We start from the raw sequence: 111,259 nt of genomic DNA on the forward strand, positions 1-111,259 counted from the left end.
TATACACCGTTCAAGCATGACATTTATGACCACTGACACTGATTATCTCTTCATCGTGGTACCTGTTAGTGGGTGGGATCTATCAGGGAGCAAGTTAACATTTTGTCCTCAAAGTTGATGTGTTAGAAGCAGGAAAAATAAGCAAGCATGAGGAAACATGGAAACAGAATTCCCTGATGGCTGTGGCCTCTTTCAGCAGGATAATGCTCCCTGCCACAAAGCAAAAATTGTTCAGGAATGTTTGAGGAGGACAACAAAGAGTTTTAGGTGTTGACTTGGCCTCCAAATTCCCCAGATCTCAATCCAATCGAGCATCTGTGGGCCGATCCACGGAGATCCCACCTCACAACTTACAGGACTTAAAGGATCTGTTTGCCAACATCTTGGTGCAGATACCACCGCACAGCAGTCTACTTGAGTCCATCCCTCAGGGTCATGATGTTATGCTTGATTGGTATACATTCTCATTTTGTAATTTTTTTTAAAAGGAAAAATATACAGGATCTCTAAAAATAGCTGAAAATATAGAATTTTAAAGAAGATTTTATTCTTTGATTAATCCTCAGCATGGCATGTCTAAATATTCTGACTGGCAGTTGAACAAGAAACCTCTTACTGTACATGACATTGAATAACAGCTAACAACCATGCAAGTTTTTGGATCAGAATGGATGTCAACTACGCATTTGCAATTCATAATTGTCCTTTCTGTAAAAGCAACTATCAACATCAACACTTCACAGCAGCTGGGAAACATTACAGGCATGTCGACGGACTCGTTGGTTTTGTTCGTGGGTGTAAAATAATTTTAAAAATATTCATTTTTCTCAACATGAAAGAAAACACCAACTAGATCTTCTATAAAACATGCTGTGGATATTTGTGGTCCTCAGGCAGTGAATTCTTATGTTGATGATGTTGAGTTATGCCATCACCTCAGAAGTTTATTAGAATGGAACAACCAAGTTCCCCAGATGAGCTCTAAAGTTTGGTCATTAAATGGCTTTTCCTCTCATGCCAAAGGAGGGAGGCACTTAATAGATAATCATAATGTTGTTCTAACTTACTTTACATATTCATAGTCCACATAGGATGAAGTCTAGTTTAAAAAAAAAAAGTGATTTAACTTGTACATGACGCAAAAAACAAGTACATTTAATAAATCTAGTGGACAGTTGGCCATTAAAATGTATCTTCTTACGCCTCCCTTAGCTGTAAGTGCCATCTTCAATGTAACTAATAACAAAATCACTGTGAAACTTCTTGTGATATTCATGGTCCCCAGAGGATAACTAACTTTGATTGCAATGATCACATTGTCCCTTCTTCCAATGCCATCATCAACCCAAAATTTCAATGCTATACAAAATGATCCACTAAAAATAAATTAAATTTTCCCCATTCCTGCTCACCACAGGAGGCATCTTTATATTTTTATTTATGACTTATGCAATTTATCTGTGTGGCAATTGTGGTGAAACTTGCTGTGGATATTCGTGGTCCCCAGAGGATAAACCTCATGTGATTATGGCTCATTCCTAAAGCTGTCATCAGCTTGCCTCCTTGTTTGATGATGGGTTTAATGAGAATATTCCCCAGAAAATTACTTTAGATTTTTTTTGCATTTAATGTACAGTGTGTCCTCTAAGCAACTCAGATTATCCATTTTGAACACGACATGGCTGATGGGCAGACTGATGTGGAATTAGTGGGTTTTCTCTGCATGCATTTTATGACAGTTTTTAGTTAAAGTACACTGTATGGACAAAAGTATGAAGCACACCTCATAATCTTTGAGTTCAGGTGTTTTCAGTCCCATGGCCACAGGTGTATAAAATCAAACACCTAGCCATGCAGTCTGCCTTTACAAACATTTGTGAAAGAACGGGTCGTTCTAAAGAGCTCATTGAATTCTGTGCAACAAGTCCATTTATGGAATTTCTTGCCTCCTTGATATTCCACAGTCAGCTCTAAGTGGTATTATTGGATGCATTTAGGAACTACAGCAGCTCAGCCACAAAGTGTCAGAAACACTGTGGCATGGGTTTCTGTGGCTGAACAGCTCCTGTAGCTGTAATGTGTAGGTGGCCCAGTATCTGGTCCATACAGTGTATTTTTGCTTGTCTTTAATTTTCTGTGTTTCTCTGTCATTAGTTGAGTGGCAGTCACTTTAAACAGAGGCTGTGGACCCTGGACCCCCTGACCTCATGGGCTCCTGGGTCTGTGCCCAATAGAGCTGTTCAGTAATCCATCCACAGTTCTGGTGAGAATTACCAACATATTAACCTCTCAAGACCTGAACTCTTGTTTGGGATGCATTTTTAATTTCTCCTAGCTATTTGGGATTGGTTGGACCTGATAAATATGAAAGCTGAGCATCGTCTTCGAACAGAAATTTCCTTTTTATAAAGTATGTTCTGATATGGAGACACAACAGCTGAGCTGAGACATGTTTTCATGTATCTCTCATACTGTTATTTCCAGTTGCCAAATGTGGAAACATAAATGTCTTAAACAAGGATTTATAGAAATGTCATCTAACAGTGTAAATAACCAGTTTTTAAGTTTTGTTCTTTCACGTGATTAAACTACAAGGCTAAAAGTGGAAATAATGCATGGATATTCTTAAGTAAAGTGAGGTTAATATATTTTATGGTTAAAAAAAAAACCCACAGATTTATGTCCGTTATGCATAATATTATAGTCCAATTCATAAAGTAACAGAAAGCTGCTGTGTCATGATTTGCAAAACATGGATGGATGGATCGATGGATGGATGGATGGATGGATGGATGGATGAAAGCCCAGGAAATGGAGAGACAGAGTGGATGGATGGCTGCAGGAGGAATGAGAGCGAGATGAGATGAATGACAGCAGCTGAAACTAATCGTCCGGCTGCAGAACTAAATCACTGCAGCCCTCAGACCCAAATGTCCACTCAGACCTGACAGTGGAAGTAGTCGAATGCTTTTTCAGTCTGACACTCTCCATTCATTTTCCTTGTGCTCACTCCATATCGATAGTCTGCGCATCATTATATGAACTCCTCAGAGCTACAAAATGAAAGACAGACTTGATCGTGGTGACTCCACCAATGCTAAATTACCAAAAGAACAACCAGAAGCTCTTCAACCCTCTGTGGTCCAACCGCTTATCAAATATGAAAAAGAACCCCTGCCCTATCTGTTCTGAGGAAGAAAAAAAGACAAAATATAAATACTTTATGTGTTTCTGTAAAAATGCTTAATTTTATGTCCCCTGATTGCAGAGTTAAAAAAAAAAAGCAAAAGCAAAAATCACATATTTTGATACCATAGGGTTAGAGGTTAGGGTTACTCCTCATTACTGCTGAGGACGTGTGATGAGGATAGACGATAGTTTAAACCTCATGGGTTTAAACTATCATCTATGATGATAACTATACTAATGCTAACTAATTAATCCTATATTATCTAGAATATTTCATTTTTCCTGCTTTTCTCTTAAACTTTCGCAATCAGGAAACAGAAAAATAATTGTTCTTACAAACACACATCAATATATGTGTGTGTTCTCCAAATAATCCCTTTTTCATACTCAAAACTTTTGCAGCCAGTTCCCTGGACTTGGCTCAAACCTAGACTAAAATAAAAGTTTGAAGACTGCAGCTGAAAAAAGATTTTATGGGTTTGCGGTTCAGATTAAATCTAATGGGTTAGCTCTCAGAGGGCTAACAAGCACAGTTTAAAGGTTTTAGGCTGTAACTCACCCATGTCCTCATATTTCTGTCAAATTCTCCTCAAATCGGACCGGACAAAACCGGACAAAGTAAAGACTCATAAAGCGGCATGTTATAGTGAGGTGAAGAATCCTGGATACTGTGGGTACCAGCATGAATCCAGACTCGGGACTCATTCTGCTAAAATCTGATACTTGTACTCTTGCACTTTCGAGGAGTAATGGATCATTACATGAAGAGCTGCACCTTTTTCCTCACTGATGAATTTCAATAACTGCTCCTTTAGTTCCACAGGGAGCCAAGAATTCTTGTTCTGGATAAACAGGTTTTTCCAACAAGTTAATCATCCCATATTTTCCCATTTGTTTCTCCTGATGTTCCTGTGATCTTTAGTAATGACACATTGTGGTCTTTGGTGAACAAGAGTACAAATTTAAAAGATTTTTAAAGAGGTGTTATTCTTATTAGTAAGACAGCATGTTACAAGTACTTGTAATATGTGCACCAAATAATGTCAATGACTTTAAACATGCCTTTTACGATTGGAAGCTTTGCATAGAGATGACTGCAGGCTGTAGAGTGTGAGTGCAGTTGAGCTGAAACGACAAACATCCATGTGTCAATAGTAAAGCTTCGTTAGGTGCTTTTTATCGACCTCTGCCGCATTTACTCTGTATGGTGAAAAGGTCTAGTTTGTGTCTCTCATGTATCACTTTAAGTTCTTATAACAGAGCAAATATGATTTTAATAAAATAATTACCAGGAAACCTTTTAAAAACCGAAAGGGTTGTTTGAACAAACATCTACATGAATTCTGATCACCTGGGTAAAATAAAACCCCTTTTGGTGCTTCAAAAATGTTTTTAGCACTTTAACAAAGACTTCGGAAAAACTACTCTTGCTTTTTTGGGGGAAACCCACAAATCTGGATGGCGTGAGTGACGCTAATTTGGATTGATAGAAGTGAAAGTGTGTGTGCATTCTTTTGAAGGAATAAAGGGCTGACATGCAAACACTGACTCTTCAGTTAAAGAACAGCTGTAAAAAAAAAAAATACTTAGATGCAAAAAGTGTAATTCAGAGTCCTTCAGTTGTAGCAATATCTTTTTACCCACTCAAAGCCAAACAAGAAAATCTGTATTACTCAGCAACTGGCTAAATAAACAAACCTGATTTTTAGAAGGTGACTCATTATTATTACTTTTTTAATTGATTGCTTAACTTTCAGACTATAATCTGCAAAACATGGATGTAGCTACCAGGTCTGAAAAGTGAAAGTGACACCACTGCTGAACTAAATACGTATTCTCTCTTCTGACCAGCAGGGGGCAACTCCTCTGGTTTAAAAAAGACTGGGTTGTACAGAAGTCTGTGGAACAATGAACCTTCTACTTCCTTGATTTAGGACCTCAGTAAACACTTCTTTCATGAATTTGTTGTCTCAGTCTTTTGTAAGCAGTCTTATGTAAAGCAACATGATACTAATTTTGTAAATTATTGTCAGTATAGAGTCAAAACCAGGATAAATCTGCATATGCTTTAGGACAGGCCTACTGTGTGACTGACATCCAGTTTCCAAACGCCAAGATGGTGACAGATTGAGCGCTCAGCTTGAGGCTTTGCGATCTGGCTTCACTGACCAATGGGTGACCTCAGAGTGGCCACATTCATCTTTTACATATGCTAATATGTGAGGATTCACTTTACTGCTAAGTCTAGATGTAACTGTGAGCCTAAACACTGTATGTGCTCCTTTATCTGGCAGTGATTTCTATTTTTATTAACTCTGAACTGAAACGCATTACAGCTAAAATGCTGCATGTTCTCGTTTTAATTAAATTTTTAAAATTGATTTAGATCTAAAAAAAATATTTTCCTCTATTAAAGAATATCAGAACTCTTGGAACAAGTGTTATTGCTGTGTCCTTCTGGTGCTCTAATACAGAATTTATGGGTTTCTGATATGATTTCTATAGATCACTTATACCTGTTTTCCACCTAACGTTTTTGAGCTCATGCACACACATTTCCACCAAAACAAGCCTGGTGCTTGTGCCCATAAGTGGGCACCAGCTCTACACCGCAAAATTCCTCAGCCCAAAGATGGGCATGCCGGGTTGTAAGCTATAACAAGAAATTCACTTCCCATGGAAATGACCTCGGTTTCTGCTCGGAACTTTATGAATGACTGGTTCTCAAATGTGTCAAAATGTGGGCTGATTTCCAAAAGGCACCGAGGTAGAACTGAGCAGAACCAGCACCATATTGGTGGAAACAAGATATTATTGGTCCTAATATTACTGTAGTATAATGTAGTGCTTTGCTGAGGAAGAGAGTTAGAAGAGGTCAGATTTTTGGTAATATATATTATATATTATATTTTCAGAGCCTCACTTTCTTTTATTGTTGAAAAATCTCTTTACTAGCCAGCATTTTGTCAACCCAGAGGACATTTTCACCTGGATGGTTCTTGTCAAACTGTCCCAGTTTTTAATGGAAAAAAGCATGCCACCGCTTTTTGAAGGACTTTGAATTCACTGGCCTCAGGACTCCACTATCAACACATGGATGTAGAATTTCTTGTGACTTAATGACAAAAACTCTTTCCTTGAAGGGAAGCTGCTCTGTGAATACAGCCCTCAGTGTCCAGACCTCCAGGAGAGAATGATGATGTGTCTGAGCCGTCTGTGTCCTGCTTGGTCCAGTCTGCTTTGGTCCAGTATCAGTCACTGGGGTCCTGGCAGTGGGAGCAGTAGCTCATGTCTTCAGAGTAGAGCTCTACCTGGATGGTGATACTGTAGAAACCAAACTTGGTGTGGAGCAGGTCAGTGGCCTCCTGCAGCACAGACTGGGGGTCGGTGCCCTCCTCTGATGGTGAAATGAGAAAGTAAAAATCAACACAGCGAGTCTGATTTACTTCACTGTTCTCTGAAACCTTTGCCTAAAATATATCAGCCCCCTGACTCCATCCATTTTCTTAACCACTTATCCAATTTTGGTGGTGGTGGCTGGAACCTATTTCTGCTGTCACAGGGCAAGAGGCAGGTACACCTCGGACAGGTTGTCAGTCTTTGACCGGGATAAAAGAGAGACAGACAACCATTCACACCTACAGCCAATTTAGAATTACTAGATTGAACTGTGGGAAGAAGCCAAAGAACCCCCAGAGAACCCACAAAGGCACAGCAAGAACACACAAACTCCACATAGAAAGACCCCAGCTGACTTTTGGATTCGAACCCAGGACCTTCTTCCTGACAGGTGATAGTTTTATTCTTAATTGATTCGTTTACTGAGTTCATTTTTGTGTTCATCCAGTCTGTTTTGTACTGCTGTGTTGTTGCTGTCCACTTTTAAAAACACATTTTTTTAATAGAGATAATACGTTGTATTGGAATTTATGCAAAGGAAGTAAAATTTGCTCCATTCTGTCTTCTTCTCCCCCTTTATCAGCTTTTATTGGATTCTCCTTTAGATCCTTCTGCTCTGTCTGTAAACTTCACTGCACCTTGCTGTTTGTAGATCAGTGTGTTACTTTACCTATGGCCAGGTGTACAGAAACCAGCGCCTGGCCCACAGTCAGAGCCCAGAGGTGCAGGCAGTGCATGGACTTCACGGCTTTCACAGACATCAGTACCTCCTTCACCGAGTTAAACTCGATTCCTTTAGGAGACCCTGAAAAACAACGGGCCATCAATTAATGTACACCAGGTTCACAGTACGTCTGCGAATGAGCAGCTCAGCACAGATGCAGACCTGCTATATAGCGCATTTTTATTCCTTACAAAGTACAAAGTAGTATATTTCATTTTACTGATGTGAAGAAGTGGCCGTATTTGGCTAAGATCATGAGTAGTTCAGGCTGAGGTTATTACACTTAACGAAAACCAAACTAAACACTAAAATTAGACATGCATTGACCCTGAGGAGGCATCCATGAACATCATAAATCTATGTATTATAACTCTGATGTATGCATGAACATTATATTAAACACATGGCTCTCATGCACACTATCATGTTGCTCACTGACACCAAACTGTGGGCCTCGTTTCAAAAATTCCCAGGAGCTGCTCTTGGTATTCATATGAAAGTGCAATGATGTGCAAAGACTCGGATGATCGCAAAATCTTAGGGCATCCCCAGGATGTGACCATCTGTCCTCTCGCTCTTTGTTCTGCATGAACTACACAGTGGCAGCAAAAACACAGATGTGTTACTTCACTCTTTCGCAAAATCCTGGCACTCGTTTCATTTATGTCGCGTATGCGGATGTACTTCTATCTACGTCTCTGAAGCCACGATTACTTTAAATGTGTTGTTTTTGGACTTCCATGTGACTTCATTGCCCTCTGCGACATGTGACTCTGACCTTTTCAGATCAGGTCACAGTTAGACAGCTGGGTCCTGGCTGCAGGCGCGTTGGTCAGAAATATCACAGTAGCTCATTTTAAAGCAATATTTGACCTTCCTCAGAAGTATTTTTCCTAAAGGAAAAAAGTGAGCTGAAGATTGCTGTTTGTATTACTGAACTTTAGAGGTGTTGGCAGGCAGGCAGGCTCTTTCTCCCCTTTCCAGCTTTATAAAAGGGACAATTCAACTGAAAATCAGATTTATGTATTTTTTCCTCTGAGTTGTAGTTGATCCATCTAGTTTTAGAGATAACAGCTGTCTGGTTTCTCTTGAATGTAATAGAGCTAGAGGTGTCCAAGCAACAGTGTCTCTTTCCACAAATCCACCAACTTTGTTCTGAGCAGTTTCTTTGAGGAGTGTTTTTTCTTTCTACCAAACTATATGTGCTAACCAAACAGTACAGCAAGTCGGCTGCTATTAATCATTACATGCTGCTGTTAGCCTGAGCTTCTTGTGGTGGGCAGAGGCACAGTTTTTTCTGCACAGTAAGGCCTTGATTGTACTCTCTTGCAGACACAGACACAAACAGCTGGAGATACCATGGCTGAGTTCCTGTTATACTTCTTTCAAGTCTGCCACCTGGGTTGCACGCTTAGTTGGTGCATCGTAATGTAAAGCCTCTGCAGTCCATACTGTCACAAACAATTAGCAGGCACGAGAACGTCTGCACAGTCCCTCAACCTCACCGTCTGATGATGAAATCTAAGTCACTCTGGGCTAAGCCTACACGATGAGCAAACTATAAGACCCAGAAAATAGTTCCTGCATGAAAGTGCTCACTTTTTTTTTTTGAGTAATTGGGTCATAATTTCTGATGCTGAGTTTTTCAAATACATATTTTTCCACTTTGAGGTCAGTGCCATCTTGCTCCATTAATATCCAAGAGAAGACATGCATTTCTACAGCTCATAATTCCAAAACTCAGAAGCCCACACCAAAACAGCAGATGGAGTAACAGCACCACAGTCAAGAGGAAAAACACATACTTCATTCTGGTGTGAACTATCCCTTTAGCGATATAAAAACCATTTTCATTCAGCTTTGTGATACCTCTATCAGGAATGAATGGTGGATATGAATCCTCTCCTACAAAAAAAAAAAAAAAGTTTCAAGTTTAAGAAGAAGCTGTTGATGGTCCACTACCTTCCATGAGTATCCTAAAGACGTCTCTGAGGATGGTGACAGTGGTGCAGAGGACAAAGACGGAAAAGAGGAATGTACAGATGGGATCTGCGACTTTATACTCGGGCTGAAAGAGAGAAAGGAGGTTATGGACACTATAACGGGCGAGTAAAGAGGCATCAGATGGAGACTTCCACAGTCATGAGGCATTAAAGTGCTCCAGGCACAAAAACAGGAACAGTTTGCATGCTACAGTAAGAGAAACGCTTGACGCTTTCATCCATAATAAACAAGAAGCCATACATGGTTTCTTTGCATAGATTAAAATATAAGTATCTGTTGCTTTAAAAAAATATATATTAATAAAATCCTTGTTTTGGTATTAAGTATATAATTTATAGAGAATATTTAATCAAAATAAAAATATTTGTATGTGTGTACCTGTAAGCAGGTCTTTGTACTTGTAACATAAATTGTTTTATAGCTTATCTAATATCATATGATATATCTTTTTATCTGTTTATTTATTTTAAAGGCCCAGTATCATTAAACTGACACTTCAGTCTCACCCTAACATGAATGTGATCTATATCTGACCCGAAAGTAGATGATGGTCGCTGCCACCATGACGCCGACACTCTGCAGCAGGTCCCCCACCACGTGGATAAAGGCGGCGCGGACGCTCGTGTTACCGTGGCTACCGAGGAGCGTGTGGGCGTGGCCATGAACGACGGGGCTCTGACCATCCTCGTCGATCTGGTGGTAACCGCTGCCGTGAGCGTGGAAGGTGGTCGAGTGGTGGAGGATGTACGCCATGCTGTAGAAAGGGAGAAAGATAAAAGGTAATCAGTTGCTTAGTGGCACGCGGGAACCAGATGAATTCTTCTAACATATTCAAATCTGGAGGAATTTGTTACAGTATGAGCGTGCAGTGTCCCTTGTTTTAAATCATTCAGTTCCACCCCCTCACTTATCACATCTGGTCTCATTAGACCAAGATGGCAGTAGAGATGTTTCGTGCTTCACTAACTAGTGAGTGATGTCACAATGGCTGCAGCCATCTTTTAAATACAGTCTACGTTTTTTTGTGTGTAATTTATTATGTAATAGAATTAATTACAGCAGCATATATTTGGAGCAAAACTTTTACAAGCATTAATGTACTACTTAAAGTGGGAATCGCTCACACAATATTGACGATGACGGCACAGCCAGAGGTGATCAGCATGACGTGTCCATCGATCTCATAGTCGTTCCGTACGATCCTCTCGATGGCCAAATAGACCAGAGCTCCTGTAACGATCCAGATGGACATGACTGAGATGAATGCCCCGAGGATCTCTGTGGGGAGAAGAAAACAATGAATCTTAATTACTTAAATTTAGTCATACAGTTCATCACACACAATAAAGCAGAACAGTCACTGCATGCTGCTGACCTTATACTTCTGGGCTTAAGTTAAGTTGACTTTCCTAATAAGTTCATGGCCTCGATCACTAGTTCCCCGTTTTATTCAATGCAGCATAATGTTCATCTTGTAAATTATGGTCCCATTAGATTCAAAAAGGGCAATAAAGTAGGGTATGCCTACAGTGTGACTGACAAATTGGTACTGTGTGAGCATCCCTCAGTTTCCCAGTCAGAAACACCCTTCGCTCAGCACATTTGGTCTCAAAACAGCAAGATGGTGGTGACATAAATACTCAGATCAAGGCTTCACATAACAGGACTTCTTAACAAATGGGTGACAACACGGTTGATAAGTTCATGTTCATGTGTGTTTTTAAACGTAGTCTCTCATTTTCTATTGGAAAGACCCCAAAGGGTTAAGCCTTGGGACTCTGCTCTCTAAAGGCTGTCTCTGGAATCTGTCTGTATCAGCGGTCTCAAACTCCCGGCCCGCGGGCGGCATCCGGCCCTGCCCCCTACTTCCAGTCTGTGATTTGATGTCAGAAGTATGAGACAATTTGGCCCTTTAAGTTACTTTTTTGACATTTTGCTTTCCCCTCCAATTAAGAGGAGTTAGCGAAATGTCAAAAAAGTAACTTAAAGGGCCAAATTGTCTCATACTTTTGACATCAAATCACGGACTGGAGGTGGAATTACTCATCCTTGGTCCAAGATTTTACCCCAGAACTGTTTTTGCCGCAACTCTTAAAAATGATCACAAACACATTCTATTTACTAAACTGATCTCTTGAATTGAACATCCATTCATCTTGTTTCCATTCATTCATTCATTCATTCATGGAGATAAAAATGAGCTCTTATTCTCACCTGATCTATGCCAGCCAAAGTTCATTGTTTTGGTGGGCGGCCTGGAGGAGATCCACAGGGAGAACAGGCTCACCATCATACTGCCAAAGTCTGTTAGAAGGTGGGCCGCGTCAGTCATGATGGCCAGGCTGTGGGCCAGGTAGCCTCCTGCAAATAAGGAGGAAATGACACTGAGCAAAACACAAATGATTTTATATATGAGCCGTGAGACATAAAAGGTAAATATGATCTCCAAACAGAACAAGGAGTAAACAAAAATTGTGAAGCTGTATTTACTTTTCTTTGCAGTGGGCCTAATAAAAGAACATTTTAAAAGTGAAATGTGTCACAGCTTACCAACTGTGAAAGTAACTACTGAGTAATAACATCCTCAACTTTTAAATACACCTATCTTTGCCATTTAGAGGTGTATTAAACATGTAATTTAAAGCCTCAGTTGCCTCAGGCAAAAGAGTGATTTTTATCTTTTATATCATTTTAAACATCTGTGCAACCAGCCAGTGAATGTCAGCCACCATTTTATTCTCTTAACAGTAAAAGTTAGACTATAAAAAGAGAAATGAAACTTTTAGAGAGAAATAAAGGAGTTCCTCACTGAAACATTTCTTCTTATACTGCTTGTGATGATATTAATGTCTGCATGAACACTTCTGAGACTATATATATATATATATATATATATATATATATATATATATATATATATATATATATATATATATATATATGATGTCCATCTTTGGTGATTATATGAGGGGTTCTTTAATTTAAAAAAATTTAGAAATCAAGCTTGTCATTATCCACCTAAAGTCTTCTGATGACCTTTCACCCTCCTTCTTTCCTCTTTAATTTCTTTTGTTTGTGCTTCTTACCTATGACCTCGCCAATCATGAAGAAGAGGCAGACCACTGAAGCGATGTAGAGTTTCTTCTTAGCCAGCAGCTTGTCCACACTCTCCTCACACGCCAATGTTTTGGGGCCGTGGCAGTGAGCGCCAACAGGTCGTTTCAGCTCGATGGCACCAGACATACCTCCATTCTTAAAAGGGAAGTCTGGATACTGATCTTTGGAGTCCGGAAAGGAGCTGTAAGAAAATAAACAGTAGAATATTTTTGCAGGTTGAATGAACGAACCCACCATGAAGGATCCCACACGGATTTAGCTGCTCCTGACCAAACAACATGACTGGTCCTCCTGAAGAACCTCCCAACAACGCACAATGCTGGCATAATAATTGTGCTTATTCTTACACCTGCAATACTGTATTACTGTTCCATCTTTCACCCATGTTGAACATGCCTGGTTAAATCATCTGGTGAAAGCTGTTATGTCTTGGCCAATCTTACTGTTCAAACCCCGACTGAAGCCGTTCCTTCTGGAGTTTGCGCGGGTTTCCTTCACAGTTCAAAGACATGCTGACGCTAAACTAGTCATAGATGACAGGTCAATCATGTGTATTATAAAGCTATGAATGAATGTATGGGTAAATGTGGCTTGTAGACTAAAGCATTTTGGTCAATAAGACTAGAAAAGCATGACATACAGTATATAAAGTCTTGCTTGGTTGATTTAATAAAAGTCATAGGGGTGCATTCAAAATAAAGTTGTTTTTTTTTTTTAGATAATTTTGTTTATTAAAGTAAGAAAAAGTAAGTAAGTAATGTTTGGGGACTTCTAGCTGATATGTCTGTTAATACAAAGTAATATCAGTCTGAGTAATGGCTCATGTATGATCTTATTGAAGTTGTGGAGGGCTGCATTAGGATTTACTCATCCTTGTAAGAGCAACATGTCTGAGGTGTATTAGGTGTTGAGTGAATTGATTATTTGAGCAAATGTTGCCCATGAGCCCCAATGCTTTACAAACAAACCCAACAAAGTGCTTTGCAGTCAGTGTTCTCTTAAGTAGAAGAGTGGTGCGATGGTTTATACAGTGAAGGACCAATGAAATCGATTCATGCTGACAGTGAGGGAAGGTAAACAGAGTACCCGGCTTTACACTACAGAGCGTCATGTCACGATTGCCTCTGAATTTTAATAACTCATGACCATCCGTCTTAGTTATCATGCAAATTCAGAGTATTGTTTTCTATTCATCAAAGTGCATGTCTTTGGACTTTGAGGAAGGCGTACTCAGAGAAAACCCACCGAGGCTCAGGGAGGCCATAAAACTCCACACAGAAAGACTTACCAGAAGGTTTAAACCCAGGACTGCCTAACCACTGCACTACCATGCCACCCTTACTGGAGTTTATCATTTTCATAACCCTGTAACACTGTTTTCTTGTCTCGGGCTTCCTTTAGAAGAGGCTTTTAATCCCGAGGGACCTCCTGGTTGAATTAAAATCAAGTATATGTACTCAGCAGCTGCTTGATTAGTCACTCCTCACTAGTACTGGGTCGGATGCCTTTTTGCCTTCAGATTCAACAACGTGCTGGTCGCGTCTACGTCCCTGAATGCACTGATGTTCTGCCATGTGATTGGCTGATTAGAAATCTGTTAATGAGCACATGAACAGGTGGGTGTATATATAAAGTGACACTTGTTTATAGTAAAAAACAATTAAAACAGTAGTAGAAGCAGTAAAATAAAGAATGCTGCAGTCTTCTTTTAATTACCATCATTCTGTTACTTTTTAACCTTTTTAGTGGTCGGTCTGGGAATTACACATGTATGTATACTTAAACTCTGACAAGATATAAAGACCAGATTAATCCTGGGAGCAAAAGAAAATGCTGACCTTTCAATTTAATTTTCTATCTTTGTTTCACACACACACGCACACACACACACAGACACACACACACACACCCAGGTTGCTGTTCTTACCATGTGCAGGGGAGGATTTGATGATGTGACTAATGAGGTGGAAAAAAGCTAATTTGGCCTCACTTGAGATAACCAGACACACACTTTAATGACACACTCTTCACACAGGAGATTGGGAGCGCTGCACGATTACCACACACACTCTCGTCTTTGAGGATGTCCAGCCTCAAAAGAACCAGCCAGGCGGAAAACAGATTCTGTTCAATTATACCACCGGGACACGAGAGAAAAACACAAGCACACGCACACACACACACAGTCTGCATACTGAATACAACACGTAAACACTGAGAACACTGAGAAGCCTTGGGATGATGATAAGTCCAGTGTGTGTAGAAAAAAAACACTCTTTTCAAAGGATTTGTGTAAAATATCCTCAGACATTAAGTACACTGCGTGGCCTGGAGTGCAGCAAAAATCTCACTGTTGAGGGAAGCAGTCCGCCTGCTAATCTAAGCAAAACACTGAGCAAACGCTGCGCCCCTAACATCTGTAACTCAGTGATTTTTCACACAGTTTTCTGCCAAATTTAATCATATTTTTCCCACTGGTATTTTGGAGTAAATTTAAATTAAACCATTTCATTTTTAAACAAATATTTAGAAAATGATTGTGTTAACGTTCCTGCCAACATGCCGCTGAAATTTCAGGGCACCTTTACATTGTGTTCAAGAAGTTCTTACTAACAGTTTTCAACCAAACTGGTGATGTCACAGATTTCTGACAGCACCAGCAGAGAGGGTTAGTGTCCCAATTACAGCTAAATATGATCCACGATTGCAACACATTCACTTAAAAGGAGCTTAATTTGTACCTCTTATTTGTATGAGGCACAAATTATTTGTATCCATACACAGAAAGTGAGGATTTTCCACTTTTTAAGGGTGAAAAAGTCCAAAATATTTTCTTTTTTTCTTTTAACAAGATGCTGTGGGTAGTACCATCACCTGGGTGTCAGCCTGGGCCTTTCTTGAGTTTGCATGTTTTCATGTGCCTGCCTGGGTTCTCTCCAACTAAGGTATGCACTTATAGCTTACTTTTCTCTCCTGGTGCAAGTTAATATTGGTTTTATTTCTCTAAATTAGATTTTTCAGCCTGATGATGGCCTCCTTCTCTTGCATCTCTCTCTCTCTGCTCACGCCCACAGCACTTCTGTAGTATGCAGAGGTGTGCAGAGAAAATATGTAAAAAAATGCTGTGTCCAAAAACTTATACACCAAACTGTGTATTTTGTATGATCTAGGCAGTAAATCAGTAAATTCTATTTTAGCAACAATATGGTTGTTGGTCAGCACCAGTTAATCAAGCGGCTCCTTGGCTGTAAACACCAGAAAAACTCCCTGCCAGCAGCAGTGATAAAATCCCCCAGCTGTGCCTTTATTTGGCTAATTAGCATTCAGCACAAATTTGTCATGTCACCTCAAACAGTCCATCTAATCCATTAATTAGGTGGACACAGATAGTGTACAAATGAAGGTTAGAATAAAGGTAAATACAGGCACAGCTGGGGATTTTAATGTTTTTACAGTTATGTGTTTTTGGTGCTTTATTCATTTTAAATGAGAATTAAAGTGGTGAAGATGTGTTGATTCTGACGCTGCTTATTCTTCCATTTGGACTGTTTCATAGGAAATAGAAAAAAAACAAAATTGACTGCATTAACTTCACATTCAGGGTTTTTTCTTTGTTTGTTATGCATATTTACCTGTTCATGCATTTTGTGTGTGATGCTGCAGACTGTAAAAGAAAAACATAAAATGCTCTGGTAGTTTTCTGCCCATGCATTATTCTGTTTTTTAACAGAAGTTTCCATAAACAGTGAATGATAAAATTCAATGCATGGTAAAAAAAAAACAACAAATAAATAAATAAATACTCAAATACATCTGTAAAACCTTAATACAGAAAACTCCATTTTAAAATGTACACTGCACACTGACTTTTTTACAGTGTGGGGTGTTAATATTTGCTTCTTATTTAAGCCTTTTGTTTCATTTAGTTCAGATGAAAACTGTGTCCATGAGTCTTTAAGCAGCTTAAATTACTCTTCATGTCAGGAAAGAAAACAATTACAGTTTTCAAAATGTTCAATTGAATAATCAAACGTCCTCAGTGAGTCGTTCACTGAGCCTGTGATCGTTCACTCAGCAGTCTAAAGTTAAGGGTCTCTACAGGCGTCTGCTGACTCTGCTTCACATTTGGTGCCTGGTTGTTATCTCTTATTTAAATACAACTAACAAAAGCACAAGAATCAGATGGTTAATTCAAACTGCTGAACAAACCTTCTGCAACTGTTAATGCCACACGGCTCATTTTTCTCTGTCAGTCATCCTCTAATATTTTTTTTTTTCACTGCCACGCTTCCAAAGTGACAATATTGCAGACACAGTGAGTCTTCTTAACATTATGAACATTAGATTTGCTTTTTGAAATAGATTTCATGTCTTTGTCAATATCCCACAGGGCAGGTAAACAGCGTTTGTTGTTGCCCAGCATCAGCAGCGCAGACAGACACCTCAGGGAATCGTCAGCGATCTGTGAAATGAAATGAGACCTTGGAGGTCCAGCGGGGGGGAAAAAAAAAAAAAAAAAAAAAAAATCACAAGCATTTAATTACAACTGCAATCTGCTGTATCAGAACATCCTGCAGCACTTTTAACAGCCAGAAGAATGTCTGCAGTGAGAAACTCCTGAACAGTGTTTTAATCTTAGAGGGATGCGTGTTATTGCTTCAGCAGACAAATCTATTCCATTTTTTTATATATATATTGCACCAAATCACAAAAAACAGTCGCCTCGAGGCAACCTCACAAATCAGCAGAGGACGATAGCGAGGATCATCTTGTTACTGTAATTTTATTACTTATAAGTATGTATTATGACTGAAAATAAGCAGTGACTGATATCTGTCTGCTCTAAATTTAGGACTTAAAACTCATTGAAGTCTGATTTTAGTCCCATTTTCATCTACACAGTTTAATATTTTTAGAGAAATTGCTTTCTTGCAAGATTTAGATGGAAAAGATCAGTTCTGCTGTCGTGTCTGTGCAGTAAATGTGAAGCTACAGTCGTAGTTTAGCTCAGTAAAAGGACAAGAAACCAGAAGAAACAGCTTGTCTGGCTCCTGCTGTAACACGTATTTGTTTAGGCACTTTATGATCTTACTGGTATACAGATTACCAGAAGTAATAACTTCCAGGAGGACATAAACCCCATCAAAACTACAACACGTCAATGAATAGAGGATATTAGATTTTTATGTCATTGATTTCCATTTTTGCCGCTTTATTCATCAGGGACACCATCTCACTGGGCCTAATTTTCCTCGCTGTGGCGTCCCAGCTCAGAGTGGCTCTCTTGTTCTTCTAACCACTGAAACCACCTTCACCGAGAACACTTTCTAAAACCGGGATAATCTTTTAGATGTAGATCTAGAAATGATATTTGGGTGGCATTATGTATTGATTGGTATGTCTGCCCATTTAGTCATGGTACCCAGAGGATGGATCCTGTTACCTTTGGTAATTTCCTGACTTTTCTTGTAGTGTAGTACTTTTACTGTATTTTATGTCCACATAAATCTGTACTACTTTTGTATGAAATATTTCAACAACTATTGGATGAAATAGTATGAAATATGGTGGAGACACTCTCAGCCCCTTAGTGATGAACTGCAGTAACTTTAAGTGACTTTCACTCAAAGTAATATAATGGACTTAGATGATGACCATATCACTTGCATTCAGCTATTTGCAGCCTCACAAATCTGCTAGCTTTGGTAAACAAAGTTATTATGTTTCTATGAACATTTTTTTGTTATTAACTTAAAAACTTTTATAACTTATCTAGAAATTATTTTGTTTTTGGATAAGGATCCATAATCCATGTGATTTACTGTAATTGCAAATCAATATTGCACCATTTCAGGCATATTTTGAATGTCAAGTATCAGCGGAGTTTGGGGAAGGTTCAGAGTGACATCAACTAACACTCAATATTATCAAATGACATTCAAAAAGCAAAAAAACTAATGTTGATAACACAAAATGTCTTCAGGAAATTGGTAGAAAAATGACTCCAGGCTGTGTTTACTTCATTTGAATTCATAATAAGATGAATCTTTTCGAATTTGGTTTAAAAAAAAAAAAAAAAACAGGCAGGTGACTAAAGGCCATGAAAAGCTAAACTGACTTAATTGGTTCTTATTACAGGAGCCTTTGGAGGCGGCAGCTGCGATAGACTCAGCATCTTCTGTCTGACTCCCACAGCCAATGATGATGCCTGAAAAAACACAATTACCAGTGAACAAGTGATCCAGTAAATAGGCTTTAGTAAATAGGCAGCATCATAAAATCACTGTAGTTTGAATGGGATTCCATGTATATCATAGCAATGAAGCTGCTTTGGTTGACTTTCTGAGTCTGTCACTGTGTTTAGTCATGTTTTCACGTGCAGACATCCTGCTACATTTGTTTCTAAAACTGTCATCAGAGGGTTAATCTCAGCTTTTATTCCATGTTTTTAAGTGTAATAAAATTCATCCACATGAGCTGCTTTTTATGCACAAACAAAAACATTTAGTTTTAGTGTTTGTGACACGTGAGATTTGACTCTGTGCCTCCCCAGAGAAAGAGAAAAGCCCACCTCAGAGCACCATAAGTCCTGTTTATAGTTAAGGATGATTTCACATTACACAGCAGACTGAAGTCACATTTTCTGTTTCCTGTCCATCACTGGTCCTCAGTCAGCAACATTTGTTTTAATGGATTACACTAAATCCCTGATGATAATGTATATTACAGTGTATATTCAATTATACCAATGTCACTTAAAGATCTCTGTGTGATGTTGGACAAAATAGGTAGTTTGTGAGATGATTACCAATGCATGAATCATCAGTTTTCAGCCATTAATAGCAACATATTTTGAGTTCTTGCTGGTGTTGTTTTTGCTTGTTTTAGTGATGTAAAGGTTAGTCGATTTATTAACTACAGTCACTCACAGCATTTAGCTCCTCAAAAATTAACATCTTCCTGTTTTGTTACTTTTCTTTTGTCATAAACTTTTGGTTTTGGATTGGTTGGTTAAACAAAATACAACATCAGAGACGTCTTATTGGTGTCTGGGAACTTGCAAAAGGAAGGTGTTGGAATTTGGTGACAGTGTCTGGGCCAAGTGCTCAGGAAATTAATCCCTGAAGATCATTAGCTGCACGAAGTCCACAAACTCTTCCTGTAAGGTTTCGTCTGAAGCTCACCTGAGCCAGGTGTGATGAAGACTGGGAACAAATCAGAAGTTTGTGTGTTTGTTTTCAAACTCTCATTAAGATCACGTCAAGTAGGTTGGCACGACCAGCTGAGGTGCATCAGCATTGGGACCTCCCACAATAATACCAGACACACAAATTATTTGCTTAAGGTTCACAAACTGTGAGAGCCACTATCTGCAGTGAAACTAAGTTAAATGGATACAATTTTGCTGATATTACTGAGCTATTATTTCCAGCCAGAAAATGTTTGACAGCCAGTGACTTGCATTAAACACTTTAAGCAAAATGCCCACCTTTTTTATTGCAACTCCCTCTAGTGGTCAGTGTTGCAATTTTTTTGTGCTCCCTCAAAATGGGACCAAGTTTGATTCTGATGAATTGAAAAACAATTGCTGAGATAGGTATGGAAGTTTGTTTCAGTCACTGGAGAAACAAAATGTCCTGACTGGCAAAACTACATCAAAATTTTGGGTTCTTCCAAAATTTCAATGTACTAACTCAAAATTTTGAGTTATTTTCTCTTAAGTTTTAGCTAGTAAGTCTAAATTTTGAGATAGTTCTACAAATTTTTGACCAGTGGATGGTAAATTTTTTTGATTGTTTTGTTTGTTTTTTCCAGTGGCTTCCACAGATACAACTTCAGTTCCTGTTTAATCAGGAATTTTGATCAGCTGTGATACCCAAACACAAAGAAGCAGGGTGTCCTGACTTTGTTTTCATCCAGTGGCACCTCATTTTTAACAACAACACAGGCCTGTTTAAAAGTTTTCAGAATCTGAGGCATAAAAAGTATTTTCATTATCAAATAATTAATGTTTTTTGATTTTTATACCACGTATACTGTAATTAATAATGAAGACTTAAGAAATTCTCACAGTGAAGAAGGTGAAAGTCACGGCACCATCAACCAATCATCAGAGTACTTCCCTGTTTCCTGTCACTACACTGACTAAAAGATTGTGTAACTGATCTACAAAGCAAAGTTTAAACATCATCAACAAACCCATCATTACATCATTAGATGTTACAATTAATTAGGGCAGATTAACCTCATTGTGCATCTTGGTGAGGATCAGTTGTTGGACCCCTTCTTTCCCCCCAAATTACATCAGATGATGAATTCGTTAGTTGACTGAAAGGTAAATGTGATTTTGTTAACTGATGGTTTTAAAATGATTCTCTGCGGCCGCCATCTCAAAAGTAAGTATTTGTTACTTTCCCTGCATATTGTATTAAATGGTTTTAATTATTTTTCCACTGTTTTCTGACATTTCTGATCATCTTTGTTTCAAACCTTTATTAACTCATGTGAAATGTTTTCTATCTTAACCTGAAAAACAGGAAAAAACTGAACTTTCTGCAAATTTCTGGCCAAATAATATGGAGGTGGTCACTTTGATTTTTTCATCATTAATGTTAACGTTTACCTCTGTTCCTGCCTTTTTGATTATGAGTTCAGCAGATTCTGAAATACTTCAGTAATACTGTAGGAAAATTTTTGGTCTAAATGTAAACAATAAGTGTCACGTCGCTGCCAGCTGGCAGGAAAAAAAAATAGGAAAGATGACAGTGTAAACACATGCATGCACTTGCGCATCAGAACTGTGCAAATGGTGCATGAAATCCCAAATGTAGCGCCATATGCACATCTGTCTGTCTCTCAACACCTCTTTGAGCCCCAAATGATCACTGGGCCCATTTAATTAATTTATACAACCTTATTTTGTAGAATTAATTGGACTTTATTTTATTTTTTTATTTTCTTCATTCAAATGTCTGCATGTGTGCGGTAATATTTGTAAGTGACTCTTTAAAACGTGTTTCCAACCCGGTGCAGCTTCCCCTCTTCCTCTCCTCCTTATGAAGCGTAAAATTTTCTGTCACTTCATATTTTTTTAAACATGTTGTATCTGAAAAATGCCTTAAAAAAAATTAAACCAGCCAGTTTTAAAGCGTGAAATCAAAGGCATCAATTCACTTCCAACTACCGGCCCCGTCTGCTTAAAAGCAGTTATTGATTGATCAGAGGGTTTAAAAACAGACGCCTTATGAGGGCCTGAAAAACAACATTAATAGAAAATTCTGCAGAAAATTGCGATTAATGGCTCAGTGAGCGATTGCATTCTATTTTTCTCACGTATTTCATATTAAAGCGAAAGAGAGCCTCCACCTGTTTTTTCCGCAGCGCGTTGAAAACCACCAGGTGTGTTTCTGCAGCAGCCGGTTGGATGTTGAGCAAACAAAGCTGATGCACATGTCTGACTGCGCACGGAAAATCTTATTTTTCTCGCAAATTTGCTTTGTGATATTTTAAACTAAACGTTTCTCTGTTATTCCATTATTAATTCAGATGTGCGGCCCTCGTGCTTTTTTAATTTGAAAACCCTTCCGACAAACTTAATTCTATAATAGGGAAGTTCTTGTGCTAAATAATGCAGAAAAGGGCGCATTTTAAATATGTTTTATTTCATTATCTTATCTTACAATTTAAAATAGCAGCCAGCTTTTTCATTGTGCACCACTTTTAATATTATCTGCTGTAGTTTTGTACATTCATATGTAGGTTTAAGCACCTATACGTATCGCCTGCGTGTACCCTCAGTGATTGCAGACTGGAGCCTCCGCTAATGACAGATGATGAGTTTTTAGCATTGCTCAGTGAACTGGCCCCGGGGCCATTTGTCACAGGCTGTCCAGAAACAAGCGAAGCATGGAAATGAATTTGTTCATTCACATAAAACAGCCCGTGAGAGCCACAGCCTGCTCAACGCGCACTATAACAACCGCTCTCAGCGCGCCTTCATTACGCACATTGATAACATAATGTGCAACTGGATTCTTCCAGCATGCATCATGATAGTCTCATGTTTTAATGTTTTAACTTTTTCACTCAAAAATGCTGACGTCCCTCACAAAATCTGCTTATTTGCAATTTTACTTAAATCAAACGATTGTTTTCATAATTTCCCCCATTTTAGATAGAGTTTATGCCCAAAAATGACACTAAATTTATTCACTTAACTTCATCCTGCATGCGGAATTATTCTCTATGAGGCTACAGTGATATGAAGCAAGACATTTCCCCACCTTTGTAGTTTTAGGGAATACGTCTTGGCATTCTTCTCGTCAATCAGGTGAGATTTTTCCGAATTTCCAGCCGTATTATCCATTTTGCAGCCTGTGGTCAGTTGATGTCCGGTCTGAGGGGGATGAAAGTAAAAAGAATTTTTTTTTAAGGTGAGGTCGCTGCAGGTGAGAATCGACAGGTCCGGTCTCCCTGGTCTGTGCAGTCAGCGCGGCGAAAACTCGGGCCGAGACCTCATTTCTGTGAGCGCAGAGACTTCAGAACAAACGAGTAAATTCCTTCATTGCGGTACCGAGAGGCAGGAGGAGGAAAACACACGCCGCTTTTTCTGAAGGAGGATTTAATTTGGTCCGAGTCGCAGGCTCGAACGTGGAGCTGCAGCAGCAGTAATGAGGTACACGGCGCGCTGATCGCTGCAGCTGCTGAGACTGGACAGCAGACAGACCCACAGCGCACAGCCTGACTGATCACCCGGTGCAGCTCATTGGTGAATCCTAATGGGACCAGCGTGAAAGAAAATCAATTTGCAGGATAACATCAGCTTTTGTGAGCTTTAAAATAGTTTTATTATACACACCACAACCAGAATTTGATATCAGATATGTGGAAAATACTGCGTCCTGCATACTTTAAAGACATGTCAGGCTAAAGAAAATAATTTTAACTCCTTTTATTCATTTATTTTTCAGCTCCAGCCTGACATCTTACATCAATTTATTTACATTAATTGATTTGCGTACATTAGATAAAAGCAAAAGATGTAATCAATGCCAAATAGCAGACATTGTTATAAGTGGATGTAAAATGAAACAGAATAAATTCTCTTCTAAAAAGTAAATAAAAAAACATTTTTTTAGTCCTTTTAGGATGTAACTCTTAACAGATTTACTTATTTACAGACTTAAAATGGCCCTTACACCTAAAAATGTAATCATGTTGCTGTAAAACAAAACAAACAAACAAACAAAAACGTATAAAGCAATATTTAGTCTATCCAAACATTAACATCCTGGTGTCAATCTACTGATAATATCTTCACATTTTCGCAAAAGTATTTGTTTGCTTTTGTAAAAAGCAAAATATATAAAAATATAAAATTATAAACTTACACTTCACTGTACCAGCAGGTTACTATGGCTACAACTAACCCTGTAAACAAGAATTTGAACCAATGATCAAACAAAAGCCGCAGTTTTTCTAATTTATAATTATTATTCATTACCACACAAATTGTTTTTCTCATCGGTCACGCCACCATTCTGAACACGCCAGTGCTGCGTTCAGGTTCTAGTGGGACAAACGTAAATTTGCTTGATCTGCAGAAATCATTCATCCATCCATTCTGTTCCGCCTATCCTATTCTGGAGTGGAGTGGGGGGCTGGAGCCTATCCCAGCTGTCATACTCACATCCACACCTATGGACAACTTAGAATCACCAATTAACCTAACCGGAGTAACTGCATGTCTTTGGACTGTTGGATGAACCTTAAGTACTCGGAGAAAACTCACGCAAACACGAGGAAACAAACAGAGAACACAAACTCCACACAGAAAGGCCCGTGCAACGTGGAACAGAAACTATCACCAGTTTTGTAAATGGGCATTTTTCATCTTTTAATTTTTTAAATAAATATTAAAATATTTATATTTAGCCCTACTCTTGTTTACTCTAGAACATTGGCACTTATCCAGCTGCAACTGAAAATAATATTGCACTCTTGATGGCTGGCCTACTTAACCAAAGGTCACTCTGACTCATAACAACATCTTGTGGTAGAAACTGGTATTGCACTAAAGTACAGCCAAACCCAAGTTTGTAATTTGCTCCTCAATAGCTTAAATGTGGAAGATTTCAAACATTCTTTTAAGCACAGGAATTCACAAAAATTCCAGTTAGTCAGCAGCATGTGTGCATCTATTTTAAGCACAGCACTTTGAGGCACCTGTTGTTGTGATCTGGCACCATATAAATAAAAATGAGTGAGGGGCCAGACAAAGAGCGGTACAGAAGACTCCCATGGAAATGCCAACAAGTTAACTATTTATAGGGTTACTGGGGCCCCATCCTGGAGTCAGGCCTGGGGATGGAGCTCGAGGGAGAGCGTCTGGTGGCCAGCCATTACCCCATGGTGTCCAGCCGAGCGCAGCCCAAAGAGATGACATGGACCCGCCCTCCTGTAGGTCAACCACCTGCAGGAGGCATCGTAGGGGTCGGGTCGGGTGCAGTGTGTGTCGGGCAGTGTGTGTCAAGTGGTGTGTCAGACTGTTCCAGTCTGGAGTTGCCCTCGGTGAGAGGTGGCGAGCTGGGGTGGGTATTCTCATATCCCCCCAGCTTGTTTTCTGTACATTGAAGTTTTCACCGGTGGATGAGGTTTTTTTTTTTTTCCTGAGCCTTCGGGCCTGGGAACAGGTCCTGACTGTTGTTTCCGCTTATGCGCCGAATGACAGTTTGGAGTACCCACCCTTTTTGGAGTCGCTGGGCAGGGTGCTCCATCTGGTGACGCCATCGTCTTGCTGGGAGACTTCAACGCTCACGTGGGCAATGACAATGAGATCTGGAGGGACATGATTGGGAGGAACGGCCTGCCCGATCTGAACCCGGGTGGAGTAATGCTAACTTCAACTGAGGCTATAGTCAGGCGGTGGAAGGAATACTTCGAAGACCTCCTGAATCCCAGTGACACGCCTTCTGTAGTGGAAGCAGAGTCTGGGGACGAGGGAGATGACTCACCCATCACCAGGGGTGAAGTCACTGAGGTGGTTAAACAACTCCTTGGTGGCAGGGCCCCTTGGGTGGACAAGATTTGCCCTGGGTTCCTGAAGGCTCTGGATGTTATAGGGCTGTCTTGGTTGACTCTGCAACATTGTGTGGAGATCTGAGACGTTGCCACTGGTAGACCGGGGTGGTGGTCCCCATCTTTAAGAAGGGAGACCAGAGGGTGTGCTCCAACTTTCGGGGGATCACACTCCTCAGGCCTCCCTGGGAAGGTCTATGCCAGGGTACCGGAAAGGAGGGTCCGTCTGTTAGTCGAACCTCAGATCCAAGAGGAATAATGCAGTTTTTGTCCTGGTCGTGGAATGCTGGACCAGCTGTTTATCCTCTCGAGGATAGTCAAGTGCACGTGGGAGTTTGCCCAACCAGTCTACATGTGCTTTGTGGACTTGGAGAAGGCATTCGACCGAGTCCCTCGGGGTATCCTGTGGGAGGTCCTGTGGGAGTATGGGGTGTCTGGACCGTTGTTGCGGGCCATTCAGTCCCTGTACAACTGCAGTCAGAGCTTGGTCCATATAGCCGTATATAGCCTATTTCCTGTAGGTGCTGGACTTCGCCAGGGCTGCCCTTTGTCACTGATTCTGTTAATAATTTTCATGGACAGAATTTCTAGGCATAGCCAGGTGGCAGAAGACTTCATCCTTGGTGGCCTCAGAATCTCGTCTCTGCTCTTTGCGGATGATGCGGTCCTCTTCATCAAGTGGTGGCCTCCAGCTGGCAGTTGAACAGTGCGCAGCCGAGTGTGAAGTGGCTGGTATGAGAATCAGCACCTCTAAGTCTGAGGCCATGGTCCTCAGCTGGAAAAGGGTGGAGTGCCCTCGCTGGCTCAGGGACGAGTTGCTGCCCCAGGTGGAGGAGTTTAAGTATCTCCAGGTCTTGTTCACAAGTGATGGGAGCTTGACAGATGGATCGGGGCTGCATCTGCAGTGATGCGGACGCTGCACTGGTCTGTCATGGTGAAGAGGGGTGTAAAAACAAAGCTGTGGAGTTACCGGTTGATGTATGTTCCTACCCTCACCTATGGTCACGAGCTTTGGATAGTGACCAAAAAAATAAGATCAGGAATACAAGTGGCAGAAATGAGCTTCCTTTGAAGGGTGACTGGCCTCTCCCTTAGCGATAGGGTGAGGAGTTCAGCCATCAGGGAGGGGTTGCTCCTCCACATCAATAGGCACCAGTTGAGGTGGCTCGGGCATCTGACTAGGATGCTTCCCAGGCACCTCTTGGGTGAAGTGTTCTGGGCATGTCCCAGCAGCCCCCAGGGTAGACCCAGGACACGCTGGAGAGATTATATCTCTTGGCTGGCCTGGAAACACCTTGGGGTCCCTCCAGATGAGCTGGTGGAGGTGGCTGGGAAGAGGGAAGCCTGGGCTTCTGTGCTTAGGCTGCTGCCCCTGTGACCTGACCCCGGATAAGTGGAAGAAAATTAATAGATACAGTAGAAGGATGGATAAATACAAAATGAACTGAACTGAACTGAAATTTGAACATAAACTTGTGACTGCCAGTACACATTGGTAATTCTTGGCAAAACAATGTAAATTTGTATTTGAAATTAACAAATTATTTAAACATTTGAATAAGAAATCTATTTTTAGTTCAATACAGCCTCTATTTTTACTGTATAAAAGATTATGTATATTAGCATTTTTAGTAGAATTTGTTAGATAAACTAAATATATATTATTTAGTTTATCATAAAGAATTGGCACGATTAATTCATTATTTTGTCATAATGGCAAAGTGAAGTAAAACAGTCACAAATGTCATTGTTACAACTAAGAATTTCTTTCATCACACTTCCTGACAAGAGAACAAGGTAGCTACAAAAATGGACTATCTGAAGCTGATTTAAGATAAATTATAAGTGTTATTCATTTATTTATTGTTTAATTTAAACTAACAGGTACTAGTTCTTGAAGCAGTTTTGAATATTCCGATTACCCCGAACACAATCTCAGTTACGCCTCCTGACGTCATGACGGTCGCAGTGTTTGGTTTCCGCGCCGCGCCGCGCCGAGCAGAGCAGTACAGATATGGCAGCACCCACCAGCGACAGTAAGCCGGAGGAGCCGCAGACAGATGGAGGGACGGAGGCGGATAGGTCCATGTCGAGGTCAGACAGGTAAAAAAAAAAGAGGGAGTAAATTATGGCTGTCAGTGGCACTCGGAGTGTTGCGGAGCGTCGCAGTGGAAACGGCTCAGGGCAGTTAGCTAACCCAGCTAGCTGCCATTCAGTGTGACCCACGCATTGTGTTTTAACGTGGGTGTAGAGAACAAAGGCTTTAAAAAAATACATGAGAAAATTAAAAAAAATAAGTATATATATTTCCCAACGAGAACAGGGAGGCCATAAAAGGTTTTATCTGCAGGTCCAATCTTTCTGCCCTCGTCTCTTTCCACAAGCATCTGTAACGGTCCTCTCTGATTCTCTGTGCAAGACTAACGCGAAAAATGACGATTTTACACACATCATAAATTTATAAAGAATTATTCATCACCGAAATTGATCTGGCAGCCTTTCGGTGCGGCCTGGTAAATTCGACACCACCAACCACCACATTGTAAACGATAATTATCTTCAGATTGTGTGTATTAAATTGTTCTTATTAGGAATGGCTTTTGTGTTAACCAGGGGTGATTTTTGTTAACTAACGCCTGTTTCGAGTAGATGTTGTAACGTCATGTTTATCACAACGGAAGCTAGTGCTGCTCTTTGGCTGACGCTGCCATATTCATAACACGTAGCTTTGAGGATGTGCAGGGGATCAGGTGTGTGTCTGGCAGCCATGCTGACCTGGCTGTGTGGTTGTGGTGCAGCTGCGTGTGAAATCTACACGCGCACAAAAATGTATTTGATAAAGCATTACAATGCCAATGCTCAGACCTCAGGTCTTTGTATACTTTGATGCATACCAGCCACTTAAAAATTGCAGGAGACTGTGAAGGTTTTCCTTTAACTTGTCACTTGGCTGCACAGATTGTAATTTGAATGCAAAGCTGCACTTTAGTTTGACAGTAAATTAGGTCAGTGAGTTATCCACATTAAGTGTCTGTGTTTTCACAAGAACTGAGATTTGCCTAAAGTGCTAAAGCAGAAAGAAGATGCAAAATGTACACAAATCAGTTGCAAAAAAGTCTTAATGTTCATGACATTTTGCTTCTGTCAAAATCAGTTTACTGCATGTTTCTGCAAGTTAATCTTTAGTGGCCTACCTGCTCTGCCACAGAGATACAGGCGTAGACTATGACTTAAACATGGATGTAGTCATCATTATGTCACCCACTGCACAATGAAGCCCCATTGTGAAACCGTGTACTGATGTTTTCGTACTCGGTATCTTTGTGTTTTCGAATCTGAAAGTGGTGATTCAATTCAATTTCAGTTTTATTTATGTAGCGCCAAATCACAGCAAACAGTCGCCTCAAAGCACATAATATTGTAAGGTGAAGACCCTACAATAATTACAGAGAAAACCCAACAAAATGACCCTTTATAAGCAATCACTTGGTGACAGTGGGAAGGAAAAATTCCCTTTTTGACAGGAAGAAACCTCCGGCAGAACCTGAGGGGAGGGAGACGGGGCAAAAGAATGGAAACTGTTGAGAAACTGACTGCACGTTCACACTCTAGTGACATACCCTGCTTTAAACTCCTTTTTGACTCTAATGAGGGCAATAATTAACAAAATGAGCATTGTAGCATTAAATAAGACTTGAAGCTATTGATTGAAACCATAAACTCATCAGAAAAGTGTTTACTGAGGTCATAGAGAGAGAGGGAGCTTTTCAGAGTTCTGTACAAACCAGAGGAGTTGTCCCCTGCTGACCAAGAGAAAAAACAATGCAGGTTTAATGTACTTCTTCACTGGCTTCGCTTTTCAAACTGGAAAAGCTGGAAAATGGAAGGGCCTGTCCAGCTTTTATATAAAATCTTTGCTACAGCAAGCCAATTGTATCTGCTTCATTATGCAGCAATTTTAGAATCTGAATTATTTCCCTACACAAGTTTGGATGTATTTCAAACAGTTGGCAGATAAATGGGATACTCTCCTGCTAAAGAGGAGTCAGGGTAAAATAAAAATCCCAGCCAAATGATGACAGCCTTACTCATGTGAATGGTGGCCCCCCCACCCCACCCAGTGTCATGCTGTGTCCAGGGCAGCGGTGTGATTTCCTGGGGAGGACTGGCAAGTCCCCCTTCCTCCCCCTCAACCACACCGACAGCAGATATCTCCCTGTGGAGAGAAGAGTTCACGGAGGGTCTCCAGAGTGAGCAGAGATCCTCGTCTCTCTCTGCAGGACAACAGTGTATCTGCAGGTCCCCAAAAATAAAAAACAAACTTTGAATTATATAGGTCATCTTTTTATGGCCAGTAATAGCTTCGCATCTTTGAGCTGTTTTTGGTTAGAAAAAGGTTGCTTTGATATAATATTGATCATAAACCTGCAGATATGTTGTAAGAACTAAAATGCCTGTATTGGAGCAGCAGCAGGGGGTCCACTATGAGCAAACAAGGCATCTCTGATGGCAAGTAGCAAATGCAAATTTAAAATACTCAAAAAGCATGCAATCATAAAAACGTAGTCCTGAATCCCACCAGCTGTGTCGGAGTTGTAGACCGTGCACTCTAAAGCTGATTGTTGCGCTTCCACTAGATGCACATCACTGTATTTTGGACCCAGTAGTGTCTCCATGCTTGTCTAAAAATACATCCACAGTCAGGGTTTCATGGAAGTCGAGCAGAATGCTGCAAATGTAGAGGAATGGTCAACTTTCAAAATAAAACACTGTGCTGCCCAAACATGTCACTTCTGCTGGTACAGCACAATCAGCAGCTGAGTTACAGTGCAACATTAGATCAGTATATTGTAGGCTGATGATACTCCAGCATCCTCCCACAGTCCAAAGACATACATGGAGTTAGGTTAACAACCAAAGGGCTGGATGTGGCCCATGGGCTGTACAATGCCCAGACGTCTCATAGATGGCTAATTGTCTTTTGATCTGAGGAGGTTGAAGGTCAGTCCTGTACTCTTTTAGTTTGGTGTCCTGTTTCATTGGTGGTGAAACATCCACATGAATGGCATAATCCAAGGTTTTTCTTTCTATGTTGTGGCCAATTGTTGTAGACCAGTGAAACAAACCTGTTGAAAAGGCTGAGTGTTGCTTGCTAACCTTCCTTTCTTTTACCCCAGTGGAAGTGGAGATGATTCCTTGGACAGCCTCTCAAACCATGTCCCTCGCTGTCCTTTGACCCCTTCGCTATCACCACGAAAACGGACCACAAGCCAGTCTAAGACGGAGCCTCCTCTGCTAAGGACCAGTAAAAGGACTATCTACACTGCAGGCAGACCACCTTGGTATAATGTCACCGGGACCACCTTCAAAGAAGCCTTCGTCATAGGTGAGAGAAGATCTGGGCATCTTTAATGTTTTAATTTCAGTCGTTTAAAAAAGGCCAAGCATTCTCCTGGTGCTGCGATTAGGAAGACACAAGTATGAGAGAGATTCAATCCATAATATCACTACCTGAGTTTTTGTATATCCTTCACTAGATTTGAACTGGTACTCCTACTGTTACTGGGTTAAGAAACAAAAAACAAAGCAGGCATTTTCAGCTGCTTCCTATAGCTACAGCTTTGGTGCAAATGTTAACATGCTACATGAAAATTATACCTGGTGACATATTTATATTGTTGTTTTCCACCAGCATGATGCTGATGCCAAATGTAGAACCGGTTCCACATATTTCCAAAATACAAAGACTGGTTTCAGGTGCCGCTGAGGGAAAGTTGGCTCGGCACCAGCACCGTCAGTGGGAAAGAGGCATTTGTGAGCTCCTGTCTGAAGAGTGCTGTGCCAAAATACATACCATGCGAGCTGTTTGCAAGGCTGCTGATTCTTAGTCTTGTTCCTTGATAAACAAATAATTATTTATCACAATTAAGTGAAATTTTGGTACCACGTGCTCTGTTATCTTGGGATTCTCAGACAGGAATCTTATATTTTCATGAGGCTCTGGCTGAAAAGTGGGCACCTTTACAGCCAACTGCCTTCTTGCTGATCAGCTCAGTGAAATATCTGCATCAGGATGAGTCCCAGCAGCAGTAAAATGAACGTGACACTAAACCTGTGTGTGTGTGTGTGTGTGTGTGTGTGTGTGTTTGTGTGTGTGTGTGTGTGTGTGTGTGTGTGTGTTCCACAGCCGCAGAGCCAGTGTACCGTGGTTAAACACATCAGATTGGCATGAGTGATAAAACGTAGAGGGAGAGGTGGACATTATCTTTAGTTGGCAATCTGTTATTGTCAATGGCCCGCAATGACTGGTTACAATTTCACACTCGACTGTATGTGGCCCCCAGTTTAAAGGAGCAGACCGTATAACATAAGGGGAGTGTGCAGAGCATGCCTCGAGAAAGCAGGGAATGTGCAGAAAGGGTCAGTGTGGAAGATGGAGAGAGGAGAGGTTAAACGCGATGCTTGAGGGAGAGTATAAAATGCTGGGAGAGCAGGAACAGATGGATGGAAGGATGTGGGCAAATGTGGTGGCAGAAAACATTGCAAAGCCTCATAGATACCAAAGGTGGCTGCTGTTTCTACAGTGTGGTTTTATTGCTTATTGAAAAAGCAGTTTGATGTATTTTTAACGGGCCGTTTCAGTGGCCAGGCTTTGCTGCTGGGTGACGTGCTCAGAATTTGTGGTCTATGCAGAACCTGCAGGAACTCATTAAAAGGCTTTTGTTTCTTTTTGTTATTTTATATTAACGAGTAGTTCTATAACATCTTCAAAACTGCAGTCATGTACAGAAATAAGCAGCCCCCCCCTCCGTGAACTTCCAGTCAGCAGTTTCGACCTTGATGGGTCTTATCAGAGGAATAAACCTTTTCCAACACTTCACTGAGTTGTTTGTCACTGAAGTAGCTCTGTAGGCTGTTTCTGTGTGTGCACACACGCAAAACACACAGGAGCAAATTCATCCTGCTTTTCGCTCCATCCTGCCAGCCAGCAGGGAGCTCTGGCCCAGTTCCCAGGATTGTTTTCCTGAAGGATTGTTCTTGTGGTCTTTAACCCAAGAGGTCAAGGGAGGTGAGGCAGGGATTTACTTTTATTTTATACACACGTCCCATTGGTGCAACTGTTTTTTTTTTTTTGTGTGTGTGTGTGTGTTTCTGACTGAGTTCAGCTCAAAATATGTTTGCACTCACAAATTGTTTGCAGTCCCAAGCATAAAGTGTGTTGTCTGATTTTTGCTCTTCGCCGCCTCGTTGGAAACGACGCGTCCAAATGACGGCTAAATGTGAATGTGTCCAAAGAAGAGCTAGTCAGACGTGATGCTGAAAGGAACAGTCAGTAGAAAATTATTCTTTTGATAATCGATGTGGGCTTTTATATCACCACTTTCTACATCTAGTTTTGAAGGTTCTATTTCTGGGTTTACAGATGATTTAAATAAAACTGTATAATGTAGTCAGCGGACATTTTCATTCCACTGTAATTCCTGAGAGAGGCAGAGAGAAAATAACATGCATACCTCCTGAGTTTCATCAGTGTATCATGTGCACATGTGTGTCAAATGAGCTCATTAGTTAATTCAACAAATGTTTGGCTCTTGTGCTCTTGGTGGGTGACTGCATGTAAGTGAGACTGGCCTCCATATAACTGCTTAACAGACGTCTCATTTTCCTGTTATTTCTGGCTTTTGATAAACAAAATTGTATTTTATGCTTTTGAATTGAAACCATACTTATTTGCATGCAGCAAAAATCCCTTGGTCTGGGTTTTTTTATACCCCTGCTTGAAAGCAGTAAGAAAAAGATGATTTGGCCGCCTTTTCACAATCCATTAATGCTGTGTTTAAACACGGGGATCCCTTAACAGATGGCAGAACAGAGATCAGCTCCGGTTCTCATCCAGCTGCAGTGCTGCAGCAGAAATGACAAGACTGACGGCTGCAGGTGTATTGTGCTTGTGTAGAAGCTTTTTTTTTTCCCCCTCCTGAAGTCTTGCAGGTTCCTGAGCGAGCTCAGGCTGTCAGATGTGATCAGTCAGGTTATAATCTGCACAATCTAGTCCAAAGTTTTACAGAGAGTGTGTTGTCTGTGTATCAGTAAAACAGAAATGATGTGGAAAGGGAAGCTACAGTACAGTCAGTTCTCCTTTTAACAAGTAAAAAAAAAAAAAAACGCTGGGTTGGGATGTGCTGAATTTGTTTTAAAGCACATTAAAGCACACACTGACCCAGTAGCTTCTGAGATTCTCTGACTGATATTTCTCACATTCAGATAGCAGTTTGACTGATGTGCTCAGTTACTATGAGGACTCTTATTGTCCTTAATATCAAGGTGTTGAATAAAATGTTTCTGCATGAGCCACCCGAGTTTTCCCGGGTGTCTTTCATACCACAGCGTCGCTGTTCCAAAGTACTTGAATTACTGCTTTTCCCTGCACCTTATTGCTCAGTGAAGTGCTGCAAGAAATTTCTGTTGTGCATGATAATATGAAAAGTGGAACTAGACAGTCATATTTTTATATTAAATAAAGACTGTCACATTCTTGTTGCAAGGGGGAATGAGTTGGCGCTGACAAGAACGGACACGCAGTAGAAATAAATGTTTGAATGAGGGTGGAAATTAGATGACTGACAAAATATTAATCATGCTTCAATCACAAGCTTCTCAGGTGTTCAGTTTTGCAGTAGGTGAAGTGTCTTAGTTACGGACTTGACTGCACAAAATCAATTTAATGCTGTGACCTTGAAACTTCAGAAATAGCTAAACAGGTACTGGGAAAAATTTCTCCAGGTTAGAAATTGAAACAATCATGCAGTGCTGTTCCAGAGAAGTCTTTTTCCATCTTCCTCCAGCACACCACACTAACACTTCTGCACTAGTTTTGCAGATTGTTGTAATCTGTCAGTAACAGTGCTGCGATTCTCTCTCCTTCTCTTTCAGGTCTGTGTGGAGGAAGTGCCTCTGGGAAAACCACAGTAGCCAATAAGATAATTGAGGCACTGGATGTCCCCTGGGTGGTTCTGCTTTCAATGGACTCTTTCTACAAGGTACAAAAGTCAGCTGAAAGCACTAAAATGTAAATAAGAACTGTGATTAATAGCACTTAAGCTCATTAGCAGCTTTAGTACTGCAGTCAAGGCACCCTATTATTTCTCATACCTTATTTAAGCCACAGTAGTTGACAGACTTTTGATTTGAAAAGAAATCAGTCTTCTGTGATTGGATATTGGTGATTTCTCAGATATTTCTTCTAAGAAAACACATAATTCAAACTGGCCTGTAAAATCCATCTCAGGTAGCTGAAACCCAGGGGATCAGGTGGTTAAGTGTGTGTGCGTTTGGTTTTTGTGTTTTCTTCATGCTGCTGTCTCTTTGTCATTTAGGTGTTAAATAAAGAAGAGCAGGAGTTGGCCGCTAAAAACGAATACAACTTCGATCACCCCGATGCCTTCGACTTTGAGCTGCTGGTCAATGTGCTCAGAAAGCTGAAGAAGGGAAAAAGCATCAAAGTGCCAGTTTATGACTTCACCACTCACTCCAGGCGCAAAGAATGGGTGAGACCCTCTCACTGACACCCTGCTGGAAACTGACTTTGACACTGTTTTAGCAGCTTTTTAACAACACTAGACTCAAATATTAATTTCAAATGATCTTTAATATTCCCTTTTTAAGTACTGCGATAAACAAGGTGACCAGCAATGGCAGACAGTGATGGTGCCCTGTGATGTGAATGAGAAAGCATTGTTTTAATTCTCTGTAGAGTTTGTTGTGTCTGTTCAGACCCCCCCGTGGGTGCATTATTGTTACTTTGTTATTAAAGTGCATTGTTAACACAAAGTTTCTATCAGAGTTTTTACAGCTTTGGTTATTTTACTTGGTTATTTTACTCAGTTGACAGTTAGCAGCTGTTTGTTGCGTACACCTTGCAAATGATGGTCAGTCAAATGTGATCAAATTGTGTCCACGAACTCTCACAGAGATTAAGTAATTGAAGATTACACTTGCAAAGCATAACTGGAGATATTTTACCCATAACTTTGTCTGGCTAGTCTTTGTTAGTCATCTATAGCCCTTCAGATCCTTCAGATCATTTTTTGTTTTATGTTTCCACAAAGGGACATTGTTCCATTGATGCTATTTTGACGTGTAGGACTGTGTAATTGTTGGGTTCGTCTTTGCTGTCTGTGACACAGTCAGTGTGCTTTTCTGATTCATTCTGATTCACTGCTTTGTTCTCACTAGTGCCGCTTCCTCCCTTCACTCACTTTTGGCCTTTCTCCACTACCGCTGCTCGCTCGCTCTTCATCTTTGCCACAAATTTTCCCTGAACTTTATCATTGGCAGAGGTCCAGAAGACACCCCCCCACCCCCTTTCTGACCCATTTCTGACTTACATTTTTGGTCTCATCTCCTTTTGTCCTTCTGTTCTTGCTTCTGCTGTGTTGCTGAGCCTTTTAAAATGGTGCTGATTGTGGTTGTCCTGAGTTGTCAGGGTGCCCGCTGTCAGCAGGCAGCATTCAGTTAAATATTTTTTCCACCCACTGACTCTTACTGGCTTTTTAGCTGTGAAGGTTTTGATGACAATCACTGCTGCTGTCAGCGTCTCTTCCTCTCTGTGTGGGTTTACTGTTTGAGTAGGGCCTTCGCCTCTTTACAGCCCTGTGTGTGTGTGTGTGTGTGTGTGTGTGTGTGTGTGTGTGTGTGTGTGTGTGTGTGTGTGTGTGTGTGTGTGTGTGTCTCATTGAGGCTCCAGCTTCATCATAAATTATGAAAGTGTCATCTCCACTACTGTTGTTTTATAAGCTTTTTTTGGCCATATTTGCCAATGTGCTCCTAAATATGGTTCACAGTCCGCAGATTTATTTTTAATCTAAAATGTGGGTGAAATGCTGTTGAGTCCGGCACCACCGCTGCCACCTTCCTTTTGCTTTCCATGACAAAAAATAATAAACAGCCTCTTGGTTACAGTAACATCATACACTTCCTTTAATGTGAAAACAGGATGTTGGCAGGAAGGGGAAAAGTTCATTTGCGAGGTTTGCTTCATGATGAGCTCTTAAATGTCATTGGTGCAAACACTGGGGCCTTCAGTTACCAAGTCTTAGCGGGAGCACAGATAAAGGCTGACACCACCTCAAAAAAAACCACTTGTTACTTCCTGCCTAATTACACACAGAGTATTTCTCTGTGTAATGTGTGTGTGTGTGGGACTTTGTTGTTTTCAACCAGCTTAAGAGCTATTTCAGCTGCTGAAGCTGATTGACCTTTTAAAGTTTAAGTAAACATTAAATTGTAGTCTTAAAATATTCCCAAACGGGTCAGAGTTAGTGAAGAGAGAACCAGTTTTCCACCCACTTCAGTTAAGTCAGTTTAGTGTAGTCTGTCTTCATTGAAATAAAAGCACGAAACTCTTCAGAGGACAAAAATAAACGTTGCAGTTACAAATCACTCTACACCTCCAGGGATGTTTTAGTCGTTTAAGCTGATGCTAATTGAAATTCTTGCTAATTTGCTAATTATTAAGGATTTAGTGTACAGTAGATTAACCCCAGCGTCTCCTCCCAGAAGCATTATGAAGACTCAATCAGGCAGCGTAGCTTTCTGACAACTGCTGTCTATTTCTCTGCGATGTAATTTCATGGCTGAAAGCCGCAAGATCGCACGGGAAATCGCCTCTCACGACTCGTGACTCTGAGATCCTTTTACGGACCTTTTGTGATGGGGTGGATGTAATTAAGACTCAGGTCTCGAGGGTGCCGAGGGCCAACGAGCCGCAGGCTGTGTTCATATAACAGTTATATGGATGGACAAGAGCGAGCAACTTAGTTCTTCTTCTCTGGTAAAAACTTTAGGTCACCTTCCCGCGCTCGCTTTCAGGCACCAGCGCTTAAATATGTTAAAGAGCCACTAAATCGTCTCTCAGCAAAGAAGCAGGAAATGAACAAATCAATAAACACTTATCTGTTTCTTTAAAATTAACTTTCCTTCAAACTCTGCACACTCTGTCCCCCCCACCCCCCACCCCTTTCCCCTCTCTCTGCTCTGTCTTTCTTAAAGTCAATACTAAGGTGTCCGGCCCTTTGACTTTAGCAGGATTGTGACATACTCGGCACCATTTTGTCTTTGATTGAATCAGCTATTAAATGTTTTTTCTCAAACATTTACATGCTCTCCTGGTAGTAAAACTGGTTCTGGGTGAGGTTCATCAGGTGACAGTAAAGTGAATGTGGTTTGAGATTGTGTTTGTGTTTGTGCGTCAGTGTGGCTGCAGAATATCATGCATCCATGCACAAACGGCACACCAATGTTTAACTGATATCTGTAACAGTCTTTCCTTATTTAAAAAAACAAAACAAAACCTGTACATCTTTGTAATGAACTCTCATATTTGCTTTGGATTAAGTTGATGTAACGCAGGAATCGTGAGTGAGTCGTGGTTTTACGTCTGAGAGTAGGATCTACACATCTCAGCAGTGTGCTGTCCAGGCTTGTGCAAGCTGATGGGCGGATAAAGTTCCTGTCATAACAAGGTTTCAAAAAAGATAATGAAAAAATGCAAACTGAAGCTACATACAAGTTTAGTTACAAGAAACTTAATGAATCCTGTTCTTTGTGACCAGGAAAAATGTAAGAAGAAGAACTCACTCTAAGATGCGCCTCCCTGCCCTGTGACTGCTCCAGCTCCCTCGGCCACTTTTTGCAGCCTCTCATCATTTTTCTGTTTTGGTTTTACAAACTTCTTTGATTCTGACAGAAGCACAGTTAACAGTTTAAATTGCAGACTTGTCTTTTATTGAATGATAAAAAGAATATTCAATCTATTTTTGTTTTTAAAAAAAAAAGGGACATTAAATGACCAACATAAAGGATCCTTAAACATTTTATTGGCTGATGTTCAGGTTAAAAACTTTTCTAATTGACTTTCCATGTGACCTTCAAGTTTTTTTTCTTAATTACAAACTAACACCATCATATAAACACTTAATTTCACACGTGTTGTAGCTCATTAATTGTAAATAATATTCATACCCTCATTTGTATGATGCTGAAATTAGTTGTTGTTAATGAGCCACATATTTCAAGGTGTCCGCACAGAGCGGGTGCTGCAGAGCAGGGTTGGTGGATTTTGACCCCTATCCCTTCATTACTAATGGGCAAAAAAAAACATCATCTTCACCAGTACAGCCAGTATGAATACACTGAGCATTATTACTTTTAGAAGTAAGTATGGGTGGGTAAGCTGCTCTTAGAGAAAAAAAAAAAAAATGTGACCCTGTGCTTTAATTCTTCCTCTCTTACAGAAAACTGTGTACGGTGCTAATGTTGTCATTTTTGAGGGCATCCTGGCCTTTGCCAACAAGGAGCTGCTTAAGGTAAGAATATTGCTGTCTCCCTCCACTCTGCTTTACTTTTACTTCTTTGTGTTGAAAGATGGGGTGGCTGTAGCTCAGTAGGTAGAGCAGGTCACCTACTGATCTGAAGGTCAGCGGTTCGATTCCTGGCTACTCCAGGCTACATGCCAATGTATCCTTGGGCAAGATACCTAACCCCAAGACCGTCCCGTCGGAGTATGAATGTGTGTGAATGTTAGCCAATTAAAAGCACTTAGCTTAGTAAACATGGAAGTGCTTGTATGAATGGGAGTGCATGGGTGAATGTAAAACATGTTGTATAAGCGCTTTGAGTGCTCATAATGAGTAGAAAAGCGCTATATAAGAACTAGTCCATTTACCATTTACCATTTATTTGAGTTGCTGTTGCCTTCCCATCAGCTTGAAGCAATCTAGCTGTTCTCGTCTGACCCCTGACATAAACAGGACGTCATCCACAGACCTGCCACTCAGCGGATAATTTCTCTTTTTTCTGACCTTTCTTTGTAAACCTCAGAGATGCTCGTGTGGGAAAATCCCAGTAGATCAGCAGGCTCTGAAACACTCAGACCAGCCTGCCTGGCACCAACATCCATGTTCAAAGTCCTTAAATCACATTTGTGTCCTATTGTGATTCTTGGTTTAAACTTCAGCAGGTTGTCTTGACCATGTCTGCATGTCTAAATGCATTGAGCTGCTGCCATGTGATTGGCTGATTTGCGTTAATGAGCAGTTGAGTGGATACATGTATGACACACAGTTGGGATTTGAATTGAGCATGCTGATGTAAAAGAATAGAAGGGGGGGAAAAAACGGTTGTCAAGGTGCGATGCAAAATGGACTCAAAAATTAAGCTTCAGTCCAGAGTGTTACATTTTATTCTCCAAAAGCTGATATTTAGATCCATGTTTTTATGCATGTGTACAGGAGATTAGGATTATAAGGACACTTTACATTCTGCAGTGATCATTACAATGCTCTTGAGGGTCAGAGGAAATAAACAGGGTTAAAAAATGGGAGTGCTCTTAATTGCAAATCAGTCCTGCGGGCTTTCTCTCCAACCTCTTAAAGTGTGTGTGTGTGCGTGCGTGTGCGTGCGTGTGTGTGTGTGAGTGTGAGAGAGCGAATGCGCGAGCAGGAGAGCTGGACCGTGATGATAAGGCAGTCAGCCTCCCCTGAGACCCAGCTGTGTAGTTGATTACCATCTGATTCAGTTAATAACAGTCACTGTCTCCTGTGATCAATTGTGTTTTGTGTCCATTCTTGTAATTGAACTCAATTACAGCTGCACATCTGATATGCAAATGAAGAGGTTTGCTTTAAGGAACTGAGATGCTGAGAAGGGATGTGGGTAGTGACAGGAATTGGGGCTTCCTCATGTGGCCGATGTTGCAGATCATTATGTTGGACTTTTTCACAGTAAGCTGAATTTTGCAGGAAGTAGTTTATTTTTAGGATAATTTATTGCAGTTTCTAAAAAGGCAACAATTCCAATCTTATTTTTATGAGTAAATACTGTTGATCTGAATTTTAATCATGATCTTTAATGATATCTCATTTTCTTAGTGTCAATAGATGTTTGTGCTGATTAAAATGGCATCTGTTGTAATAGACCCCCCCCCCCCCCAAAAAAAAAAAATAAAAAATTAAAAAATCAAAGTGACGCCGAGATGCTTACACAAAGAATGATTACAGTGAGTCAAATGGAGTTCATTCAAATGATTTTACCTAAATTTGTGCTGTTTGACAATTCAAAATTCATCATTTGACATCCTTCCTAAGAGTCCCATTTTATTTAAAAACCTGGCTTTCCCAAATGTATAGGATGCATCTTTGTGCTCTATATACATTTTAGACTTCTGCAGTAGACTTTTTCATACAAACCAAGTAGAAATAGCTGTCAGTCTTAATCTTCCTGCACTAAAATTTTAGATGTAATATGTAATCCTGCGCTTACACTGATACAGATGGTTTCCCCCGTGTTTCTGATCCGTATGGCAGGCTTCCATTTCACTCAGAAGGTCTTTTTTCTTTACTATATCACTAATGCCATCAACGAATGCAGGAAGATTGTGAGAAAGGCATATTGTATTCTTTGATTATTAAGTCATAGGTCCCTGATGCTCATTGCATGGATGAGGATGCATTAGATTAAAGGCTTCTGACTGCATCAAAGGCCAAATTTCCTGTTTCATTATCATGGCAAAAGCAAACAGACAGATGGCCCCTCTCTGTTGGAGCAGGTTAGGAAATGATCTAAAGCCACAGCCTTGCTCTCTAACCTTTGGTAGCAAGCCACTCTTCATTCACCTCCTTCAAGCTGACAGCAGTGCTTATCCAGCAGCCTGCCATCTTTAGGTTGGTCAGTCTGTCAGATTTACAGCAGTCCGAACTGCCAGCCAGTGGCTTTTTGTGCAGCTGAGTTATATCTGTGCTCTCGCTGGTATCCTCAACTAAATCACACACACGATCCTTTTCATCAGGAGTCATCAATAGTTCTTTCTGTCGCCTCTTTGTTGTCCCACCTTTGTTGTGATGCTGCCCCATTGATTGTATTTTTTTTTTTTTCCTGGCTTTGCTGAGTTGAGGTTCAGGTTAATGGAGCTTAGTTGTTGGATCAGAAGCTGATGTTCTCTTTGAAGCTGCAGTGATAAGTGATGCCTCTTGAGATTCTTCAGCATGTCCCGACCCCAGCATCAAGCTTCTGCTGTAAAAATGTCAAATCATTGAAACAACTCGGAGTGCCCTTTCACAGACACTGAAAAATGAAGCCTGTGCGGTTTGTGGTGTTTGCTTCATTCATTTATCCTTAGAAGTCATATTTACCAGTTACAGTGTGCTAATGTTCAGAGCCGAAACAATTAGGCAGCTTAAAAACTGTGTAAAGTATAGAAAATGTGGAAGTTCATGTGTAAAAACCAAATTAAATCAAAAAGTGGAAACAAAAAATAGTGTTTCCATTCTACAGTTGCTGCAGAGAGCTGGTAATATTAAAACAAATACTCCCTAACTGATGTATAGTGACAGTTGTTAAAAGCATTCAGGCTTTTTCAAATTAAATCTCATCTCTCAGGTTACTTCTGTCATTTTTACTCAGGCTTTTCTTTTTATTTGACACCCGCAGACAGTCTGAGGCTATCGATAAAACGATGAACAAAACATAATTCATTCATTGTCTTCAGAAAAACCGTGAGCTAAAACAGTTTACTGAACATTTTGTTTCAGCCTATGGAGAACTCGTCAAACATTAAATGACTGTAGTGTACCGCATTGCAGGCGCTTCATAGTCTGTTGTAAAAGTTTATAAGTGAAGGCACATACACACCAGAGCTACAGCGGTGGAGCAGGTTGTTCATGATTAGGAAGTGCGGTGGTACGATTCCAGGCTGCATGTCAAAGATATTGCACCCAAAAAAAAAAACTGCCCTCAGTGCATCCAACAGTACTTTGCATTGGTAAAATATGTGTAGTGTGAAAAAGCTGCATGAATATCCCTGTGAGTGGGACTTGCAGTCTGTTTGCAAAAACACACACCTTAAATTTACTCACGCAGCCCAACTAACCAGTATTAACAGGGGGTGGAAACAATAACCGAATCCTCAGGGCAGGCCTGTGATGAAATAGTATTAGATGAGAGAAATTTGTCTCCTCCCAACAGTTGTTTTGATGCTGGACAACTGATAGCCCTTCTTGTTAATAACTGTGGGTGTGTGAAGTTGTTCTGGACGCTTTTGCAAATCAATAAGAACTGCAGCTTTTTGACACTACCGGATGTTCATGTAATTACTTAACGATGTGATTAAGTACCCTGATATGTCAGTAAACGAACTGAAAAAGAATGGCATAATTTAAGAGCAGAATAATGTTTGCATTTATTGTAGAACTGCTGTATTGTGTGAGTTGTACAGATGTTATCCTGTCATACACTCATTCAGGCTTTTTCCTGGGTGAGAACACATTTATGTACCATTGGTTTATGTATTTTAGTGGTAAAGAGTCTTTGTTATATTGAAAAGGGGAAATGATTAGGGTGTCATTCATTAACTTTGCAGCAAAATCGTTTGTAAACTATGACCTCACTGTGAAGCGTCTATAAAGGGACAGCTTATTGCTGCAACACCATCTTCTCAGCTCTGATGCTGCTGTGCTGCAGACACTGCTGAACATATTGGTACAAAAGTATAACAGTGGAATCAGTGTGATGACACAATTTCTTAATTACCACAAGCAAATTTGATTTGTGATTCTTCCTTTTCCTTCCTGTCTGTCAGCTTCTGGACATGAAGGTGTTTGTAGATACAGATTCAGACATCCGTCTCATACGGAGGCTGAAGAGGGACATTTCACAACGGGGGCGAGACATCAGCGGCATCATCAAACAGTACAATAAATTTGTAAAGCCAGCCTTCGAGCAGTATATTGAGCCCACTGTGCAGGTTGCTGATATTGTGGTTCCCAGAGGTCAGTGGCGATATTAAGTTACTGCACAGAAATACAGGAGTGCTCCTCCCCGTCAACACGTTACATGTTGCTTGCTTTTTATGTGCAGGTGGAGAAAACTTTGTAGCCTTGGATTTGATCGTTCAGCACGTGCACAGTCAGCTGGAGAAGGTAAGGAATCCTCAGTTTATGTTGCTGTATTTTACCGATTCAGTTAAAAAGTATTTATTTTTCTTTGGAGGGTTTGAGGGGTTTCTTTGTTGCTGCTTTAGCTGCATGTGCTGATAAAGGATCACAATAGTATGATCCACAGTTGCTGCAGAGAGCTGGGAATATTTTAAAGCTAGTGAAAGCTGCCACTACATTTTTATGTGAAGCTTCTCAGATTTTGCTGACCAGCTTTCACTGTAGGGGTAGCACATACTCTTCTAAAAAATCTTTAAGTTGGGAAAGCCTTTAGGACTACTTTACCACAATCTTTTATTACTTCTATAGTGAGCATGGTGCTGGCTGGTGTGGAATAGTGTGAACATGGTCTTTGGGGCTTTGAAGGCGGATTAAAAAAAAAGGCTTGGTCTTTTTTCAGGTAACTTAGACAGGAATATGTAAAAGACTGAAGTATAACATCCATTAGAAATGTCAGGTAGATAATCAGGATAAATAATATTATGAATTGTGATCAAAAAGTCAGAGATGCACCTATAAAAAGCAAAACCATCCTGGACTTCAGTTTGTTTTTTAGCACCTTCACGGTTGCCTCCTTATGCAGCAACACACCACTCGCAGTGCTCCCACTGTGTTTGAACACTTGCAGGTGTGCATTTGTGTACCGTGCTGGATCTCCTCTGCTTTTAACTTTAACTAAGAGTAAGAAATTGCAGAGGCTTAAACCTGGTGAGGGTGGTTGGTGAGCAATAATTACACAACAGCACGTTCCACACTCTCAGCTTTGGAGTAAAACAAATTGCTAATACGCTGGGGGACGTATTGCTGGTGAAACACGCTGTGTATGTGGGGACAATGACAAGCATCCTCCTGAACCAATTCGTTCAGGAGTTCTGTGACTTTTTGGGCTCTTCCACTGAAAACGCCTTGCTTGGTCTTTGGCTTGTAGCTGGAGACAGTTCTCATCACCAGATCTGTGATGTTTGTATTAGTTTGACATACAAGTTAAGCTCAGATTGAAGGTTTGAAACCACAGGCACAAGTGCAAGTGTTCAGAAGGAACTTTTAGGGAGTGGTTCGGTGGTGTGTTGCTGCAACAGGAGGCTACCTCAAAGGGCATAATGCTAAATTTAAATCCGGTACCTTTTTTCCTGTTAGTAGGTGCACTCTCAGAGCTTTATGGCACCTCCTAATCTGATGTTTATAAATCTGAAATTGGTGATGCTCACAGTTCTTGTAGTTGCAGCACATTAAAAATATTGCTTTCAGTAGAAATTATCTCCTAAATCCACAATTTTTCCCACAGCAATAAACAGCCTTTTGTTGAGGATTTATTGAGGTGAACATGCAAAAACATTTTCAATACATACCTCAGATTGTTGATGTTAATTTGTCTCAAATGACATTGTGAAAGCAGAGAAAAGGTTCTTGGAATTGAATTGGGTTGGCCGGCATTTTCTAAGAGCTTACTCAGTCCTGTTTGTTTTCCATCTGAGGGCTGAGGTCCCCTCTCATAAGTCTGTGCAGGATTACTTACTGTTTTCCTCCCTCTGCTGGTAGAACACATTAACTGACCTCAGTTTTTTCTGCCCTGCTTTAGTGAATAAACCTTTCAGCCTCTACAGCCTGATTTAAAGCTGAAACGAGGCTCATTTCTGGATGAAGTTAAGATACAGTAGCCTTTATGATGAAATAGTACTAAAATGAATTAAAGGTAGTAAAAGTAAATAAAGCTAAATGTCTGGAGACTTTTCCCTCAGTCATTTGAACTGCTGCTATAAGATTTGTGAGGTCTTTTTACCACCCCCCCCATTTTACGTGTCGTGGTTAGAAGTCTTAAGTAGGTACCTTAAATTAATGACCCTGCAAGGAGAGAAGTGTCCTTCATCTTTCCTCACCTCATTGTTCTGACACCCGCTCGCTTTGATCTACAGCTAACTGTGATCCGCTCCACGTTCAGCACATTCACTCATGGTCGCCAGCAGAACACGTGCAGCAGCTGTCACATCTGTCACACTCACGGGCATGTGTGCAGTGTGTAATACTGAAAAGTAGAAGGGCAAGTGCAGGTCAGCACGGCACTGTCCTTTTTTACACTCTCAATTTTCTCTTTACTCACATAACTGTCAGCGCATTCATGTCTGCATGACAGGGTTGTTGTTGATGTGACTGCATGTGTCAGAGTAGGTTTAAACATGCCTTGCTAAACCGAGATTAAGATGGTTGTGGGTTTAACTCAGTTATGTTTGTTTCTTTGTTTTTAAATCAGTTTGATATCTTTTATTGCCATGAAAGATGATTAAACCCCCCCCCCCCCCCCAAAAAAAAAAAAAAAAAAGATTACAGTTATAACATGTCAGTTATACATGATGAGGAACTCTAGACAGTTTAATCCTTTTGGAAGTATTTAATCAGTGTAATGATTAATGATGGGAATTAAGAATCAGTTCCACGCTGTCCAATCCACTGAAATTCTTCCCAGCATTTTTTTTTTTTTTTGACAGAATCATGTAGAAGTCTGAATCTGTATCCACTGCAGTTGTAGAATTGAACCTATAGGCATAAGTGAAAGTGGTACTGCAGTATAATCATGTATAAAGTTTCCCATCCACAGTGGTTGTGAATGTGGAAAAAAATTCACTGTAAAATACTTATTAATGCTATTAAAGCATATTAATCCATATTAATTTGATGTTTTTCAATATCTGTATTTATCAGTGGCCATCATTAGGTGCATCTGGTTAAAACAAAACACAAAAAAATACAAGCCGCCTGTAAATAATGTTGTTTTTGTTGGAACTGTAGTGAATGAATAATGGTTTGACTTTTGAGCTGCGCAGAGAACAGTTATTAGTCTGTCACTGTATCAATGAGGTAAAGCTAAATTACAGGAACTTCTCTGCATCACCTCACTACAGTTAAGATACAGTACTGTGGAAAGAGTTTGAGCCACCACTCGTTTCTTTATATTCAGCTTCCACGGAGCCACCCTGTAATTTTTAAAAACTGTTTTTTTTGTTTTTTTTGTTTTTTTTGTACATTCACTCACCTTCAGTCCAGTCCTTGTACCTGACCATTTTCAGAGAATTGGTTATTTGTTTGTTAAGCCACTTAACACAGACCTCTGAATCATTGAAGCATAAATAAATGACCCAACTCCAGTATTGTGTGTGTGCACATAGTAGACAAGTGAGGGGCAAAAGAAGTGTCGGGCCTAAAAAAACAATCTACAGCAGATGAAAGTGACGTCCTTAAGAAATCGGAACAAATCCAGCAAAGATCTGACCCAGGACCTGTGCATCTGTCCCTTCAGTGTCTACAGTCATCTGTAAAACACTGTGAAGGCTCTGTCACGGTTGTCATGGGCTGTATTTCAGTCAGTGGTGTTGGACATCTTGTCAAAATTGATGGAATAATGAAAGCAGAAAAGTACCATCAGATTTTGGTCGACCATGCAATACCATCTGGAAAGTGTCTGATTGGCAGCGCTTCATTTTTCAGCATGACAGTGATCCCAAACACGCTGCCAGTGAAATTACAAGAAAGCTTCTTCTGAGTTCAGGCTTGACTTTCAAGCTTGTTTGAATTGTACGAACTCTGCCTTACAAACTGCATTTCCACGTATGTTTGCACATGTTTCTATAACTCACTCACACCCATTTTCATCTGTAAAGGAAGGGGTGGCTCAAGACCTTTGCACAGTACTTTATGCCCTGAACATTGTTGATATTTAAATCAATACTTTTCTGATTTTATTGAAATAAAACCTGAATATTAAAGCCTTCGTGAAAGAGGTGCTTATACATGACTGTTGCTTTAGTGTTATTTTTGCTTAGTCGTATAAAGTAGACTGACAGCTCATGAAATAATTCGCTTGTTTTCACTTGTTGTTTCTGTAGTAAAATGAAACGGTCATAAAAAGCTGATATATGACTCTGTTGAACTCTTGTCCAGCCAAACATGAAATTAAAGTTCACACTTGAAGTATTTGTCTGTTCAAAGGTACGACTCTCCAAAGCTAAACATTTATTGTGCTTTGGATTATTTTTGTCTTTCTTTTGGGAGGGGCTTATGTTGTGGATGATCTTTTTTTTTTTTTTTTTTTTCCCCCCTCACGAGCAGCTTATCTCATGTTTTGTTTTTCTTATGTTTCTCACTGTTTGCACACACGTGTCTGTGTGTGTGTGTGTGTCTCCTTGTACGTGCACGACCCCTCCTTGCCTGGCTGAATGCTGTGTAACCATTCCAGCGTGAGATCACTGTGAGGTACGACTGTTGGTGCTTTTTTTATTACTACATCCTCTGACTCCTCCTCTTTTTTACCCCCTTCTGCTCCTTTATGTTAATCACCACATTTTCAAAAATACCTCATTTGATAGCAAAGACTAAACAACTGTCTTATTTTAACTACAAACTGTTATACATGTCAGTGCCTAACCTGCCTATCAGTGAATTGTATTCTTGCCCAAACTGCATTTCATTCTCAGTACAGACGTCTGTCTGTATTAAAGCTTTTTTAAAAATTTATTTATGAACTCAGTGGTTGTTGTTACAGTATAACAACAACCACTATAAGTCTTGGAAGTGAATAAGATCAAAAACAATCTATCAGCGGTTCTCTGGGCCAAGACTTCCTGTTCGCACACTGTTCATTTAAATTGCTTAAATATTCAGATTTAAAAACAGCAAGAAGAGAGAGGGAAACAAAGCAAAATCACTGACAAACAAATACCCCTCTCCTCTTCACATGGACTGTGTGCAGCCAAATCCTGCACAAATAGGATTTATCGAAAGAACACAATTCATTGTTTCCTGTCTTCCAGCCTAGATGCAACAACCTGCTGTCCATGGTTATGAACTTGAGTAATATCCTCATTTGGTATCAAAATTAGGCTAGTTTCCCGAAGTTCCTCAGGTCATGTTTACACCTAACCACACCAATGTGCAGCCTGCCCAGCGAAACCTGTCTATTCACGTAAAAAAGCAAATGGCATATGTTGTTTGGTACATAGACACATAATGAACTTTATGGTGCAGATTATAGTAGAAAGATCAGTTATTTGTGCTGTAACTTGCATAAAAGCAGGGATGCTGTGAATAAACACCTGAATTCTGCGTGATCACAGGTGCTCCTTTCTCAGATGGTAACTGCTGACAAGTAGAAATGGCTAGCTTGAGTTCACCCATGAATGAAGATGAATGTGCAAACCAGCTTCAGCTGAAGTTTCAGTGGGTTAATCCGATTTGGTTCAGCAATGTGAATCCAAAGTCAGATGGATTTGTTAACTGTGCATGAGTTCAGGCTGCCCTCGCAGCTTTCAGATCGATTCACTGAGATTCATTTTAGTTTCTAAAGTCGAGTCACCTGAAATGAACTCCACTCGTGAGATGAATTGAAGTGAGCGTGCTCCTCGGCGCAGAGCTCGAATGTTTTTGTTCGGTGATGTGGTGAAGCTGTTTTCACTGCTAATACTGTTCTCTCTCTTCCTTTCTCCTCCATGTTTTTTCCTCCTCTTGTCCTTTTGTGTGTCTTTTTTTTTTTTTTTTTTTTTCTCCCTGTATTTTCTCCTGGCTTCACCTTTAAACACTTAATCTCACCAAACAAATATCTGTCACCTTCTTCAGAGGAAGCTCCGCTGGGATATGTGAGCCTCACCTCGTGCATCTTTCTTCACTGTTGTAGTCTCTAAAGACACAGATGTGTAGTTTTACACATTGAATGCACTCTGGCCTTTTAAACTTGTTAAAATACTCACTACATATTCTGACTGTAGTTAATCCGACTTGTTTGCTGGGGTTTGATGCCAAAAATTAAATTAAATTACAGTCCCATTAATCTAACCTGCACACTGTCTGTTACAACAAATGCATGCTGTGTATTTCAGTATAGTCTAAGTAGCATGTGTTTGAAAGGATATTTGCCATATGTGCCACTTTTTAAGATTTGTGGCCTTAAGGTGATGGCGCACACTGAGATATTTGAGTACAAATCTTTTATCTGGCGGTATGAGGTGTGATCAAAATGTTTTAAAAACAGGTTCATAAAAATCCAAAGCCTTGCCAGATTTAAATTTGGCTGATCTTTGGTTCATCTTGCATGTTTAGAAAGCTTCCAGTGCTGCTGCTAATTTTAGATTGCTCCCCGTTCCACCAGACATGGAGAGCAATACTCCCAAGGCTCTGTGATAGGTGAGGGGCCAAGCCAGGAGCAAGCTCGTATTTTTCCACATTTACAGAGTTGTGCACCATGAATTTATCCTCCAGAGTGATACTGTTGATTTCCTGAAGTATCTGAGGGAGAACACTGAGCGAAAATGATCTGAGCCTCCCTGTAATTTTGTCCACCTCCTAAAAATGAAAGTCAAGGTGAAGTATTGCTGTTTGGACGCGCTTCAGGAGGTCCAGCACCCCTGGCAGCAACACAAGAACAAGGAAACAGCAGGGAGGTGCATCTCAGGGAGCTTAAAATAGCAGCAGTGCTTTAAAAAAAAAAAAAAAAAAAAAAAAAAGGGTTCAGAGGTGCATGAGACGATGACCATAAGTGTAAGACTGACCAAATTTAAATAAAGCAAGGCTTTTGATCTTGTTTCCGTAACTTTTGGATCACACCTATTAAAAGTATCCAGCTACTTTTGAACTAATGTGATGACAGCAGCTTCCTGCTCAGTGTATGTATATTAAAACATAAATTATGTAGAGGCAGGAATAACACAAACCTCACAGCTGCAACGCCAACACCTTGGCTTTCTTGTGTTGGAGATTTTAGGCATTTGTTAAGAATAGCTAACCCGATGACCGGTTTTTTAAACATTTGTCAGCGGTCACAACAGAATCAGCTCCTTTCTTTTATTTTGCTTTTAGATCACAGCATCTTGTTTAACCTTAAAATGTGGGGCAAGTTGCACAAAGATGCCTTATGCTGGAGTGACCTGTGCAAACGCTGTAATCCTGAAGAGCTGGCCGCTCTACCTCTGTTGTTAGTATAGGAATCGGTGCCACTTGATTATGTCAGTTAACACGTGCACAGACGGTGCAACGGACTCTGTGGCAAATTTGAATTTGAAGGAAGCTCCTCTCGTCTTTGTGAAACCTGCCCCCCTGTCAGTTAACCTTAAAGCATCTACTTTGCAAAGCTGGTAGTCTCTGGTGTTCTCTCTGTAGTGGCCTGTGGTAAAACTTCAAACGCTTGCAGCTTCTTAATTTAACCCCTTTCAGCATCTTTCTGTGCTGTTGTGTGATCTAGTGATGATGTGTGGAAACAAGTTCCTTATTGACTAAAATGTGATATTTAAAAGCAGTCAATGTAAATAAAACCTGAAATTTGGTACTTTGGAAATTTGGTAAAAAAAAAAAAAGATGTGGGCTCCGGGAAATATAAAAAGGAGCAGACTTTCATTTTATTTGATCTGCATTTGCAGAGATAGATAAATAAGGTAATTGCTGAAGTGTCGTCTGCAGTCTAAGTTCGAAACTCTGGCTCTGAGATTTGCACTCGACAGGTTAGAAAGCTTGAAATTGAGGAAATTAAAGCCTTCTTGAAGTGGACTGAAAAAAAAATCTGCTGCATGGAGGGCTTAAAGGATATGTCATGTTTCTTAGCGTTGTTACCCAAATTAGTTTCATTCAAATTCATACATGTTATTTGTCAGATGGGCCTCGAGTAGTTTCTGAGTCTGTACAATATACATAATCTTTATAGTGTGCAGAGGAAACAGATCAGACTTAAATTGGTTTTAATATAAATTCATATATATGGATGGATATACATAATGCATAGCTTTAAAGGAAATGGATATAAGTACATCAGAGCGTCCAGAGGTATTTTTTTTTTAATGTTGAAGGCTTTCCTTTGATTTCAGGACAGTTTCTGCTTGTCAGTCAGCTGATTGATTACATCACCATGCAGGATGATGATTAGATGTCACTTACATATCAAATAAATACACAACCACATAAATGAGTGTATCAGTCATATCATTTCATGGTACATTTGTATTAATAAGTACTTGACAGGCTGCAGAACACACCGCCTTTTGACGCTTTTTTTTTTGGTTTATTTTTGGCACATAAATATTTAAAGATAATGCAGTTTCACAGGCAGTGATTCCAGCTGATAGCGACAACAATCAGTGTTTGCTTTCAGAATAATTTCTTTATTCCTAATTTAACTTCCTTTGGTCTAAAAAGGTGTGGAAAAATTAGCCAAAAAGAGACATTAATCAAATGAACTGATTAGTTAACAAGCAAACCCAGGGGGAGTGTTTGATTTTTAATCAACATTTTAGTTGAATGAGGTCTTTATATTACTGTATTATTTGTGAGGCAGACACATCACTTGTGTGCATTTGTTTCCCACAGATCTGCGCTGGCCTCAGCTCATCAGGGTCAGCCTTTACCCAAAACCCTCAGCGTGATGGAGAGCACGCCACAGGTCCGTGGCATGCACACCATCATCAGGTCAGAGCACACACACACACAGTCACACACACTTTTCAAAAGCCAAATCTTTTTTAAATGCTTGAAGGGTCAGTGTAGGATTTAGAGACACATAGCTGTGAGGCTGCAGACGGAGTAAAGCAGAAAAAGTTTGAGAACTGCTCCTTTAAATCAGAAAGTTTCCAGCGATGATTCTACTTACCTACCAAAAAAAAAAAAAAAGCAGAGGGTCATCCTGTTTGCTCCTGTCCTCTGTGCCTTTGTGTAGGAACAGGGAGACTAACCGAGACGAGTTTATCTTCTACTCCAAGAGATTAATGAGGCTCCTCATAGAACATGCCCTCTCCTTCCTGCCTCTCAAGGTGAGTTTTTGTGTGAAGATTTTTTTTTAGCCGACCTCCTGCTCTTATTCCTGTAGAGCACATTTTCTTTACTGTTGCTCTGTTGGTGTTTCTGTTCTGAACCTTCGACATTTTTAATAGCAGCAGCAGCAGCGATTGTTCCAATACAGCCTTTAATTTCCTTTTGTTGGATCTCTGTCTTCCTCTGCAGTCGGTGTCTGTGGAAACACCTCAGGGTGAAATCTATGAGGGGAAGAGGCTGTGCGGTAACAGAGTAAGTCTGCTTTTGAAATCACATTAAAGGTTACATTAAGAGAGGGGGCAGTCCGCCCCACACTGCTGCAAGTGCCCAGGAAATACTAGTCCAAAACTGGTGACAGTAAGAGGGATTTTGCACATATGTGAAGATCTTGGGGGAAGTGTGATGTTTTCATGCAGATACATTTTAAAACCTTTAGTGTGTTCTGGTCCAGATCACAAAAAAGTCGTCTATTTTTCCAGATAACGGGCGTTTCTATCCTGAGGGCGGGAGAGACCATGGAGCAGGCTCTGATGGCTGTGTGTAAAGACATCAGACTTGGAAAGATCCTCATTCAGACCAACCACGACACAGGAGAACCAGAGGTGTGTGTTTCAGGCGGTGAGGCGACATTAAAAACGAGGAAGTCAGATCTAGTTGGTTCTTCGGTTTCGACTTTGTGTTGTCCAAAGAAGATTTGATTCTTTTAGAAAGTGTAACATCATTTAGGATGTTCAGTTAAATGTCTGAGCTACGAGCTTTTAAACAGTGTTTTGTGGTCCATTGTGATTAATTAAATCATTTTCTCAGTCTCCACATTTCCTGTTTTTCATTGTCCTTTTCTGCTTCTGACAGTGTTTCCTGTTGCATGTAAACTCTTTTTCCATCTAAGTTTTCCTGCACCTCAGTTCTTACTGATGATCCAGTTTCTTTTATTAAGTGTCTTGTTTGATTTTCCCACACTATTGGCAGATCAAATGAAGTGTGTTTTTGCTGCTGCAGGCAGACAGTAATGTATTTCATATTTTGATGGGATGCTTGAAAAATTAAGAACTGTTTCTAAACATTTTTTTTCTTTTTAGTTTTTTTTATCAGAACTGGAATTTTTAGTCTTCCATATTTTATTCTTTGCTTTAATGCTGATTAATAAAGATCTTTTTTCTCTTCTTGAGCATAAAAAAAAAGCTGACCAAATGTTGAGTCCACATTTATCCATAATTGCTAATTATTGTACACATTGTAAGGTCTGATTTTTATCTTGTTGATACGTAATAACTTTAGCTAGTAACAGAAAAAAAAACCCCCAGTATATTCTTAGTGTTTGTTCACCGACTGTTTATACTCTGTCCTCCAGCTTCATTACCTTCGTCTGCCCAAAGACATCAGTGAAGACTACGTCATCCTCATGGACAGCACGGTGTCCACCGGTGCTGCTGCTCTCATGGCTGTCAGAGTTCTGCTGGTAGGTCGGCCCAACAGCTTCACGGCTTGTTCATACCCAGGCAGAATCCTGCTGTGTGGAGTGAATTTGCAGGCTTTTTCTATCAGCCCTGCTTTGTCCAGCCATCAAAAGACGTGCTGGGTTAATACTTCCAATCTAGGCCCAGAATCAATGCTGCTGATGAAGCTATTTGATGTCGTTAAGTCTGGTTGAATGTGTTCTTGAAATGAGCCCCTAATGATCAGTGATATATGACTGTTCTCTGTCCTCATGAAGGACCATGATGTAGCTGAGGATAAGATCTTCCTGTTGTCCCTGCTGATGGCTGAGATGGGGGTCCATTCGGTGGCCTACGCCTTCCCTAAAGTCCGCATCATCACCACCGCTGTAGACAAAGAGGTCAACGACCAGTTCCACATCATACCAGGCATCGGTGAGTAGATGTACTCATATAAAAAGCTGTTTAAGTCCATTCATCATCTGCATGAAAAAAGTTATTCTTTTAGGTTATTAACATGATTTGTAGAGTTTTAAGCATAATTAGCCTCATAAATTGTCTGCCTTTGCCAATAAAAGGCCCCAGTGTCTTTGGGTGTGCCAGAAACTTTACCGACAGCTTATCTTAGAGGTGATGTTGGTTATTTCTAGGGTAAAGTGTCCTGAACAGAAAACAAGGAGTGTGTCAGAGACCTTAATAAGAGGAATTAATTGACTTTACAGTAAGAGATCTCTGAGAGCCTTGAAAGGTATTTTTAGCCTTTGCTGGCAAACAGTGGAAGGCTAGAAGAAAAAGGTGACCTGTAGATCAATAAGAGGCATTAAAAGGTAAATCATCTGTGAATTACACAGAGTACAAAACTGCTGCTGCAGGTCTCTGTGGTTAAGCCCAGTGCCAGCAGAGCAGCTACAGTGTGTTTGACAGTTTGATAAAGACACCTGGTTACTGACTTAAGTCAGTAAGAAACCGTGTTTGTTTAAGATGGATTATTAGCCATTTATATTTTATATGGTCACGATTCTTTTAATAAGTTGAAGGGAGCCTAATTGGAAATGTTGACTTAACTGTTTTCTCTGAAGAGCTTTGTTCATTATCAACAGACAGTAATATGAATCAGTGACAGCAAACGAGAAACTCTTCAGCTCAAAATGAGTTGAGATTCACGAGGCATCGTTTTTTTCCATCAACGCAGCCACACCTGACAAAAAAATCCTCTTTGAAATCTCACTGATAGATACAAATCAGCCTCAGTACACAGTTTAACATATAGTCTTTTAAAGGGGGAAATGAGTAAAAAAGGCAGTTTATTAAAGGAAAAAACTTTGTTGTATTAGCAACTGAAGTTGGCCAATTACAGAGGACACATCAAAGAAAGCCAAACTCCTTCTGTCTCGTCTCCTTTCACCTGCTCTTCTCAGGTAATTTTGGAGATCGTTACTTCGGCACCGATGCTCCATCAGACTGGTGTGAAAGCGACGAGGGGATGGAGTTCTGAGGAGAGGGGAGCCATCACGGAGGTCCAGGGTTGTTACAAAAGCACTTAGACGTTTAAAGAAGACAGCTGTGATCTGATTGGCTCCATCGATGTCCACCTGCGCAGTCAGGTGCTGCTGTACAAACTGCTTCCCATTCACAACGAGCTATACTCCAAGGTCAGTTATTAATGAAGTCAGTGAGGAGCCAGAGTTGAAAGTGTTAGCCGCCCTGCAGGATGTGGAATGTTTCCAGAAGATGATTTACTAATAAGTTTTAATTTAAAAAAGGGGAAACATTAAGCTACCTGCTGACAGAGATGACTTAATTCTGGTATTAAAAATGTTGCCAGTGATGTGTTTTTGTCGCTGAAGCTGCAGCCTGTGAACCTTCAGAGGTGATGTTTAAGTTTAGATGATGTTTACTGGAAGAGCCGGCCTTTATAAGCTGCTTAATAAAAATAAAATGACTAATTAACCGATTTAAACCCAGCTGGGAAGTTAGCTGGGAAGATCGGACTAGAGCGATGCTCAGTTATGAATATTATTAGCTGTAAAAGCAGTTTATGAAAAAAATTTCATGGTGCTGGGGCACTCGGTAATAATGTAACCATTTGCTTTGCACAAATACATGTAAAGATGTTAGCGTGATGTTTTTCTCGTAGCTTAAAGCTTTTGTAAGAATCATTACTCCAGCTTTGCCGTGCAGCTGAAGCTGCAGCTCTCTGTACTGTAAAACATTTTTATCTCAGGCGACTTCCACCGAAAAGGGACAGCAACGACTCATACTTGAAGACCACGCGAGTGAAAAGGTCAGTTTTAGATAGCCTTTGAGTTCATGCCACCAGGTTCCCACAGCAATAAGAGAGCCAGGATATCCCAGTTTTCTTGTTGAAGTCATTGAAACTTTAAGCTTTTAATTATTTCTGCCGAGCTCGAGTTGCTATTTGAATCAACATATAACCGAGGAACGCTTTGCACTGTATTTCCTGTCAGCTGTTGACCTGAAGCCTCTGTAACTGTGTGAGATTTTATCGCTTCTCATCAACAGAAAATATCTCGCAGACCAAATTACAGCAGGCGTCTTTGCTGCTATAGTGTTTGATTTAAAACAGCCGCAGTCAACAGGAGGGGTTCCCAGGTTCGATCTGTTATTGGCTTTAAGTCTTAGTAACATTTCACATGTAAAATGGCACATATGCCATATATTTTTTTTTTTGTGTATGTTTCTTAAATTTATTTATTGTATTGTTTGCAGGGTTCGTCACACATTCAACACATTACAGTTTTCATGTTATTTGTCTTCAGTTCTGTGATCTTATCCAGTGCATATCACTTTATTTAATGGACAGTTTGACTTGTAAAACATAGAACTTAAAAGCATTAAAAAAAAAAAAAGCTCACCTGTGCACCTGCTTCCTATAAGGCCTCATTTACACCTCGCAGTGCAGCTGATTTTGGTGCCAACATTTTAAATGTTTTAAGCAAGCCGAGCAAATAAAAGGCGGCGAGTCAAATCCTGCATCTTCAAAGCCACATGCTCCACTGTTCCTGTCCCCGTGCCTTGCTTAATATAATGTGGCAGTTTGATACCTGCTGTGGCCACTCCCCCCTCATGCTGAGGTGAAGTGAGAGAAAAGTAGGTGGTACCAAAACCGAGTGAAGTTTGAGTTGATGAGGCTTCAGTGTTGCACATGCATTGCCACAAATCAAACGTCCGCTGCGAGAAATACCCTAAAGCCGGGGTGTCAAACATGAGTTCACAGCCCACATACAGCTCTGTTTAATCTCAAGTGGGCCACGCCAGGAAGATGATGTCTGCGTCGACTTCTTTAGGCTGCTCCGTTTAGGAGTCGCCACAGCGAAACATCTGCCTCCTTACTTCTAGTTTTCACACAAGTTAAAGTGAGACAAATTGGACTGATTTCTGGTCCCCGGGCTGCATGTTTGACACCCTGTGCTCTGTAATAACTGTTGGATTCATTCTGACTTCATGCAAATTTCTGTGTCAATAAAAAAGGTCACATTAGAGCAAATTACAGCGGGTTACTTGAAAAACATTTTCTGTGGAAGGTGTTAACCTCCTTTTAGTAATTTACATTAAACATGAAAGCTGGAGAACCTTAAGTAACAAAATTATGATGGTAAGCCATTCCATTTATTTATTTTTTTTACCAGTCACACCTGTTTGTAGCCAGTGTCTCCAATGTAATAATTTTTTTTCTCCTTATTGTAAGTGCCACTTCACTTGAACAAAATAAAAATTACCATTGCAACTTGTTTTGTCATGTTATTCTTCGGTTGTCCTCCAGGGGGCAGCAGAGGACGTTTTGTTGTTTACAGCGGAACTGACGCATTCTGCAGCTCTTGTGCTGCCTTCAGGTGTCGTAGTAAATAAGGCTTTCTACTGTGTACGCTTGTCATTTGTAGCAGAAAGGAAGTAAATGTTTTATTTCTGGATCTAACACGAAGTGTGTTAACGTTATTATAGTTAACCTGTAAAGTTACGTTAAAAAGTAAACTGAAAGAGAAAAAGAAATACTCTTAGTAAACAAAAGTATACTTTGAGCACTAGTTTAAATATTTCAGTAAATATCTTTAGTTTTTGCTTTAACCTCTGAGTCTAGGACGTCTGAGTTAACTGTCCCAGTGTCGGACCTTCTTGAAAGTCTTTGATAACATTTTTTTTTCTTATTTCAGATTTTAAGAACTTTTGTTTTAGGCTGGTTTGTAAAATTTGAAACTAATAAGTGGTAACCTGAAATTAAATATTGTCAAACAATAAAAATGTAACTGAAAAGACTTAATCCACGCCGGGAAAAACAAATCATGCAAAACGAAATAAGTATATAAAAAAGGAATAATCGTTCCAGTCTGAGTGCTGCAGTGTCGGAGCTGATCTGGCGCCGTGAAGGCATCCCTTCCGTGGTGAAGCCGGGCGTGTGGACGTTTGATTTACACTGTCCGCAGCGACCGGAAGTTTTCGGAGCTTTAAATTAAACACGGTGAGCGGTGAAGGTGCGTGAAACAGCGGCTGGAAGAGTGCTGAACTGAAAGTTAGAGGAACGATGAAAACCTTGTTACCCTTTCTAATGACGCGCTGTGCAAGTCGAGATGTTTTGTGTTAGCTTCGCCAGCCACCATGAGACCGAGCCTTAAGCCAGATGTCACTTAAAAAATGTGAAATTTTAAAGCTAATGTGAATGTTTGTAAAAAATGCCCATCATTTAAAACCTGCGGTACTTTTGTAGGAAGTGTTAGACCCCGTTATTTAGTTCGGCATTGACAGGATTTATGGAAAAGCAAATACTTCAATAAAATGTCAACTTTGTGTCAGCACTTGACCGTAAGTGTGATTCAAATGAAAGGAGGGATTAACTAGCGGTTTGTCTGAATTTGAAAACTTCTTATGAGCGTAAATCAGGGTAAAAGTGCACTAACCTCTTCCAAATAAGTCTTGGTTGAATTTTAATATGTAAAAATCCTGAAATACTCTGAAAGAAGCGCCCTGACGAGCGCTAATGGACAGCTTAACGGAACTTGTTATTAGGGTCGCTTGATTTGAGTCACATTATATGCCTGTCGGCGGGGTGATTGGGCAAAATAAGTGCGCTTTTTGCAGCAACCGTGTTTTTCTTTCTTCCCAGGAGGGAGAATGGCAGGCCTGTGGAGAAGCTACCAGGCCTTGATGACCAAATACCCCTGGACTGTCCAGATAGTGACAGCCGGTAGGAAAAACCTCTCATTGTGCATTTAAACAAACTCACACTGAAGGTACAGCCATAATTGTCAAAAGGCAGCAGTCAGATGTCGCTCGTGGAGGTGCAGAAATGCTTTCTCGCATGTAAACTGGTTGACTTTCCTGAACTTTGCCCCAGTTTAGTGCACCTCAGTTTGAGAATCAACAAAGGAAAAGGTCATTGTGCTATGGACAAGATAATAAAAGCAAATAAAACGATCAATAATATAAAGTGACATTTCATTTAGAGTAGTGTGGAACCATATGGAAAAGTAAAAATGAGATGTGTCTTTTGGGCTTGTGGGTTTTTGTCAGTAAAGTCACTTCTGTATGCCGTCATGTATTTATGAAGGTTGTAAAATTGTATGACACTTACGGGAACATCAAGTTTTCACACATTTTAACAGAATAATTGACCAGAACACAAAAACATAAATCTGTTGATTTAACAGCAAAAAAAAAAAAAAAAAAAATCCCAACGTGAGCTAAATTGTGTTTGCCCAAAATGTGTTAAAACATGACACAGAGCGTTAAATCAGGCTGCTAAATTTAATAGTAAGCATTTATTAGCACTTTCTGGTTTAATAATGTTGGCTTAGACTTAGAACTGTGATGTATCTGTGAATGAGATATGATTGACTCATGCATTGAAGAAATTATCTTACTAATTATTGTGTTCCAAGATAAATCTGCAATCCTGTACTTTTAGACCAGGCCAGGTTTTTCCAGGTTGCAGTACTGTTTAGTCACCACTAGATGGAGACAGATGTTTGATCAACATAGCACCCAGACCAGCAAGAGGGCGCTTCTCTGAACAATTAAAAAAAAAAAAAAAAAAAGAAATCGCAGTTTTCCTGTTGATGCCTTTTCATTTAGGCAGTCTTTAAAACCCTTTCTTCTTCCAGAAGCTCGAATTTCACAGTTAAAATAAATGTTTTGGTACAGATTTCAATTAGCAGTCAGATTTCTGTAATACCGCCTAAAAAGTTTCCTGACTTGTGGTCAGTGTTGCCACTTCATTTGAATTTCTGACCAATTGATCCAATTTTAAAATGTTTTTGTCATTACTGGGTGGTGGGAAACATTGATTTGCGTGCTCTTATAATAATTGCAAAATTTGCTTGATTTTCTCCAGGAAGACTGGTGGTTAAATTATCCACCAGTTGTTGAATTTGACCTGCATTTTAAGTGGAGAGTACAAACTACAAAATGCCTGTTCAAATACATCCACATGCACTATATTGCCAAAAGTATTCACTCACCCATCTAAATCATTGAATTCAGGTGTTCAAGTCACTTCCGTGGCCACAGGTGTATAAACCAAGCATCTATACATGCAGACAGCTTCTATAAACAATATTCCACAGTCAACTGTTAGTGGTATTCTAACAAAGTGGAAGTGATTGGGAATAAGAGCAACTCAGCCATGAAGTGGTACGTGCCACGTGAAATGACAGAGTGGGGTCAGTGGATGCTGACGCACATAGTGCACAAAGGTCACCAACTTTCTGCAGAGTCAATCACTGCTGTAAGGAAGGATGTGCTTCCTGGCTATTCTAATTGTGCTGGCTTGTGAAAGTAGAGCCTGCAGCATGTGAGGTCATTACTGGATTACTCTATTTGCCACCATCAGTGCAGTTACAGCTGTGTCTAGCTTGCGTAGGGGTGTGTGTGGGGGGGCTTTGCAATAGATGCACAGAATCACATGAGACCTGCAACAGTAGTTCAGTGAGTTAATAGTTCATGCTATTACTCTGTGCTATTCGTAGCAGACTCTCCTGATTGTGTAACAGTCCGGGTGGAGTGAGGGGAAGCGAGTTAGGCGATGCCTTAGGTGCAGGGCAGCTGCAAGAGGGCCTTTTTTTTTTTTTAAATCTACAGACCTCCAAACTTCACGTGGCCTTCAGATTAGCTCAAGAAAGGTCTGAAGAAAAGTAATTTACACACAAATGAATTTACACAGTATAAAAAGCTAAAAACAAATTCATGGAATAACTTAACGAAGCTTACTGAGGTCGTGACTCAGTGGAGAGCCTGAGTTCTTTAAATTACTTGCTGGACTTTTTTATGTGGTGGAAGCGAACAGCAGACTGGAAGAGGAGCTCTTTGCAGTCTTATGCAGGATTGTTTGTATAAAATGGCTTTATAAATAAAAAATTAGCGGTGACTCAGGATATTCATGGAGGAAGCCAACTTTAGAGCAAAAACAATGATGATGAGTTAATGGTGGCTAATTGGTGACAGCTCTTTAATGCATTTTAATAAACAGTGTGAAACAAATGAAGACAACAGCTCTCTGATGAAATTGTTATGAAATCTCGTTTGTTCATATAAATAATTTCTCTTACTAAGAGAACTGAGAGTGGGTGGAGGCTCGAGGTTGGAGCAGGATGGGAGTTTGTACGTTTGGACTGTTTTTGTACCAGTTTAAAGGAAATTTTTGTAATTACCTCCTGCAAAATGTAACTGAAACTGGCTTTGCCTTTTTCTAGGCTCCCACTCACCTGGTGAGATAACGGTTAAACGGATTCGCTGTGTGACAGGAAAGTGCAGTCCAGTCCGAGTTCAGCTTCAGCTGATATCTCTTTAAGACAAAACATAGATGATTTGGACATACAGTCATAGCGGCAGCTTGTTCACCTTTAGTTGATGGTTTTGGTTCATTTTGGAAAGTTTTAAATCATTTTTTAAACAGGAATCTGCAATAAGCATCTTCAAAGAAACTTTAGGCTGTATGGATAATTTCAGGTGGCACCACTGATTGCATTCGCTTTCATTCAGTAATTATTTACAGTAATTTTAACTCTGCATGCATTTCTGACACATTTACAGTCATTAAACGAGCGCTGCCTAATGAGACACACTCACTGCAGCAACAGTAACATGTCTGCACTGATCACATCTGTGTGAGCCTGTGGTCGGGAGACTGAGATGCAGCATCAACTCTGTTTGACCTCCAGGGTCTTTAGTGGGTGTCGGTGATGTCATCTCCCAGCAGCTGATCGAGAGGAGAGGATTGGCTCACCACAACATGCAGAGGACGGCAAAGATGATGAGCATTGGTTTCTTCTTTGTGGTAAGTATCCTTACCACAAATGTTATATACACTCTTAGTGTATATAACATATTTGGCATGTTGTGAAATAATTTGATTTTATTCTGTTGTTCACGCAGCCACAAAACAGGAGGAGTCAGATAAAATAAATAAATAAAATCCCTTTTTATTATGGAATTATTTTTGATTTATTATTGGTCTAAAGCAGGAGGAAAAATAGCAATGAATCCATACATTCCTTTTTTTTTTTAATAAAATGCATTGCTATGCTCCCAGTGTGGTGGTGCAGTGACATCATCAGTACAGGCGTGAAAGCATCTGGAAAGTCATTTTAAATCTAGAGAAATTGTGTAAACAAAAACAAATAAAATACTGTTTGTTCTTATAGAAGCATGTCCAACTTCCGAGGAGCCATCTTTGTAATGCCTCTCAGCACTAATTTGGGTAGTTTTTAAAAAAGATTTTTTTAATGCAAACCTAAAATGGTAATTAGGGGTCACCAGAAGATAAAAATTGCATCATTATATACATCATCAACTGTCAAATCTGTTAAAAAAACACAGTGAATTATGGGACAGTATTACCTCCTTTGGTTCATAAATGAATGTCCAGTGCTATAAAGGGGGTAATGAAAGAAGCATGAAGCACCTTTGTTTTGGAGAATTCAAACCACTGAAACTTCTGAGTCACTTCGCTTAGTTAGAAACCTTTCTAAGCAAACTCGACCATTGGACCACGCAGTTGTTCCCAAATGTTGTTTTTATATATAATATAATACTATTTGAGGTACGTATGGTACTTGTGGATTGTTTTATGGAAGCTTTCTTGTGATTGTCACTTTAGAGGAAGCCAAAAACCTTTTTAAAGGTGTAAAAATTTCAACATTTTGAAACAAAAACCAGACCTTCTGCCATGCAAATAACCTACTGTACCCCGATCTGCTATATGAAGTGTTTCAGTTGATTTGTTCAGTTTTATTTGCTCACACTGTACAGGTCAGTATGGTGCCCTGGAAGAAAAAAATGTTGCCCATCCCTCAGGTATATGCAGGTTGTTATATATAATTTCTGCTTTTTTTTCCCAGTTTCTGGTTATCTGCTTAACACGAGGAAGCTAACGTAAAGCAAAATTATTGTATTCATGGAAAAAACAGATTCAGTAGCTTGTTTGTACATCTATGGGTGACCACTTGTCTGTTTTCTGATTCTTGTCATAAACTGCTTTCGTGCCTTTGTATGTTAGTGAAATCATCAGCGTTTCACTCGTTAAGTCCTGTGACAGCTGCACAATTCGCATTCCAAGGATCACATTTCTTTTTGGTGACGAAGGCAAAGTTTATTTAGGTTTCCGTAATCATCTTAAGCTCCTTCATCGTATAAAAATATACACGCAAGATGTATAGATATTTAGTCTTATCTGGAAAATGGGTTTCAGCACACACTGGACTGAGACGACATGTTTATTGGCAGCTATATTCGTACATCGTGTATCATTCTTCTTCACATAAATAATGCATCTATTTGTTAGTTGAATTCAGTTTATCTGCAGCCCGCCTGAAGCTGTGGACAGGAAGCTGCTGGATTCTCCTGAGCAATTAAACCTTTAGAAAAATGTTTCAAATGGAACTCAAGTTTTCAGAGAATTTTATGTAAAAGTCTAAAGTGGTTGGATCAAAAACCTGTGTTTGTACCTTTATTCCCAAAGATTTGTATTTTTTAGAAAAATTCTCTGTTCTGTTTTTGCACGTGCATCTTTTACAAAGTGTGATCACAAAGTTACGCGACTCTGCAGAGGAAGGAGCTGCAGCGAGCTGACTCTAACAAGTAGGGCGAGTTTGTGAGTGGAGATTTTCTTGATTTGGCCAAAGAGGATCTCGGTGTGCAGCGGTGTATAAACTGTCGTAGTGACGGTGAGCATGCTCCCGGTTTCACTGCTCACCTGAGCTCAAACGTGACGGTCCTCGTTATGAAGGTCGGGGAGTCTGATATTTGATTACCGAGAAGTCGATGGAGATTTTACAGACAGCAGCTCAGCTGTATGCGGTCCAAGGAGAAAACCCAAATTTATGTTGAGTAAGGTTTTTGGATTTTATCAGCAGGGACTTGGAACTTTGTGATTGCACCTTATACAAACATTTTTAAATTGAACTCAAATGTGTTTAGATACTGTGGATGTAAGCTCCTCTTCTGCTGTGCATTCATGATGTTTAAGATTTTAACTCATTCTTTGGAAATTCTTGGACCTACAAACTCCAAATCGGTATCAATTTCCCCCCTTTTGGGCTTGCATTGATTCATGATGGATTAACACATTAACAGAAAATTATAATTATACATAAAAGTTGCAGAAATGTTCTTCTTTGACAGCAAGCTGTTTTTTAATTTTTATTTTGTTTTGTTTTTTGGTTTATTAGTGAGTTCATTTTGAATGAATGGCTTTATACTTATTGGAAAATCCAAAAAGAAAAGTTCTAACGTTGTTTTCATGCAATCCATCATCACAGTGTTTTTTTCTAATCTTAGTCCAGTTAGTATATTTATAGGAGACTTAATTGAAAGACTTTATAGAATAATGATGGTAATTTTATTTCTGTTACAATGAAGGGTCCCGTTGTCGGCAGCTGGTACAAGGTTTTGGACCGACTGGTTGTTGGAGGAACGAAAAGTGCTGCCATGAAGAAAATGTTGGTTGACCAGGTGAGAGAAGCATCTGAGGACCCTTAATGCTCCTCCTCTTTGTCTCAGCCAAACAAAGTGAAATCTCAGTGATACAGCCGACTGTCTGTGTGAGCGTCTGTCTTCCACTCGCACTGAGCTCATTAGTTGTGGCTACCAGAGTGGATGAATCCCGACTGCTGAGAGTTTCCCTGTTTCAGGCTGACAGATGAGTCTGTGAGGATGAGGAAACTCTGCTAACAGACTGTTTTCCCCGTTTATGAAGCTTCTGAGCTGAGAGGCCGAGTTATCCCCTTCATCCTGTATCGTGCTTTAACATTCCTCAGATCAGAGCAAGAAATTACAGTCAAAATAACGACTTTTATCAGTTAAGATAAAAACTAGGGGTGTTCCTGATGACTGTCTTGCTGGTTGTTTAAATGAGACAAAACCATTTAAAGCCAAACATACTTTAAATGTACAAAGTTCAAAATTAGCCAAACAGTTAATGGGGTTAGGTTAATTGGTCATTCTAAATTGCCCATAAGTGTGAATGTTAATGTGAATGGTTGTGTGTCTCTCTGTGTCAGCCCTGCGACAGGCTGGCGACCTGTACAGGCTGTACCAAAGATGGATGGATGAATAAACTCGGAATGCAACTTTTCTGTAAACATTTAAAAACCAAAGTGGATTTTGCTCCCTTCATGCTGCGTCCTGTTGTGTTTCATTGAAACTGCAGCACAACAAAAGCAGTTTAAACAAAAAGAAAAAGCACCATAGAGTAAGACTTTTACCATCTCCCTTCCTACTGAATGAAATATTTACTGGAGCAAAGGGTCCGTTCATACGCTTGAATCGCGATGTGGTCTCACTGTCGGCGCAGCTCGCTGTGTCTCGGCGTGCGTAACAAACACAGCAGCATCTGAAAGATTTAAGGTGGTGCAGCTGTAACGTCTTCCTGCGTCTGACCTCAACACCAGGAGGAAGTCGAGTGACTGTTCATCTAAGTTTCATGTAAGAAACAGTTTCCCTTCAGTCGTCCAGATTTCTTAGAGCATCATCATTATGTATTTAATTCCATATTGACTCAAATTTTCCCTTAATTCCTCGTTTTTTTCTAGAATCCATCAGTTTCTGTAGGGTAGGAAACTATTTTGTCACGAGTAGATTGATTAGATTTGCGTCACCCAGTTTCTCAGGACTCAGAATCAAAAGTCATGTTCTGTTTTTAGGCTGCACATTTTCTGCTCAGTGTGGGTATCCTGTCACACTGCCAGAGGGAGGTTTTTAAATAAAACTGACCTAAAATGTGCTGACGTAGGTCAGTGAGGTAAGGAAGGTGCAGCACAGACGGTGTTTTCTTAGTTAGTATTTGAATATTTAACAAACCGATTAACAGCTTTCTTGTAAAGCTATTAAACCCACAAACCAAAATTAATTCATTTTAGAGGCTATAAAACTTGTTTTTAGGATATAATCAATGATTAATGATCTTGACTTTCATGTTTCTTGTGGTTAAAGTATGTAATAACTGGATTACTAGAACAATTTCTGCTAATTAATGATAATGTTTGAATGGTAAGTGGACTGGTATTTATACAGTACTATACTGAGCACTCGAAGCATATCTGCACTATCAGCTGCATTCACACTTGCACTTTATTCCATCTGCTTTTAAACACTTCAAATCTGTCACACACACAATAGCATCCCGTTAGATTTGGTGTAATATCCAAGAACACTTTGACGTGCAGACTGGAGAAGCTGGGGATTAAAACTTAATTTCAGTCTTCCTTTTTTTTTTTTTTTTGGCTTGTTCATGTTCTTACAGCTGTGTTTCGCACCATGCTTTTTGGGAGCCTTCCTCTGTATCTCTGGTGTGCTGAACGGACTGACGGTGGAGGAGAACGTCACCAAGCTTAAGAGGGTGAGTGAGTTTTATTTCAGTACTGTCGTGTCACGATTCATTCCCAACATCAGGAAAAAAAAAGGTCCTACCCATTTGCTGGCAAAGAATCTGATATAACATAAAATACATTATGCAAAGCAACACAGTCACCAGAAACTCTGACTCTCACCCTTTGACCCCTTTGAGATCTAAAGAAAGACATTAGCTATGTTTACCCTGATGTTGAATGAGTTTCAGTATTATAGTGATGTCATCTTCCAGGTGATGTTTCAATTTAAATTGAAAAACTCCACTTCAGGTAAAAGGTTAGTTTGACCTGATTTGTCCTCAGCTCATTTTTGATTAATAAAAGTTAGGAGTATGCATATCTAAAGCCTTACATTTAGGACTCGGAACAGGAAACTGCACAGATAAATTCTTTAATGTCACAAAAATATCAAAATTTTAAATTGAGAAGAATATTTAAAAAAATGCATTCCAGATGAAAAGTCTTGTTCATCCACCTGATTTCTTTGTTCTTTGTGTTTTGTTGAGTTTTGCTGTTATTATGTGGCATGAATTTGACCTTTTTAAGCATTAAAACTAGACCTGAGACTCGGCACAAACTGGCCACAGAGCAGTAAGTTTCCTGCACGCACACAGCTCAGGTAAATGACAGCGCGCACACACACAGGAAGTTTGGTTTTCATTGTAGCTACAGTATCTGACCTCCAACACTCACCTCTTATTATTATTGGAAACTATTTCCTGTGATGGAGGAAGAGACGAGAGAGGGAGGGAGTGTGGAAATAACCAGTGTGACTCATACCTTCATATATACGCGTGCGAGTGTGTTTGTATGCCAGGTCAGAGCTAGCTGTCATCTTGTGCCAGCTGCTCAAACGCCTGTCGCCGCCTTGCTTTCCCAACATGCCACTGATCACCATCAATTATTTACAAAAGGAGAGGCGCGGAGCTGAAAGGCCAACCTGGTAAATGTCACAAAGGACAGAAAATAAATGACAAATGCGCTCGTTACAACAGGGTCTGGCACTGAGGAAATGTGAGATGAAAATTAATGGAGCCTCTGACCAAACAGCCGCTGTGATTGATAAATCCGGACAGAGTTCGAGTCGCCGCTTTGGCCCTCTTGTTTGCCTGATCTGGTTTTTACCAGAAACAGCTTTTTACTTTTTAGAGAGTAAAATATTACTTATAACTTTTTATAGGAACTAAATTTGTTACACCATTCATTATGTTACTTTTGACTTTTAATTGACAACCTGTGATTGATAAGCTGAGCCTATGTGGCATAAATGTCTTTTTTCACTCAAATAACGATGGTAATTTACACAATTAAGTTCATGTTATTTAGTGTGACCTCAAACTGGTGGTTGAGACCATAAACTCATCAGAAGAGTGTTTAGTGAGGAGCCTACAGCTGTTTTCCCAGAGACCTCTAAACGCCTGGAAATCTTTTTGTAACCAGAGGATTCACCCCCTGGTGGCCAATAGATAGATTGCAGGTTTAAAGCTTCACTTTTCAGGCCTGGAAGCTACAGTATGTCCATCTTTATATTGTCTGTGGCAGTAATGAGTATGAGTAGAAATGTACAGTGCTACAATGTTACCTGTTGGAAATCAAACTTTGGTGGCTTGGTTGGAATCCGCGTACACTCAGCTCCGGGGTTCTGTCATTGCTAGTGTTGAGTTAACAGCATGTCAGTATTTTGCTTTGGGTCCTGTGGCCTACAGGGGGAGGCTTCTGTGGATCGGGATAGATCCGGTCCAGTCTCCTGGATTGGGATCTGCAGAGGCCAGGTTGGCCTCATCTGGTCTGTGTTGTGTTCTATGAGCCATTCCTGATTTGTGGGAGGAAGTGTTTTGTTTGCATCGGTTCTTTTAGTTGATGGTATGCAGCAAAATGACATCTGCATGAATGTGAAGACCCAAGGTCTGTCAGTGGAGCATTGGCATTGTAATGATTTTTCAATTCATACAAATACATTCATGCACAAATACATTGGGAAGCGTCTTCTGTTTGTCGTCACTGTCCTCGTGTAACCCCAGATCGACTCCATGATGTTGGGATTGGACCATATGTTGTGCTGTATAACTGATCAGAATCTAAACTGAAGGACATTTTCATCCATAAAGGTGAAGAAAGGAAGAACAGAGGAGTCAGATTTCTGTTAAATCTTGTATATAGAGACAGGACATACAAAGTACAAACACACATGTAGCTTCCAGGTGCTGTCCCGGTGAGACCTGCATCCTAAAACTTCTCCACCACGAAGACTTAAAGGTTTATTAATTTATAATTTTTTTGCACTGTAAAAAGCTCTGTGCATTCTGTGCAAAAGTAAAAAGAGAGGTCCTGTCTTGTGTGGGTAAAGACATTGACGTAATTTCACCTCAGGTGGTAAACTGGCTTGTTTGACCATAATTAAAAAACTGTTTCACCCTTGAAAATAGGCAGAAAAATATTGTAGCTGGAACATTGGCTTGTTGGTTTTATATGCTGAGACATGTTGAGGTGACCTTTAAGTAGACAGGGTTGTGGTTTTTTGTGTGTGTGTGTGTGTGTGTGTGTGTGTGTGTGTGTGTGTGTGTGTGTGTGTGTGTTTGTCTGGGGGAAGGAGGGGGGGGGGGGGTGGTAATGTGTGTTTGAATAAGAAAGTTGGGTATAAACAACACACACACACCTGAATTTTACCTTCAAGTTGAATTGCTAGACTAAACTATATTACACAGATGTGCATTTATTTCAGGACATTTCTTTAAATATTATTCATAGTAACTTCTTATGGCAGTGGTTTACAGAGTCGCCTAACAAGTGAAAGTTCCCCACTTTGGTCCTGGGAGGAGACACAAACCCCAGATGCTGAGCTTAGCCAGGTTTTAAAAATCCCATTTTTAACTTGTACAAATCTCAGATCAGTTTGAGTTGATGGCATCTGCCTTGCAGTGCCATCTTACTATGTCATGCAACTATATCATGCAGCTTGGATAAGAGTTTAATCAGGAAACAGCAGACCTTTATGAAGATGAAATCACGGCAGTGGTCGAGGAGAGCAACAATGTGCTGACAGTCCAGCTCGGTCTCACAGCAAAACTTGACAAAGTAATCCACACAAAATGCTGTGTTTTTTTTGTAATAGTTAACATGGCTTTATATGTAATCTATTTCAACTTTTTTCCAGAAAAAGTGGAAACGTGTCCCCATGCCAACCAAGAAAACGAAGCGCTAAAAAGTGGAAACTGCTGTTGACTAAACTAACCAAGTAACTTTTAATTAGTAACCTATTAAAAAACCTATTAAAAAATAATACACATGAATTATGAAAATCTGTAAAGTGTACAATTAAAACTTGGGCCTCTGATTTGAACGGTGAGGTGATTTGCTCCAAGCCTTCCAGCCTCCAAATGTGGAGTTTTTTTGCCCTTTAAAAGTGGAACGATTCATCTGGTGTACATGATTGTGTTCAAGGACACTCATAAATGATAAAATTAATGTCCAGAAACAGGAATCAGTAGATTAGAGGTTGCGACAATTTCTCAAACATGCAGATTGGTACTTAGTCCCTGCTTGGAGGCCGAATCAGTGATGGCATGAATATGCAGAACATATGTTTCACACCCAGCATGTGTACTCTGAAAGTAAACTACTGGGAGTTATTTTGGACACAAGTGGATAAATGTTTTGGCAAATAAATAAGTAAATTTCTTACTTTCATTGTAAAAATTAAACCGTATGGACACTTGATTCTTAAGTTTAAATGTAGCAGAGAATCTTGTTACAAGTTCAATCAACCATATTTATTATATTTAGTTATATTGCCAAAAGTATTTGCTCATCTGGCTTCACACACACACACACACACACACACCGACACACACACACACACACACACACACACACACACACACACACACACACACACACGAACTTGAGTGACATCCCATTCTTAATCCATACGGTTAATGGGTTTAATGCATGTTTATGGGAGTTTTTGACCATTCTTCCAGAAGCAGATTGGTGAGTCTCTGCTCTAATTCATCCCAAAGGTGTTCTATCAGGCTGAGGTCAGGACTCTGTGCAGGCCAGTCAAGTTCTTCCACAACAAACTCACTCATCCATGTCTTTATGGACCTTGTTTTGTGCACTGGTGCATGTTGGAACAGGAAGGGGCCATCCCCAAACTGTTCCCACAAAGTTGGGAGCATGAAATCATCCCAAATGTCTTCTTATGCTGAAGCATTAAGAGTTCCTTTCACTGGATCTAAGGGGCTGAGCCCAGCTCCTGAAAAACACCCCCACACCATAACCTCCCTCCACCAAACTTTACACTTGGAACAATGCAGTCAGACAGGTACCGTTCTCCTGGCAACCACCAAACCCAGATCATCCATCAGACTGCCAGACGGAGAAGTGTGATTCATCTCTCCGGAGAACACGTCTCCACTGCTCTACAGTCCAGTGGCAGCGTGCTTTACACCACTGTATCCGATGTTTTGCTTGGTGGTGTAAGGCTTGATGCAGCTGCTCAGCCATGGAAACCCATTCCACATGAAGCTCTCTACACACTGTTCTTGAGCTGATCTGAAGGCCACATGAAGGTTGGTCTGTAGTGATTGACTCTGCAGAAAGTTGGTGACTCAGCATCCACTGACTCCGCCTACCACTTTGTGGCTGAGTTAATGTTGTTCCCAATTCCCATTCCACTTTGTTATAATACCACTAACAGCTGACTGTGGAATATTTAGTATTGAGGAACAGCTGAACTTGGTGCACGGGTATCATCCTATCACGGCACCACGCTGGAATTCACTGAGCTCCTGAGAGTGACCCATTCTTTCACAAATGTTTGTAGAAGCAGTCTGCATGCCTAGGTGCTTGGTTTATACACATGTGGCCATGGAAGTGACTGGAACACCTGAATTCAATGATTTGCTTGGGTGAGTGAATACTTTTCGAAATATGGTGTATAGATGGCTGATAAGTGTTCATATATACAGTTTCCTGACCAGCTGCTGGGATTTTGGCTTTCCTTCCCCTCATCATGGATCAGTTTGGACTAAAACTGCTCACCAGCTGTAGTTTCAACACATCAACATTTCTCACTTCCTCCCCCACCAGCAGCATCAACTGTTCTGATGGAAAAGGCTGCAGGAATGAGTCTCATACCTGAGCAGGAGGTCATGTTTGAGTGGAGAAATGCTTCATTTCAGTCCTGTTTGTAAAGGGTCTGCTTCATCAGTCTTTTGACTTGGGCCAAAAGTTTTTAGGAACAACCAAAAGTTTCCTCTCAGGATTTTTGTTATAGCTGCAGGTTTCATGAATTCATTTACTCAGTTTCTGCAGAGGTTGGTGGACAGGAAGTAGTCTGACTTTCTCCCATTCATGTTCTTACCCACTTATCGAAGTTATGATCTCAGGGGCCTGAAGCCTGGGTCTGCGACAGTGAATGTGAAATAAAATATTCATCCATGAACAGGAGCTTGATGAGGGAACAAAGAAACAAACAGATCCTTGTTGAATTATTTAAAGTAATCTGTGCTGCAAACTGTGTTTTTTATGCAGGCGTATGAACAGTCACGTCTGTAATTGGATCATTTTGATGCTGAGCTCGTTGACTTCTTCTCACTTTATTTTAATAACAAATAAAGTATCCTGAAATCTGTAACAGCCTCTTTCTGAAAGGCTCAGGCTGAACTCATTTGGGGTTTCAGAGGAGCAAAAGTTGTGCTGCTGTGAAGGAAAAGCTGCTCTGATTTTATTGCACAAGACAATACAAGAGCACAACTGTGGGGAAAAAATGCAGCCCTTTAATCATTGTATTCCTGTTGTCTCGTATTCATAGCTGTTTGAGGCCATATATACAAATGAATAACTGCATGATTAACTGCATGACCCCACTCTGTTTAGCCTGATGTTTTGTGAATAAAAGTGATTTCATTTATGTCACTGATTTCTGTTTTTTCACAGGACTACACCGATGCCCTGATCTCTAATTACTATGTAAGTTTTCAGTGTGTTTTCTTTATCTTTTCAAAATAAGTTTCCACTGATTTCTGTGAACGGTTCATTTGAATCTTTCCTGTTTGTTTCAGCTTTGGCCTCCAGTCCAGATTGCCAATTTCTACTTCATTCCTCTGCACCACAGGTGAGAGTTTTATGGCTTCATTAGCATGCAAACAGTCAGCTCTGATCATATGTGAAGGTTAGTGAGTGCAGAACAACTGATCAGCCTGAAGAAGCCTGTACACAGAGTCCAAACTTTAATGTTTATGTTTTGGCTGCTATAACACAGTAATTTCCCCACTTTTAGGATAAAGAGTCTCTTATCTTAAAGGATTATTTGAAATCTGTTTTGGAAGTATAATTTTATTGGTTCTACATCTAAATGAGCCATACTTTGTTTCACTTGTGAAAATCTCTTTAACTGTCATAAGAAACTAACTTTAATTGCCTCTGAAAGCCTTTAATTCCATCCTGATGAAACCATCAGACACGCTGTTAAACTGCATCCAAATCAGACACGTCAGACTTCCTCCTCCTTGCAGGTTGGCTGTGGTCCAGATCGTTGCTGTTGCTTGGAACTCCTACCTGACCTGGAAGGCCAATAAGATGTGAAGGACGATCACAAGTCCAGCCTGTGTTGTTCTCGCTGATGATTACTTTGCACTCATTTGTAGTGTGTGTGACTTGGGCGTAACTTACTTTAGTCTGCTGGTATTTCCAATGTGTAAAGCTGCGACTGAGTCACACGTAAAGGTCGGGAGAAACGGCTCGTCTACTCTGAGTGACAAATTCACACTTGAAAGTCAAACTTGCATTTGCAGAAATGTCTGTGAAAGTTTGTTATTTATGGAAATGGGATTTGGCGGCGGTGCTGCAGAGCAGCCACACATACACACTCACACATTAACACCTACTGCTCACAAAGGAAACTTTTCTAATCTCTTTAGTGTATTGACATCATTGTTTTTGTATTTTTTTTCCAATAATGGGCCTTTATCACTGATTAAAGTGCATTCCACAGTTTCTCATAATGTAATTTTCATTTACATCGTTCTGCTCATTCACTTTCTCTAAACCTGCTTCATCTGTGACTTAGTTTTCCTGAATTTGACAGCTGAAGAGGTCAAAACTCCTGCAGCATTTAGAAAACTGCAACGCTGGACTAAATTGAATTGGCTTGGAGCCTTTTTTTTAATCTATTCTTTGAGTAATAAAGTTGTTCCATATACAAAACATGTTGCTGGACATTTGACCTCTTCAGACTGTCTCCTTTACTCCATGAAAATGAAAGTAGGTGACGTTGTGTCAGAAATCTCTACTTTTCCATTTGACAACCCTCAGGAAAAAGCTGATATAAATGGATATAACATCTCACTATTTACTCACTTCAAGTCACTTCTTTAAAAGTTTCAAGTCACCTAACGATGAAGGAAAAGTTTGCCAAGACTTGAATAATATAAGGTCGATATCCCTCTCATGTCTGTACACTAAATATGGAGATGCAGCCACCTAGCTTAGCTGACTTTGTTAGTTAAGTAAGTAAAATTTTGTTTATATAGCACCTCTAACGACATAAATCACAAAGTGCTTCACAACAGTAAAACAAAGTACAATTGGAGTAAAAAACAAAACAAAAAAAACAGAAGACTGGAAACAGAAGGAAACGGTCAGCTGGACAGTGGAGTTGTTGACAGCAAAGTGTCTGGTTCAGGTGGAGCTCACTTGGGAACATTTAACCAAACGTGTGTGTGTGTGTGTGTGTGTGTGTGTGTGTGTGTGTGTGTGTGTGTGTGTGTGGTGGGGTATATATTTGACCCTGTGTGTTTTAGAGGAAATAAATTCAAACTTGTGCACCCAGTTCTTGTTTTTTTTTTAAAAGCTATTAAAGATGTTTGCTGTACAATCATTCCACCCTGGGGAAAAAAAAGAACAAAGAAATCATTAGATTAGATTATGGTATTTTCACATACTTGTGATACCACCCCACCCCACCCCACCCCCCAAAAAAAGCTGAATAAAAAATGTGTGATGCCAAAAATCCTCTAGTTTGTGAAATGTCTGTTTAGCATGTGGCTAAAACAAACTGCGTCTGCACTGAGAGCGATTCACAGAGACGTGGCAACCAGAGACCATAGAAAGGAAATGATTTTTGGCGACTGCTGGCAATGTAAAGTGGGCGGGGCCCAAGATAAACTGATCTTTCAGGTGAGCAACTGATGTGACATATGGCATACAGATGTGGACAAAATTGTCGGTACCCTTCAGATAAAGGAAAGAAAAACCCACAGCGGTCACTGAAACAACTTGAAACTGACAGAAGTGATAATAAGAACTTAATGAAAATTAAATTGTGAAAATCAGACATTGCTTTTGAATTGCGGTTCATGGAATCTCTTTGGAAAAACGAACTAATGAAACTGGCCTGGACAAAAATGATGGGAGCCGTAACTTAATATTTTATTGCACAACCTTTTGAGGCAGTCACGGCAACAGATGATTTCTGTAACTGTCAGTGAGACTTCTGCACCTGTCGACAGGTGTTTTGACCCACTCCACGTGAGCAAACTGCTCCAGCTGTCTCAGGTTTTAAGGGTGCCTTCAGCTCTTTCCACAGATGTTCATTAGGATTTAGATCAGGGCTCATAGATGCCACTTCAGAATAGTCCAGTGTTTTGTTCTTAGCCTTGGAGTTCCTGGATGTTTTTAGCTGTGGGTTTTGGGTCCTGATCCTGTTGTATGACCCATGACCTGCGACTGAGACAAAGCTTTCTGACATTGGGAAGCACATGTCACTCCAGAATACCTTGATAGTCTTGAGATTTCATTGTACCTGCACAGATTCAAGACACCCTGTGCAGATGCAGCAAAGCGGCCCCAGAGTATAACCGAGCCTCCTCCGTGTTTCACAGGAAGCACAATGTTCTTTGTGTGCTTCATTTTTGCATCTGTTATCATAGAGCTGATGTGATTTGCCATAAAGCTCCAGTTTTCTCATCTGTCCGAAGAAGCTTTGTGGTTTTTGTCAATATGGATTTTGGCAAATTCCAGTCTCGCTTTTTTTGTATGATTTGCAGTGGCGTCCTCCTTTCTCATCTTCCATTAAGTTCCCTTTGGCTCAGACACCGATGGATGGTGCCGTCTGACATTGATGTACCTTGACCTTGGCGTTCACCTCTAATCTCTTTGGAAGTTGTTCTGGGATCTTTAGTTATCATTCGTATTATCCATCTCTCCAATTTGTCATCAATTTTCCTCTTGTGACTACATCCAGGGAGGTTGGCTACAGTCCTGTGGACCTTAAACCTTTGAGTAATATGTGCAGCTGTAGTCACAGGAGCATCAAGCTACTTGGAGACGGGCTTATGCTTTTTATCTTTAACATGCTTGTCAATAATTGTCTTTCTCATATCTGAGACAGCTTGCTCCTTAGCTTTCTGTGGTCAAAATTCAGTGTGGTACACTTCGTCACCCTCCTAGAATAATGGCCTATGTCTTTTTATGTATTTTTTTATTTATTTTAACAAAACGTTATTTTTCCTAGATCTTTTTTTTTTTTTTTTTTTTTTCAATGTTTGATTCATTTTTTTGTGTTTTCTGAAAAGGCTAAAAAAAGAAGAAAAGAAAAATGTAGGTTATTATTTTAGGAGGGTGACGACATGATATGAAACAGCACAGTGATGACTTTTCATCCTTTAAATAGGCAGACTGACTGATTACAATCTAGAAGACACCTGTGATGCTAATTAGAGGACACGCCTTAGTTTAACACGTCCCTATGGTCAACTTATTTTCAGTCTTGTCTAAGGGTATCATCATGTTTATCCAGACCAGTTTCGTTAGGTTTTTTTAATGATGTTGAATTGTAATTGATTCTAAATTGGATTTATGTCTTAATTTAAGATAGAGTGCATCAAATAAGTCACTGTATAAATGGGCGTTTGTTTCCTGTAATCTACAGAACTTTGAAGGGTCAGTGAGGCTAGAAAACAGCTATCCAAGTGCAAATGCATTTATTCAACGCTAAGATAACGTGTCATAAAAACATGAGTGAGATCAATCTTCTCTCTGTGAGGACAGTCATATTTACTCAGATGTCAAACTGTTCCTTTAACAGTCAGCGTCAGATTTTTTTCTGTCAAACTGTAGCTGCTGAAAAGTCACCACTAATCAGCAACATAACCCAGGATGATGTTGAAAATGTGAATATTTTCCTCCTTTTCAGCACACCAAGAATCTTTATGTCCATAATTTGCACGTTTTTGAAAACTAAAGGCCGTGTCTGGTGTAAAAGCTAATAAAGTTTCACAAATTGATGTCTGTGGTGTGTTTGACCTCGCTAACTTTGCTCTGGATGGGGTGGGGTTTGTTTGTCTGTTTGGAGGGAGATGTGGAGGCTGCCGAGTTGGGCTGCCAACCAAATTAACTGCACACATTTTTTCCCCCCACACACAAACACACACTCTTGGTCCATATCAGGGAAAAACAAGCGGAACATGTCTGATGAATCCACTGAAAATCCGCCAAATATCCCCCCCCTTCCCCGAGGGAAATGAGCCTCTCCCCAGAAAGCTGGATTTCATTTTTTGATTCAGCACCCAGGCTTGCTGTGCTTGAGAATTAAGGCCGGGTAATTAAATGAAGATACAGTGCGAAGCCTCGTTAGCAGCACAACCTGAACACAAGGTGTGATGGAGCCGTCATCTGTGATCAAAATTTGACATAAATGTAATATTAAACTCCTGACCTTGGCTCATAATTTGTGTGTATTTACATGATTTGTGATTTTTTTTTTTTTTTTTAAATGTTTCAGAGATTAGTTAGTGCTTACACCTTGCTTTCATTTTTGACCTGGAGAAAAGTGAAAACAGCAACATAGTTTATTTATTTTTTCTTTATTAAACTTGAATAAGTAAAATATCTTCTAATGACTGTGACTGGCATTGTGTAAAAGCACTAAGTTTAGTACCACGCTCTTTTAAAGCCCGGATTATAACTATGTCTAAATAAGCAGACCTCAAATGTACAATTTGGGGAATATATTTAATTTACTATAATATAACACCCTACAACTCAACACCAGAATTGTTTGGCTCACACTGAATTGAACTAAAAGAAGTGGATTAAATAAATGAGAGGGAATTGAGACCGAATAAAGCAAATGTACATATTCTACTCCTTTAAAATAGTTGAATACAAAAAGGAAGAGGACAACAAATGGACACAGGCCCAATGACATGAAGTCTTTCAAATGCAGAAAATTTTGTAGCAATAATGTCAGGCTCCATTTTTACACACACAGTGGTAATATACAGTATATTGATATTAAATGACTGCATTGGCTCTCAAGCCTTGATGATATTTCAGGTCTCAGGATGTTTATGAAATGAGGGAACATTTCACTTGAACTTGTGTTAAACTGTTTGCCCTAAGACGTGTAGTTGTGTAACTCTGATTATCAGCTAGTGCAGCCGGACTTGTGGCTCACTCAGAGTAAATATCATCTAATAAGGATTTATTTATATGCTGGTTTCAATGCTGTAAAAACTGAACTCCTGCTAACAAGTGTGTGGAGGTTCAGCACCATAGACAGCTCCCTCATCCATCCACTCTGAGTTTAAAGACATTTCTCATGTTTTCCTGTTCGCAGCTTCTGTTTAATCTTTAAAAGTTTCTTTGTTGTTTAATTTGTGCAAAATGAGACTTTACCTTTACTCTCGATCACAGCCTGGTCAGAAATAACGTTTGGACTTCAATCAGGTGGATGTGAACTGAATTAACACTCATTTATTGTCTTTTACATCTTCTTGCATCAGTTCAGTGCTCAGTTTCTGCCTCTAATTCACCTCTGATTCTTTCATTTGAACTTATCAAAGTCAAATAGCCCTTTAGCAATGCAGTGCAGGGCTACAGACTACACTGGTTAGATTTTGATCACTTTGATACTTTATTCTTATTTAAGAGAGAAGCCAGATTGAAATGGAAAAATTATTCGCACACTTACAACCAAAAGCAAAAATAATTTTTGATAATTTAAGAAAAAAATGTCTAGGAATCACCCCAGAAACCCCACACCTATTGACACCTTCCTCCTGCACCCCTGGGAGTTTACCTCATTACACTTGATGACCAACCGAGGATGGAAAAGAAATAAATCTGTAAAACATTGCGTCCTTTATTCTCTGTCCATCACAGCTTCCTCAGCTGTCCCTCGGGACTTGTGTGCCTTGCGTCTTGATAGTTGTCCGGTTTCCAAAGCTGTATCTGTGCTTGCATTGACGTCAAAGGCGCGAGCAGGACGTATAAAACCCTCCGGTCCCCTCCAGTCTCCGCTCACAGGGACTTTTCAGACTCTGCTGACAACTCACCGGCCGACCGCAAAGTTCAGCTGCAGCATCTGGAGAGAATAAAGTAAGAAGAGCCGCTCTTTGATTCATTGTAAAGTTTTATTAAAGTGATTCTTCTTTTTAATAATAATCGCGCAGTGAGGTGCTCATCATCTTGTGAGCTTTAGGCTAGAAACTTTTGCCTTTTAAAGCAAATGATACGATAAATTCTTTTGTAGTTTTTTTTTTTTTTAGTCTTTTAGTTAATATAAATGATCTAAAAGATTTAAAGTTGTCCTTTAATTTTGTACAGCTAGAGTGAGAGAAAAAATTATTTTGCCTTTGGAGTTAACATAAGATTATAGAATGCATAATCATGAACCAAACTCGATTTTAAAGTTTTAAAGTGTGGGAATGAGGCAACATGTCCAAGAAAAACTGTTAAATGTATTTTTAATCTTAAAGTTCTGAATGTTGCTTAAAGTTTTCCTTTGCTTGCAGGATATGAAGCCAGTCCCCGTTCTCCTGCTGCTCTCTTCGGTCCTCCTCTCATCGCACCTGCGACCCGCTACCGGCAGACCGCGCACCTTCCCCGGCTGGCTGGATGGAAGCGGCCGCCTCCAAACGCAGCAACTGGACGAGGTGCTCCTCAGAGCGGCTGCCGCCGGGGACAGCACCGCTTCCGATCTACTAGGCGACAACATCATGAGGTTTCTCCAGAGGAGGAACCTGGACGTCCTCCACCTGCTGCCGCCAGGAGAAGAAAGCGAGGAGGCGGAGGAAGCGGCGATGAGAACCGCAGCACAGCTGCTGAAACGCAGCGAAGAACCGCCGCTCTCCATCGACCTGACCTTCCACCTGCTGAGGAATATGATCCAGATGGCCAAGATGGAGAGCCAGAGAGAGCAAGCTCAGCTCAACCGCAAAGTGCTCGACGAGGTGGGGAAGTAAATCTCTAACTTTTTTTCTTTTTTTTTTTTTGTTTTTGAAAATGCCTCCTTAAAGCAGCACAGAAGCTGTATCAATATTCCAGACCTCTGACATTAGTTTCTGTTCGTGCGCCTGCCTTCCTCTCCATATCATTTTACGCACAGATGGTGCCATTTTACGCATCACAGCAACCGTCATTAAAATGTAAAATGTTTTAAGTATTATTTAAAGACATTGTTGGAAAATATGGAAAAGACTTCTCAGACCCCCTCTCACCTTCAAACATACACAATGTTCTAAACTCTGGACTTGTGGTGGACTCGTGGCAAAAAGGGAAACCCTCGGATATCAAGTCGCTTTCACTCTTTGAAGTATTGGATGTGGTTTTACTTGGAAATCAGCTCTTCTTTATGAATCTGTGTCTAAAATAAGTCGTGTAAACAGTTGGTATGTGTGTGTTGTAGCCTAAATGCTTTCAGAAAGAAGGAGATTACCTGAATATCTATGAACCACCTGAGAAATAATTTAGTTTGACTTCTGATTCTTTTGACCAATTCTCCTAATGTGACTGCTGTAGATGTGGCAGATTCACAGGAAGATTTTCCTGATACCATCAGCCAAATAATTCAAGATATTGGCAACATCTTGAAAACACTGATTGTGTGTTGTGGAAACCTTAATTAATACAAATGCAAATTCTAATAAGTAAAGCAAGGGTCCTTGAGACTATTTTAAGCGAAATACAAGTTTGTGCAGAGTTGTACAAAACTTATCTGACCTGGTATCTTTATTTATTTGGAGTCTAAAATAAAGTTTCTGGTACTGTTGAAAACTAGAAGATCACTTTTCTTAAGCATAAAGAAGGTGGTGACTCAAATATTCAAACAGATCTCACTCAACTCATCACTGTGCCACTTGGTCAAGCTCGATAGATGGATAGTTACCACCTTATTTTTCTCCTGTCATTTTCCTTTGAGCAGGAGCACTATCACCTGTACTGTATCTACTGTAGCATGCTAAACTACAAAAAAAAAGAAACAAAAAAAGCTTTATTTTACTGTAAACATTCATGTCTGACACCAGTCACATTTGCCTTTGTTTTAGCAAAAGAAAAAGAAAAACAAAGCTTTTTGCCATTTCTATTTTGTAATAAAAAAGTTTGAAGTAAAAGTGAATGTCTTTGATGTTGTTATTGCTGTCATCATAAATGTGTGTATTGATTATAAAATACAAATTTGTGTGACTCCTAAATGGATTAAGTGTCATCAAGTGTTTTTTACACATCATTCTTTCCAAAGTGTAAAGTGCAACGTGGTCCCTGCAGCCAAATGTAACTGAAGTCTAACTCAGATCTGAGTCCCTCCCAGAGGATCGTTCCTACCACCTTTCACCAGCACCACCATGAGGTCAAAGATTTCACAGCAAAGTATTTAAAAAAAAAAAAATCAAATTTACAGGTTTTTACAGCAACCTCTAGGCTGCCGTAATCAGACAAAAATATTTGCAGTAAACACAGAGCTGTAAACATTAAAGCCTCAGAGTTTGTTGAGTTCATTATTTCTCCTCGTCATTATTTTATTATTGCACTCTCCTCTCGCTCCACCTTCAGGACAAGCTGGTTTCTCTGAATTACACATTTTGTACAGGCTGGAATTTTCCTCCTTAGACTCGCAGTCTGCATCCAGTTATGTTCTTGCAGTAGTTTAGGGGAATTTCCTGCCTTTATTAGAAAATGTGCAGACAGGCAGTACTGCATTATAAAACGAGCACCCCCCCACAATGCTACAGTGTAGCAACAACTCCAACTCCAGAAAAATGGCCACTCGGTGTGGAAATGACCACAGAAATGTTTTTTTTTTTTTTTCTTTATGCTCTTATGAGCCTGTGGTTCTTTTGCATCTTATTTTGTTTCTTTGTTTTTCATTAGTGTTTTATCTTTCTGGATATTTTGCTACTCTTTGTTTAGATTTTGCATCTTTTTATGCTGGTTTCGTGCCTCTTTGTGGTTATTTTGTATTCCTGTCTTGATATTTCATCTCTTTGTGATTACTGTGCAACACTTTATTCTTTTGATGGATTTGCATCTCCTCATAGTCATTTTTTTTTCTTCTATTTATGGAAAATTTTGACTTGGTAGGTCCATCCTAAACTCTTCACCCTTCAGGGCATTCAGTTTGAATTGAAAGAACTTCCACTGATTTTTCTCTGGTGCCATCCCAATTCAAAAGCTTACATTTGCATTCGGCTTTTATTTTCCAGTTTAGGACCAAAACCAGGAAACTGTTTGGGGATCTTTCTTTCATTATACCTAAACATGAAACTGTTTAAGGCAGAAATTTAAATAAGTGAATTAAACAAAATCCCAAATACTTAAATAGAACAGCTGTTAAGCACAAGGACACTAATAAAATGTATTAACAAATTGGGCAAACAGTGTGTCACCATATTTAAGTCGTTTGTTATCTTACCATAGAAACAGCAGCAGACTCAGGCTTGATAGGAGTGACAGTTAATGGAGTTGTGTCCAAGTTGTTGAAAATGATAAGACAAAGAAACAAACAGAAGTCAAATTGGCCTCTGGGTCCACTATGACTCAGTCCATACTGTGGGTGTGCTGCTGATTCTTCACCATCTGTCTGCGTGAGTGTGTACGTTATGCCATCACACCTCTCTTTGTAGATCAATGTGAAGAGAGACATGTGACACTGTGTTAATCTGGAGAAGTCAGAAACAAGGGCAGTGAGACTCAGTGCAACAAGCGTTTTAACATTAAATATGAGGTGATGTAAAATCATGTAATACATTTCTGGAGCTTGAAAACAGACGACTGGACGTCTTTAAGTTTCTTGAAGATGTTTCACTTCTCATCCTAAAGGCTTTTTCAGAGACTACCATGACCTGGATGACAGAGAACTTACACAGGTATGTACAGTAATACATTATTATTTAGTATTTCTGAACAAATACTAATAATCCTCTCGGGTGAAAACTTCCTGCCTTTCATCATTTATACATACATAAATGATTTAAATCCTCATGTAAAACCGTGTCTGGAGTGAAATAAATTGCAATCAGAGTAGTCAGGACTGATTATGCGTGTATGACAGCAGCTGTATTATGCACACTTAATATAACTAAAACCCTGGACAATCATTAATCAATAAGTTAATGATTGATTATATGGACTCAGACACACAGGTGTTCCACAAGGATCCATTCTGGGACCTCTTTAGAACAGCATACACCTAAAAACCTATGACCTCAGCCAAACAAAACAGTTACAAAAATGTAACTGTACATTTTTATGCAGATGACACTGTTCTACATGTCCAGTGTTTCCCACATATAGACTTTACTTTGGTGGTACACCCATGTATATTAATGCTTCCCCTTATGAATATTTGGCAACTCAGCTCTCTCAGAGAATGAAACCATCTGGATTTACTTTTGAACAATTTGGCCCCATGGTTCAGTAGCTTGAAGAGCCAACTTTTCCAGAAATAAACTGATGTAATTGTTTCTCTATGACTTTATTAGTCTCTCATATTGCTGTAGAAGAATTCTGTCTCACTGTTGTTTACAGCGTTGCTTCAGTTAACTGAGATTTGTAGGCATTCACTTAAGCATTCAGCCCCACCACAGCATTTCAATCAGGCCTCTCACATTTGACCTTATAAAACTTTGGTAGACAGAAGAGTTCATGGTTGATTCAATGAGTGCAAGGTGCCGAGGTCCTGTGGCTTCAAAACAAGCCCAAATTATCACTCCTCCACCACTGTGCTTGACAGTTGGCATGAGGTGTTTGGGCTGATGTGCAGAGTTTGGTTTTTTGCCAAGCATTGCACTGTGCATTATAGCCAAGCATTTCCACTTTGGTCTGGTCTGTCCAAAGGACATTTTTCCACAAGTCTTGTGGTTTATTCAGATGCAACTTTGCAAAACTAAACCATGCTGCCATGTTGTTTTTATAGAGAAGAGATGCTAGCTGAGGCCTGTAGAGTTTCAGATGTAGCTCTGAGGTTTTTTGCAGTTTCTCTGAGCGTTGGGATGACTATACTGGGACATCCACTCCCGGGAAGATTGTGGCATTGTGTTAACACACACCTGAATGCCCAAGACCAGCAAACTGCCAAAATATCTGCATTTATAGAGGTGGTCACACTTGAAGGACCTGGATACTACTTACCCTCTTAACTCCAATGGAAACAGTAAGTGTGTACTTAGTTTTTCACAGGACTCCACAGAGTCTAGTTGTCGAGGCTTTCCAGAGAATCGGTCCTCCTGCACTCAAACAGACTTGAGCTCCACCGTCTTGGCAGTGGGAATCCTTGTTCCAGTCAAGAGATCTAAGAGTTGAAGGGCTGCTCTCACAAGAACTTGCAGCAGGTGGAGAAGTGATTCATGGGCCACTCTGCCAAGCTTACCGAGGCAGCAGAGCTGAACAAGGACTGCCGTTAAGGAGAGAGACTCAATAGAGAGTCAACTGATTGCTGTTTATAGTTTTTTGTCATTAAGTGGGCTTGCCTATATTTGCAAAGGAACATCTTTTATAATGTTTTTTTTTCCCCTTTACCCACATGCACGTATCAGTGTTTCCTAAATGTGGGGGAACACTGATGCTGTTGTTTCATACTGTCACTATCACATAAAGGACCAAAAAAGCAGAAAGCCAGAAATAAATATTATAAAAAAAGAAATTTCATGTCTACCTTCTGCTGGAGTGTCTGATTGCCCTGACCACAAAAGCCAATATCCAAGAATCATCAGCTTTGACCTAGAAATGGCCATCATGGACCAGCCAATGAGAGGTAAACAGATCAATAATGCATTTTGACCAAAGCCTAAAAAGTTGAAAGTATTGTTATATATAAAAGAAAAAAAATCAATGCATTGGTTGGTGCTGGAGAAACATGATCATTAATCTGTCAGAGCTGATTCACTGTGACCTGGCTTGAACCAGTGAAGGAGCGCACCTTTCAACGTAACATTTCTGCAGTCTGTCCCCAAACATATAAAACAGTATTTACTGGACAATCAGTTTTCTGATTATCTCAGTTTTAATTGTGTTGTGGTTTTGTAAGTGGTCTTTAATGTGATTATGTCTTTGTTTAATCATTTATATATTTCTTACATGTGTGACTTTCATCTGTCCACAGATGCATTTGAGTGTTTGGTTTTCTTTTCTCTGTCTAGAAATGCTATGAGCCTGCCAGGCGTTCCCACAGGCATCCCAGCTGTCAAAGAGGTTGGTTACACCTTGAACAGGTTGACAGTCTGTCACAGGGCTAATTAACTACTTCTTCTTTCGGCTGTTCCCTTTAGGGGTCGCCACAGTGGATCATCTGCCTCCATCTCACTCTAATCCTTAGTATCCTCCTCTGTCACACCAACCCTCTGCATGTCCTCCTTCACTACATCCATGAACCTCCTCTGCTGTCTTCCTTTTTTCCTGTTGTCTGGCAGCTCCATCTTCAACATCCTTTGTCCACTATATACACTATTCCTTCTCTCCTCTCCTCTCCTCTCCTCTCCTCTCCTCTCCTCTCCTCTCCTCTCCTCTCCTCTCCTCTCCTCTCCTCTCTAACTTTGTCTCCAAACTGCTCAACCTGAGCTGTCCCCTTGATTTACAGATTTCTAATCTTGTCCATTCTGGTCACTTCCAATGAAAATCTTAGTATTTTTAGCTCTGCCACCTCCAGCTCTGCCTCCTGTCTTTTTGTCAGTAGCATCATCTCCATGTTTAAACTTGTCTACCTTCACTATCTCTACTCTTTGCAGGTCCATCACCACTGCAAACAAGAAGGGGCTCAGAGCCGATCCCTGATGTAATCCCGCCTTCCTACTGAATCCATCTGCTACTCCCACTGCAGCCCTCACCACTGTCTTGCTATCCTCATGCAGGTGCTGCACCAGCCTCACATACTTCTCTGTAACTATTAATGAAAAAAGCAAACTATAGTAACTCTACTTGGAACCATAAGCATCTTTACAAAGTCACACTGCAATCCATTTGATAAATGTTGAGATATTTTAGTCTGAACCAAAGTGTTGAATCAACCAACATTCCCACCCGTGGAGCCAATGTCTTTAATCATCCTAGCTCTGAGGCTTTTTATGTTAAATTTGTGCTTTTGTTGGACCCGTTTCAGCCACGGATTAATACACATTTGGTGCCCTAGTGGGTATTTCTGGCAGCATTACTCATTGATGCCTTTTTAATAGCTTTTGGAATGCCACAGAAGAATTAGATTTATCAGAATTAGGATGCACAGAGTGCTTTTTAGGACAATCAATCCTTTGTTGGTTTTGTTTCATAGTCACTGACGATAATGTAAATACAGAATACCAGCTTCATTCTTTAACTAAAAAGCAGCAGGTGTCAGAACCCAACACACACTTTTCTCCTCTGTCCTCTGTATCCTGCACATTGGTACTGCCATTTATGTACTTAAAAACAGCTACACTGTTTTCTTTAAAATTTACATAACATGTTATGAACTGTATTACAGCCTCTGGAAAGATTTAATCCTGAAGAAAACACACAGAAAAGAAATCTTTTTCCCTTCCCTCCCACAACACAGAGCCAAGTGCTAATTCCACTGGATGCATTTCCTGTGAGTTACACACACACGCACACAGTTATATTTACACACAATACACTGGCTTCTTCTGCTGAACAAAATGATGTGGGAGGCGAGATCCGTGGCCAAGCCAGTCCTCCTGCATCTGCTGCTGCAGGAGGAAGCACAGAGGTACGTGAATGTGTGATTTCATGTGGTCTTTTATGTCCAAGGATTATGGCAAACATCTATTTGCATTTCTGTGGGTTTTTTCCCTCCCTCAGGACTGCAGGGACCTTGGGTACAGAACAAAAGAGGAATATCATGAGATCAGTGTCACCATCCCACGTCTGAACAATCACCAGTGACTCTCCAACTGCTCGGCCTCATGTTCCTGTACTCCACGCATACGCAGCATGGATGGAGGAGGAGGAGGACGCTGCTGTTGATTGCAGCCTTTTGACTGAATCAGCATAAACACGCTGATGAGGGGAATCCTTCACGCTGCTTTACGTAAGTGGTCTTGTTAGAGATGTTTTCACACATCCCTTCTGAACAGAAACAAGAACCTCCTCGAACAGGCTCTGACACATTTGCATTAATTCAGTCAGAAGCTGTCAGCGCTGTTTTTGTCTGCACTTTTAACCTCATGCGACCAAGATTTTAAGCAGGAATTCTTTCTCACTGGCCCTGTTTGTGCTGACAGCAGCTTTACTGTTTCATTTATCTATGGCAGGTACAGAATTATAAAATGTTTTTGTGTTTAATAATTATGGTGTGCAAACAATTCAATGCAAAACACATTGAGCATTAAGTACTTGCTTCAGGGTTGCTGCAGCATTAAATCCTACAACTCTAACTCAGTTATCCACAGTTCAGCATAAGTGGCTCTCACTAGTTCTTGGTGAGATCTACAGTGTTAATTTCGTTTTCATTAACGACCCTTTTTTATGATGGAAACGAGACGATAAAAAAAAAAACTACCTAAAATGATTAAATTAAAGATGTTATTCCATAACTTCCATCGTATATGTATAATATCCATCCATCCGCTTCCGCACATCCTGTTAAGGGTCGCGGGGGGGGGGGGGCTGGAGCCTATCCCAGCTGTCATAGGGCGAGAGGCAGGGTACAATGTGTATAATATATTCAACTATATTCTTATCTCAACACAGTAGCTTAAATAGTGCTTGGTAGTCTAAGGCAGGTTGTACATCTTAGGCACTGTCTAGAGTACTGACAGGGACTAGAAAGAGAGAGCATATTTCTTGGGTTTTCTCTGTATTATTGTCAGTTATCCACAGTTCAGCATAAGTGGTTCTCACTAGTTCTTGGTGAAATCTACAGTGTTAATTTCGTTTTCATTAACGATGAGAAAAGTGTGTGTTGGGTTCTGACACCTGCTGCTTTTTAGTTAAAGAATAAAGCTGGTATTCTGTATTTACATTATTAAATGATTGATTGTCCTAAAAAGCACAATATATTGGTCTTTACCCACAATACAAAGGGTATTGAGGCGACAGTTTGTTGTGATTTGGCGCTATATAAATAAAATTGAATTTTCCATGGAGGCTTCTGGTATTCAATCTCAGAGTGTGGAGAAGATGATATCCCCCAGTCAATATGGCTTCAGTCTGGACATATGCCCTAGCTGGGATTCGAACCCCTGACCTCTTGTTTTGGTAACTGGAAATCTTACCACTACGCTACCTTGTATTCCTGCAAAAAAAATGATGGAAAGTTGTAGTTGTAGGAAACATTTTCACACTAAACGTATCACAGCAGCACATATGAAGTATTTTATATGATGCTGATACTGCTGATGAAAGCCACTGATTCTTTCCTTAAGCTGCCTGTTGCAAATCTGCTGCAGAAATTTCTCATCAACCATAAACATCTTTTAAATTCTGATAAAACTAAGTGCTGTTTGGCAAAGTATCCAGCCTACAATTCATATTCAAAAGCTTCAGTGTCATAAAACTGAAACTGTTTCTTATGAATATTTATGAATCAGGTTGTATGTGTTTTTATAAACAGGTCTCTCTTAAAACAGATTGCAATGATCTCGATGAAGCTGTTTACATAAAAAGAAGAAGAGGGGAGGAGGGAGGGGAAGGAATGAAGAACAAGAACAAAAGGTAGAGGATGAAGAGTGCACTTGAATTCCTGTGTGATCCTTACATATGCAGCACATCCCCCATTCAAATCTTTATCACTCAAAACAAAGACACAATATGGTTTTTAGCAGAGGGTTCTTTATTGGACAATAACGGTGCAACTGCATGCAAACATTTGGGCAACACAAGGTAATAAAAAAAAAAAAAAAAAAAAAAAAAAAAAGCCTTTCTTGAAATGTTAATGTTACATTAAATATCAAATTTGGCAAATGCAAAAGTCACCACTTAGTACCACTCATGTGGGATTAAGAGGAGAATATGAATGAGACACATCTGAAGGATTTTATTTATGTACACAATCAGATTGTAATCAGCTATAATCCCCGACAAAGATGGTGTTTGGTATCACATGTGAATAAACTTTCAAGAACCAAGACAGCTTCCAGAAAAGGTGAGGACACTTGAACTTTTGGTCAAAATTGTGGATTTGAATATTATCACAAAATATTACTGGGCAATATAACCAAAGGAACCCCAGTGATGGCACTGAGACAAGGTTTATTACAGTAATTTAAGCTCCTGCCATTTATTTAACGTGTAAACTTTGACACTCAGATTTTACTGAAGTCTGTCTAAAGGTAACTCCCACTCCCCGGCAGTCATCTTTAAAAAGTCTGTCAAACTTTTTCTAAAAGAACTTTCATTTTAAATGTTCACTCGGACTTAAAACCTGCATGTATGGACTCAGCAGCCAAATCCAGTCAAATCAAAGAGACAAAAAAAACCCACTGAAACAGTTTTGATGACTTTACTACAATATACGGTTTTAAAAAGCTCCCTCTGATTTTAATTCAGGATTCTCTTTTCAGAAAAGATTCATGGACGTAGTGAAGGACATACACAGGGTGCTGGGGGTGGTGTGAAATGGAGGCAGATGATCTACTGTGGCGACTGCTAACAGGAGCAGCCAAAGGAAGAGTCTTTGCACAGCATATATATCTCTTATATCTCTGATATTGCTTCACTGATATGAAAGTAATTTGGCTTTAGCAAAAACTAAAAGTGACAGCATGACAATCCTGTTTCAGCACCTGAGACTGAGATCTCCATCCCAAAGCAAATCTTCAAAGCAAATTACTGCCTCGCTGCAAAATATGCTGAGTTAACCTCGCGTATCCCAGGACTCTGTTGCGAACTCTTAATCTCAAGAGTTTCACTTCCTGCTTAAAAAAGTTCAGCTAAAAAGCAGCAAACATGAGTATCATGTCTGAGATGGAATAACTCTTTAAGTTCTCTAAAATTCCCGTCACAACATGCATGGATTCAGTCCCTGGACCTGAGAGAGATCTTGATCTGAATTGGTTTGTGAAGTTTTCTTGAGATCATCAAGAAAATGTCTTCCATTATAATTTTTCTTTTTTATTTAAATTTGATGGACACTTCTGACGACAGTGTGAAATATCTGATCTACACCGATGTGAAAAAATATTTGCCTCCTTCCTGATTTCTTAGTATTTTTTGTATATTTGTCACATTAAATGTTTCAGATCATGATTACTGCCTGACCCTCTGAATCAAGAAAGCACTTAAACAGAACCTGTGTGACAAAATGAAGTCGACTTAAAGATCTCAAAAAGCAACACATTGTGCCACAATCTTAACATGTGGGAAACACAGTTATAAACTGTCTGTAAAGGTTTACAGAACCATTTCTAAGGCTTTTCAGAACAATGGGGAACCTTCACAGGAGCGGCCGGCCTAACAAAATCACTCCAAGAGCACAAAAGAAGCCAGAACAGCATCTAAATAACTGCAGACCTCACCTGCCTCAGTTAAGCTCAGTGTTCATGATTCAATAGTAAGAAAGAGACCGAGCTCCAAGGAGAAAACCTCTGCTGACCAAGGAGAACACAAAGGCTCGTCTCACATTTGCCAAAAAAAAGATCTCGATCTCCAAAATTTTGGGGGGAAATATTCTGTCGACCGATGAGACAAAAGTTGAAATTTTTGGAAGGTTTGAGTCTCGTTACATCTGGTGTAAAAGAACGCCACGGCAACAGTCAAACATGGTGTGATGGTGTGAGGCTGCTTCAGGACACCTTCAGGATACCGTAACTTGTAATTGATGGAACCATGAATTCTGGTCTCTACCAGAAAATCCTGAAGGAGAATGTCACAACCAGTTATCGGGTTTAGCAGTCAATTACTTTTCCACACAGGGTCAGGTAGGTTTGGAGAGCTTCTTTCCCTTAATAAATGGACTCATCATTTAAAAACTGCATTTTATATTTACTCAGGATATCTTTGTAATGGATGGATCTGAAACAGTTTGACACTGTATCTCAGATGGCGAAGCATCCTTCCAGACATTCCCGAATCCAGATCCTGATCGACTCCAAAGATGAATTACTTCAAAGTTGGGACGAGCTGACCTCTGGTAACATTTTCACACTAGTTTGTTGATCTTTTTTTGAATGACTGCTGCTAACAAAGAGACAAACCAAAGTAATCACATAACCTCCTTGGCAGATGTATAAACACAGGACACCAGGGGAAATACACTACAGAAGACACTATAACTCTTTATCATATACTCACTATAATGTTTACAATATGTAAACACAATTATAACCCTGCTAGGAAATGTTTTATTTAATTCCTTTGCCATTCATATATATATATATCCTTGTTACCGGGTGAAGGGTGTGTAGTTGCATGGTTAGGTCCCAGCTCCTAGAATTCAATATTAAATCAACAATTCAAATTGGTCCTTGAAGCTAAAAATCATAACTACATCCTGTAATCTAACATGTCCAGTTTGACTGTGAAAACACGACCACTTACAGTAACCTCTGTTCCTCTCCAACTGACGGCCACGCAGCTGAATAACTAATGTGAGGAGACTTTCAAAACCAAAATCACACGCACACCACAAGGCCTCAGCCAAACATGGGTACAGGTCAGCTGAGTGCCCTTTCAGTTTATCTGAGAACAACACGTATTTTTTTAACCTTTCAAAAATCTCCACTGAAGATTAAATTCTGGAGCCAAAGTCAAACTCTTCCTCCACTTCTTCAAAATCCTCTTCACCATCTGGAGCACCTGAAATACAAAAACATGTTTAAGTCGTTTTATTTAGAGTGACTTTAGCCTCATTTTCTAGATTGGATTTATGTCTGCTCGGGTCAGTGATTTTAGTCCATATGAGGGTTTTTATTTATTCAGTGGCTTCACATGTTCCCCTTTAAAAGTGTGATTTATAAATGTGACATACAAATCCAAGGGAGATTTTAAATCCATTTTTTTCCTGTTTTCCAACAATCTAACTTACATATATATCTAACCATATTCAAACATTTTAATGGTAAAATTTAAATAAAGGTTTGAAGCAACAAGTTTTTGTGAATCCTTTATGGTACCATGTTTTGGGGTATGGAGCCAATAAAGGTGCTCCAAAAGCCAGCAGCGAGTAGCCCAACATTGATGATATTATGTATAAGATCAAAAAACATCAAAAAGTTTGCTTGAACAGGAACGAGAGCATGACAGGCACGAACAGAAGCTGCAGTGGAGCATTTTCAGTTTTGTAACACTCATTTTCACTTCACTAGAAGCTTTTTTTCTAGTATGGCTTCTGTGTTCTCTGTGACAGGGTCTAAGCTAGACGGCATGGTGGCATCGTGGTTCGCACTGTTGCCTCACAGCTAGAAGGTCTGGGTTTGAATCCGCCTTGGTCCGGGCCTTTCTGCGTGCATGTTCTCCCTGTGTTTGCGTCGGTTTCCTCCCACAGTCCAAAGACATGCAGTTACTGGGGTCAGGCTAATTGGTGATTCTAAACTGCCCATAGGTGTGAGTGTGAATGGTTGTCTGTCTCTCTGTGTTGGCCCTGCAACAGGCTGGCGACCTGCACAGGGTGTGCCCTGCCTCCCTGTTACTCTGAACAGGATAAGTGGAAAAGAATGAATGGATGGAGGATCTAAGCTAAAGGACCAACAACACAAATGTAACCCACACAAGTTGTGCCACATATTCTTGACACTGCCCTCTGCTGGCAGTACACAGCTACAACATGCAGATGATGGTTTGCAAAGCTCTGTGAGGGACCCAAGCCTGTATCTGATGTACTGTGTTAACACTTTATTTGAGTTGCACGTACTGGAGGAGAAGTCGATGTTTCCCAGCATGTCAGCGAGGTCTTCGATATCGATGACGAAGTGGCTCATACTCTCATAACCGAGCTCGGGAAGCTCCAGCTTTGAGGCCCTCGCCATCGCTGCCATTCTGCCAACGAACACGCAGGTTTTACAACAAGACTCGAGCATTTCAGCTGCAGAAGTTTAATTTCCTTTAAAAAAAAACAAATACGCTGTAGTTTGAGTTAATTTACATTGAAAGTCCAGATTTTTAAAAGCCAAATCCAATAAAACATTTGCAAAGTAAACTTACCATAAGCCCGGGGTTCAAAATGAAAATCGGGAATTAATGCACATTAAAAAAAATTATAATGTTCTAAATTTAGAAAATGTAAATACTATATGATTAAAACAAAAACAGTAATGCACATAAAAGGCTGCTTAATTTAGCATGAAATTAATTTTCATTTTGCAGCCTTAAATTGACACCAAGCACTGAATGCTGAAGAGTTTCCTTTTATTTTATAAAAAGACTAAAAAGAGTAATCTCACAAGAAAAGACAGATGATTTATACCAGATTCAGCCTCGAGTACTGCAGTGAGTACTGCAGTTTTGGAATGTTTGCACTAGTTTCCAAGCTCTTTTAAACCCAATAAAAATACAAGAAATGTAGCCACACTTCAAAATGGAAACTGAAGAGTCACTTAAGTGCAAATATGAAGACTGATTTAATAAACGTTGGCTGTGAGCTTTGAGGACTCGAAACATAAAATTTGTGTTTTGGGGAAGACTGCAAATGAATTTTGCAGCATGTATGGGTGCTATGTTAAAAAAAAAAGGAAATATCTTTTTTTTTTTTGCTCTCAGACTCTCTCACTACCTCCACGCACAGAGAGAACTGGCTAACACTGGCATACTGTAGATATTTATCTATATTAAAAATCTAATATATAACCATAAGACATGCTCAGTTGTGTTTGACTCATTTTAGGTTAAATGCTTCTAATCTGCAGCCAGTGTTGGATCAATAAAACCAGCGCTAAGTATTTAATCAGGCAGACCTCCATCTCAGAGACTGATGCTGGTTTTAAATAAAGGGCGAAATGTGACTCGATCTATCAGCAAAGCAAACACACGCTGACCTCCAGGTTTCCCCGTGTGGCCGCTCGCTGACGGCAGCATTGTTTGGTTTTTCGATCTGGTGGCCACAGCTGGATCATCTGTTCCACAAGTAATTACTATGTGCTGAATCTACACCGTATACATCATTAATTAATGTATCAGTCACTAAAAATTCATTTTTGAACTGAGCTGTCAGTATTCTCATTTTGGCTCTTTTTATTGCATTTTTTAATATTATTTCATGTTGTTCTTGTTGTCCTATCAAAGTCACTAACACTTTTTTCAGGGGAGGATCACTTCATACATAATATTGTAAACACATTATAGGTTTTAATTATAAATCTTACCCACGAAACAAAGACATTTATTACTATGTATATTTATATAAATTTCAAACAAAAATAAATGAAGGTTTCATTGTTCAGGAAAAAAAACAACACTTTTTAGAACCTGTAGGTGTTCAGAATGTTGCAAAAGTTTTTAGTTGATTATAAATAATTTGAAGACGCCTCACTGTCGGGTAATTGCACGTGTGCAGTCATATCAGTAAAATGTTCAAAATTAAGGACGGAAAACTTTCCCAAACTGTGTGTGGGACGTGTGGGAGGCAAAGGGCACATGGAGAATCAGAGCTTCAACACTGAACACTTACTTTTCCAGTATGACCTGGGCGCTCTGCAGGTGGAGACAGTAGAAAAGAGCAAAGAGACAAAGTTAATCACATTGTGCTTCAGTCACCTCTGCCAACAACATCTGTCACAAGTATTTGTCATAGACGTCAGCGTGCTAAATAAAAACATGGATTTTTTAACACCGGCAGCTGCCAGAATGGCCTCATGGTGTTTACTACCTGCTTCCACTTACTCTATCTTCTTTAACACCTGCTTTGGCAGAGGATGGAGCTCAACATAAAACAGCGACACCTGAGGCTCAGACTCTCTCTCTCTCCTACAAACACACTGACAATCACACACACTTCTCTCCGTGGAGACGCAGTGACGCAGACATCAGCAATAAAGATGCTGAATTTAGTAACAGCCTGCTCGTCTCTTCGGGGACACGTGGGTCAGACCATCCAAGTGTCAGCGCTCAGCTTTTATGAACTTATTTCAAGTTTTAATCAGCCCTCAGAGTGTGCCATAAAACTTTATTTTTTCATAAAAGTGCCTGAATATGTGTAATAATACTCGGAGTTTATCAAAAAACATTTACATTAGGTCATCTGTATTTTACAACAGTATGTTCATGTGCAAAAATGTGTGTTCTGTCCAAAGTGAAACACATGAACATGATTATTTTTCTCTTTTTTAGGTGGTAAATACTGATTCAGGCTGCTGAATGATAAAATCTTAGTTGGATTAATTATGAAAAAAATCAAAATAAATCCAGATTAGTGGGAATACCTGTGTTTTAATGGTGTTACAATATTTATATTGATCATACTGCCCCTTGGCAAGTTTATGAGAGCACACCAATCAGAAAATACTGGATGCCTTACAAGTTAAAGTTGACCTTTTATGCTTCTACCTATTTTGAAAGACTTGATTCTGAAGGATAGGATACTTCTTCAAAATGTGAGGTCAGTTGACTACGTGAATGTACTGAATGACCAGTTTTTTCCATCAGCGGATCGTTTCTTCCCTGATGGCATGGCCATATTCCAAGATGACAATGGCAGGATTCATTGGGCTCAAATTGTAGAAGGGTGATTAAGGGCATGAGGCATCATGTTCACACATGGATTGGCCAACACAGAGTCCACACCTTAATCCCAGTGAGAATCATTGGCACGTGCTGAAGAAGACTTTCCATCAGTACATGATCTAGGAGGAAACTCTGGATGGTAAGAAATGCTTAAACATTGCAGAAAAACATAAAACAATGCCACGGTGAATGCATGCTGTCATTAAAACTAAAATCCCTTTAGGGTTGTGTCAGGAAGGGCAGCCAATGCATGCGCTCCAAGCTACTTTTGGTTGTTATGAGGACATTGGTTATTATGAATGTCCTCTCTTTAAGAGAGTATATATATATGCATATATGCATATATGCATATATATATATATATATATACTCTCTTAAAGAGAGGACATTCATAATAAAAATGGCCAAAGTTTCAAATAATGACGCAATTGTTTTTACAAGTAATCCCTGTGAGCCAAGAGCGCAATTACTCCAGATGCCCGCTGTTCAAACCTTCTGTTTGTGAGGGGCAGCCAATCAGAAGAAAGTTGTCTTAAATGGGGAGGAGCTAAAGCTCATGTAAGCATGACTGGTTTGTATGTAGTTCCAGCAGGTGTGTGTTACCGTACATGACAGAAGTCTGTGCGTATTTCTGTCTATTCGATAAACAAAAAGTGTTTTATTCACGAGAATAAGCAGCTCACTAAAAAAAAGGGTTTAAAATTATGTTTTTGTACAACATAAAATGAAATTTTTTGTATGTACTCTTTAAAAAGAATGCACCTTCCTGCTATTTTTATTTATTTTGCTAAATTAAATTTATGTAGTTCAACTGTTGAATGCCCCAAAATAAAAAGCTGATACATTTCAGTTTTATGTATTTATTCTGCCCACAGCAACAAGAAGGTGACAGATGGTCATTCTTATATAACAGGTTAATACGGATTATTTAGTTAAAAAGGGGGGCAAACAACTTATACAAGGACACGTCGCAGAGGGCAAACAGTTCAGAGATGCTTCGTGAGGAATTTTGAGATTCCTCAACACGAGTTAAAGTCAGCTCCTGCAGCGACTCTGTGGGGTTTATTTTCATTATCACCATCACGCCGTGCTGCTGCTCTGTCAGCCTGGTTTGTCCTTAATTTGAGCTACAGCTGAAGTAGTAATTTTTAAGAACACCTACAGATACACGGTGATTAAAACAGCAGGAAAACAAATCAGTTAATTTAATTTATTCTGGCCGACTGTCGCTGGGCTCAGGCTGTGCTAGTTATTGTGTGTTTTCTACATAATTAAGTGTATTTTAAAAGTCTATACATCGAATGTACGTATGGAATACATCAAAATGTATGAGCCTGTGATTGATTGGTGGATCAATGCAGTGCACTTGAGGGGCTGACCTGCTTCTCATTATCTCTGCACGAGTGTGAATTAATCATAGGAGCATCAGAGATGATGCAAGCTTTTAAAGGTATGCAGGACCAGAGGAGACTCGTGTCCTTGGGGGTGTTGCTGAAGTAGAGCACCCGATGGAGAGGCATCCCGCTGGACTTACTCCTCCAGTTTCCCTTCTCACCCTGCGGCTGTGTACGTAAAGCCCTTGATCATCAGTGGGCTGGGGACCACTGAGCATGGATTACCCTGTCTAATGAGAGCCGCGGATGGGGAAATATCGATGAGTAGAAGGAAAGTGGAGGAGTGAGTGAAGTGTGGATGAGACTGTTAAATAAATAACAAAATAAACTGATTTAAACATCAGTTTTGCTGTTATGGCATCTGCTGCTTTAGTATAATTAAAAGTACAGATGCTGTTGAGCACAGAGTCAGTTAAGGAGGGAAACCTGAAGGGTGCATGCAAAAATTAATTCAACTGTTAGCTAAGAAGAGTAATAATGATTTAAATATAAAAATAAAAAATGCATACTGAGTCCCTCTTGATAGCAAATACTACTGTAGCACTTTTTGCAGACTTGGTATGAATTGTTTCCATTTCCTGTAATTATTTGTTGCTGTGTTTACTGTTATTATGGGAACAAATCCTGATTTGACAATAAAGATAAAACCCTAAACCTCAAAAAAACAAAAAAAAAGCTGAAATGCATATAAAGAGAAGACAGTAAAGGAGTAACCAAGTGGTTGGAAAAGCAATTAACAGTAATTACTGTTTAGCTCGAATGACTCAGCTAAATTTAAAGGATTTAGTAATGAGCCAAAAAGTAATAAAGGCCTTGCTGGTGGTAATCAATAAAATAGATGTCTGAAATAGATCTGTGAAGTAGCAGATAGGATGTTGACATAGTTATAAATATTGGATAAATCGTCAATATAACTAGATTGGAACGGAAAAGCTAAAAGTAATTAATGAACACTTTCAACAGTTTGTCACAGACAGCCGAAAGTGATAAAGAGCAAAGAGTAATGATGGTGGGGTTGATGTAATGTAACAGCTAAAAGTGATGGTTTACAAAAAGCTGAATGTAATGCATACGTGACAGAAACATCAAGGGTTCGACTCCTATGACTGTTAGAGAGCAACCAAATGAACTGATTTTAAAACTGATATCACAACATTCATCATGAACTAAATACCCAGTAACTCTGGAAACCATCAAATAATCAGTTCCTTATTGTTATTATAGGTCATAAAACAAGTGAGGAGTAGGATCACTGTCTTACTGGCTTCTGTACAAATTAATTTACATATTTTTGCACCAGAAGAGCCGCCCCCTGGTGGCCATTAGAAAGAACGTAGCTTTAAAACATCTGCACTGACTTCACCAACCCTCAGGAAGACGACCAGAGGCTAAAATCTTAGTTTAGATAAGCTAGAGCAGTCCTGTATTAGGAACAGAAATCTTTGGCCCACCTAATATTATTCAATTAAAAATATAATAATTCATTATTAGATCTCTTGCTGGAAGACTCTGAAGTGTAAAAGCTGGAGGGAGAAATTTCTGGGCTCTAATTTGCATTTTGCAGCAGGAAGTGTCAAATTACAAGTTGTTAAGAATGGACTGCATTAATGAGACTTATTGTGTGAGCTGATTGTTTCATCTGAGCCAGAGGTTTGAATCATCATCAGGTTTACACTCTGAGACGATAACGGCAGCCTGTCAAACGTCAAAGAAAGCAAGTGGAAGGCGAGGAGCTGTTTAAATGTGAATATTTACAACACTTTTACAGAAAGTTTAACTGTAGGAGAAATTCTGCACAGTCACGATTGTCAAGAAATGTGGGAATCACCTTGAAAACACTAACCATGTGCAGAGAAGACCTTTTACTTATTACTTTCAGGCCAACTGAAGGATCATGTAACAGGATCAAAGATTTCTGAAAGCGCCTTGAGGCGACTGTTTGTTGTGATTTAAATAAAACTGAATTGAATTGAATTGAAAGAAAGACGGATCTGATTTTCTGCCCGTGAAAACTATGAGAACCGAGCAAACACACACACTGAGGTCACGTGCGGTTTTACACACCTGTATAAACAAAGGCACATGTGGCTCCTCCATGGACTGTATGGCCGACTCGACCAGCGTGACCGCCTCCTCCAGGTGATCGCTGTGCCGATGGATGAGGGCCTGAACGTGTTTGAGCTTTTCATCCTGTTCTCTGGTGATCAGACCCACCAGCTCCTGCTTCCGCTCCTCCAGGATGGCCACCAAGCTTTCAAAGTGGCTGCACAGGTGTGCTTTCTGCTGCTGACCGTTTTCCTAAAGAAATATGACACGACAAAGTTCGTCATTTAAGCACTTCCTGTGCACTTATCAGACCTCTTCAAAACTGAAGAAGCCTTTCAACCATGACCTGAATGACTGAGAACCTACAGACCTAATTATTAAAGATGGACGTAACCGCTGTGACATCACCAACAGAGCTGTTATAAGGAAAAACTATCCACAGAGACTCAACCCCTTTTTTGTGGCAGGCTGTAAACATGTTTATTTCTACTGCTGTGAAGCCGGATGTTTTAACAAGGGAGTCCTTTGGGGACTGACTCATTTGTGGGGACTGACTCATTTGTGGGGACTGACTCATTTTTGGAGCCAGGTGGTCTTTACAGAACCTGCAGTTTTTGGTAATTTCACATTGGCTTTATTTTCTACACCCACTGGAAGACATTAGGCCTTAAAGAGCACAAAGTGTTGGTTAAAACTGCAGCAGTAGAAATCTAGATGAGATTAAAAAAAAAAAATCCTCTTCCCTCTCAATCTGAGCTTCTCCCACCAGACAAATGGACAATCCAGTAAAAGTTCATTAAGGCTGATTTTCTTCTGTCCTCACAGGATTTTAACCCAATCTTACCAACCTCCAACCTTTTGCACCACCACATCTTCAGGGGCTTCTTCACTCTTGATACTACTTCATACATCTCAGTATAAGTGATGATACTGGTTAATACTGCTGCGATACTCAGATGAAACCAGTCTGTTATGCTACACAACACAGCTAGTCAATGTGTGCTTACAGCTAGCCTCAGTGACAGCAACTTATTGACTTCTCAACCTTCTCTATAACTGCATCTCAGAAAGTCATGTCATCAAACCATATTTGATGGCTAAAATCTGTTAAAATATAATTACAATACGTAGATGCAGGGATTTTTATCCATTGACTACTATCTGTCTCTTTAAGGAAATAATTCTCCTTAAAAAAATTAAATGATGCTTTTCAGAGCAGTTCAGACTAACATGAAATGACAGGATTGAAACGCAGCAGGGAGAACAAACAAAACAGGGAAACATTGTCATCTGTGTCATGTGATAGTATTTAATATCTTGGAGATTGTTAAACACAGCGTATGAGGGCCGCTGAAGGTTAAATGAATAAATAAACTAATTAAATTGCACATTTTCTTCATGTCTCGTGTGTGCATGTCTAACCTGTATGGTGCGGCAGATTATTTCCATCTGAGAGATGACTGCCTGGATATTGTCATTACTGGCCACCAAGAGCGCAATGCCGTCGCTCAGCTCCGCCTGCAGACATTCAGATCATCAGTTAATATGGAAACACACCCCAAAAATATTCCAACAACAAATCGAATCTGTTTAATCTAAATATATGATATGAAGAGAGTTTAGTTTAGATTTAGGAAGTAATTTCAGTCCAACACGGTTCATCAAAACTACCAAATTTTCACAAATATATTTATTCTAAGTGTTTAGTACACGCCCACATCAGCTCTCCTACAGCAGTTATTGATTTAACAGCCAATACTCCAGTTTCTCCAACACTAACATGTGATCACAGCTTTTCACTCACCCTCTCAGCTCTGCATGGGGAGGCAATTAAAACAGAGATCATCACTGGTAATGATAAACTACAGCCTCTTATCAAGTCCTCTGTTGGTCTTTTAACAATTAACTGTCAGGAAACTGGGGCTGCTGTTTATTACCAGCAAATAATCATAAATAAAGGTCATCCAATCCTGCTACCTCCATCTGAGAAGTATTAAAATACATTCAATACTGAGTTTTAGATACACACCAAAAAGTATTAAATCTATTATTTCCTTTTAATTAGTCTACTGCGGTGAGCTTTAAACAGCTAACAACTAAAAGTAAATGCTAAATTCTTCATAATGGAGGAAATTTAGCACATTATCCCAATTTTAATGACCCAGAACAGGTTTCAGGAGAGATTTTAAGATTTAACTACTGTTTGCTGTTAAGGCTCCTCGGTATACTGATGAACAGCAGCTCCTTAAAATTACTTTTTAAAAGCTTTCTTAAACATTTTCTCATAACTTTTCTTATAATTTAAATTTTTTTTTTTTTAAACTTGTGATGATCTTACAGCACCGTCTTTCATGTCCGTCCACAAGAATCGCTGCTCCTCCGACAGCGTAGCTCAATATTCATTCAAACTTGCACACAACGATTACTTAGAGGTTTCACTCAAAGTGCGCTCAGGGTCAAGGCTGCAGCTGTCGATCTCAGTGGATTTTAAGTCTCATTACTTTGTGCAATTCGGCCAACCACTGTCAGGAAAACATCACTTTCTTTCTGTACTTCACACATTACAATAACCTGTGAATTATGACTTATCATGAGTCACTCATGTGCTGAACTGAGCGGCACTCTGTTGTATCCTTGATGCTGCACTTGGCGCCACTATAAACAAATCAGAGTTTATCCTTGGAGCTTCGATTTAGGGTTTTAAAATTTTCCTTTAAACTTTTTATCTGTGATTATATGTTAGAGTAAAAACACTTTAGAACCACTAGTTTTGATAAGCACTATGCAGTTCTTTTTATTATTAATATTTAGCAGTCTGGATGTGTTTTGGAGGTTACTGTCATGGTTTAATTCCCTTAATTCTGATCTGATGCCTTTGAGAAATTAATCACCAGAAAAATCTTCTGGCCACATTTTCTCAAATATGAGTTTTCAAGTCCAGAACTGCCTTCAGTGAGATGTTTTATGGCAAAAACAATGACCGGATTAATAAAAAATAAACGCCACCTACAAGAAACTCTGACAGCCAACCAGTCAGGATCTGATGATTCTCGCTGGCTTTCATTAAAACCTCTCTCACATGTAGAGGATTGTTCTGCAGGAGGAATGCAGGGGGAGTACGTTCTCGTTAGTAACCACCGCCACCAGCGAGCACAACAACAACATGAGTCATCAGCATGCATCTGTTTCGAGTATTTTATGACATCATGCACATTTTTATAGTCTTTTACAGCCGCTTTACAGTTAGAGTGTCATTTGATGAGTTGTTCGTGTAAGAAACACTCTCACTTCTGTGCCGGCCAAATGAAGTCACCAAACTTTTTTGTTTTTCAAATCGCACAAAGATGAAGAATCAACAACTTTCGGGAGCCTCATCTAAATTTCAGATGAGTGAATCAGAGGCAGAGTCAGAGATAGAGAGGCCGGCACCGAAATGTCAACAAAGCCAACTGCTCAATAACACGCCGGACGCTGCCGCCGCCACCATCTGCATGACAAAACTGCTGCACTGTGTCTTTGTGTGACTTTGTGCGTTGAAAAACAGAAGCTACACTTTAACTCTGGGCGCAGAGATAGATGGACAGACATCCATGTGCATGCACATGTGCACATACAGGTGTCTGGATATTAGCGGCTATATGTATGCTGAGCACGTGCTCCGGGTGTTCGATCGGTCTGCTCCTCGTCTTGTTTAACCTGCATGATAAACACAAAGCCACTTACAATCTAAGGTCTTAAATGTCATCACAGTTGAAAATGTCTAATATTTCACAGCCCTACAGCTGCTGTGTCTTCTTCTCTTTCACTTTGGTCACTGATTTGTTTCCACGGTGGGGGACAGTGTGCATCTTGTTGGTGTTTTAGAAAGAGAGGTCAGGAAAACAGAGACATGAGAGGAAGACTTAAAAATAGAAATAAGAGAAAGAAAGGTAAAGGTCGTTTTCCCTTTATAAGAACACACCTACCCATATTATTTTATGGTGGCAAACTCTGTGGTCATTTGACCTTTAAGCTTGAGCTCTCGGAGCAGAGCTCTCTTTAACTCAGCTGACAATGAAATTAAATGAGGGTAAAAGTCGTCAATTCGAGTGGGGAAATGTGAAGTGGATCAGGCTTAATTTAAAGTGTAAGGTGAGGTTGAAAGAAGGGGTGACAGATTAACCCTGGGAATATGTCACATGCTTATGTGGCATAGTAATTCTAATGCATTTTTTTGTTGTTGTTGACTATTTTAAACAGGGGCGCATTTATATCAGCAAGTGGGCTTTTATTTTGAAACCTGGATTCATTTTATAATGTAGCAATAATGAAAGACAAATGGCTGGGGGAATGATTTGGCACGCTGCATGTTTTAATATAAATTTCTGTATGTGGGGGCAGTGAATCAGTAACCCGTAGGAAGAATAAGTGATATGACACATCGCCATATCTCTACTGATGGGGCGACCACAGAAAGTCGATGACAATTCTGTGACATTCGACTACAAGCAAAATAACTGCTGCACATGCAAAGCGTGCACACCCAGATTTAAACATTTCCAAACCTTTAAGCGAGCAACTGAAGCAACTACCAATGAGAGTGAAGTATATCATTTGACATATGAGAAGGTGATAAAAATAGAAACTGTAATGTCCACTCATGACTTATTGTCAGCTACAAAACAATGTGTGACGATCGAATGCTTCCTGTGTGGACGCTCCTTTAGTGGAGAGTAGAAAACAGTTAAAGCTAACCCATTCAGACTGTTTTAAGCAGTCAGTTTACATTTTTGTCTACTGTCACAGAGATGTGATGTTTGTTATACGAGCCCCGCCCAGCAGCTGCCCAAACCTTCTGTTTGCAAGGGTTGGCCAGTCAGAACAAACTGGGGTTCAAAGAAGTGCAGAAGTGCATCAAAGTAACGTAAACTGATGTAGAATAAAGCTTGGATAAAATCAGGTGCTGTAACTGACTGAAGCCGATAACAGCGATCCCTCACCTTCTGTCTCATGTAGACGGTGCTGAGCGGAGCCACGTCACAGTCTCTGTGCTGTCCGAACACTTTGCACATGGAGCAGGTCGGCGTCTGGCAGGACAAACAGTAGATGTTGATCTTCTCCTCTTCGTGTTCTTCACACATGAGCTGCTGCTGCTGATTCTGCTGCTCTGGTTTCATGTTAACAAGCCTGCAAAATATGAAAAAAATGTATTGTTAAATGTGAAGACTCCTCTGGGGGAATTTGGATGTGGACATAAAGGGAGGCTGGCTGGCTTTTTTTTGGTGAGGATCTATTTTTGGATATAATCATATTGCAGGTTTTTGTCAATGTTACTGTGATGCAACCCATTTGTAGCCATTCTTATTATTTGCCTTAAAATTTTTAACATTATCTCAATTGTACAACAACAAAGAACAAAGTTTATTTTAGCTTAGTTTTATTACTTAAAGCAGTCTGTTTTTGTAATGTCCGAAACTTCATCAGAGTAAATAAAAATAAGTTTGTAAAACATCTTAAATTTAACATCCCCTGCAGATACCCTGCAGCTTCTAACATTTACAAAGGCAGATGCACAGCAGCCCTTAAAGCACCTGGAAAGTTCAGGAGAAAACCAGTGTTTCATTTCTAAAATAATCCATAAGTAAGGTGTTTTATGATCCTATTTTAGTCTCTTTTACTAGCTGTTAGTCATCATTTTAAAACCCTTAAAATGAGACTAAAAGGAAACTTGGCTAACTTTTAATCTCATTTCCATGCATAGCATGCACAAGACTTGGCATCATTGTCCGTATTGTTGAAGCAGCTTAGTTTACTTCTGTTATCGCTGACGTATTTTGACGTCAGTGGATGATGGAAGAACTACATTAAGAGTTTGGCAGAAGAGGCAGTTGTCCCGTTGCCACCTGCGAATCAAGAATGTCACTGCTCACCTATAGATCAGTCAGTTTCCTTAGTGTATGCATATATAAAGGTCATTATCACTGCCATCTCCGATTTGTGTGTGTGTGTGTGTGTGTGTGTGTGTGTGTGTGTGTGTGTGTGTGTGTGTGTGTGTGTGTGTGTGTGTGTGCTTTGACATCATTCTCCTCCCAGATTTATCACTGCCAGACATTTCATTAAAAAAAAAAAAGAAAGAAACTCACACGGACACGGATAACTCTGGCACCACATCGCTTCCTAAAAACAACAGCCAAATTTTATGCAACAAACTGTCCTTTGTGCTCTGACGCAGGCATCTCTGACAGAAATGATGATTAAGTTATGATAATTTTTTCACCCATGAAAAAATGATGAGAAAACCACGAGTTACAAAAGATTTGTGAACATCCGTGTGAACGATCGCATCTATTTTAGCCCACACAGATAAAGAGGGGACTCCTGTCCTGCTGTCTCTCTTCTTTTTAACCACTGACTCATTCAGCTTCTATTCTGGAGTCAAAGTGACAAATTTACACTCAGGATGATCTGTTGTAGTAAGCGTGCAGAGTAGATGTACTAAAGAGGCTCATACTGTCATACTGTGTGCAGCTGGTAGGTCAGGTGTTGGGGATATGCAGGTGGAACAGTTATGATATCTGGTTCCAGGTGAGTCATGCTGGGGAAATACTTGGTAAGTGGTTCTGGTTCAGGTGGTGCTGGTTGATACGTTCACGGTAAACACTTCTACTTTTAGATCTGGTTGAGAATTTGAGTTTCTTATGGTAGATGGTCTTTGTCGCCTCTTTTCTTGTGCAGGAGTTATCCAAGCTTTATAATAATTTTTAAAAAATCTGCTAATTCTAATTCTGCTTCTTCTGCTTTTGCTTCTAATTCTGATGATTTTACTTCAGCTGATCATTCCTACAATTCTAATTCTGCTTCTGAATAATAACAATAAAATAAGAATAATAATTTCATTATGAAACAGCCTAGTTCATAGATGATGGCCACCTAAATCTCTGCTGCAAAAATAGAAACATTAAACATGTTAATTCAGAAATTTTAATCTTAAAATATGAGATATTAAGATGTTAAAAAGGAATCATTGATTATAAATTAGTATCTGCCTTTCTGTCCACCTGTTAGGAAAGCCAATACAGATGCACCAAATCTGTCACCTGTAATTTTAAGAAAAACCTGTGACTGCAGTGAAAGTGTCACAGGTTTCTTCACACGCCGACCCTTTTCAACATGTATGAACATAAAAGTGATTCTTCATTTTTCCAGCATGTTTCCACACACAGCTCATTGGCTAGCTGTAATCATCAACCTGCAGATGAAATAAAACGGGTTCATGCATCAATAAAGGAGAATACAATAAAATCAGGAACTGACGTGTGTCTCAACACTGGCTAAAATATTTTACTCCCTACTTCAAAACTCTGACTTATTTAAAGACAAAACTCGAGCGTATGTCAGAGGGAATAACAGGGAAGACAAATGTAGGGAATAACCCTGAATGACTTAAATCATTAAAGCACTGCTGTATATAATTATGTAAGCATGCATGGTCCTGGCTACTGTAAATGTACTTTATATCAGTCTCAATGAACAAGAACGCAGTATGAATACATCAGCTCAGCTCTGCTGACAAACAAAGCTGCTGTAATAAAATATAATGCTGCTCTCTGCTGGCAGTCACTTATTACTGCAGCTAATGATAAACACATTCACAGCTGAATTTAGTGTGTTTTTAAATGATGCTGCTGCTAATTGAAATGTTATTTTTAAGATTTATATATACTGTACTGTGTCATCTCATGACTCTTCTGAATTGTTAGGTTTTATTAATCTCGTTACACAGTGATAATAATTAATATAAAACATGCATTAGCTGGATAAACTCTGACCTGTTTAACTCTTTCTCAGCCTGTGGATCTACCGAGCTTGGACATGACGTTAGTAGTGAATCAGGATTGTTTAGCGCGATAAACACACAGGAAGGTGTGTCACACAGTAAGATCATGAAATGAATACAAGTATTTAAAACTGAGCATTTAGAGCAGACTGAAGCCTGAGAGAGTACCTGTGTTTGCATTACCAGAATAGATTTGTCAACTTTCTCCTGATTGGCTGTGCATCGCAAACAGAAGGCTGAGCTGCAGGTGGATGGGGCCTCTGTGATCACAATCAGTGAGCGTGTGTCTGACATTAGGAATGAGTTACTACCCCTTCTTTCCTCCCTCACTCGCTCACCTGGAGGACTCCTGCTGTCTGTAGATGTCGATGATGTTCTCCACCAGCAGGTTCCTCTGCAGGCCGTAGACTCCGTGGCGGTCCAGCACCACCTCATGGCGGCATGATGGACAGCGGAAGCGGCCGCCACTGGCAGTCACACTGGAAGAACCACGGGAATGCCACAGAGGGTTCGCTGACTGGATATAAAAAGAAAAATCAATGATAATAAGGTGAGCGGTATTAACTTCAGTAAGCTTCTAAAATGCACCCAAAGTCAGCATATAGAGAGGAGGACTTATTTATTTTATTTATTGTCATCAGTGGCCTGATGGCAATAAATGTGGTTCATATCTGCAGTTTTCCACAGACCACATTTAGCCTTGACTGACGGCGCTGACTCAGGGTGACTCAGCAACGTCTAGATGCCTCAGCTCAGTCACACAATCAGATCCACCTTCCATAAGCCAGATGTTAGGTGTATCATGACATTTGGGCCACATCTGGCAAAGAGACCACTTACTGTAACCCTTTTAATCTTCTTTCCACCCCCACCCCACAATCTCCAACCATTTAACAACAGTTGTTCCCTTGTTTCCTCTTTACACTATATTGCCAAAATTATTCAGTCACCCATCCAAATCATTGAATTGAGGTGTTCCAATCACTTCCACTGCCACAGGTGTATAAAACCAAAGACCTGGGCATGCAGACTGTTTCTACAAACATTTGTGAAAGAAATCTAGATAGGATGATAGGATACCACCTGTGCAACAAGTCCAGGTAGTATCCTAAGTCTGTGAAATTTCCTCACCACAGTCAGCTGTTAGTGGTATAAAAAAGTGGAAGTGATTGGGTAGGACAGCAACTCAGCCACAAAGTGGGACGCCGTGGTGGCAAGAGGTCACCAACTTTCTGCTGAGTCAATTGCTGCAGACCTCCAAACTTTATTGTGCCAAGTGTAAAGTTTGGTGGGTGGGTGGGTGGGGGGTTATGGTGTGGGGGTGTTTTTCAGGAGTTGGGTTCGGCCCCTTAGTTCCAGTGAAAGGAACTCTTAATGCTTCTGCAAACCAAGACATTTGGGACAATTTGATGCTCCCAACTTTGTGGGAACAGTTTGGGGATGGCCCCTTCTTGTTCCAACATGACTGCACACCAGTGCACAAAGCAGTTCCATAAAGACATGGATGAGCCAGTTTGGTGTGGAAGAACTTGACTGGCCTGCCCAGAGTCCTGACCTCAGCCTGACAGAACACCTTTGGGATGAATTAGAGCGGAGACTGTGAGCCAGGCCTTCTCTCCAACATCAGTGTCTGACCTCACAGATGTGCTTCTGGAAGAATGGTCAGAAATTCCCATAAATACTCCTAAACTTTGTGGAAAGCCTTCCCAGAAGAGTTGAAGCCGTTATAGCTGCAAAGGGTGGGCCAACATCATATTAAACCCTCTGGATTAAGAATGGGATGTTACTCAGATTCATGTGTGTGCGTGAAGGCAGACGACTGAATACTTTTGGCAGTATAGTGTATATTTAATATACAGATACGTTGCCTAACACTGAAGTGGAAGAGAATTACATAAATATTTAAGAATGTTTTTCTGTTGTGAAATCACAGCTTTGAATCTAAGGTCACCGCAGACTCTGAAGAGGAGCGCTGACTCACCTTAAAACCGTTAAAACAACCATTATAATCTCAATTCTGAAGAAAGCCTGAAGGTTTCTTCTGATTTTCTGTCAGTCTCACCTGGAAGATGTCGTTGGCACACTTGCGACAGAGGTTGTGCTGGCAGGGCAGGATGACCACAGGTTTGGAGAACATTTCCAGGCAAACGGGGCAGATCAGCTGCTTCTCCAGGTTCTCCATGGTGGCTCCGCTTCCAGCGCCGGGCCCAGAGCTGCCTGCTGTCGGGTGCTTAAAACCGAGAGCAAAACTCATCACCTCCAACGGCGAGAAAGATGTCAGAGGCGACAGGAAGATGATAATCTAACTCTGCTGTACTCTTAAATGGCCGTAAAGGTTGTTTTAGTCTTTTCTTCTTAGCAGTTATGCCATTTCTGTCCACCCCCTTACCCCACAGCCTGTATGCCTAAAGTCCATGCAAAGACCCTCCCATATGCCTCAGTCCCACAGCAGCCAGCCTGTCCTCTGTTGGTATTTTTAGCTCCTCAGTTTATTCTGGCTTCAGTTACTGTCTAAACTGCGTTCCTGAAGGTCCGGGCGTGGCAGGGATCACTGCAGGGTTCAAATGATTCTGTTTTTATGAAGTCTGATACTTCAGAGGGGATCCTGGTGACATAATGCAACCTGTGACAGCCATGTTAGAGGTCATTAGCATGTTGGCATAAACAGCTTGAAGCATTACTCAACTTTGATGTCTGTTTGTTCCTGCAGAACACTGAGTACGCAGCATGTCTGCTCATCCAATTTTCTGAGTAATCTCACTCAAAGCTGTACTAGGAGGAGTACTCGTAAACAAAGTTTTTACTCAGAGGAAAATACTGTTTAATAAAGGACAATTAATCACAAATATTTTATATATATATATATATATATATATATATATATATATATATATATATATATATATATATATATATATATATATATATATATATATATAATTTTTTTTTTTTTGCGCAGGTATGTTTTAAGTGAAAACTTAGTGAAATTCGTTAACCATTTACTGACATTTTGCTAAAATATGTATTAGGTACAAATTAATATATTCAAAGCAATTTAGTTTTTTGATATTATTAAATTAAATGTTTTTAATTTGCATTTTAAGCAAATATATAAAGTAAGATGTGTGATTGACTGATCAGGCAGAAGAAGGAGGAAAAAAACAAAGTGTCAGTAACTAGATCCTGATATGAAGCTGAACAGAAACACTCACTGAGCTGCTGCTCTCCAGACAAACAGCAGCTCACAGGACACATTTAAACAGAAATATCAGCCAGAGAACAAATATCTGACTCAAGATCGCCATCTACTGGTGTTCCCTCTGCATGACTCTCAGGAGAAGGTTGGATTTATTGAATACCTGCATCAGGTGAAGTTCAGATGACATCACGCTCGTACCGTGGATTGGAAATCAAAGCAGGGCCGTGACTATGACAGGATTTCTTTGTGGGAATTATCCGTCTTTACTGACTTTTTCTACTACACTTAGAAACAGACGACATCTGCACATTACGGACCATTCAAGTCATTTTTTAATGAATATGAGGGGGAAAAAACAAATCAAGTAAACTTGAACAGAGACTGAAGATGCGATAATTAAATAAAGTCAGTAAAGCTTATTTATGCTGTAAGGACCAGAGAAAAGCTGACTAGTGGTCTAATGTTTCTAAAACCTCAGCCTGTGATGCTTCTCTTGCAGTGCCTGTAAATCTCATGTTACTTTTAAGAACAGTAAAGCAAATAAATGTCTTTCTTGTTAAATGTGACACAATTTCACTTTTTAAATTGGGAAATGGTTCAAATCAAGTGTTCACTTTATTGCTTTTGCTTTATTTGAAAAGAGTTCCAGTTTCTTTATTACATTAGCTAGATATTTGTATACCATTAGCGCATTTTGTGCGTATTCTCACTGTGTCTGACACATTTCTACTCTTTGTCTGTAGCTACGCCTCTGGGCCAGACCCTTTGTTAAAAAAATAGGCTCTGACCTGGTAAAATAATTGGCTACTCATGCAGCAACTTGCTTTAAGAAAATACACTGTGACTACTGTGTGTGCCCATTTGTGAGGCCTGTGGAAACAACCTCACAACACCTGGGCCCAAGTGCACCAGGACTCCACAGAGCTGGTGTGCTCTCCTCATTGACACCCGTCTGCAACCAATTGGCTGCTGTTTGGTTTGTGTTCTTGTACCAACTGTGCATTTACACTTATTTCTTATTGAAGCCTCATCTACATGAACTACATCATCACTGGGACATGAAACTGCATGTTCAGAATCAAATGACGTCAAAAAAAAACAAACAAAAAAAAAAAACTTTAAAAGTTTGATGACTTTGCCCCAAAAATAAGGTTTTAAAAATGTTCCTTTTTCTCCTGAAAGTTACACTAATACCATCATCTAGATTTCAGGCCAGGACTCGGCACTCTGCCATGTCTCTGGTCTGACCCTGATCTCGTCCACAATGTGACCCAGAGACCCCTTTGCGCCGTCCAGCCTCCGTCAGCAGACAGACCCTTCCCAGAGACAACAAAAAAAAGAAAAAAAGAGGTATTTGCTAATCAACA

General features: G+C 39.9%; 5 protein-coding genes across 9 annotated transcripts; 3 read left to right on the forward strand and 2 right to left on the reverse strand.

The window, feature by feature from the left end:
- Positions 1 to 6,223: 6,223 nt before the first annotated feature.
- slc30a2 (solute carrier family 30 member 2) lies at positions 6,224 to 22,799 on the reverse strand. Its single transcript, XM_030722012.1, has 8 exons — positions 22,717 to 22,799; positions 12,403 to 12,614; positions 11,531 to 11,677; positions 10,441 to 10,594; positions 9,851 to 10,070; positions 9,275 to 9,380; positions 7,259 to 7,393; positions 6,224 to 6,586 (listed from the first exon to the last, which is right to left on the reverse strand). The coding sequence occupies exons 1-8, from the start codon at positions 22,797 to 22,799 to the stop codon at positions 6,441 to 6,443; spliced, it is 1,203 nt and encodes a 400-aa protein (XP_030577872.1). The 3' UTR covers positions 6,224 to 6,440.
- Positions 22,800 to 27,477: 4,678 nt separating this feature from the next.
- LOC115774156 (uridine-cytidine kinase-like 1) lies at positions 27,478 to 57,448 on the forward strand. 2 transcript variants are annotated; one of them, XM_030721278.1, is made up of 15 exons: positions 27,478 to 27,613; positions 30,688 to 30,896; positions 34,445 to 34,551; positions 34,888 to 35,058; positions 38,806 to 38,877; positions 43,146 to 43,335; positions 43,424 to 43,485; positions 49,105 to 49,124; positions 51,838 to 51,936; positions 52,184 to 52,277; positions 52,468 to 52,530; positions 52,758 to 52,880; positions 53,630 to 53,737; positions 53,993 to 54,149; positions 55,133 to 57,448. In XM_030721278.1, the coding sequence occupies exons 1-15, from the start codon at positions 27,525 to 27,527 to the stop codon at positions 55,207 to 55,209; spliced, it is 1,641 nt and encodes a 546-aa protein (XP_030577138.1). In that variant the 5' UTR covers positions 27,478 to 27,524; the 3' UTR covers positions 55,210 to 57,448. The 2 variants fall into 2 exon arrangements, with proteins under 2 accessions (XP_030577138.1, XP_030577139.1); XM_030721279.1 differs by lacking the exon at positions 49,105 to 49,124 and adding an exon at positions 47,729 to 47,745 and having other exon boundaries at positions 55,133 to 55,271.
- A 647-nt stretch (positions 57,449 to 58,095) lies between these two features.
- mpv17 (mitochondrial inner membrane protein MPV17) lies at positions 58,096 to 74,344 on the forward strand. Of its 3 annotated transcripts, none has more exons than XM_030721280.1 (8): positions 58,096 to 58,204; positions 58,834 to 58,914; positions 61,886 to 62,001; positions 64,584 to 64,676; positions 66,466 to 66,561; positions 72,512 to 72,544; positions 72,637 to 72,689; positions 73,090 to 74,344. In XM_030721280.1, the coding sequence occupies exons 2-8, from the start codon at positions 58,842 to 58,844 to the stop codon at positions 73,157 to 73,159; spliced, it is 534 nt and encodes a 177-aa protein (XP_030577140.1). In that variant the 5' UTR covers positions 58,096 to 58,204; positions 58,834 to 58,841; the 3' UTR covers positions 73,160 to 74,344. The 3 variants fall into 3 exon arrangements, with proteins under 3 accessions (XP_030577140.1, XP_030577142.1, XP_030577143.1); XM_030721282.1 differs by having other exon boundaries at positions 58,119 to 58,191; XM_030721283.1 differs by lacking the exon at positions 58,096 to 58,204 and adding an exon at positions 58,246 to 58,532.
- A 4,546-nt stretch (positions 74,345 to 78,890) lies between these two features.
- Positions 78,891 to 80,970, forward strand: uts1 (urotensin 1). Its single transcript, XM_030722103.1, has 2 exons — positions 78,891 to 78,955; positions 79,372 to 80,970. The coding sequence occupies exon 2, from the start codon at positions 79,375 to 79,377 to the stop codon at positions 79,819 to 79,821; it is 447 nt and encodes a 148-aa protein (XP_030577963.1). The 5' UTR covers positions 78,891 to 78,955; positions 79,372 to 79,374; the 3' UTR covers positions 79,822 to 80,970.
- Positions 80,971 to 88,708: 7,738 nt separating this feature from the next.
- trim54 (tripartite motif containing 54) lies at positions 88,709 to 109,251 on the reverse strand. 2 transcript variants are annotated; one of them, XM_030721847.1, is made up of 9 exons: positions 108,756 to 109,251; positions 107,032 to 107,210; positions 103,857 to 104,043; positions 100,300 to 100,395; positions 98,896 to 99,129; positions 94,386 to 94,408; positions 92,634 to 92,758; positions 91,489 to 91,579; positions 88,709 to 90,958 (listed from the first exon to the last, which is right to left on the reverse strand). In XM_030721847.1, exons 1-8 carry the CDS (start codon positions 108,945 to 108,947, stop codon positions 91,512 to 91,514), a joined length of 1,104 nt encoding a protein of 367 aa, XP_030577707.1. In that variant the 5' UTR covers positions 108,948 to 109,251; the 3' UTR covers positions 88,709 to 90,958; positions 91,489 to 91,511. The 2 variants fall into 2 exon arrangements, with proteins under 2 accessions (XP_030577707.1, XP_030577706.1); XM_030721846.1 differs by having other exon boundaries at positions 88,709 to 91,579.
- Positions 109,252 to 111,259: the final 2,008 nt, after the last annotated feature.

Source organism: Archocentrus centrarchus, chromosome 24 (assembly GCF_007364275.1).
Source record: "Archocentrus centrarchus isolate MPI-CPG fArcCen1 chromosome 24, fArcCen1, whole genome shotgun sequence".
Classification (NCBI taxonomy): domain Eukaryota; kingdom Metazoa; phylum Chordata; class Actinopteri; order Cichliformes; family Cichlidae; genus Archocentrus; species Archocentrus centrarchus.

What these genes read in the sequence shown, in the direction of transcription:
- slc30a2 (XM_030722012.1), bottom strand. Translation starts at nt 22,799, where the DNA reads ATGGATAATACGGCTGGAAATTCGGAAAAATCTCACCTGATTGACGAG. An exon ending in CTTTGGCTGGCATAGATCAG is followed by an intron (nt 10,595 to 11,530) that starts GTGAGAATAAGA and finishes TTCTCCCCACAG; the next exon opens with AGATCCTCGGGGCATTCATC. An exon ending in CGACCATCATCTACTTTCGG is followed by an intron (nt 9,381 to 9,850) that starts GTCAGATATAGA and finishes TCTCTCTTTCAG; the next exon opens with CCCGAGTATAAAGTCGCAGA.
- LOC115774156 (XM_030721278.1), top strand. Translation starts at nt 27,525, where the DNA reads ATGGCAGCACCCACCAGCGACAGTAAGCCGGAGGAGCCGCAGACAGAT. An exon ending in CAAAGAAGCCTTCGTCATAG is followed by an intron (nt 30,897 to 34,444) that starts GTGAGAGAAGAT and finishes CTTCTCTTTCAG; the next exon opens with GTCTGTGTGGAGGAAGTGCC. An exon ending in TGCACAGTCAGCTGGAGAAG is followed by an intron (nt 43,486 to 49,104) that starts GTAAGGAATCCT and finishes CACCTTCTTCAG; the next exon opens with AGGAAGCTCCGCTGGGATAT.
- mpv17 (XM_030721280.1), top strand. Translation starts at nt 58,842, where the DNA reads ATGGCAGGCCTGTGGAGAAGCTACCAGGCCTTGATGACCAAATACCCC. An exon ending in TGTCCAGATAGTGACAGCCG is followed by an intron (nt 58,915 to 61,885) that starts GTAGGAAAAACC and finishes TTTGACCTCCAG; the next exon opens with GGTCTTTAGTGGGTGTCGGT. An exon ending in TTCATTCCTCTGCACCACAG is followed by an intron (nt 72,690 to 73,089) that starts GTGAGAGTTTTA and finishes TCCTCCTTGCAG; the next exon opens with GTTGGCTGTGGTCCAGATCG.
- uts1 (XM_030722103.1), top strand. Translation starts at nt 79,375, where the DNA reads ATGAAGCCAGTCCCCGTTCTCCTGCTGCTCTCTTCGGTCCTCCTCTCA.
- trim54 (XM_030721847.1), bottom strand. Translation starts at nt 108,947, where the DNA reads ATGAGTTTTGCTCTCGGTTTTAAGCACCCGACAGCAGGCAGCTCTGGG. An exon ending in CCGTCTACATGAGACAGAAG is followed by an intron (nt 100,396 to 103,856) that starts GTGAGGGATCGC and finishes GAATGTCTGCAG; the next exon opens with GCGGAGCTGAGCGACGGCAT. An exon ending in AAACATCGACTTCTCCTCCA is followed by an intron (nt 91,580 to 92,633) that starts GTACGTGCAACT and finishes TTTGTATTTCAG; the next exon opens with GTGCTCCAGATGGTGAAGAG.